General features: G+C 39.9%; 4 protein-coding genes and 2 long non-coding RNA genes across 6 annotated transcripts; 4 read left to right on the top strand and 2 right to left on the bottom strand.

Annotated features, from left to right (window-relative positions):
• Window positions 1–278: 278 nt before the first annotated feature.
• SRGN (serglycin) lies at window positions 279–10,738 on the top strand. Its single transcript, XM_007423155.4, has 3 exons — window positions 279–411; window positions 8,114–8,252; window positions 9,523–10,738. The coding sequence occupies exons 1-3, from the start codon at window positions 339–341 to the stop codon at window positions 9,725–9,727; spliced, it is 417 nt and encodes a 138-aa protein (XP_007423217.1). The 5' UTR covers window positions 279–338; the 3' UTR covers window positions 9,728–10,738.
• Window positions 10,739–13,465: 2,727 nt separating this feature from the next.
• LOC148215175 (uncharacterized) lies at window positions 13,466–16,355 on the bottom strand. The gene is made up of 2 exons (XR_015796715.1): window positions 15,715–16,355; window positions 13,466–15,058 (listed from the first exon to the last, which is right to left on the bottom strand). It is a non-coding gene; the product is annotated as an uncharacterized LOC148215175 (long non-coding RNA).
• A 91-nt stretch (window positions 16,356–16,446) lies between these two features.
• On the top strand, window positions 16,447–34,401 carry VPS26A (VPS26 retromer complex component A). The gene is made up of 9 exons (XM_088144326.1): window positions 16,447–16,541; window positions 20,996–21,145; window positions 22,833–22,908; window positions 24,605–24,761; window positions 25,497–25,661; window positions 29,726–29,832; window positions 30,595–30,663; window positions 31,373–31,515; window positions 32,723–34,401. The coding sequence occupies exons 1-9, from the start codon at window positions 16,539–16,541 to the stop codon at window positions 32,834–32,836; spliced, it is 984 nt and encodes a 327-aa protein (XP_088000452.1). The 5' UTR covers window positions 16,447–16,538; the 3' UTR covers window positions 32,837–34,401.
• A 3,434-nt stretch (window positions 34,402–37,835) lies between these two features.
• On the bottom strand, window positions 37,836–42,653 carry LOC103060140 (uncharacterized). Its single transcript, XR_456064.4, has 5 exons — window positions 42,495–42,653; window positions 40,257–40,375; window positions 39,942–40,074; window positions 39,556–39,696; window positions 37,836–38,037 (listed from the first exon to the last, which is right to left on the bottom strand). It is a non-coding gene; the product is annotated as an uncharacterized LOC103060140 (long non-coding RNA).
• Window positions 42,654–42,863: 210 nt separating this feature from the next.
• SUPV3L1 (Suv3 like RNA helicase) lies at window positions 42,864–62,336 on the top strand. Its single transcript, XM_007427494.3, has 15 exons — window positions 42,864–43,211; window positions 45,567–45,644; window positions 46,215–46,322; window positions 47,024–47,138; window positions 50,295–50,463; window positions 51,695–51,806; window positions 52,009–52,086; window positions 53,253–53,344; window positions 54,631–54,811; window positions 55,880–55,973; window positions 56,308–56,527; window positions 57,295–57,375; window positions 59,085–59,261; window positions 60,282–60,430; window positions 61,224–62,336. The coding sequence occupies exons 1-15, from the start codon at window positions 42,932–42,934 to the stop codon at window positions 61,678–61,680; spliced, it is 2,391 nt and encodes a 796-aa protein (XP_007427556.1). The 5' UTR covers window positions 42,864–42,931; the 3' UTR covers window positions 61,681–62,336.
• A 3,254-nt stretch (window positions 62,337–65,590) lies between these two features.
• On the top strand, window positions 65,591–102,479 carry LOC103061262 (hexokinase HKDC1). The gene is made up of 18 exons (XM_007427497.3): window positions 65,591–65,723; window positions 74,023–74,185; window positions 75,822–75,970; window positions 76,706–76,825; window positions 77,990–78,085; window positions 78,930–79,029; window positions 79,570–79,753; window positions 81,492–81,647; window positions 82,361–82,594; window positions 89,714–90,018; window positions 91,195–91,343; window positions 91,490–91,609; window positions 92,813–92,908; window positions 95,570–95,669; window positions 96,404–96,587; window positions 97,617–97,772; window positions 99,041–99,274; window positions 101,771–102,479. The coding sequence occupies exons 1-18, from the start codon at window positions 65,661–65,663 to the stop codon at window positions 101,913–101,915; spliced, it is 2,754 nt and encodes a 917-aa protein (XP_007427559.1). The 5' UTR covers window positions 65,591–65,660; the 3' UTR covers window positions 101,916–102,479.
• Window positions 102,480–111,836: the final 9,357 nt, after the last annotated feature.

Below are 111,836 nucleotides of genomic sequence, written 5' to 3' on the forward strand. Positions count from 1 at the left end.
TTTTTTTTCAAAATTGAAACCAAGGCTGCAAATCAGCCCCGTTCCTCAGGTGTAACATTGAACTTGGTAAGATTTTACTCTGAGTAGACCTTTTACTCTTTATTGGCAGAGGAAACACTGGCTTCCTGTAGCAACTAGATCAAGAGCGTAGAATTAGGATCTGAGTTTTGTTAGCAGAGGTGTCCCTTTTCTGAGCTCAGGAAATTCTGACGCAAGGAATGGGTTGGGTTTGAGGTTTGGAAACCTTTTGTAAAGACAGTCACCCTCCTGGCCCTCTTTCATTTTCACAGCAGCAGTGACAGTTGGCGGAGTGAGGAGGTGCACGAGCCAATTTGGAGATGCTTGTCAAACCTAGTGGGAGGATCTTCGTGGCTCTTGGTGTAATCCTCTTTCTGGGGTGCCCAGGACAAGGTAAAATTTCAGGTGGCTGTTCTTTTCATAATCTTCTTGTTAAGCTGTATTGTACCATGTAGCAGAACAACAAATATGAGATTTGCACAGCAGTTCTGTACATGTTGATTCAGAAATAGGCATCAGTGAGTTCAGTTGGGCTGGCATCCAAAGAAATGAGGACAGAACTGCTCCAAAACCTTGGGCTCTTGCTGAAGATGTCCTTCTCCCTGGATGTTACGCTCAGAAATCTACTACAATATCCCTTCTCCAAGTAGGAATGTGGAGGCTCATAACTACAGCAGCTTGGAGTGTAGGATAGCCATTCTGATATGAGTGTTGTTTTTTTTTAAGGTGTGCATTCTTCAGACAAAAAGGAATAATCCCCGAAGCTTAATAAAAAAGAACAACAAAAAATGAAATTGTTAAAAGAAAGCTCAGAGTCGTAGAGCATTTCTTTATGATCTTGTTGGGGTTTAAGATTTCTATTTGCTGTTCTATCTTCAAATGTTTCCAAAGGCTCCCCTGTTTTTGAGCAGGATGAGGGAACTGGCCCACCTTCATTTATGGCCAGTGTCCTTGGGGTGCTATAGCAGTCCACCATATTCCACGCAGAGTCTACAGCAGCAAGGGATGTAGAGGTGGGGTGGGGGTTTACAGTTTCACGGGAACAAACATATTGGGAAAGTGGTTTAATTGTAAAAGTTGGGAGTGGTAGCTGAGTAAAAAAGTACAGTTCATTATGCCGTAAAAAAATATGATTAAGAGTGTCTTAAAGAGGATCCTACTTTCCTACAAGTAATAATACAAATAATAATAAAGTAATAATAATAATCAACTTAATCCCAAGAAAATTATAGTGTCTGTAATACTGATTACAGAACTTAGTACGTGAATTTGGAAGGAGCAAAGCATACAGTTTTACCATTATAAAAAATTCTGTGCATCTTCTATTACAGTTGGTAACAGTATTTTAAAGTATGACGCATGTGATAAAATACGGAAAAATTTAAAAAGCACTTTAATGTGACACTACCCGAGGGCACATTTATTCTAATTATGTATTCAGTACCAAAAATGTACTGTACAATCCAATTCTATACATTTTTACTCAGAATTTAATAGGATTTACTGTATGCTGAACTAGCTGCTTCAGGATAAGGCTACAATCCGGTAAGGCTGTAAAGATTAAACTGCTAGTTACGTGCCAAAGTCATTTGTTATGTGCTAGTTATGTAGAGAAACATTCAAAATGTTAATTAGAAAAGGAAAAATATTACTCTATCCATTTTTAGATCTCCCATAACTGGGCGGCAGAACTCCACGCATCTGCTAGATGGCAGCAGCGTGATACAATTTTCTGGTTCATTATTGCCATTCTATGCACTCTGAGTTTGGCCTGGACTGTGGTGCAATAAACCACGTTAGATTTAAAAATGCAACTCTACATAGCCGGTTAGATATGGCGTCACACTTCCCCTTGTGAGGAAAGACAAACTGACCAGGAATGGACTTGTATTACAATGATTACATCAAGGGAAAAGCGGACTTTAAGCCAGCGTTTGCTATTGGCTTACAAACGGCGGCTTGTTTGGGACTTAATTATAATCCTGAGTATAACAGAAAGTAACACATTAGACTTTTAGCAGGCAATCACACCATTTACGGGGGTCCATTTTCCCTCCTGCTTCTTCTTTCTGCTTGGTATTTTTTAAGAAACAACCTTAGGAACTCACTGCCTGGGGGCACCCTAGCAAAGTATTTGAAAAGTTACTTATTTTTTTCTGTTAGAGCATTAGGTTTGTCTTCTGATGCAAAAGGAAATTGGTGTAAGTGTGAAGAAATCGAGGTCTCTGTTCTTCACAGGTTACCACACAGGATACTTATACCGAACAATCTTACGCATCTTTACTCAGAACAAACTTCCACTTTCTGTGAACTTAATTCCTGCTGGACATGAGAGTACAATTTTCAAAAGTTAAAAGGAAAGACAAATCACAAACCATCTAAATATATCATATTTTCTAATCCTTGTCCCATTTTTCAAATGTGATTTTTCTCTGCACAGAGATGCTTCTGGACATGGACAGGACAGTGACAGTAGTAAGGTCACAGGCTGCTACACGGCTGGCAGAAATACCAGGAGGAATCACCCTTCAAGGATAGCCCAGGGAGGGAATTCCAAGACCATTTGTTCCCTAGTGATTTCTAGCATTACTCAACTATTGTAATTTATGTTATTCTGGTGAGATAAAGATGACTGATGAGGTTACCTAGTTGGGTAATGAAGCATCTGCAAGCAAGCAACCAAGCTCAGAGAGTCCCAAGAACTCCACGGTTCAACCCTGAGCTACAGAGATTCTCTTCTATTGGAGATAAAATCTGTCTCTGTTAGGGATCCGTGGCTACGAGAAAATGGCTGGGTGATCATGTATGATGCTAGGAATCACTAGGTCCAAAGTCAGTCAACAAATACCAAGTGTAGAGCACTGACTAACGTTTGTTGGGGCTGGGATGGAATAGCTTTGCACAGGGCATGGCTGGCTGGCTGAAACCTTGAAGAAAAGCACCCTGTGCTAAATGTGAAAAAGACTTGCACACTGTCCGAATCCTCTCTTTTGCATCAGTCTTATTGATGCTTCTGGCAATTTACTTGACAAAGAGATTTTTGAAGCGGCAAATCTTTGAGTTACTCTTTCACTGTTGAGCGAGTTTAATTATGAGTTTGCTTATTTATTTAATGGTATATGGTGCAATATGCAATTAAGTAGGGCTACCTGCTGAGCTCTTCCTGTTCTAATGTTGCCTCTGTCATAAAGATTGTATCAGAATGAACAATTTTGTATTCAACCCATTCAGCTTTATAGCATTGCTTTGGCTGATACAAGAGTGTTAATCCAGGGTCTCTTCCCTGCTCTGTGTCGGCTTGAAAGGCAAACATGGCACAACTCACTTTTGTAACTTACTTCAGGTTTACTATTAAGCTGCCACTAAGGAAAGACAAATGATGTAATTCCCGTGGGCTGATGGAACCAGTTCCATTCGTTTGGGATCTCTTACTCAGCTGGTGTTGATGACCTTGATCGCTAGTATAAAAGAGTTTTCTGGAAATATTATACATGGTTGAAGATATTGATTAATAGTGTTAACCAGAGAGGTCAACTTTCAATCATTCTTCCTAGTTTTGTTTTATTGACAAGAATCGATCTGCGATTCTCAGAAGAATAGGAAAATAATTTAATACTGCAAACTGAAGGAAATGTAACAGAAAGAAGCCATCATAAAGGCTTAGTGAGATTAAGGTAAAACACAGCAACAAAGATTGAACGCTGCTAAAAAGTTTGCACCGTAATCAGCTAATACTTCTGAGAGAGGAATGAAAGGTTAAATCTGTAAACTTTCAGCATGATTTCAGATGTTTCTTTCTGTTCCTTTGAAGTTCAGAAATAGAAAAAGGAAAAAGCTTCAAGGGAATGTGGTTAAACTAAAAAAGGAAAGGGTTTAATTTTAACTGATTCAATCACTTAAAACAGAAAATATCAAGGAAACATCTGCAGCCACTGTTTCCCACAACTGGTAAACAGACATAAGAATGTACCATGTTCCTAATTATCTAAAACAGGGGCGCCGGGGGGGTTAGGGTTAGGGTATCTTCAGTCTGGTGCTCAGGAGATGGGAGGTATGTTTGGAATTATAGTTTAGCACACCTGATGGACAACAGGTTGAGGAAAGCTGAGTTGTCCTTTTTCTATCATCTCTTTTTCTGTTGAACCTCCCCACCCCCTGCCCTTGTGTGCGCACTACATCAAGGTACCCTTCCCCAACCAATACCTTCTATATTATTCGACTACAGCTCTCATCCTCTCCAGGCAACATGGACTTCTATGGAAGCCATCTGGAGAAAATTGAACTCTTGCTGTCTAACAAATGGAGGGCAGCTGATTTGGGAAGGCTTTGTAGTGATTCTCATTTCTTTTCATAGATGCCACCTACATTTCCAGGATCTACTCCTATTACAATGTAATGATTTAAATGTATTGCCCACTAATTGTTGGCAGTGATTTATTTGCTGAGAAATTGTAAAGAATTGACAAGAAGCTATAGAAATTCCTTGTCACGCACAGGTCACTCAGTTTTTACTTTCACCTCTCTTCTAGCTCTTCACCAACCTAAACCAATACAAAACAGAATACAGTTTATTCAGTTTTTCTCTCTTCATAAAAAAACTCATTCCAGGATCCTACCAGGTTTTATGCATTTCTTGATTTACTAGGACCATGTTTTGGGGCAAATGTGAGAACATCTTCTGTGATCACATGGAGATGGTCTTTTCAGCACTACTAGTGCATTGTTATGCTGTCCTTCTTTGAAATGAAATTATGCCAGAACTATGGACAATTCACACTTATGTAGAATTGAGGGAGTAAGAGATTTCAGGGCAGATGGCGTGGCTCCCCACAATAATAATGTAGAAGTGATTAAGCTAAGAAAGGGCAACTGGCCTAAATAATCCACAGTAGTAGTTTGATCTAAGCTATCATGATCCAAGGCTGGTGTGTTGTCAACCACATCCCTCTTGTGTAATCCATCAGTTAGCTGTACATGAAGACTCTCTTAAGTCCCCCTTTTCTAATTTACTGTGAAGAGAACATCTGGATTTGGATAGGAGGAAAAGACTGATTGAAGAAACTTCTGTTTCCAGTTGTTACTTTTATATGTGTTTACTTTTAAGTCAGTTCCATCCCATTTTCACATGTAATAATGTTTTTTTAAAAAAACATAAAAATATCAGTGCATACCTGAATGCACTTCTGGGTATATCTTGTTTTAAAATATGTTGCTATATCAGGGAATGTGCACTTCTACACCATCAGGGTTTTCACTTCCCCAAATTTGGGAAATAATTGCCTTTACTTCTGACAACTTGAAATGGTGACAAGGTGTCAGACCTGCCTGTACAACTCTAGAACTGGATGCTGAAATCAGCAGGCATCCAAGGAGGCAAATCTCTGATAAGTAGGTTTATTGTCAAAAGAAAGTTAATGACGCCATTACCGAAGAATTCCAGTTACATTTATTGTGACATTAAGGTTTCAATCATTGTGTGCACTTTTGTGGTGCCAGTGGCTTAACCCAGCTTGTTTCTTGGGAAGGATGATTTTCACCCATCCTTTGTTTTGGTAACAAACTAGACTTCTGATCTTGTGAAAACCACCTCTTTGCCTGTAATGGTATGTGGGAAAGACCTTGGGAGATGGGGAGAAGAGATGCTGCCTACACAACAGTCAGATAAGAGACTCCATAGCCTGCAGCTGCAAAATAGAGGAGCAGAGGCTCAGAAAGGAGCCTCCCTAAGTTCTCAGGCTGTAAAGATGACGGCGGGGGAATTGTAATCTTTCAGACTTGCAAGATTCTGTTAATGTAGCTTTACAATAAAGTAGAAATAGCTTATCTGGTTGTGTTTCCTGTCTGATCTACCTGGTAAGGCTGACATTGTCCTTAGCTGGCTCAGAACTTGCAGTAGTAAAAATCCCCTCACTCTTATTCCACAGGGCAAGACACTTGACACCTTCATGCTGCAAAGCCATTAAATGAGCATTTTTCTTACAAGATCTGAACATGAATGAATGAATGAATGAATGAATGAATGAATGAATAGCTTTGCAGTGGTGTCAGCTATACCACAGCTAAACTGCATGTATATTGGCACAGCCTTCCAATTCTGCTGTTGTGGTGGGAACATAAATACTAGGAACTTTTTTCAATCTAGCCCAGAACCCCCATGAAGTTCATTCACACTGGAATTGGCAGAAGTTCAAATTTTGAAACTTTGAAAATGACTCCTCTCTAGTTAACAGAGTGACTTCTGATTGTGTGTAAAGTGAGTCACTTAGTGGAGCAGTTGATTTCCTCAGCCATGTCATGGAAACATGGTTGTCTATGTTGTGGTGAGAGAAAGGAAATGAGTTGACTTTCTATATCAATGTCAGCCAGATCCCATTATATAGCTTGAAAAGAGTGGAACTTTCTTTAACCTGGTGCTTGCTGGAGATGATGAAAGTTTGTTCAACACACCTGGAAAGCACCAGGTGCTTGGGAGATGGACTGAAAACTAATATGATGTCCTCCTATCCCAACTGAACACTATTTACTAGAAAGTCTGATATAATTGTATTTTCTGGCCCAATCAGCTTCAAACGGCCTTGTTCCTGCTTCTCAGCCTTCCTTTGAGCCTTTGCCCAGTACACTCATCCCAAATGCCTTACAATTTTCCTTTGGAGTGATGTAATTTTTTGAGCCTGGTGTCTGTTCTCATGTTTCCTGTGAGTTCCTGCTTCTATGCTACCTTTGAGAAAGGCCAGGATAGCTAAACTTTGTACTGCCCGATCAGGATCTTATAGATCCATTTAGGATACATTCAGGATTTTAAGCTGTTATAGGCAACTAACAACAGTTTTAAGTTAAGGTCCCCAAATTAGAGAAGAACTTCCTATGATAGATTTTATCACTGAAAGATTTTTAGAATGATCAGCGCTGTTAAGATTATATTGGTACAGCACAAGCTCTTGTGTTAGGCATTGTGTTCAGGGGCTCTTTACCCATTTTCAACTTAGCGTGTTGGCTGAACCCAGCCAACTGGGGCTTTTGTGACAAACCATCATTAAGTAGCCTTTCCCAGTTCTGTGCCCACCAAATGTGTCTAGATTTCAGCTCTGAGAATTTTGAATGAATGTAGCCAATGGAATTCTAGGAGTTGTAGTCCCACTCATCTGGAAGGCTACAGTTTGGAGAAAGCTGCTCATTTATTATTCGTAAATTTATTTCAATTTATACTGTACTTTGTCTTTTTTTGAAAAGGTACTGAAACTAGCGAATCATAAAAATGGGACAAAATATTTTTTGAGTAAGCTGCCTACCATCAGATATCATGTTTAGGTTTCTTGTTCCTAATCAGTCTCACTTGACTAAGATGTTTTCAAATGTTGTTATATTTACCTCTCCAACTAGAGGCCAATCTGAAAATCCACTTAATGGCTGCTGATGCCTTCAGCAAGAGTTTTCCTGTGAAAGGAAAGCCATTTTGGCTTGGTTATTTGAGAGACTGTCTATCTCCGATAATTTCTGCCTGTCCTGGAAGATTGGGCAGAATGGGTGTTCCCTTTGATCAAACAATGCCATCTATTCAGACCTAGGAAGCATGCTTTCTCTATTGTGGCACTTGCCCCCTGGGGCAGCATCTCCCCAGGGATCCCTATGCTTCCCACCCTGATGTTGTTCAAAAAGGTGTTGAAAACCCACCTGATCCCCCAGGACTTGGGGTAGGGTGGGCTCCAGCCCCTCTGGAATTTTTATCTGATTAAGTATTCCTCTTCTTCCAGATGTGCATGATCTTCATTTTCATGATTTTATTGGTTTCCCTGCTTTTCCAATTACAAGCCACCCAGAGTCTTGATGGCCTCTGAATTGATTGATTGATTGATTGAATAAATAAATAAATAAATAAATGTATAGAGGAAATCTCAGGTTGCCTGTCCTTAGATTCTGACAAAGGCTGTCACTGTATGAAACTTTTATACTGAGTTTTCTGTTGTTCTTTTTACAGAGTCTGATGGCAGTACTGAAATGGCAATGCTATTCCAATACCAAGATTACAGAGTTGTCATGCTAATATTTAAAAGGTTATAAATAAACTTGATTCAATACATATACAATCTTTCACCAGGAGCTCCACAAAAGGGCCAGTACATGAGGGTCAGATGCAAACCTGATGCCAATTCTGCCAACTGCGTTGAAGAAAAAGGACCAAGTTTTGTCATGGCAGACAGGAACGCCAACAACCCACCCAAGGCAGACCCCACGCTGTAAGATAAAATAAACTTTCACCTATGGTTCTTAGTTGTTCTTTAAAATGCTGAGAATGGCCTAAGCAAGCAAGGTTTGTGACATATACAGGACGATGATACAAAATCATATTTATTATATAACAAAAGAGATATATTGATATATTTCTGTTTTTAATCCTGCTTTGTCTTTATACTGCCTAGAGTTGCATTGGTGACTGAGGCAGCTAACAACTTGATTAAATAAAACCAATCAATTAATACTGCAGGCAGAGTTGTTGCAAAATAACATAACTTTCAGCACTATACAAACTGGGTCTTATAAATGCAAGTTGCAATGATCCATATCTTCATAACCTGAATTTTAAAAATACATGTGCAGCTATGTTTTGGGTTTTTTTTCTTGGCAGTATCCTTTTAACAAACAGAGATTCATTGGGCAAAGCTTTTCTCATCAGGAAAAGCCATGTGAGAGATACAGGACCAGTGAAATAGAAACTAGACTGAGTATTGCATTAGTGGGCTAGAATCCTCTATCTCTCACGTGGCTTTTGAACTGAGGAACAGTGAAACTGTCACTTTTCTCATGTGGTCTGAATTCTGACTTATCTCATGTGTAATCTATTTTACAGCAACAGCTCTGCATAAATACAAAGAATAGGTGGACTTACTACCTTTTCAATCCTTTTCTTTCTCCCTCATGCTTTTGGAGCTGATGCTTTGATTTAACCCCCTGTTTTTAACTATAAAAAAAATTAGGCTTGCTATGTTTTCATTCGCTCCCTCCTTCCTTATTTTAGCATTTTAGTTGGCCAGCTCCCTATGATAGGGAGGGAACCAAAAAACCTTGTAGGCACCTGTGTGGCATGTATAAATAATAAAGAGTACATGGGTGCCTTTTGTTACAATAGCTATGTGATCTTACTCTTGTTTATCTGAATCAGTCTTTGCTCACACTGGCTGGGGATTATGGAAATCAAAGTCCAGCTAATCTGGAGAACAAAAGGTTGTGGATGGCTAGATTGTACTAACTCTCTGAAAGAGGCTAATAAAAAACGATCACAAGCAGAAAAATGCATATTTAATTTTTTGTTTGCTCTGCATATTGCTTGACCAGTTGATTTAAAAAAAAACAAACAAAAACCAACTGATAGACCAGACATCGTTTTATTTTATTTTCATATCATACATTGATTTTGTTCACTCCCCAACTTACTTTCAGCAAGGGAATAAAGAAAATCTAAACATTCTACCTAAGACTTAACAATTGTTTTTAAAAAATGTATTGCAGAATGACACTTCGAGACCATACCAGTACTTTGCCATTTTCTGAAGATGAATATGGATCAGGCAATGAAGTTGATCCCGAGACAGGGTCGGGCTTTGAGTACGATACGGAAGAGCCCAGCACGTCTGACTTCGCGAACCAACCAAATGTGAATCTGAAGCTTAAGCTAACAAATGAAGGCTTAGTTCTCCACGAAAACAGACTGTGATTTCGGTTATGGCTAGATGCGATCTTTCTTTTTACATGCCATAAATTTTGATAAAATTTATACCCTAGCTAGGCCAGGCAAGTACATTATAAAAAAAAATTACAACCAACCATGCATGCCTTAAAATGCTTAGTGCTTTTCTTTGATAAAATATAGTATTTGCAAGCTTGGGGGGGTGGGGTTAAGATATAGAGTAATCTTCCAATCATTTGCATTTATCTTCTGATATGGAAAAAACAGAAGCAAACATAGCAGAGCAGTTCAGCTAAATTCAAAATAATAATGCAGGAATCAGCCATACTAAGTAATGAAATCCTAGACAAACTCTCTCCATGTGAGCATCGTTTTGCTTCGGCTCATAAAGTAGGAGCAGATCAATTCCCAGGACAAATGAATGGGAATGTGCCCCATCATTCTGGAATATTTTGAGACATATTTTTCATTTGCACAAGAGACCTGCCAGAACTAATGCAAGAACCTGCTTTATATATGATCTTTGGAGATAACAAAGGCTCAGACAAAAAAATAGGCTTCTTCTGGTCCCCCCCCCCCCATATAGGGGATGTTCCAAATTTTCCCAGCTCTTAACTTTTCCAATCAACTAGCATCTTTCTGAAGTCCACTATTTAAGGTAGCTTTCTAGTCTGGGTGGATATGGTACAGTCTAAGTGATTTTCAAAAACAGGAGCAAATAAGCAGGTTTTGGGGGTGTTTGCATTACTTTTAGAAAAGGGAGAAGCAGCAGCTTTTCAATTTACAAAACAATTGCCTTCCTTCAAACGTTTCCAAACATACTGAAGAACCACGCTGTTTTAAAATGCATCCATGCCTTGTTCCATTTTTGTTACATTGTAAATTGCCCTTATATTTACCAGTCAGATAGATTTCATTTTTTACTTATCTTAAATGCAGACATAGCGCTTGTTTTGCAACTCTTTTAGCTACTTGTTTTCTTATACCTGCTATTACTGAGCTATCTTTCTATTAAAATCTAATGCAACTAAAGACTAATTTTTATTTCTTAAATACTTTTTATTTATTAATCAGATGTATCATAAATAGACTCTCAGTGGCTCATTAATAAGAAAAATAACATAATCAAAAATAAATTTAAAAATACAGTCCTTACAGACCCCAAAATGATACCTGGTGTCAACACTCAAATGCCTTCCAGAAAACAGCTGAAATACTAGATGGAAAAACTTTCTTAAAGTATTGCTGAAATTTTAACATGCCATTCAGCCTAGAAAATCTAAGACATGGAATCCATTGATACAGATATCAGCAAGTTAGAGAACAAAATGCATATGAAATACACATTTAAGGGAGGCATTACATGTATGGATGGAGTCATTTGGTAATTTACCAGAAGCAAATCTTCTGGAATAATAAGTTATTTATGGTGGGTGTGGGGGTCAGAGTCAAAGCTGGACCGTGTCTGGAACAGTGAACCACTTTCTGTTCTGGATGATTTATTTCTGGTAAATTATGAACCAACCAAGAATAGCCAGACTGGTGAATTCCAGAGAAAAATACAACTGTGTAAGATCTCAGAATGTTTTACCCTATGAACATTTGCACATATCTAAACTGTGTTTTGAATGCAGCTAGCAAAGGAAAGCCAACACTTGTTTATTGACCTAATCTTCCTGTTTTTTCCTACATTCAGTCAGAATCTCCCCATCTGTAACTTAAGTCCATTATTCTACATTCTAACTTCTGATACATGAGATGTCTTGGATTTCTCTGATTCTCATTTAGGTGTTTGAAAAATGCCATTTTTTTCTCTTCGAAGGATAAACACATCCAGTTCCCTCAGTTTCTCCATATAAGAATTTCTTGTCCCTGTTCATCCTCATTGCCCTTCCCTGAACCAGTTCTAGTTAATCTGAGTATTTCGTACAGTTTGTCTGAGTGGAAACATAATTCAAGTTGGAATCTGGATAATTCAGAATAGAATGTAACTCCCTATGATTTAGAAATTATACCTTTGTTGATGCAGATTGAAGTGGCATTTGCTGACTCACATTCAGTGTATGATCAACTACAATACTGAAATCTTTTTCACATACATGTTTTCTAAGTATGTGCATTTGATTTATTTTTCCTAAATGAAAACCTTTAAATTTGCTTCTTTTAAATTTCATTTTAGAATGTTCAACATATTTCTCTAACATTTAAAGTTGCTTCTATCTTCTACAGCAGTGTTTCTCAACCTTAGCAACTTTAAGAGGTATGGACTTCAACTCCCAGAATTCCCCAGCCAGCAAGAAACACTGTTTTAAATATTAGCTATCACACCCATCTGTGCATCTGGTTAACTGTTTCTTCCACCTCATTATCCTAAACAATAAAAATGTTGAAGAGAACTGGACTCAGAATTCAATCCTGTGGCACCCTAGACCACTTCCAATGGCAAGCTATCCATTTCCCAAAATTTATAAATCCAGAGCAGTCCAATCCTACATACCTTCTACTTAGAAGTCCACTGTGTTCAATTCTGCCAATTTCTAGGTAATCACAATTGAATTGCAACCTAAACTAAACTGCTAGGAATGTATTAGAAGAGCAGGAGAAAGGCCTTAAGGGAAACACATCATTAGCTACCGAACTATGAACTATCATTAGTTTAACATTATATGCTCAAACTCTACTGTATATACTATACTGTAAGGCTATTGACTGGGTGATTATTGACAAAACAATTAATCAAGAGTTAACTGAGTTTAACAAGCCACAACTGGAGAATTCATATACTCTGCCTAGGGGCCTTTACAACAAACCACAATGATGCCAGATTGACATGCATAAGCTGTCATTTGACCCCACTTGTCCTGCTTGATGTCCCTGATTGTGCTAGGGACATGCAATGTGCTAAGTCTAGACCGCACACACCTTATTGTACAACTGTGTTATTATGGGAAATCCCCACTCCATAAGAGTTCTGTAGAGTAGACTGGATTGAAGGATTGTGGCTGGTTCCAAATCAACCAGTTTCTATGACTGAGAAGGGATTTGAACCTGTGTCTTCCCAGTTCCAGTTTAGTTCTTTAACCATTAAACTACCAGTGGCTGAAAAATAATCTTAGTAATCTTTCTAAAGTTTGCTCCTTTCAGCCTATCAATTTAACATTTATTTATTAAAATTATACTCAGGGATTCAATTTCATTTTGTGAACTTCTCAGTGGCTTGGCCTAAAGGGCTAATTATATTGGAGAAAAAAAACTATTACCAATTAAGTCTTGAGAGGTGAAACAGCTAAACTGAAAATAGTTCCCTTTGTTATACTGTGTGGGTGTGCTCTCTCTCCCTCCTATAAAGAGTTTTCAGCACATCCTCAGCATTGGACTTGTTCATACTGGAGGCTGGGACCTATCTGGTCCATCCATCTGCCAGACAGGGGAGCTTGCTTCCCCTCTCTTCCAAAAAAAACTCTGAGCTCCACCTGATGGTTGCCCTGGGTGTAGAAGGCAAAAGAAAAACATTTGGTTTTTGCCATCAGCAGAACTCAGATGCCAAGGCTACCAGGATACTGCCTGCCTGCTTCCCATTAACATTAATGGGAATCCAACCTGGCCTGCTTTTCAGTTAGACAAAGAAAGGATGCTCAGCTGCTCTTTCTGCCTATTAATCTGAAATTGCAGAAGTGAGAAAAAGGAACTCTTCGGTCCATCAGCTAAAGGAACACACCTCCAAGCTGTATATAAGCAAGAATATTACCAAAAGAATCACTGAAATTCATTTCATTTCATTTATTTGATTTAGGCATTGCATGACTCCACATGATTCTGGATGGCTTACAGTATAACAAGGAAGATAAAATACAACAATTCGTTTTTTAAAACAATTTTTATTAAAAGAAGATTTTACAAAGATTTTAAAAGTGACAGAAACATAGAATAAGAAATTAAAAAAGGTTATAAAAGGATAAAAGAAAAAGTGAAGAAAAAAGTAAGAAAAAGATATCTAAAGAAGTGACTTCCTATCTTCTTTGCAGCAGTTACAAACATAGCAATTACCATCTCCACCCTCCCATATTGCATATCATAGTTCCCTTCTTCTCATAAACAAATCTTTTTAATGTATTGTTGAAGGCTTTCACAGCTGGAATAAGATGGCTGGTGTGGGTCTTCCGGGCTGTGTGGCCGTGTTCTGGAAGTTTTGTTTCCTAACGTTTCGCCAGCATCTGTGACCAGCATCTTCAGAGGGCAGGAGCACAGACAGGAGCAGTTCTCTCTGTGCCCAGGATGATGTGACCCTGTTGTGGGTATTTATAGAGATGAGCGAGAGTGCCTGAAGGGTGTGTGTGTGTGTGGGGGGGGGGTTGGGTTAACGATTGGCTGCTTGTTTTGGTATTAGAACGTATGTGTATCCTCCTGGGGGTTAGGCAGGTTTTTTTCTATTGAGTTGTTAACGAGTGGCTGCTGAGGGTGATTACCATGTTTAAAATCTTTTTAATCAATAAATCCTGAAATCAGCAGTTCATTTTTATTCATTTTCAGCAAGAAGTCTATAAAGGGTTTCCAGTCTTTTATAAAAGTAATTGTAGTTCCCTCCTTGATGATACAACCATTCAAAACAAATAAATATAAGCAGAAAAAGAACAAGATGGCCAGAAACCAGGAGACTGAGAGTTCTAGCATTAGCTACATGGCCAACTGGGAGGCTTTGAGGCAGTCACTCTCTCTCAGCCCTAGGAAGGAGGCAAGGGCAAACCACTTCTGAAAATGTTTGCCAAGAGAACTGTGTGGATTTGTCCATGTAGTCACCAGGAGTCGAGTCTAAATCAAAGGTACCAAAAAAAGAAAAAAAGTAGATCATAAAGCTTGGGAACTGATTTCTCTTGGCTTCCACTGAGTTGCTGGGAGTTGTTGTTATTATTATTATCAACAAAAATCACGAGGGATCCAGCCACTCTAGCCCAATCCTGGGAGAAGAGCCAGGCCCACTTCATGGTTCAGCCCTTTGTTCTCAATTCCCTCCTTTACCTTTTTCATCTTCTTCCTTTACGCTTGTAAGCTTGGGGCAGAGCCTTTTTAAAAACAAACATTTGTACTTTGTGTGTTTTCTGAAACACAGAATAAAAGTATTGTAATTACATTAAAAAAAATGGCTAGTACATGCTGCCGCTAACCCAGCTAGATCCCATCTCAGGTATGTGCCACTCGGGCAAACTGAAATTCATCTTCATGTCCCTCTAACATGGCATGAAGACTCCTCGCTAACCATTTTTAAGGAACTTGTCTTCATGGGCGACACCTCTGTGGAGGCAGCTTAAAGTTGTCTTTAGCTGTTCTGCTGTTATGTTTTTTCTTTTCCTGACAGCATTCCTGTATTTAATAAACAAACAAACAATCACATGTATATCCCGCCACAATAATAAATTGGCAGCTTACAACATATATCAGAATAGTCATAATAACGAAAAGGGTAGAAACTACAACACATTTAAGAAGATTAGTTGTATGCACACCCTTCAATGTATTCTTGGCTATAGCATTTACATTTTAAAGCTGATTTTACCCCACTGGGGAGCCATCTTTCTTAGTCATCTCCCCAGACTGGAACTATCCTGACAGAACCTGGATACAATAATACAGTAGTTACCGGATGACAATGGGGGTCCCAGAAGGTAGGACCAGAGTGCAATTGTCCATTCCAATTTTCAATAACTATAACTACCATCCTGATAATGCAGGTAAATGTGTAATTGTTAATGACACCAGAAGCTATACTTTCCACTATTCTTTATAAGCTCCTTTTAAAAGCTGTAGCCCTCACTATATCTTCTGAAAGTAAACCCAAGGAAGAAAAATGTCTGTTCAGCTTAACACTGTTTGGGGAATGTGCATAAAATGGCCAGGCACTGCAGTGCACTTGGGACTGCTCTCTCAAATATATTTCCTGGGAGAAGATCCTCAACGACCTCAGGGCAAACTCCTTTCTCCATTTCTACAATACTGCTAGATCCAAAAGAACATCTCACATTCAAGACATTTAGGGGCGGGGCCCATCTTGTCGAAAGGTCCCCGTTTCTTTCTGTCACAGAACTAGGGTGAAAACAACACGTCTGCTGGTGATGTGGAACACAAATGCCTTTCCCCCTGTTGGGAGAACCTCCACTTGTCAGCAAGTTAATCACCGTGACACTGCTCGATTAGACTGCTTGAGGCTGAGGGCTGTAAGACGCCGGGGACATGAAATCCAAAGGGGCTCGGAAGCACCTTTTCCAGCTAACGAATTTTATCACGAGGCACGAGCTTTCGTGAGCTGCAGCTGCCCTCAGCAGACGCTCGGAGCGGCGGTAACGTGGCTCTCCTACCATGACATCTGTGAAGAGCTGCCCACACGGTTTAAGGGCAAAAAGGAAAAAGAAAAAGATGGCTCCAGTAAAAGATGCTGCCGCAGATGGAAGGTCCCGCTTCCAACAGACTCAGCCTGCGCAGTTAATCGCTCAGGGCGTTATATGGACCCAGAAACTCCGGCTGAGTTCGGCGCTGGGCAAAGGGAGCAAAGCGCGGACTTGACCCAGCAGCGCCTTAGTCGCAAGAGAGAAAAAGGCATCTTTGCCATGAAATACCAAACCCCCGAATCCTAGACGGGCTCTTTCCTCGCTCGGCCCACCGAGGACAGCGCCCCCTAACCGTCGCCCCGCTACGCGACGCCTGCCGCTCCTATTCCTCCGCGAAGGAAAGGGAGGTCACGTGCCGGGGGCGTGGAATGAAGTGACGGCCTCTTCGGTCACATGATAGTGGCGCGGGCCGGAGTTGCTACGGTTGCTTGGGGAGGGGGGCTGGACTCTGCCTGACAATGGTAAGTGAGCGGCGACCCGGTTTACGAGGCGGGGGAATATTGAGGCTGTTGGGACGCCCCGCGATGGAGCAGACGGGGGGCTGTTGTGTTGTGAACAGCGCCGCCGCTGCTTTCCCCTTGGCCCCCCTTCTGAGCGGGCCGGGCCTTTGGCGCTCTTGAGGCAGGGAGGCTGTGAGAAGGGCTGGTCGTTCCCATGGAGATGGTGTTCCCCTCCGTTCCTTCTTCGACTGCTGACCCCGCCCCCACCGAGGGCCGTTTCTTCGCGCGCGGGGGCGGCCACTCGCTTTCGGCCCCCCTCCTCGTCCCTCCACGCGCGCACTCCGCCTTTCTCGGTGACGTTGAAACCAAGTCGCGTGCGTGCGCGCGCACTCGGTGGGGCGGGTGGGGGAAGCCCTCGCGGTGCTGCCGTCGCCCTTCGGCTGAGTGCGTGTCTGTCTAATCGCGACGCCCGAGAGCCGAGGAGCAGAGAAGTAGTTTCGTATGTAAGGGAACACCGCGGGGATTGCAGAGGTGGTGGCTCCTTTGGATGTGAACTACTGTACCTTCCAACTTTATACTTTGCCGTTAATCTTACTGTCTCTGGGTGGTTATTTAAGGCGATCAGATCGGGCTTGCAAAAATCCGTAGGACCGCTAAATGGCAGCAAAGAGTTACGTCCGGTTTCTCTTTGGCGCTGTCTAGTGTTTCTCCCAGTCTTTATAATCCTAATGTAGGCGTGCTGGGCATGTGCTTGGAAAGCATACGCAAGTTGCAGAATGGTGGGATGGGGAACCTCTCTTGCAGGGGCAGTACTTGTGGCAGGTAGGATGATTCCATTTATTATTAATTGCTAAAAAGGCAGAGCTATGCTGGGAATCCTTGAAAGGGAGGCAGCTTGAAAGAATTGGACAAGTAATGAAGCACTCACTTTTCTTCCCATATGCAGCAACCGCTGTACTTCTTGCCATCTTTTTACCCTGATGTGTAGCTAAACCTTATTTGGCTAGTGAGCTTGAAGAGCAATAAGGGATTGATTTAACAATCGAGCTCAGGGAATATATGTTACCTATTGAAGCTGATAAGTATAGAAAACGGGCTCATCATAATATATTTACTGATTTCTATTGTGCTCTTTGTAGAATACAGAGCTTTCTGTTATCTTTCCTTTAGAAATCCTTATATAGCTTGTTTTCAAGTTAATATTTTGTGTGCCTTGTAAATATGCAGAAGTTTTTTATTTCAAAAAATAATTTGAGATGTCATAAGTTGGTACGCCTTCGGTATTAATTTATTTTTGCAGTAGCTGAAATCAGTTTTGACACAGCAGCTGCTATAGCTGATGTGGATAATTTTTGACATTCTACACTGAAGCATCATGTACAACATTAAAGTTTATGTTAGATGGAAATTGCTTGTTTTTGAAAGCTTGTTATGAAAAGGAACGTAAATGTTACTGACAAAGTTTCAGTAGTTTGTTGCATTTTCTAAAATATGGACTTTGGGGAAGAAAGAATATCCATTCAATGATTCCTCCAAGGGGAAGTATTGTTAGATAAGTTCTGTTAATGCATTCCTTCCCATCCATGTTGCAACAATATCTCAAGCTCTTAAATTCACTGACTTTCTTACTCTTCAAAAGGATATGAAACATACAAAACTTTAGCTGCTTCTATCATCTTTAGATATTACTAAAGACAACAGCTAAAATTTTAAAAAATCCAGCTAGATTGGACTAAAAGATTATCTGGTGCGCCACCCTGTTTTCCACATAAAGGCAATACTCTTCCTGCTGTATCATGCCGACTATTATTTGGAGGAATGGTTTGATTTGGATGGTTAAGGTTGATGTGATGTAAATGAGCCTGCTAGGATCCTTGTAATTGTGTTTTCTCTCACTGGGTAGATATAGGGCTACCATATCTGGGCTGAAAAATCTGGACAACCATTGGATGATAGAGAGCAACAGAAAGGAAACTCCAGTAGCTGTCTGGTTTTTCGCAATCCAGATATGGTACCATATCAAGATATGGTCAACATGGTTTATCATTTTCCACTCATCCATGCTGTTAACAAAGCTTATGGTTCCATCTGGCTCCACTTTGCATCTCAGTGTGGTTTTAATGTGCTTGTTACTGGAATGTAAAAACTTTGCTTGTCATTTTCTAGAAATGTCTACTCTATAACTAAGACAAAAGAAAAAGTCTTAACTCATGGTTTGTTTTAGCTTGCTTTTCTTCACAGTGGTATGCAGAAGCTGCTGGCAGTCAGTATGGAAAGCTTTAAACAAGAAACAATAATTGTTCAAAAGTATAGGGAGTGTAGGAAGAACCAGTTGCGGATGGGTTAGGGGAAGGTTTGGCTACTCCACAGCCCTTCTGCCCTCTTTCACCCCCTTGCACTCACAGGATGGAGTTATAAGGGGAAAAGAATATCAGTGGCTGGAATAGCCTCATTTTATAGGGCCTCCTTAGTCTTCTGTTTCTATTCCAGAAACTAAAAAAAAATTCTTCTAGATGAAGATGATACAGCAAGACCATCTTACAGTAAAGTTTGTAAACATTATTTCTCCCTCTCAAGTTAGAATTGCCTAGAGTTCTGGGTTCATATGACAAGCTGCGGCTTCATTCCATGATTTTGAGCAAAACGATTAAACAGCAGATGAAAGATAATATATTAGGTGATCATGAAAACGAGAGAGGAAGGAAGTACATTTGAAGTTATAAGCCTTGGGTCCCCACTGTGCCACTCTTGGTGCCAAGGTGCCTGCTAATGCCTCCCTCAGTGCCTGCTAGTTCCTGATTTTTTGGAGTTTCTTTTCATAATTAAAAAGGGAAGCTGGCAGCATGCTGCAGGGCACCAGCTTCAGAGTAGAGGCATTTCCAGCAATGCCTCTAGTTGTCACAGAAAATAAGTGGTGGATAGTTGCAGCTCAGTGCTTTGTTTTCAGTCAGTCAAACTTTATTTCGGTCAAAGACTAGTATAGAACAAAACAATTAATGAACTGTTTAAAAGTAAAAGAGGAGGACCAAACATAAAACACAAGCTAAAAGAATAATACAGAATATTATCGTCACTATTCTTACCATTGTAAGCTATGTCTCTAGGACCAAAAAGACCCCAGAATATTATTTATCTAAAACTAAGGCATAAACCTAAAAATGTAAGATATAAATGGGCTAAAATAAAATAGAATAAAGTGACATCTATTTATATATACTTATTTAGTATTGTTCAAAAGTTAGGTACAGTTATACTATATTGAGGGATGGGGATTGGTCAGCTTAAATGTCTTACTAGCAGCAGAACAGAATTTGGCAACATCCAGAAAGGTAGAGCCCTTTTGATCAGAAAGCAGAATTTGTATATGGAAAGTATCAGAGTGACTTGGGTATTTACCAGGTGAGAGGAAATAAAATGGATTCTAATATCTGTATAGAAGCAGCAGTACAGTTGAATGTGGGCAATAGATTCTACGGCACCTACTTTGTCTGTGCTTTGTTTGGAAGGGAGCTCACCTGCAAAGAAAGAATTGAGTTGGTAGAGAGTATAGAGTGATAGAAGAGACTGGTAGGAAGTAGTAGCCTCATCAGCCTGCTGTCTCATAAGGGGGTGTTTGGTAATTGGCAGAGCCCATCATGGCAGCCATTTCATGAGAATGCCCATAATGTCTACTAGGTCCAAACTTTAGAGACTACTGGTATAGGCAGAAACTCTGGGCGGGGATTTGACTTCCTGAATATTATATACTCTTAACATGTTGATTTTATTTTCATTCTTATAAAACAATTTTTAACTAATATAATAGGGCCAGATCTGTCCCAGTGTTGTTTCTTCTAGATATGTGGGGGGAAAGAGAATGAATGAACAGGATCTGTAGCAATCAAACTGAAAATTATTCAGATGTAGGGATGAAATTTTGCTCTTCCCCTTTTCACTTATCAAAGTAGCTTTGGGGCAAAGTTGATTAATTAGGGTTCTCTAATGGAGTTTGAATATAACTTGTATTTTTCTTAGAGAAGCATGTATCTAGTATATTAATTTAATTTACATTTAAATACATTACATATATGAATTTAATGTGGATTACATTCCTGTGAAATATTTAAAACCTAGAAATGAAACCTAGAAATATTTAAAAACATTTTTTAAAATCCTCTAGGAAGGTTATGATATAAAGTGATTTAAAATGTTTTATCATTCATTTAGAGTGATACAGAGTAGAGGGATTCTACTTTGTTATAAAAGGTAGCCAACTTTCTATTATAGCAAAACTTCTACTTTTCCACAGTGATTTTAGCACTATTCTGGTCCTAATATCTTGCTGTCACAGTTTCTTTCTATTATGAATTTATAGGATTTTAATTTTTACTTTGAATAATTGCAACTTCTTAAAACTTCCAATATTTCTGTCTGCAGTATTGTACTTGATAAAGTTGCTATTTTGTACATTTAAATAAATATTACTTTTATTGCAGAGTTTTCTTGGAAGCTTGTTTGGTCCCATATGTGAGATTGATGTTGTTCTGAATGATGCTGAATCACGAAAAACAGCTGAAATCAAAACAGAAGATAATAAAATAGAAAAACATTATTTGTTCTATGATGGAGAATCTGTTTCAGGAAAGGTAAATTCATTGTTCCTACCCTCAAAATGGCATTTTATGGAACATATAAGCGGAAACATACATTAATAAGGCTGTAGTGTGCCTTAGAGTTTCAGCAGTTGGTTAATTAGTTTTATTTTGCTTTCTGAGTAAAGCTAGACTGTATTATCATTCTATATGTTAGCAAGTGATTTCATTATGAAAGCTGTGCCCTTATAATCGTATCTGTTTTGAGGCTTTGGTCAGGTGTATGTTAATTTTAAGTGAGGGAAGGAAAAACTAACAACAGCATCTTACCTATTCCTTTAAGTTCCTCTCCCAAAATCTAGACCAAAAAGTTTAGTCCTGTCCTCTCCAATCCCTAAGACTCTTGAAATTGCAGGGCAAAAAGAGATACCTCGGCTCAAACAGTTCCCTGTTTCTAGGATCTGTGATTACTGTCAAAGACTACCTACCTACAGAGGGCTTCCTTAAGCATTAGAATAGATTAACTTCATCATTCTTTCCTGAACTTTTGTGATTTTTGTATTGCCAGATAGATATATTTAATATTTGTATCAGTAGAAAAGAATACGTGTAGCTCAAGGTTGAACTGTGGAGCCCTTGGGATTCTCTGAGCTTGGTTGTTTTCTTGCAAATGTTTTGTTATCTGGCTAGGTAACATCTTCAGTGCTAGAATGGAGTGGAGTTTGCTCTCTGTTTATATTTGTTAATATTTGTATCTTGATATTCTATTTGTAAGCCACCATGAAACTGAAAGGAGTTGGCAAAATACAAATTCAATAAATAATAATATTAATTTCTTAAATTATATTTATTTATATTTCAAATTTGTCACTGCCCCTCTCACTGTGAAGTGACTCTGGGTGGTTTACAGTAAAAATAGAATAAAACATCAATTAAAATAAATAAACATTAATTAATTAATTAAAATATACTAAAAACAAACTTCCTTTATAATACTTCCAAGAGGCAGATGTTAATTAGGTGTTAATAAACTCAGGGAGCATCGTCAAGGTGCTAGCCATCCCCAGGGTCAGTTGTATCTTTCCTCATCCCACACAACTTGGCAGAGCCAAGTCTTCAATTCCCTCCAAAGAACTGGGAGGGTAGGGGCACGCCTCACCTCTGGGGGTAGAGTATTCCATAGGGTGGGGGCAACGGCAGAGAAGGCTCTCTTCCTAGGACCCGCCAGTCAATATTCTCTCACTGATGGGATCCGCAACATGCCTTCTCTGCCGGATCAGAAAATCATGCTCTTTTCTAAAAATCATGTTTATGCTTTGTTCCTGGGTGTTTCTTTTCTGAGGAGTTTTATTTTAAATTGTTGTAAGCCATGATGTGTTCTAGGGTTAGAGTGTAGTGGTTGAAGGTACTGGCTAGAAACCAAGAGATTTTGAGTTCTAGTCCTGTCTTAGGCACGAAAGCCTATTGGGTGACTTCGAGCCAGTTACTTCCTCTCAGCCCTAGGAAGAAGGCAGTGGAAAACTACTTCTGAAAATATTGCGAAGAAAACTGCATGGACATATCTGTGTAGTTGTCAGGAGTCAAGACTGACTTGAAGGTATGCATACAAAAAGATAGGTTCTACAAATATAATGAAAGATTGTTCCAATAAATATTTGCAGTGACATCCTCGTATAAATAATGATCTATGAAACTTTGCAGAGGTACAGAAGTGTTACATTAGTATTTTGGTTTGTTGCAGGTAAACATAGTCTTTAAACAACATGGAAAGAGGCTAGAGCATCAAGGAATAAGAATTGAATTCGTAGGGCAAATTGGTGAGTTATAGAACTGGCACTGAATATGGATAATTGTAAAATGTTTACCATAATTTGTAGAAATCTTAATCTGGACTTGGCACTAGAATAATACTGAGATAGCTGAATAGCAAGGATATTGAATTTAATAACGAATGAACTGTTTGGGATTGCTGATTAATTTTATTTGAATATATAATGTAATATGATATACATTAAAAGTGGATTTTTATATGACAATGTAGCCAATGAAGCAGTTTCAAATATGTTGAATATGTATTTTTTGAAGTAAATACTACAATATTTGAGAAGAAAGAATTAAAAATTTCTTCTACTGTTTTATCAAGCTATTATCCTATAAAAAGTGTACAGTTTTACAATATGATCCACATATTGGTGGTGGGTTGTGCAAAACATTCAAAAGGGGAGCTTCACAATGTGCTAGAGCAGGAATGTTAAAGCAGCCTCATCTTCCTTGGCACATACATAGAGATAGCCAGAGACAACTTCCAAACCTGTTGTGTGAGCCTTGCAAACGGCACAGCTGCTTCAGTGATTTAAAGAGGTACCTTTATGCTCCCACATGTTGCGAAATGTTTTGCACAAGGTACTGGTTACTAAGTTGGTCCTAAAACTGGTACAGTAAGTAAAGATGATATAATTGATTGGAAGAACTTTTCTACACTTTGCTTTTCTTCTTGAATGTTTCTTTAGTTTCTAGGTGATATCAATATTGTAGTTGCACTGAGGGTACAGCTTCCGGTAGTAGATTGGATTCTTTTTTCTCCATGCACTCCATGCATTCCATGCACATATGGTTTAGAGCAGGGTTTTTAAATCTTTTTGTGCCATGGATTCCTTTTAGAGGCTGGTGAAACCTACAGAACCCTTATCAAAAAATGTATTTAAATGCATACAATAAAATATATAACAAATGTATTATGAAGGAGACCAATTATACTCAAATACAGTTATCAAAATATTAAAAAAAAGAATAAGTAATATGGTAATATACCTGCTTCTTTATTAAACCATGAAATCAATAACAACAAGCTAAATTTGTTATAGGTTTATGAAAATAAGGTTTTAATTTTTTTCCCATCCGAGTCCAAAGACTTACTGAAACCTATCCATAGAACTCAAGTTAGGAATTCCTGGTCTACAGGATTATGGAGCAAGACTGGGATAGAGGAAGAGAATAAGGGAAAGTCCTGTGACTCAAGAGGAAATTTGCTTGCATAATACTGAGTATAGTCTTGTATATTATGTTTCATCAGCAAACATTTTTTAAAGAATTGATCCATGCTTATAGTATGAGAAATGTAAAACTGGGAGGAGGAAGTCCTGCCAAAATTTGAATTGTTAAATGTACAGTATAAAAATGCTTGTTAGTTAAATTGGCTTTGTTGATATTAAAATATGTTAGGCTCTTATGCAACATCATTAACAAAAGAGTTGAGTTCTAGCGGAATACAAGATCCTTGCATTGTAATTGAACTATTAAAGAATTATTAAATTAAATGTTTGTAAATGCTAAATTTATTTTTTAGGTTCTTTCTTCGTTACACTTTAAAAAAAAAACTTCTGTCTTCTTTGTGTTTTTGTAAGTCCATTGCTTACAACAACCCAAATAACAAATGATTTTTAAAAAACTGTTGCATTCTCTTCAGAAATGTTTCTGTTATGTGTTTTCTGATTGTGTTCCTTAATTTTGTAGAACTTTTCAATGACAAGAGCAATACTCATGAATTTGTAAACTTAGTGAAAGAGCTGGCCTTACCTGGTGAATTAACACAAAGTAGAAGCTATGACTTTGAATTTATGCAAGTTGAAAAGCCATATGAATCCTACATTGGTGCCAATGTCAGATTGAGGTATGAAAACTGAAATGCAGTTTTTATGCGGCTAGCTATAGCACTCTAATTTAGCTGAACTGGGATGTCAGTATGCATACATCTTAAAATTCAATAGATTAAATCAAATATGTTTTTCTGTTTGTAGAGACATATTTGATCAAAAAGAGGCTTCCACAACCAAAAGGAAGAAGAGTATTTTTTTGCTTTTATTATAAAAATCCCTTATTTTAATATTCTAAAGTTTAAGAAATAGAAATGCCAAGCAGAAAAAGTCAAGCATATGTATGGTAAAAAGAGTAATCTATATGGTTTCATCATAGTCTAATTATGATTTTAAAAACCCCAACAAACGGAAGCCCTAAAAAACTCTCAAAGGTTTCATTATGAAGTCTGTATTTTGGAAAGGGATACTGAAGCACTCAAAAGTTACAACCAAATGGGTTCAAAATAAATTCTTTCTATAGACATGTACATACATTTTGTATTATGACATTGAACATCTTCTGTTTTGCTTTGGGGAATAAAAGAACTCTTACTAAGTTACATGGTTGTGAAGCTAAAGTATGTTAATTGAGTTGATTAATATGTGTCAAACTACTAATGCAATTTATGAGCCTTAAAACAGTCTACTGATGTTGATTTAATACAGATAGCTATCTCTACAGAGTTGCCTGTATTGAAGGAGAGAAGTCAACGTATGTGTGTTTTTAAATATTCTGTTATGCAGTCTCCAATAATGTTATTCTTTTATAGGTATTTCCTTAAAGTGACAATAGTAAGAAGATTATCAGACTTGGTTAAAGAATATGACCTTATTGTTCACCAGCTTGCAACATACCCAGATGTTAACAACTCTATTAAAATGGAAGTTGGCATTGAAGACTGTCTGCATATAGAATTTGAATATAACAAATCCAAGTAGGTCTGATCTAAATGAACTACACACATGAACTTGAAAAACCAGCCAGGCAAGAACAGTTCAAGGCACATAGGAATGATTGACTGATTGACAGTTATTGTATGTAGGGAAAACTGTGCCAGTCTTTTCTCCCATGGTGATCACAATTCAGAAGGATTCATCTTACTTTGAAACATTGTTTGTATAGCTTTTCTATTTTCTTACATATAGAATTGTCTACTCATATAGAAAATTGAGGTGGTGAGTTTTGAGATGATAGATTAGACTTCAGATTCGGGTAGGGGAATCACATTCATGGATGTTCCCTGTGTGTTAAAAGCATCCCTAGAACAGCAGAAACCAAGAAACCCTTAGAAGAAATGGAGTTGCACTCATAGTGAATAAGAGAGTGGGAAAGGCAGTAATGGGGTACAACCTCAAAAACAACAGAATGATCTCAGTGCGTATCCAAAGCAAACGATTCAACATCACAGTAATCCAAGTCTACGCCCCAACCACTGATGCCGAAGAAGCTGAAGTTGACCGGTTCTATGAAGACCTACAATACCTTCTAGAATTAGCATCAAAAAAAGATGTCCTTTTCATCATAGGGGATTGGAATGCTAAAGTAGGAAGTCAAGGAGTAATCGGAATAACAGGCAAGTTTGGCCTTGGAGCACAAAATGAAGCAGGGCAAAGGCTAATAGAATTCTGTCAAGAGAACAAGCTAGTCATAGCAAACACTCTTTTCCAACAACACAAGAGACGACTCTACACATGGACATCACAGATGGTCAATACCAAAACCAGATCGATTACATACTTTGCAGCCAAAGATGGAGAAGCTCTATACAGACAGCAAAAACAAGACCAGGAGCTGACTGTGGCTCAGATCATGAGCTTCTTACTGCAAAATTTAGGCTTAAATTGAAGAATGTAGGGAAAACCACTAGACCACTCAGGTATGACTTAGATCATATTCCTTGTGAGTACACAGTGAAGGTGATGAATAGATTTAGAGGGTTAGATTTGGTAGACAGAGTGCCTGAAGAACTATGGATGGAGGTCTGTAACATTGTACAGGAGGCAGCAACTAAAACCATCCCAAGGAAAAAGAAATGCAAGAAAGCAAAATGGCTGTCTGATGAGGCATTACAAATAGCTGTGGAAAGAAGGAATGTGAAAAGCAAGGGTGAAAGGGAAAGATATAAGCAACTGAATGCAGATTTCCAGAGAATAGCAAGGAGAGATAAGAAGGCCTTCTTAAATGAACAGTGCACAGAAATTGAGGAAAACAATAGAATGGGGAAGACTAGAGATCTCTTCAAGAAAATTGGAGATATCAAAGGAACGTTTAGTGCAAAGATGGGCATGATAAAGCATGAAAAGGCAGGGACCTAACAGAAGCAGAAGAGATTAAGAAGAGGTGGCAAGAATACACAGAAGAACTATACAAGAAAGATCTTAATGTCCCTGATGTCCATGCTGGTGTGGTCACGGACCTTGAGCCAGACATCCTAGAGAGTGAAGTCAAGTGGGCCTTAGGAAGCATTGCTAACAACAAAGCTAGTGGAGATGACAGTATTCTAGCTGAGTTATTTAAAATACTAAAAGATGATGCTGTTAAAGTGCTGCACTCAATATGCCAGCAAGTTTGGAAAACGCAACAGTGGCCACGGGATTGGAAAAGGTCAGTTTATGTTCCAATTCCAAAGAAGGGCAATGCCAAAGAATGCTCAAACTATCGCACAATTGCACTCATTTCACATGCTAGCAAGGTTATGCTCAAGATCCTACAAGCTAGGCTTCAGCAGTACGTGAACCGAGAACTACTGGATGTACAAGCTGGGTTTCGAAGAGGCAGAGGAACTAGAGATCAAATTGCCAACATTCGCTGGATCATGGAGAAAGCACAAGAGTTCCAGAAAAACATCTACTTCTGCTTCATTGAGTATGCAAAAGCCTTCGATTGTGTGGATCACAACAAACTCTGGCAAATTCTTAAAGAGATGGGGGTACCAGACCATCTTACCTGTCTCCTGAGAAATCTGTATGCGGGCCAAGAAGCAACAGTTAGAACCAGTCACGGAGCAACCGATTGGTTCAAAATAGGGAAAGGAGTACGACAAGGCTGTATACTGTCACCCTGCTTATTTAACCTATATGCAGAGTACATCATGAGAAATGCCAGGTTGGAAGAATCACAAGCCGGAATTAAGATTGCAGGGAGAAACATCAACAACCTCAGATATGCAGATGATACCACCCTAATGGCAGAAAGTGAAGAAGAACTAAAGGGCCTCTTGATGAGGGTGAAGGAGGAGAGTGCGAAAGCTGGCTTGAAACTCAACATTAAAAAAACTAAGATCATGGCATCTGGACCCATCAATTCCTGGCAAATAGAAGGGGTAGAAATGGAAGCAGTAACAGATTTCATTTATTTGGGCTCCAAGATCACCGCAGATGGAGACTGCAGCCATGAAATTAAAAGAAGCTTGCTCCTTGGGAGGAAAGCTATGGCAAACCTAGATAGCATATTAAAAAGCAGAGATGTCACCTTGCCGACAAGATCCGCATAGTCAAAGCTATGGTTTTTCCAGTAGTAATGTATGGCTGTGAGAGCTGGACCATAAAGAAGGCTGAGCGCCGAAGAATTGATGCCTTTGAACTGTGGTGCTGGAGAAGACTCTTGAGAGTCCCCTGGACTGCTAGGAGGTCAAACCAGTCAATCTTAAAGGAAATCAACCCTGATTGCTCATTGGAAGGACTGATAACGAAGCTCAAGCTCAGATACTTTGGTCACCTAATGCGAAGAGAGGAGTCTTTGGAAAAGACCCTGATGCTGGGAAAGATTGAAGGCAAAAGGAGAAGAGGACGGCAGAGGATGAGATGGTTAGATAGCATCACTGAAGCAATGAGCATGAAACTGAGCAAATTCAGGGAGGCAGTGAAGGACAGGAAGGCCTGGCGCAATATGGTTCATGGGGTCACGAAGAGTTGGAGACGACTTAACGACTGAACAACAACAACAAGAACAGCAGATAAAGTTGGAATAGTAGCTTTCTGTTATGATGCGAATGAGTTATTTGCAGGGAACATTAAAATATTGCACAAGTTAACTACAGCCTGAGTTTAGAAGTATATACATGGCTGTCTCAAGATTTTACCATTCTTTCTGCTATACATCAGTATGTTAGCTGTTGGGGTACTCTTGAATGTTATGTTGCTGCTGGCATGTCAAGTAGTAGCTTTGAAAAATGTTTGCAGCTGGAGTTTTGGCTGTGGTTTTGGACCATGTGACTCTCTAGCTATTGTCTGTTTTTGAGCTCAGTTCAAATGCTAGTAATAGGATTTAGGTCCTAACAGTATTAGAGAAAATATATTTAAAGGACACTTACTTCAGTGTAGTACTCCCTGCCTGCTCTTGAATTGTGGGAAACTCTGCTTTGTGCCAACGGCTGATGGAAAAATCAACAGTTAGTTGGTGAACATCCCAACTTAGTAGTTGTGTTCCAAACTTTGGTCTCTCTCTAACAGTGAAGAGATGCTAGGTATGGACTAGTCAGTTTTACTAGGCTTTTATCCCTATTAAATTAATATATTTAATGGCCATTTTTCTGTGTTTCTTACGATTAAACTGATTATATGCTGCCTTGGTCTATTGCTTCTATGCAGTGAGAGGTGCGTAGATAGGAGCTGTGTTTTCTGATAACTTGAGGCCTTTCACATCTGTTGCCTAAGCAACAGGCACCACTACCTGATTTCTTTTGGCACCAGCATGTAGGGCCAACTTACTTATTTTTGGTGCATATCTCAGTGTTTTGTAAAATACTTTTTTTTTTTTTTACTTTAGGCATTTATCCTTTAGCATCTGAGTTGTCTCTAAGGTATCTCATGAACACATCCTCTTGGATGGAGTGGTAGTTGACAGCTTCGGAGGTGTGATTGTTCTTGAATGAAAATGGTACTTTAGATCAATAATGTTCCTTTCAGCTATGCAAATACAGCATACACCCATAATTCTAAAACTAATTTAATGCATACAGAGTTCAACTTTTTACAAATCCTCTTTCTTTCTCTTAAGGTATCACTTAAAGGATGTGATTGTTGGAAAAATTTACTTCCTCTTAGTAAGAATAAAAATTCAACATATGGAATTACAGCTGATAAAAAAAGAGATAACTGGAATTGGTAAGATGAAGAAAGAGTAGTTTGGTGTTAATCATTTAGGTCTCACTTTTTCTATTAGGCTCTTGATTTTTTAATATTTTTTAGAATAGAATTTATTTGTATGAATGCCATCTGATAAATTACTGTAACTTTAAACTTAACTAGTTCTGATTTGCAAATAACATTTTTCTTCCAAGTGACCTGTGAAATAGTTTTTGAAGCATTACCCTTATATTGTCATATATAATTTAGTTCTGTCTTTTGTTTATATTAAGAAAGATGGAAGACTTTTGTACATTGGCTTAAAATAAAACAGAGTCTCAAAAAAAGCATAGCATAGAGTTTTTGATAATGGAGATGATTCAGAATAATAGTAAACTATAGTAAATATTCAGTTAGAAGTTAGGATGACATTTGTTCACTTTGGCAAATCGATGTGCAGAAATAACTAGCACATCTTTTGGCCATGATTTACCACTATATTCACAGTTATCCTGATGCTTTGTTTTAGTACTATAGGAGTACAAAAACCTTGCTTAGTGTTAATTAATTTAAAACTCTGCCATAACATTTAGAAAGAACCATTTTTTAAAATAATTTGTAATTTAATAGGCTAATAATGTTCAGTTAAAGCGTACTTGACACTGTCTTTTAGCCTACTGAAATAATTGCATTCAGTTATAAATAGAAAATTGGGGAAAAAGCTATACTAAATATCACGCTACTTATTTGTACTTTTATATAATTATTATTTTATATAATAATCATATAATTATTATCTAGGACCCAGTACAACAACAGAAACAGAAACTATTGCAAAATATGAAATAATGGATGGTGCACCAGTTAAAGGTGAGTAGGTGCATTTAGCTCTTATTTATCTGTAATCCAGAATAGTTAGGATATTCTGTAAGTATCATCTGAGCGTTTTACTTTATTTTTATTTTTATTTTTATTTATATTTATATTTATATTTATATTTTATATTTATTTATCAAATTTGTCACTGCCCATCTCGTTAAAAAACGACTCTGGCTGGTTTACAGAGAAGCTAAAATCAGTTAAAAATACAATATAAAATAGACCTAAATAAATAAGAAATAAATATAATCCAAGAGTTGATGTTAATTGGTAAGTAGCTCAGGGAGCATCATCAGGGCGCCAGCCACCCCCAGGGTTGATTAAAATTCTTGTTGCAAGTAAAATAAGGCCAGATGGTAAACTAAATATATAATGAGAGTTTATTGGACTAAAAGCTATCTAGCTCAGCATCTCGTTTCCTACAGTGACAGTCAGAAGTCAAACAGAAGACGTAAGTGTAAATCTCTTCAAAGCTATGATTCCCCAGAAAATAGCATGCAGAAGGATATCTTAAATTCCCTAAAAGAAACTTCCACAAAGCCATTTGTGCCCTCCAGAAACTTAGCTCAGCTGGCTTTATTGAAAAATGGCTTATAATAAAAATGTCATAAACTGTGTATTTGCAAAATCATTCAGTGTTAAACTATTGCAACCAATTTACTTAACAAAACTAAGAATGTTTTTGTTTTTTTAATTTAAGGTGAGTCTATTCCCATAAGACTCTTCTTGGCTGGCTATGATCCTACTCCTACAATGAGAGATGTAAACAAAAAATTTTCAGTAAGATACTTCTTGAACCTAGTGTTAGTAGATGAAGAAGACAGACGGTACTTCAAGCAGCAGGTATAATGTTCTACAACTGGAATATTCTAATGAAATTGATTTATTTATAGTAGCTTCCAGAAATGTGGCAGTCTTTTACAGCCAAAAATTGTATTAAAGTATGTGCTTTAAAATATATTAAACACTAACATCACAAACCTTTTTGGTTTTGTCTCAGGGAAGTTGTCATAATTACAGAATCTGCACCCACTGAACAGAAACTTTCCAACATTAAACTGTATGCTTATGAATGTTATGTTTAGACATTACTTTATAACCAGCTAATATTGATGTCTTAATATGGTCTTAAAACACCTCCTTCTCACAGTAGGATACAGGTAGTCCTCGTTTAACTACCTTAATTGGGACTGGAATTTCCATTGCTAAGTGAAGAAGTCATTAGGCTAAACATCATGTGACCACATAGCTTAGCAACAGCAGTTCTAGTAGTTTTGGTTTCAGTCGTTAGTCCAGAACCACGGTGTCGTTAGGCGAGGACCTCATACTTTTCCTGCCCTGTTGCACTCGCCTCTGCTTCAACTCCCTGCCACCTATCTACCCCCCTTTTGGCTGCCCTGCATTTTGCCACTGTCTACCCCCCGTTGACCTTTGCCATCTTCTTCCTTCTGCTGCTGATGAGGCACACTCGGTCAAGGCAGCTGCTGACCCTTTGTGAAGCTGTGCAAGGGAGGTCTTGCACAGTGTTGTGGAGGCCTCGTGAAGGGTCAGCAGCTGCCTCGATCAGGCACGTCTCAGCAGCAGCAGAAGGAAGAAGACGGTGAAGGTCAGCGGGAGGCAGTAGGAGTAGATGGTGGCAGAGTGCAGGGCGGCCTAAAGGGCATAGACGGGTAGGTGGGTGGGTAGAGTTGAAGTGCACGCTGCAGTTGTAAATTTTGTAAACCAAATTTTGATCACGTGACTGTGAGGGAACTACAGTGCCGTAACTTCAAGGACTGGCTGTAACTACCATTCGTTCAGCACCATTGTAACTTTGAATGGTCACTGAACGAATGGTTGTTAAGCAAGGACTACCTGCACCACTACCTTCATTCTGTTGTATAAAGGAGAATAAAAATGGTGCAGCTAAGTTAAGTATACTGTATTTCAGGAGATCAAAAGTACATGCAAAGAAATGGGCTGATTGGATAGTTTCCAGTGCAGCTGCTTGGTCTGTGACATAGACTAATACCAGTGTTTTAATCCAGTATTTTCTTGCATCTTGACATAGGAAATCATTCTCTGGAGGAAAGCTCCTGAGAAACTGAGGAAACAAAGAACCAACTTCCATCAGCGGTTTGAAAGTCCAGAACCACAAGCATCTGCAGAACAGCCTGAAATGTGAACTGGATCTATGGGATGAAAAACTGATATGTTAGTAGATCAACAGGTTAAAGGTGGCAACAGCCTGTAGGGAAGAAAGGCCAAACTCACATTACAACAGTCTTCCTCATCTTACAGTGCTGCATTTCCCACACTACTAAAACATTCTTCAAGTAAATATTCAATTGTGTACATACATTTAAAGTAAGTGCTTTCTGAAACACTGGAACTTTCTTAAGCTATTTTATACTGCACATTTTACTTTTGTCTGGTGTGATGCAGTCAGAGATACATAAAGCTTAAAGAAGTCTAGTTATGTGTTTCCATGCATGTAGTCTGGTGCATCTAAATTTTGCTTTCACTGATGGTAAACTAAAGCATTTCTTCTTTCTATATCCAACTGCATATCATACATATTTCCTCAGTGTCTGCTATCTGTAACATTGGAGACTTAATAAAAAATTGTCTTAAAATGATACATTCAGGTTTTATAATGATACTGTTATGTTTAGCCCAGGGAAGTAGATAATATGTATAAAATATTATGTATTTGGAATAGATCTGAGAGCATATTACTGTTTTCAGAATTTTCTGAGGAATGTGCGTAAGCAAGCTTCTTTCAGAATTAGCTTTTTAAGACGAGTGGCTGTGCTCTCTTTTTTCTTTCCCTTAGCATACTCATTCCAATGACTCTATTATCAGGTTCCAATTCACTTCAAGATTTGCATGACCTGGGCTAAAATACAGAATTCTCTCATTAAACCTCGATTCAGTTAAGGGTGTGTGTATATGATAAAATGTTTTAATATAATTTTTACTAATTACACTCTTGAATACTGGATCATTTGCACAAAACTTTATTTTTGCATCAAATACGTGTTTTTCACCGTCCTCCTCAAATGTAGAAAAACATATTCCTTTTCCATTCTGAGCTTCTGTGAGGAAATGTGGGCTTGTACAAAGGTATATAGATGAAAAACACCTGAATTTCCCAAGATGGTATTCTTGTGCAGCAAAAGATTGGTTTATTTTTATAATTCATTCTGGAATGTAGTATCTTTGGGCAAATCTTGTTAGCCTCCATTTGTTCACAATTAACCATATAGTTTTCAGAACCACACTGCCTGTTTGAGCACACCATGGAACCTGTTGAATAGAAGGCTACTCACATTTACAATTCACTTGGCCTATTTATCAAAAATGTTTCTAAACTTCAGTGCAAGTATTGTTGGTTAACTTACTGTATGAGTAAGTAAAATCACTAAATTATATTTGGGAAAGAACTGTTTTATTACTGTGGCACTTTGATAAAGCCGAGAATACTGCGTGCTGGGATATTTCTCTTATTCTTAAAGCCTGTGATAGAGAGAACTTGATTCCCTCATGTAAGTGCCTGTTCAGAATTTAAAAAAAAAAAAAAAAAAAGCCAAATATTTTCATGGACACTTGCATGTTGCAATCTGGAAACTATTCCAAGAAATTTTGAAAATTGATTGTATTTAACCAGCCTCAAATTGTGCAACTATGTATAATAGATATAATGAATTGCTATTTGAATTATTAAAAATAGCTGTATTCTCACTAAAATTTCTTCCTCGACTATTTCATTTACAATGTCCTGTAGTAAAACTGTCTCTTCTAATTAATAGTATAGAATTGTTACTGACCTGCATGGCATCTAATCCATTACGGGATAGAAGAAAATTGTACTTTCATCTCCCAAGTTCGGTAATTGCCCATCATAAATCTTTAGATGGAAGGGGATGATGATTCTCAATGGATGCTATGCTTTGATCATAAATATCTTTGTAGAGGGATGTCTTTTAAATGGTAAAAAATTGTTGTAGGTGTAAATCTTCCAAAACTCCAAAGAAGAGACAGTAATATACTTAATAGTACCAATCTGTTAATTTATTGCAGATACAGTCTCAGTTATACATGTAGTTTCAGTGTCCATTTTTTCAATGTGCATGTATTCCTCTGTGCAGATTGCACTATTTTAGTGTAGGGGAGATAAAAAAAAATGCCCCTCTGATTGTTGTTATATTACAGCTCGTGGCAGCATGGTTAAGGAGGTGGGATGCTGTGTGTTACTGTTCAACTGAGGGGCCACTCGTTCTGCTCCAGTGCTGTAATTATGAGAGCATTTGTGGAACACTGATTTAGGTTAATTTTCAAATCTATAAACCAAGCATAAGTATAATGCTGAAGATTTGGGAAAATGTTATTACTGAATGGTCTCAAATCTGAGAGCCAGTTAGGTGTAGTGGTGAGGCACCAGGCTAGAAACTGAATGAGTCTAGTCCTACGTTAGGCAATAAGCCAGCTGGATGACCTTGGGCCCCAGTCACACACTCTTAGCCCTGGGAAGAAGGCGGCAAAAGGCAAACCACTTCTGAAAATCTTGCCAAGAAAACTGCAGGGACTAGTCAACACTAGCTCAAAGGTAGACACAAAAGTCTCAAATCTAAGTCTGAGAATTTCTATTTTAATAAAATGAAAGCAATACTATTTTTAGAAATAGTATTTTATTTCTATATTCTGAATGTTAGCACTGACTATGGTATCAGACAAGAATGATTTAAGGGCAGAGGTGGGTTGATTTCTGATCTTGCTGGATTCCTCCCTTACTCTTCTGACATCTTCATATTTAATTTACAAAACAATTGTCTTATTGTTTGAAGCATAATTAGTTTACAAGATGGGAATATTTGCTTAATACAAAAATGTCTACTGAGTGAAAGTCTAGAATTAAGTGGACTTAAGAAATTCTAATATTAAGGATCTTTTGATGACCTGATGAAGTGTTACCTGAAGTGAGAATAGGCAGAGTAATAATGTACGATGAATATTCCTATTTCATATTAAGCTGTTCAGATTATTGAATATATTAAGTTTTTCCCAAGATAGAGCAAGGCTAGCTGTTTTGTGTAACATTCCTTGCATTATGGGCGTATTTATCCACTGGAGGATCAAATGACAGAAGTGACTATGGACTTCTTTATGTCCCTTAGCTGTAGGATGAACACGCCCTGGTAACCATTTTTATATGACACACCCTCATCACCTTGCCTTTGTCTCATCTCCAATCCACACCTGAGGCAATTTAATTCACCTTTACTTGTTCCAGTTAGGTACAGGTAGTCCCCGGGTTAAGAATGCCTGATTTAACGGAAACCCATAGTTAAGAATGGAGCGTATGGTGGCAAAATTCGAGTTAAATACACAGTGATTCAAGTTAATTGCACAATTATTCAAGTTAATTACACAATGCTACTTACACAGTATTATACAATAATACTGTTCCAGCTTACATACAAATTCGACTTCAGGACAGACCTTGGGAATGGGACTCGTTCTTAAACTGGGGACTACCTGTAGTACTTTCCTTCTCCTGACGTAGTGTTTGTCTTAATCTACAAAAGCATGTTAACTGTGACTATGTGGTTGACGACGTGGTCAGGGATTGGAATCTGCCCAGCTCATATTGCTCTTTTATGCTGCTGCAGGCACTTTGCCTGCGTAACACCAGACAGACACCTTCCAAAGCGCTTAAAAGGTTTTATGTGGGTGAGCTTTTAGTACTCTTTTGAAAGAGTTTTTAAACTTAAGTTTAGTGTTGTTTTGAATGAGTGCTAGTCCTGTGTTTAAAACATGCTGCTGTGCTGCGAAGAGTAGTTTAAACAGGGAAAAGAGCCTGGTTCTACAAACAATGTTGCTTGTTCGGTCATATGATGTGCAAAACAGATTTTTGCTCTCCTGCTGACAGTAGTTCCCAAGGCCACGTTTTTTACTGTTTACACGTTTTATTGTTTCTGAGAATTTGTGCATGAGCACTATACCTGCCATCCTGACTGGTCAGTACACCTGGGACCAGTACCATGAAACTGCACCTGTGGCAACTTGTGATTGCTTAGGTTCCCCATGGTGTAGGGACACCATTTTGCCTGATCTACTGTGGCCTAGTTACGATAACCAATCAGAATCGTGGCCCCCAGCTACTTCCAGGTGCTGCCAGCCACAAGTTCAGAACTGGACTTCTTGGCCACTATCAGCCCCATCATTCCCTTGTAGCACTAACTGAGGATGGGGCTAATTTGCTTCCTTCTACTGATTTTGGGCTCCTTCCTTCTTCATAGTAGCCTGCAGACAATCAGCCAGCCAGGAAAGCAGCCTCCGGAGTGTTGATGGGGAGCAGTTGAAAAACAACAGAGACAACCGCACTGCTGGAAATCTGGGGTGAGGCAAAGAGATGCAGTTCAACTGCTGCAATATAGACATTTTCAAAATAAAGCTCAGAGGAATTCTTCAGGCACGGATACCACTGCTCGGGGACCAAATGCTAGACAAAGATGGTGTTTCTGGAGTGCGAGCACATCCTGGGTCATAATTTGAAATTTGGAAATGCTCTAGCAGTGTGCCTGTTCTAATCAGAGTTGCACCATATTCTCAGGGTTGGTTTCCTTACCAGCTCTAATGGTTACCTGTAAGGACACTTGCTTTCATGACAAAAAGTATCAGAGAAATGCAGCACTTACTGTGTTCAACCGCACAGTGCCTCAATTTCTGTTCTGAAGCAAAGCTTAAAAGTATTCCTTTTGTTCGTGAGAGAAGTCAAAGTGTCTGTGTCCCAAAATCAACACAGCCTAGTCCCTGGAATGCCTTTAGTAGATGTGGTGAGTTTGCCTACCACTGGGTTTTTACTGTGCTGGAAAGGATTTGAGGCTGAAAGGTGGGGAGGGTGAATTATTTGTGAATGTCAAAAGCAGCTGTACCTGTGGCCAGACCAGGTACACCAACACCCAGACAGAATAATGAGGATGGTGAGCTTCTGCTGTGTGGAATAGGCCTGAAAAGAGCCAGTGTAGTGTAGTGGTTAAGATGCTGGACTAGGTCTTTACTTGACAGAGTTGCTGCTATGGGGAGAAAATTGAGGGGAGAGTGCTATGTCTGCCACCCTGAACTCCAGGAGGAAAGTGGGGTATAAATCTAATGTAAAATAAAATAAATGAGACAACATGTTTGTTTGACTCCCCTTCCCCAAAAGGTTTACTTAAATATATGCAAAAACATAAAACAAATGGAAACTGGGGGAAGGAGGAGGATAGGAGAACGTGGATGGCTAGGGCAAACTGTTTCTCTGGGCCTCTGACTCTGCCCTCCACTCCTCCAGGGCACACAGTCTTCTATTCTGTGCTTCTAAACGACGGTTCATTGTTTTCACTGTTGAGAGAGGTCAAAGAGAGGTAACGTAAGAAGCTGTATCACCAAGGCTGATGATTGTGATTCCATTCAGAATTGGAAAAAACTATCTTAAAGGTACCACATCCCATGAGCTCACAGTAAGTTCAATTACTGTTCTTGGCCACCAAAGAGGGAGCCAACAGGAAATGGATATACAGGTAGTCCTCACTTAATGACAATAGGGACCAGAAAATTGGTTGTTAAGTGGCACGGTTGTTAAGCAAATCAGACCCAATTTTATGACCTTTTCACAGCAGTTAAGTGAATCACTGCGGTCATTAAGTAAATCACATGGTCATTAAGTGAATCCAGCTTCCCCATTGACTTTGCTTATCAGAAGCCCCATAGGAAGGTCGCAAATAGCGATCACATGACCCCAGGATGCTGCAACTGTCATAAATGCGAGCTGGTTGCCAAGTGCCTAGATTCTGATCATGTACTGCGGGGACGCTGTGATGGTTGTTAATGCAAGGACTGGTCTTAAGTCACTTTTTCTTAGCACCATTGTAACTTCAAACAGTCACTAAATGAATGGCTGTTAAATGAGGACTACCTGTACTAAAACAGTATTTCCAAGGAGAGCCAGGAAAGGTTAAAGCTTCTCTGCAACATGAAAAGCCCAAAGGTGTATTGGTAGAAGCAATTTTTTCAGAATATCTCACGAAAGTATATTGTGCCCAGGTTGCTGCTGACAGTGCTGCTCCTCTGATGGTGGAGCTGCTGTGCTGCCTGAAGGGGTCCATTTACTGTTGGCTGAGGAGCCCAGGGGGATACATTCCCTGACACATCTGCGGATGGTGGGACGTGTTTCAACTCCAACTTCATCAACTCCACCTTCCCCTATTGTGCCTTGAGGTAGATCGGTGTTTCTCAACTTTGGCAACTTTCAGCTGTGTGGACTTCAACTCCCAGAATTCCAGCATGCTTTCTGGGGGATTCTGGGAATTGAAGTCCACACAGCTGAAAGTTACCAAGGTTGAGAAACACTGAGGTAGATACTTAGCATCTCAATTAAGTACCTCCCTCAAATGAAAGCTGTTCAGTGCTTTCTCCCTCAAGAGTGCTCTGATAAGCAAGATGAATCCTGAGATGTCCTATTAGAGCCATCATCACTTTGGTGACCACTCTGGTATGGAGCCAGTCTAAAAGGGAATGGTTTGAACTGGTGTTATTCCTTTCCAATGTGCAAGTCTGATGGGAGTGTGTAGGTAAGTCTTTAACAGATCCAAAGAAGCTACAGAGTTGTTCAATAAGATGGCTTCTCTCATGGATTTCAACATTTTCATTTCTATCTGACCCTTCCTCTTGACTTCTGATCTGTCAATTCATTTGACTTGAAGCACTTTTCCCTCTGCTTGGGCAAACCTGGGAATGTTTTTCCTAGCTAGAGCGTGGCTGAAGGGGCAAATCCATAGTGGAGTGTCTCCCTGCCTCCTTGCTTTTTTTGATCCCAAGTGAGTATTGAGTAAAACAAAGTTGGAAATGGTTCAGGCTTACTGTTCTGGAGGACTGATACCCTGAGGTCCTCCAGGGAAAGGCGAAAGGCCTCCATACTGGTACTTCCTTCCCTTGCCTGGGATGTTGGTGCCAGAGCTGATGAAGCACCTCTGGTCTCAGTTCCTTTCCTCTGTAGTTTTCCTGTGGCACAATGTCAAAGTTATTTGAGATATGAGCACTTTGGATGACTATCTGAAATCATTCCTATTAGACAATGGACATATGGTTTGTTATGAACTGTACTGTTCCACTTCCAGTTTAAACTGGGCCAAGAAGGAGCTTTGGGTTAGAAAGTGGCAAAATGGGCAGAGGATGCATCTCTCTTAATTTGGCACATGACCTGCCTGGTGGTCCCCAGTGGCAGATGTTTTGAGATACTGGCTTACCATGTCGCCTGGGACTGTCCAATTCCTCCAGTGCCATAGCAGAAGTGGATGGCCTGGGGTCCTCCGAAGAGGTGGTTGGATGAGGAGGCACTGGATTAGGAAGCGGGGAACACCCCTCCCTCATTGTGCAGCCCTGAATGGATACACAAATGTTAGCAAGTACATGCAGACACATACTTGCCCACACCAAGGTCCACTGCTAGATTGGAAGCATGGTGCACACAGCACCTACGTCTGAGTACCGTGATGTTCTGGGGTGACAGGCTATGTGGGCAAAATCAATAGAACCCAACAGGTAGCCACAACTGCACTTACCGGTAGGCTCCTTCTTCCTTTGCTGGCTTTTGCCAGGATCTCTGTGGCTGCTTCAGGTGAGGACAGTGACGACAAAAGGACCCTCGCTGTCACCTGCTTCCTATCCTGACATTGGCACCCTGCGGATTGCCAACAGAGAGGCATTGGAGGATATCTCAGTAGTGAGCATGTAGGAGTAGAACACAGGAATGGATGCAAGAACAGTGGGAAGCTGCCCTTTTCCGAGGTGAACGTGCCAGGTATTGCAGCAGGTAGCTGCTTCAGCATGTCATGCCCTACATGATTGGTAATTAGAGGAAATGATCATACACCGGAAAAGAAAGAAGAGTTGACAACATGACCTGCATCTTTACCACACCAGTCACTCGTCCCTTACCACACACAAAATTCAGGGCATAGAAAAAATGCTCTTGCCCATGGTTGGATGCAACCCCCCCACATCATCTTACAGTTGTGGAGTCATGCTACAACCGCCTACTAGCCACACTTGTAGAATCCTTGCAAAGAAAATGGCAACTCACAGTAGCAGTGCATTTTCATTATTTCTTTTGTAGTGGGCTAATAAGTACCCCTGGGGATGCTTGGGCTGGAATCCCAGTAGAAGCTTTACTAAAGTAATTAAAATATTATGGTAATAAGTACCTGAGAGTGCTGATGGGAAAGGTTGTTTCATTTCCTTATTGGAAGAATAGCAAACTAAGTTGTGGGAGCATGCTTTGATGTCTAGAATAGCCTTGCATCTTGAAATTAATTCTGATACAGAATTCAATTCAAACTGGAACCATTCCTCAATTACAACTTGATATATGGATTTGTACCACATTTAAAATTTGGGTGTCTATACACAGAGAGTCCATATTTCGGTTTTACAGGACATCTGATTTAGAACAGACTCTTAGGCTTAATTTACAGAGAAATCTTACTTGCTGATTTATACTGTGTTGACCATAGTTCTTGATATTCCTAATTAGCTTAGAGCTTAATACTGTAGCCATTTTTAATCTTTTGAACAATATATTCAGTAACAGAATGCAGTACAGAATGTGGCAGCATGGGCAGTTTTGGGTGCCCCTAGGGCTGCGCGTGTAACAACTCTGCTGCGTGAGCTACATTGGGTGCCAGTTTGCTTCCGGGTCCAATTCAAGGTGTTGGTTATCACCTTTAAAGCCCTTCATGGCACGGAGCCAGGTTACGTGAGGAACCGCCTTGTCCTGGTAACATTGGCCCGTCCCATCAGGTCCGGCAGGAAGGACACGTTGCAGACCCCATCGGCTAGAGAATTTTGATTGGCGGGTTCTAGGAGGAGAGCTTTTTCTGCTGTCACCCCCACCCTGTAAAATATCTGGCCCCCCAAGGTGAGGCTGGCTCCCACTTTTCTGGCCTTCTGGAAGAGTGTTACGACCTGGCTTTGCCGACCAGCTTGGGGATCCAATGGAGGTTCCCAGCACTGGAGGCGGTTGGAGCCTTGAGGATGCTCTGTCTGTCCATGTTTGTTTGTTTGTTTATTTATTTATTTATTTTATTTATTTATTTATTAAATTCATATGCCGCCCATCTTCCCCAGAGGGTGACTCTGGGCGGCTCACAATCAAAATCAAACCCTAAAAACAGTAAAAATATAAATATCCATATCAAATTAGCTAAAATTTAAAATTAAATTAGCTTTTAACTTTCTTTGTAGTCTTTTAACGTGCTTTGTAGTTTTTAAATGTTTTCATGCTGCTTATTTGTGAGCTGCTTGGAGTCACTGATACTGAGATGGGCGGCGTATAAATTTGATGTATAAATAAATAGACAAACTATAATCTCTGACATTTTTAATCCCTTGTTTAATCATTTCTATTTTATTCCTGTATTTTTTCTTGTTTCTTCTCTTCATCACTGTTTATGAATCTTCTTTAAAACGTCTGATAATAAAAAGAAATGCCAGAAAGAGAGAGAGAGAGAGAGAGAGACGACAGGAGGCTGCTTCCCAGAAGCAGCATCTTCACCTGCTCACAGAACTGGCCATGGGGATCGGCACCTAAGGATGTCGCACATATTGGCTGAACAGGTGGCTAAGCCGCCGTCCTTCGGCGCAGTCCCCCAGGGTACCAATGACACTAGTGGCAGGTACAGTAAAATCTCGGCACCTCCGTCTCCCCACCTCCTGACGGCGAGAGGCTGAACAGGCCAAGGCAGTTCCTCCACATAAGTAAGTAAATGCATAAACCGGGCGGGCGCAATCGTCGGGCCTACCTGTCCGTGCGCCCCGCGGCTCCCAGGCATGCCGCGGCGGGTCGGCTTACTCGTGCCCCATCCAGGTGCCTGCGATCCCCCGGGCCAGCCTGCGCGAACGCTTCGCTCGTCCTCGGACTACAACTCCCACCCCTCCCGCCGCCGGCTTCCGGCGCGAGCCAGGGGGCTTGGCTCGGTGTCCTCCGCGCTGCCGGGGGGGCTTTCTTTACTAAGACCGGCGCTGCTCAGAAGTGTGGATGGGGAGAGGCGACAGCCGACACGCTGTAGCTCGGACGAGAGTCGCTTTCGAATCGGCCTGACTGACACGGCCGGTTTTAGCTTATCTTTTCTCTTCTCCGATTCAGGCATTTCCAGAGACAGCCCCCGAAGCTGGGTCGCTTAGCAATGACGCAATCGCCGAGCGCGGCCTTGCATGCGGCGTCCTGAGGGCTGCTTCGATGTCCGTGACCGGCTGCGCGCGGTTGCTCTCCCGGCTCCCCTCCGGCCAGTTCCGCTGCGGATGCCCTCTGGCTCTCCGGAGCCGGGGCGGTGGCCTGAGCCGGGCGTCCTCTGTCCCTGCCACGGCGAGAATCGCTTTCTTCGCTTCCTCCAATGGCGACGAGGACTCGGGCGTCAAAGGCCTGGACACGTCCTTGTTCGTGCCGCTTCCCGTGACCCCGCAGACTTTCGGCACGGAGGACGACGTCGGGGCCGAGCTCACGAGCCCTCTGAATAAGAGTAAGCGGGCGGGGAGGAAAGGCCCGCGCGACAAGCGGCCGGGCCCGCTTTCCCGCGCATTTCCTTTGGCTGCGGCGGGCTTGTCCCCGAGGGCTGCTGGGCGCCGGCGCTGGGCAGGCTGTGCCCGGGGAATCAGGAGCCACGCGTGGCCGGTGCTGGCTGAGGGTTGGCCGTCCTTGAGCCTGGCTCGCTTGGAGGCCTCCTGCTTGGGAAAGGCTGGCTCCGGGATGGGGACGGGTGGATCGGTGGGATGGCAGGGGAAGGATTTCAGAGCGAGAAAAGCCTCTGGGGCTTACCTGAGCAGCGATGAAACGCACAGCAAAGTCAAAGGCTGCGTGCTGAAGGCAAGCCCGAAGTTGTGCTTCTCACCAAATTTGCTTTTTTCCCCTCCCATCTTTTTTTCCCTTGTAAATAGGATATTTACAGGATTAGTAAATGTAGATTAGTAAATGGGATATTATCAAATCCGTTTGTTACACCCTAAGGCCAGATACAGTAAATATCCAATAACGGAACTGTTACATACATCTCTCTATAGATAACAGAAAAACAATAAGAATAATCAGGTCTAAAGATAAATCAGAACATGTATAATAAAATAAAAATAGTATTATACAAGTGATGAATAAATAAGTAGGATATTACATATTGATGTTGCAAGGGAACAGTTTCAGTGACAAAGTAGAGGCAGTGCATGTAAAGCAACCATTTGCAATTCTGCCTGCCTGCTTAGAACAGCTATCACATTTGGAAGTTCCAACTGGAGATTTGTAGACATCTCCAAATGCAGTGGGTTCCATTTCTTTTTCTTAAGAAGCATTTTTTTTCTTTTTTTAATGACAGCAGATTGATGGAAAAACTAGCCTTTTCTACATGAAACTATTGTTTATTTTGTTCTAGATGCCTTATATTCTCTCTTTCAGCTGCTAGGGTTTCAGAGGAGAAACATAGCATACAAGACAGTTAAAAACAAAGTCATACATTGTAATACCATGCTATGAAAACCCTTGAATCTACATAGCATGTAATATACATACCTGCCCACTAATCACACTATTCCCTTTATGGAATAAGAAATCTTATGAAAGCAAGAAAAAATGTAAGAAGTTATGAGTAAAAGAAAAAAATTAATCAAAACTGCTCTGCATTTTCTATTCTTTTAATCTTAACTGTTCTTTGTTCTCTGATTACATTCTTTGCAACCATGGTTTTCTCCCTACACATATGCAATATATTTCTTTCACTCTAATTTTTTTGTATTAATAATTGTAGAAACATTTTTTTCTTATTCACTTTCACTTCATAACCACCAAGCATCCTTTTTAAACTTCTCATTTAGCAAAATTCCATACATTTCTGTGGCACTTTGAACATAATTCTTTTTACTCTCTTCCAAGCAGCTTCCACATCCTCTTTTTTATGCTTACTTGTCTATTAATTCTCTTGGGAGATTATCTTCTAATACTTTTTCAGATAGGTCTCATGCTTTCTTCTCCTGCACTTATGCATCTCATTGCTTTTATTTCTTCCATGTCATTTTTTCCTCCAAGATCCACTGTTAAAAATACCATCTAATGGTTGCATCTTTTTCTGAGTTCATACAGTAACCATGTGATCCCAGAGAAAGAGGTGATTGCAGGCAAGATGTGACAGAGTGGGTTATAGGCATGCTTTCAAGATTTACTCATTTATTTTCCTGGGAAAATGAGGCTAATGTGAGAGCCCAGAAAAAGACAGAGCTTCTTTAAGAGTTGCTGGTAGGTTTGACATACCTGACATACCTTTGCCTTTTCCAAACACCTTTTCAGCTTGGGATCCAAAGTGCTGGTCATCCCTATTCTTAAGTTTCAATGATGATTCTTAGCTCCAAATATGGATTTGTAGTGGGAGAGTTCACAGAATACCCTATTATAGCTTAATCATGAGAGAGTTTAGTCACTCCTACCATTTCTTACTACAACTCAGCATGCTGCGAATATAATGCAATACGATATATTTATTACATCGTGGAAGAACACTTTGTTTTGTTCTTTCAGAACCAGAGAGAAAAACACTGTTAACTGATTTCTCTAGTGTTTTTTTTTTTTAATGACCAATCCACAATCCTTGGGGTGGAATAACAGAAACTTGCTTGCTAGATTCTCTCTGTAGTTTCTTGTAAGAGGAGGCAGCAGGAATGATGAAGGAATGACTGAATTCACTGTATGTGAACTGAGACAGTTTTTGTGTGACAGCTGCTTCTTTCCAAAGCTTTCTGGATAACTTCAGAATTATTGAGGAAAAAGTTTTCCTTGCATTTGTACAACCCATTTTTTGATTCAGTAAGCATGACAGGGTCTATATTTTGTCTTCTAGATGAAGCATTGAAAGCATTAAATAAATTTTGCAAGAGGAGAGAAGTTCAAAAACTGGCAGCAGAAAATGGACTAGATGGTATGTAGTTCTTGGGGATAAATTAATATTACTGGATGTTTCTTTCAGCTGTTAGAAAACCACATGTTTAGATCTGATCTCTTTTTGAGTGTTACATTCTAAGCTGGGGCAGGCATTTTTTTCTTCAATTGGGGCCTAGTCCTACTCTTCCTGTTCCTCTTCGAGAGCAACAAGAGGGATTATGATAATGTCACTGGAATGGGAGGGGCTGAAATTTTTGACCTGTTAGGTTTTTAGTTCTTCTTTACAAATTGGTTACATGGAAGCTGTGTATTACCCTACAGATCCTGCTTCTAAATCTGGTCTTTTGTGACTAGCATTATGCCTGAATGTTACAGTATAATAAAAATGTAGGCTTAGGTTATCAGGTCTCTAATATTTGAAATGTCTTGAAGAGCATGTTAGTAACTAAATCCACTTGAATAGCTCTGTTAAAAAGAAAGGATTATATAATTATTAAGTTTCATTAACATGTGTTTTAGAGTATTCTTACTGAGATTTGATTCAGATTTTAGGAATTTTGAATGTTATGTGCAGTACTGAACTTTGGTTTATTCTTTTTCTTTACAGCTCGTCTTTTTCATCAAGTATTTATAAGTTTTAGGAAGTACATTATGGAGTCTAGTTTTCTGAATCCTGATTTGCACATTATTCTCAATGATATATGCTGTGGTGCAGGTAAGTGTATAGAACAGCCTTCTGCAGTCTGATGCTCTTCGGATGTATTTTATGGACTCTGATAATTTTCCCATCATCATGGCCAGATTTATAGTTCGGATCACCTAGAGGCACCAGGTTGGGGGTGTCTGATGCTTGGAACATCAAAACATTTCATAAGCATCCTCTTAAAAAAAGCTCTCTTATTTATATAGTTGAATAGTAAATATTATTAGACATATTCATGAATGAATGAATCAAATTTATTACAGTCATTGAGCAGTGATTAATGCAACTTTATAGCAGAAATTATAGAATAGAAGAAAAATTAAAAACCAAAGAAGGAAGGCTAAATAGATGCATGTATAAAATAGAAGGTATTAAGTACAAAGCTTGGGATAATAAAAATATTAAAAGTAAATTGAAATAAGATATCAATTATGTTAATATTAATAAATGTTAAACTTACTTAAACACTAACTTTTATCTTTTGTGGAACGCTATTTATATAGTTTGAAACAGCATCAAATGTCTTATGTTTAACTCAGAATTGTCATATTTTCTGATGGTCATTTGGAAACACTTCCCAGTTAATTTTTAGAGGTGTGAAAGATTGTGTACTGACAAAAACTGTTTAGCAAACTACAGATACCCTGAATGTGCCATTGAAATGTGGTATACTTGTGATTTTTAAAATCTTTTTCTCTCCTTTCTTCTCTCAGGGCACGTTGATGATCTGTTTCCATTTTTCTTGAACCATGCTAAGCAGATCTTTCCTATGCTGGAGTGTATGGACGATCTGCGTAAAATCAGTGATTTAAGATTGCCTCCAAACTGGTTAGATTTTTAAATCACATATATCTTCCATGTAAACATTAGCATAGGTATTTGTGCTGAAACATTTATATCTACTTATAGTTAACATGGATACATTATGTTACTGGAAATTATAAGCTGATTTTTATCTATTTGAAATGTTGGAGATTGGATTTGAGATTACCTAGTTTTATATAAAACATCTAACTATTTTGAGATTTCAATAATATTTATATCACTTCACTGATGCTGGATTTTGCTCATTTTAGTTTGGAGTAAGTTCTATTCAGTTAAATTAGGGTATGCTTGAAATTAATGAGCATAGGATTTTAGTCCATGGTTGGATTTACATGTTGCACTTAACTAAACATTGGTTGGTTTGTGGCTTAGTGTCTTGGGTAAGGCCAGTCACTGTACATCAGTACACTGTCACTTGGTGTGATACGCAAACTAATTTACATCTGAGCCATACCTTGCACAGGGTCTTATTTGAAATAATTGCATATACTGTATATATACAGTACTGTGCAGAAGTTTTAGGCAGGTGTGAAAAAATGCTGTAAAGTAAGAATGCTTTCAAAAATATATATTGTAATTGTTTATGTTTATCAATTTACAAAATGCAAAGTGAGCAAACAGAAGAAAAACCCAAATCAAATCAATATTTGGTGTGACCACCCTTTGCCTTCAAGACAGCATCAATTCTTCTAGGTACACTTGCACACCGTTTTTGAAGGAACTCGGCAGGTAGGTTGTTCCAGACATCTTGGAGAACTAACCACAGATCTCCTGTGGATGTAGGCTGCCTCAAATCCTTCTGTCTCTTCCGGTAATCAGACTCCATGATGTTGAGATCAGGGCTCTGTGGGGGCAAAACCATCACTTCCAGGACTCCTTGTTCTTCTTTACGCTGAAGATAGTTCTTAATGATGTTGGCTGTATGCTTGGGGTCGTTGTCCTGCTGCGGAATAAATTTGGGGCCAATCACACGCCTCCCTGATGGTATGGCATGATGGATAAGGATCTGCCTGTATTTCTCAGCATTGAGGACACCATGGATCCTGACCAAATCTCCAGCTCCATTTGCAGAAATGCAGCCTCAAACTTGCAAGGAACCTCCACCATGCTTCACTGTTGCCTGCAGACACTCATTATTGTACCGCTCTCCAGCCCTTCGGCGAACAAACTGCCTCCTGCTACAGCCAAATATTTCAAATTTTGACTCATCAGTCCAGAGCACCAGCCGCCATTTTTCTGCACCCCAGTTCCTATGTTTTCATGCATAGTTGAGTTGCTTAGCCTTGTTTCCACGTCCGAGGTATGGCTTTTTGGCTGCAGTTCTTCCATGAAGACCACTTCTGGCCAGACTTGTCCGGACAGTAGATGGGTGTACCTGGGTCCCACTGATTTCCACCAGTTCTGTGCTGATGGCACTGCTGGACATTTTCCAGTGTTGAAGGGAAGTAAGCATGATGTGTCTTCCATCTGCTGCATTAAGTTTTCTTGGCTGACCACTGTGTCTGCAGTCCTCAACGTTGCCTGTTCCTTTGTGCTTCTTCAAAAGAGCTTGAACAGCACATCTTGAAACCTTAATCTGCTTTGAAATGTTTACCTGGGAGAGACCTTGCTGATGCAGTATAAATCCCTTGTGTTTTGTTGCTGTGCTCAGTCTTCCCATGATATATGACCTGTGACATGAAACCGTCTTCCACAACCTCACCTTAGTAGCAGAGTTTAGCTGTTCCTCACCTAGTTTTAAGCCTCCTACACAGCTGTTTCTGTTTCAGTTAATGACCGTGTTTCAACCTACATATGAAATTGATGATCATTAGCATCTGCTTGGTATAATTGGTTAATCATACACCTGACTCTAATCCTACAAGATCCCTGACTTTGTGCAAGTGTACAAAGTGTGCAAGTGTAAGAATTGATGCTGGTTTGAAGCCAAAGGGTAGTCACACCAAATTTTGATTTGATTTAGATTTTTCTTCTGTTTGCTCACTTCACATTTTGTAAATTGATAAACATAAACAATTACAATATATATTTTTGAAAGCATTCTTACTTTACAGCATTTTTTCACACCTGCCTAAAACTTTTGCACAATACTGTGTGTGTATGTGTGTATATATACACACACACATACATATACACACACATGTATGTATGTATGTACATATGTATGTTTGGCTATCTTAGCTTTGGTTAAAGCTTAGGAACTTGGAAATTTGGACAAGTAAAACTGGCTTCTGGACAGTTTCTTTTGCTGTAGTACTTGGGCTTAATTTTGGTGCAAAAGTGCCTTGGTTCAGCTTCCCGTATTGTTAAACAGAAATTTTCATAAGTGTACGTAATTTGTTTACCACTTTTGCATTCAGTTTATTTGGTAAATTTTGGTTGAGGACAGTTTTCAGTTAAAGTATTTCAAATGGATCAAACAACAGAGAAGCAAAATAATGCCATAACAAGCAGTGGCAGTAATGAAGCTTACCCAAGTTCAGTTAATCAGATTCTAAATAATGATAGCTTATAGACAAATACCATTTTTAAAAAATGTAGTAAAAAATAAAGTTCTTAGAATAACCAAAGGCTTCTTCATTTAAAAAACGTAGTATTTGAGAAGTCATGTGAAACTTAGTTAGAATAGAATAAAAGTCTCCTTTTTTTGAGGCCAGAGCAGGTACTTAAGAGACAAATTCAAAAGACATGACAGTGATGCTATGACATCGCCAGAAAAGAAGGGTTTGAGATGGAATTTTTAACCTTTTTTTAAAAAAAAGAAACATTAGCATATTAACCTTTACAAAAATTTAAAGCTTTCTAGTGTTAAATATTCTGAAAAATTGCATTGTCAAATGTTACCATTTTGGTGCTGAATCTTGGCAGGCAATCTGGGGGTATTCCAGGGCAACAAAAAAGGGGCTGGGGGGCTGCAAGTTGTCCACCCCAGATATAAGGAAAGAAGCAGCAGTGGTTCTGAGAAAGAGAACCCCCTTGTTTTGTCCTTTCTCTCCCCCACCCCATTTTTCCCACCTCTTTTCACCTATGTAGGGTGATGAATCAAACTTGCTATTAAAAATTGTCTTCTAAATGTTACACAGCTACACATTTAGTGGTGATTTAAGTACAAATCCAGATTACTTTGTTCATTTATGCATTTCTGTTTGTGTGTTCTAGGTATCCAGAAGCCAGGGCTATCCAAAGAAAAATTGTGTTTCATGCTGGTCCTACAAATAGTGGAAAAACCTATCATGCAATCCAGAGATATTTAAAAGCAAAATCCGGAGTATACTGTGGTCCTTTAAAGCTCCTGGCCCATGAAATCTTCCAAAAGAGTAATGATGCTGTCAGTATGTCATTGAATTTCAATATGATTTTGACTTTGTTGTAGTCATGCCATTACATGGAACATTTTTGGTGGTTAATAATACATGTTTTCAGTGTCTATCTGGAGTCCAAAAAGATCCTGTAATAGATGTGGTGAAAAATGTTGGGCTTTTATGGGGAATGGGTGGGTTTTAAGGTTGTAGTGTTTTTCAAGGGCATCTGCAGGGGATTTCCTAATTTGGACTCAGCTAAAACTAGTAAAAAAGTGGAATTCAGCTAATTACATTGGCCGTTGGAAAGCTTTCACCACTGGAATGGGGAGGATGCAATTGTCAGTAGTCTCCAGTCCCTTCTATAACTCACCAACCCTCTCAGAAATCTGCTCTGGAAGATTCCAAATCCTTCTGGACCATACTTCGGGAGGAAAAGAGAATTGTTCCACTCAATTCTAATAATGGAATTCTTCCACTTGCAGACCGCATGAACCCATTATGTCATGAGACTACAGGTAGTTCTCGGTTAATAATCACTCATTCAGTGACCAAAGTTATGACAGCTCTGAACGAGTGGTACTTAGGACCAATCCTCAAAGTTCTGGCCATCCCAGCACCCCCACGGTCATGTGATCGCAATCTGGGCCCTTGGCAAACAGCTTGCACTTATGACGATTGCAGCGTCCTGCAGTCACGTGATTGCTATTTGCAGCCTTTCCTGCTGGCCCCCAACAAGCAAAGTTAATGGGGAAGCCAGCAGGGAAGGTTGCAAGTCACTCCGGTAAGTCACTCGCGCCCTTCCCTGCCTGGCAGTAGCCACCCCTGGCCCCACCGCACTCATGTCTCACCAACCACCTGCGCACCTTCCCCCACCCAGTAGCAGCAACTTACCTACCTGCCGGCCTGCTTGTGAGCCACCTGGGACTTGCAACTTCCTGCCGGCTTCCCCATTGACTTTGCTTGTGGGATGCCAGCAGGAAATTGCGAGAAGCTCCTTGCTTAATGACCACAATCCTCGCTCAATAATGGCAATGGAGAATGCTGGGATTGCCATTACTAAGCAATACGGTCATGTGACATCACACTTTACAACTGCATCACTTAGCAATGGAAATTTTGGTCCCAATTACCATTGTTAAGTGAGGACTACCTGTAGTTTCCTTATTGCTTTTGAGTGCTTTGTTGGACTGTGTTGTTTATGTGTTCAGTGTTATATCCTTGAGGAAAATGTTTATTTTGGTTTTTTTAATCTTATAGAATGTGCCATGTGACCTGGTTACCGGGGAAGAACGAGTCTGTATTGATCCTGAAGGGAGAGCAGCTGCCCACGTTGCTTGCACTATTGAGATGTGCAGTGTTAATACACCCTGTACGTATGCTTTTTTGAATATGTATTTTAGCTTTGAAATGTTTGTATATAACATTGGACAGACAAGTGAAAACACAAAATAGTTTTTAAAACGAGTGGATGCCCATTTCAAAAACTGCGTTAGGGAAATGCCTGTTGCTTTTCTAGTGATCCTTTATGAATGTTACAGTTACCTTTTACCACATATTGTTTGTCTTTTAAGATGAGGTGGCTGTGATTGATGAAATTCAGATGATTAAAGATCATTCTAGAGGCTGGGCCTGGACACGAGCACTCTTAGGTATGTCTTCGGAGTGTTCATTATTACTAAACTGTATTATCTTGATCCATGCAGGTACTCCTTGACTTAAGACCACTTTTTCAGCGACCATTCAAAGTTATGATGGTGCTGAACGAAGGGACTTACGACTGGTCCCCAAAGTTACAGCCACTGCAGTGCCCCCACCGTCATGTGTTCATGGTCTGGGCACTTGGCAACCCGTTCACGCTTAGGACCAGTTGCCAAGCACCCCGGGATCACGTGATCGCCATTTGTAACCTTCCCTGCCAGCTTCCCCAGAAAGTCAGTGGGGAAGCCCGCAGGGAAGGTCTCAAATCGCTGGAGTAAGTCTCCCCCACCTGTGCACCCTTTCTGCTTGCGCCACACCCCAGTGCACCCCCTGAACCATGTTGCACCTCTGTGCACCCTCCCTGACCCATGTGGCACCTCTTGTGCACCCCACGCACCTTTCCTGACCTGCACTGCACTCCCATGTGCCCTCCCCAACCTGCACTGCCCCTCTTGCTCACCCCCGTGTGCACCTTTCCCAACCTGTGCCACAGCCTTGTGCACTCTCCCTGACCTGCACCGCACCTCCATGTGTCCCCAGCCTGTGCTGCACATCTCGTGCATCCCTGTGCACCCCATCACCTGGAGCAGCCACTTACAGCTTCCTGCCAGCTTTTCCACTGACTTTGGTTGCAGGAAGCCAGCAGGAAGTTGCTTTGCATGACAACCGCTGTGATTTAGTTAACGATGGCAGCCAGGACTGCAGGGATTGCCGTCGCTAAGTGATGCTCTTAGTGATGGAAATTCCAGTCCCAGTTGTCATAAGTCGAGGACTACCTTTATTGTATGTAATCTGCAGCACGGTGTTCTAGAGTAGTCTTGCCAAGCCTCATGCTCTCCAGATTTGTTCAGAGTACATTTGCCAACACTTTCAGCCATGGAAAACATCCCACATGCTTGGCTGCCTTAGATGTTTGTTCTGAGAATTATAGCTTTGAAAAGAGAGCATTGCTTTCCCTGCATTGTATTTGACTGGAGTGCTGATGCTTCAGAGACAGGTGCCAAGCTGGACTTCCTGGGCTTCTCTTGCCATGACACTCTATAGACAAAACATTTTGTTCCACGAAAATAGTATTTTGTAATGCCTTTTACAGATTGCATGTCTATGTTTTATTCAGGACTTTGTGCAAAAGAAGTCCATGTTTGTGGTGAAGAAGCTGCTATTAACTTAGTGACAGAGCTCATGTATACTACAGGGGAAGAGGTTGAGGTAGGTGCTCTGCTTCATTCTCTGTATGTCTAGGATAGGAAAGGAGGCCCAGTGGGTGGGGCTGTTGGGTAAGGTGGGGAGGAAAACTCCATTTTTTTCCTGGAGTTTGGGAGGTAAGTTTAAGTCTTTCTCAGTCTTTCCTTTTAAAAATTATAACTTATACTATAGGGCAGTGTTTCTCAACCTTGGTCACTTTAAGATGTGTGGACTTCAACTCCCAGAATTCCCCAGCCAGCATGGCTGGCCAGGGAATTCTGGAAATTGAAGTCCATACATCTTAAAGTGGCCAAGGTTGAGAAACACTGCTATGGGGTTACACCACAGTTTTCAGGCATTTCCTATCTCAAAGGAATGATAACAATACTTCTGATTTTGAATAATTATGGACAGAATGGACTCCTAGGGTTGCAGAAAAGTGGCTTAGGCCTGCCAACACCTTTGAAACCTCCAGTTGTCCAACCTGTTTTAAAGACTTCTTCCAGTTGCTTTTCCTTAAGAGGTAAAATAGACAGTATATTAAAACTCATCCCCTCCACCAGCAGTTGCTATCTTTAAAGCTAAATTGCTAAATGATATTTATGATGTACATTATACAGTACTTTTATACGCTATTTTGTTTTTCCTATATTGGCCACTATTGAGAAACTTCTAGAAATTTAATTTGATTTTGAGGCCACCCAACTCCAAAAAAACTGATTCTGAAACTCAGTTGTAGGATGTGACACACTGTTGTTCTTCAGCAAAAGGGAAATACTGTTCTTGAAGTAGCAGTTTTTATTAATGACTGAAGCATGCAGTAATATCAAGTGAATTTACAAGTTATTTTACCCCGATAGATGCCATCTCCCTCCCTATCTACTCTTTAAGAAAATTCATTCACCAATTGTTCAGTCCCTGCTACACATATTCACCTCTATTAGTCCCTGTTTGTTTCCCATATTTGCTCTCTTTAATGTAAATAGCTCCAAAGGTGTTGCTGAATGGCCTGCCTAGGTTGAGGAGCACCGGTTAGGGTCCTTCACTTTTAATATTTGTTCTTACAGCCTGTGATCAAGATTAAGCTGAAGCAGCAGTGTAGTAAGATCTGTGTGCTGCTCCTGCTCATTTTCTGCTTTGTTTGAAATCTGGCAACCTTTCAGGGTCAGTTTGTGGGCAAGGTTGAAATATCTCTGTCCGTTCAGAACCCCTTGCTTGAAGGAGATTAGGTCTCTTGACTGTAACCCATGTCTTTTGTTCAGTATTATTGTATGCTAGTTATGACAATGAATAGTGTTATCTGTTTATAGGTGAAAAAGTACAAGAGGCTTACTCCCATCAAGGTGCTGGATAAGGCACTTGAATCTCTGGATAACCTTTGCCCTGGAGACTGTATTGTTTGTTTCAATAAGAATGATATTTATTCCGTGAGTCGACAAATTGAATTCCGAGGCTTGGAATGTGCAGTCATATATGGAAGTCTTCCACCTGGTACATACTCCTAAATATTTTGGGTGGATTATATGTGGGAAATATTTCTTGTTTTAATGATTATCCAAAAGGAGAATTACTAAGGCTCCTAAATTGTTCACGTTTCTATCTCTGATAGATTAGATTAGTTTAGGTGTGTTCTTTCTTTGTTTATTTGCTTTTGGAAATTTGTAGTGTTTACATCCACTATTTGTTTCATTTACTGATTCTTGAATTAACTGCTCTGCATTTAGGCAGCAGCTATTTGAAGATAATCTAATAATAGCAACTCAGTTTATTCATTTTATTTTAGTTCCTTTTAAAAAAAGTTTTCTATTACTGTGTATGAATTGTATTTTCTGAAGGGGCCTGACATATCCTTGGTTTTCTCTCATGGAGATTTGTATGGATAGCAAAATGGCTCCTTGTAAGATGTAAGAGAGAAACGCCAGAGATGTACCAATCTAAGAAGCCTTTATTTCATGCTGATCCACCAAAACCGTAATAGAATTAGAAAATATCCCCAAAGGTTAGTTCAAATCCCTGCCAATATAGAAAATTTCCTACTATGATATTGGCATTTGGCAATATTTCCTCTGCTTAAAATGTTCTGTAGAAAAAGAGTTTCTTTCCTCAGCTGTCCCTTCCTCAGCCAAGCAGCTCAGCCTCCATTATATTACAATATTTTTCTGTAATTTGAAGCCATCTTTCAGAGACATTAGTAGCATGAACTGGCAGTTCCTTGTGGCTTGTGTGAATGGCCACTATAAATTCAGCAATTTGAGAAAATTAAGATTCTGTTATCAGAAACATATATTGCATAAACGTACATATTGTTGTATGCGGAAGACACTACTCCAGGCAGATACTGTCTCTGTGTAAATGCAGAGAGTGTGATCCTGGGGCGTACTTTATAGTCACGCAGCACAGCTGGTCCTAATACAGTTTTTGATGCTGTATTTTTTCACCACCTAATTAAAAACATCAGTGTCAAAAGGGAACTTTAAAATAGTAAATATTACATTGTAAATCTAAGTAAAAGCAAATATTCAGATCCCCTTTGTATTTGGGACTTCATCTATTTTTCAGGAACAAAACTTACCCAGGCAAAGAAATTCAATGATCCGGATGATCCGTGTAAAATCATGGTTGCTACAGATGCAATTGGGATGGGACTCAATTTGTAAGTATACTGGATAAATTAAAAGTGATCTCTCAGTGAGGCCAAGGTATTGATAGAACCAGAGAGAGTTTGATGGCTGTAAGGCTGATCTTTAGCAACTGTAGAAGCCAAGAGCCGTGAGATAGGTGCTAAGCTTATGTGGGTGAACTCTCTTCTTTATATTGTAGATGGCCCTATGGAGGCTTCAGTATTGGGCAGAGATTCCTTCCCTCACAGTCCATCTAGCAGCTTTTCTCAGTTTACATTTTTGGTTGGTAGTCAGTTGTGTTGGCTCAGCTAGGATCGTATTTTGGGAATAACCTTGTTGTAATGCAAATGTATTAATTTATTCTAGGAGCATAAAAAGGATCATTTTCAACTCTCTAACAAAGCCACATATCAATGAGAAAGGAGAAAAGGAAATTAATACAATCACCACTTCTCAGGCACTGCAAATTTCAGGCCGAGCTGGCCGATTTAGTACCGTATTTAAAGAAGGAGAAGTTACTACGATGCATGCGGATGACCTCGTTTTGCTAAAGAAAATTTTAAGTGAGCCCGTGGATCCTATAGAGGTAGATTAATAAACATTCTGGTCTTGTTAAATTCATCTTACAGTTCTTGGATAATGAAACTGCTCTGAATCGGCAACTCAGTTAGGGTTAATCATAGAAGCCTAGGAATTATTTTCTTCCACAGCCTTCTATAACCTGGTGCCCTCCAGATGTGCCAGTCTACACCTCATCATATCCAGCACAGGGAGGTTCTACCAGGTCTTGCTATTTATCTAACCTAGAAATGTCTACTTGGACCTTCAGCTGAGGCCTTTCCTGTCAATTGATACTGTTAACAGACAATGTCAGATCTGCACAGAGCAGACGTTCTGCTGCTGTGCTGTGATCCCCTTGGGTTGAACGTGGGTTGAATAGGCTCAGAGACAACTGAGACAACTGATGTGAACTGGAATGCAGCACTTGCAGATGAAGCGGAGCAGCTTCCATGAGCAGAACACGTTGGGAATGAAGAAGTTTCTGCTCATGGAAATTACGACTGCTTCTTATCTAGAGGTGCACAAAGTATTTGAAAGGTGTTTTCCAATATGCAGGAGCAACAGGTGTCTCCTTCAGATCATTAAAGCAGCCACATAATTTGTAAGCCTTGCATGGGTGCAGGGGTGTCCATGGGGTACGGCCAAAAAGGCAACATGGCAGTCACACTGGTGTGATGGAAGCTCTCCCTGTTTTTTTATGTGTGTTGTACCTGCCATCTTGATGCAATAAATGTTAAAAGCTCTAATTTTGAGAAAAATGACTCCCCCCGCCTTTCTTTTTCCCCCCTCCAGGCTGCTGGCCTGCATCCCACAGCTGAGCAGATTGAGATGTTTGCATATCACCTTCCAGGAGCCACTCTGTCAAATCTGATTGTAAGAATGGAAAAGCCTCTTAGTTTTACCTTTACAGCATGCAGCCATTTGAATGTTGCTTTTACATGAGCTAGGACATGCTAGGCGTTTTATGCTCACGTAATTTTAGACACATGCAGTCTTCACAAAACAGGACTATATTTATGTTTGCTTCTGCAGCTGATAGCAAAGCTTAAAGTTGTAACTGCAATTTTCCTCTTTGGACTCTTGAGGAGCTGCAGGAGGAAGAGGGCTGATGGAGCGCATGGCTTCCTTTTGTATAACTCATTCTTCATTCACGGGACTGTGTACTACACACTTAAAAGCCAGCAGTGCAGATTCAATTCCACTTAGAACTCTTGATCTGTGGATAGTTGATGAACAATTAACACAGAAAATGCCATCTGACCATTAGCTCATCTAGAGAATATTATCTATGTCAGGAATGGTTGATCCCTAGGCCACACACGGTCCTGCCACCTATGCATATTGCCTCTAGAACTCCCCTAAATCATTTTTTTCTTGCAAATGTTTTTTCTAAATTATGTACAGTAAGCTTTTGTTAGGCACTGTCTACCCTGGATTTATTTTTATATAGAACAACCTTTTTTCTTCTGCTGGATTATATTCCAGACGTGAATTTGGAAGATAATGTGGTATGTGTGATCAGACTGCAGCCCTCTTGCCCAATTGAACTCTCATGTTTGGCAGCTGGGAAATTTCTATTTCCATAACACTATAATCTCCAGTTTCAAAAACCAGTTGCTGCCACAGGTTCACAGAGACAGATGCAAAAACATCTCTAAAAAGAGCAGGAAAATCATGCTTCCAAACCCAGAATAAAGTGGACTGTGATTTCATTGTCAAAAAGCAGAAGCTATAGGGGCTAAGGATGTGATATGTTTGTACCTGTCTCTTTCAACCCTACCCTGTTGGCCTTTCAGAAGTTCTTAAAAATCCAGATGCTGCTTCAAGGCTTTACAGCCAGGATGTTAATGGAGCCCAGTTTGTACGTTTGGTTCTGCATTGATTGAAGAGTTATTTTTACCTGATGTCTTTGCTTTTTTTCCTGTTTTTAATGTATGTTTTTATTTTTATGCTTTTGTAACCATCCAGAGATGGTTTAAGATAGGTGGCCATATAAATTTGCAGAATAAAACTATAAATGCTTACATATGTACATAAACATGTACATATCAAAATTGAAACCCATATTTGACATGAGAGAGCCAGTTTGGTGTAGTGGTTAAGGCATCAGGCTAGAAACCAGGAGACTGTGAATTCTAGTCCTGCCTTAGGCATGAAAGCCAGATGGATGACTTTGGGCCAGTCGCGCTCTCTCTCAGCCCAATCCACCTCACAGGGTTCTTGTTGTGGGGGAAATAGGAGGAAGAAGGAGTATTAGGTATGTTCACCACCTTGAGTTATTTATAAAAAAAATAAGGCAGGATAAAAAAAAAACAGTTCTAAAGATCTCACCTTTTCATCCATCAGAATGCATTTTTCTACAGGAAAAACATGTAGTGGAAAGAGGGAACACTCAAAAGTATGTGGGAAGGGCCAGATTACAAGACATTGAGTATGAGAACTGAACCAGGTTTCCAACAGTATTGTGAGGAGGTAGGGGATGGAGAGCAAACAGACATGTTCAAATTTACTGATATATGAATGTTTGAAAGCTTTTAACAGCTGGGATTTTGTCTAGTTACGTGTGTTTTTTTTTTAAGTAGGATATTTTCGTGAGCCTTTCTCAAGTTGATGGACTCTACTTTGTCTGCAATATTGATAACTTCAAATTTTTAGCCAAGATGATTCAGCATATTCCACTTCACCTGAGAGCAAGATACGTGTTTTGTACAGCTCCCATTAATCAAAAGGAGCCTTTTGTGTGCACCTCACTCTTAAAGGTAACTTGCATCTGTTCTGTAATGCTTTCAGTTTTTTAACACATTTCCTGGAGCCGTCTTTCTGGGTTCCTGGTATGCCCAAAGCAGTGGGTGTGCCTGCGTTTTGTAGTAGTGGCTTAAGTGATCCCTGAAAATAACCTCTCTAGCATTACCATTTGGTGGGGGACAAGGAGATTTCTTATTTACATTTTAAAAAATGTTCTTTTTTGCCCCAATTTCCTGAGTGGCAAATGTGGAATTTCTATGTCAGGAGATCAGGAAGACTTCCGTAGATTTCATTAGAACCGTAGAACTTGACCGAGTAATGAGGAGCTTGCACTGTCTCTGATTTTATGTTGTTTATTATAGATCTGGTTGTTTAATTGGGGATGGGATGCAACCCAGCATCATTTGCTGATCCCCGTATTCAAATGTCTATGCCCAATCAAAAAAGAGTGTGTGAGAGATCAAATTCTGTTCTTGCACTAATGGGGAAAGACATTACTGGGTAATCATCTGACCCAGCTTAGTTTCTCAGAAATTGAGTTGGCTAAGGCAATCTCAGTTTATCAGCTGGACTGACTCTTGTCTGAGAGGCCATCGGTGCCCCTGCTAATGCGGATTAGCAGACTAGATATCTGATTTGATCCCTCAACCCAAAACATGTGATATTTTGAGCAGAGTTTCTGTTCCATGAAGCATAAGGAATTGTTAGAAACTTTCAAGAAAAGCAAAATGGACAATTACTCCTTATTACAAAAGCATTGGAACGTTCGCTGTTTTCTTTTTCTTCCAATGCACATTCTTAAGTGCTAGGAGAAATGTAATATTTTGCTGATGCTTTGAAAAACTGAAAAATGTTTTTATCTCTTATTTGAACTTAAGTGCTGAACTAAAAAGCTAATATTATAAACTATGGGGATTGTTTTCCTACTTGAACTTGGTTGAAAAACAAAAGACTGTTGCAGAGAGTGTTTGGCAATGAAAGGGCATTGTTCTTGTGGAAATACTATTTGCCTCATAACTTTTTTTGTGTTCCAGTTTGCACGGCAGTTCAGTAGAAGTGAACCTGTGATGTTTGATTGGCTCTGCAGACATATTAACTGGCCTCTGGCCCCACCCAAAAACATTAAGGAACTTGTGCATCTCGAAGCTGTTCATGATGTTCTTGATCTCTATCTCTGGCTGAGGTATTGGAACGGAAATCTGGTTCTTTCCTCCTTCTCTTCTTAAGGGGCCAGCTTTGGAACAGAAATAGTCTTCCATCGGGAGAATGAATCTCTAATGATACAGCTTTCTTGTGAGAATGTATCATTTTAGAATGCTGTGGGGTGAACATCCATCCTTGCCAAAATGTCTCTGATGTCTGTGTCTCCAGTTTCCTTTCTCAAGGAAGAAGCCCCTGCTAGACCCTAGTTCTTGAAGAAAAGGGGCCTTTGCTCATAGAAGATTTATCCCATCTTTTATGCTAGTCTATACAGGTAATTCTCTTTTAGCAACTACAACTGGGACTGGCAACTCAGTCGTTAAGTGAAGCGGTCATTAGGTGAAACTCCAACTGTTTTTATGATCTTACTTCAGCTCTCCTTTGCTTTACAGACCTGTGAAGGTCATAAATGCAAGGATTGGTTGCAAAGTTACTTTTTTGTCACCACTGTAACTGTGAACAGTCGCTAAATGAAGCAGTTGCTAAACGAGGATTACCTGTATAATATTTAAATCTCCATCCAAGCCTTTTGATTTAATTATCAAACACAAAATATGGCATATCACAACTGTATTGTTGTAGAATTTTGAGTGAAAAAATGCAAGTGCTTTGCATTAATTAGCTACATACCCCAGAGATTGGTGAATAAGAGATCCTCTAAATTCTGTCAAGCAGTGCCCCCAAATAAGGGATTTATAGACCCAGGGAGAATTGATTTGGTTTTCCAAGAATTCCCAATCTCAAGGTGACTGTATGCTTGTACTTTTTTTATACAGTTACCGGTTTATGGACATGTTCCCAGATCCTTGTCATGTGAGGGCCATCCAGAAGAAACTAGATGACATCATACAAATTGGAGTACTGAATATTACAAGACTGATCCAGGCTTCCCAAGCCACTTCTGAGACAATGGACGCTCCTGGTGAGAGCCTCAGAATCAGCGATAGGATGCTGCAGGCAGAAAAGGCGCAGATTTCCACAAGCAACGAGAGGATGGTCCAAGGGCCCCGAAGAGCCAGGGGACCTAAAGCCAGGAGCTTTCAGTCTGCAGACGCACAGCAGGGCCACCCGGGCCACCTGAAGGGTGCACTGGCCGAAAGACTAATACAGCAGGGGCTCCTCAGCAAGGAAGTGCTGAGGCAGTTGGAGCAGGAATGGCTAGCTCGGCAGGATGCTCATCGCGACACCAGTGACGACAGCAGCTCACCCAAACACAAAGAGAAAAAGGAATGAAGGGGTACCTGCTTAATAAAGGAAAAAGTAGTTTCGTAAGCATTGGTGTCTTGATCACACATACACAGATTTTAAAAATCTCACTATGAAAAGCGGGAGATCTGTGAGTTTTGTAGATCTTCATAAATGCAACCTCACGGAAGCGAACAAAAAAAAATGCAGGGAATTTTCATTTTAAATTTAAATGTGAGATGGGTAAGAGTAGGAGGATCAGAGAGGCAAGGCTGTAATAAGGATAAAAGGACAAGTTGGGTGTCAGTCGGCTTAGCGATCAGAATGTGGGCCTAATAACAGCTGGAGCAACTGCATTTCAGTTAATGTAGACGACAGCGAGGAGGTTCTGTCAAAGGAACCTAAACACTGCTTAAACGTTGACTGGTTAGCACCTGCTGAGTCATGTTCGGGCTTGTTCTATAACAATGGAGCTCAGCTCAGCTCGACTCCTTCCTCGGAGTACATAGTTCAGCAGACAAAGCATTTTAAATGCTAACATACAGCTTCACCAGAAATCAGATTAGCAGACGGGCCACTTGATTGGTACTTACCTTGGCAGGGAAATTGGCATTTTTCAAATCTTCCACATGGATTTGGAGGAAGAGTACTTTGGAGGAAAAACCATAATTATACCTAATAAAGACTTCTGCCTTTTAAAAACACTTTCAGAGTCAACTTTATATGTGAGAGTTTGAAACAAAAATTGCTTTTAGGATCCTCATGAAAAAGTTTTTAGCATAAACCCACTAAAACCAGAAAAATAAGCTGGGTAATTTTGAACATGTTATGCAAGTTTTATAAGTATACACACTAAATGAGGATGTAATAGATGTGAAGGCACCCCTACTCGACAACTAAAATTGATAGAACTTCCACTTTCAGGAGCAATTCTAGGATGGTTTTGTGACATGGATGGCTTTGAGTGGCATCCATCCGCTTGCTCTGGATTTCTGACAAGAAAGCATGTAAGCTGCGCAATTAGGAAATAGAAAATGAAAGCCTTGTATTCCAGGTCTTTAAGAACTAAAATGCTAACTCTTACATTTCTGAGATTAGCATTTTCATGCATGGAAGTTTCCCACAGTTTCTCCATAGTTAGATCTATAAGTCTTTTGAAGTTTGTTCACGTGGTCTGAAATCTAGGTGAAGGTTGCCTTCTACCCTAATGAGGTGCATGCAATAGACTCAGTGAAGAGTGCCCATTTCATGTGCCGTAAATGAATTGGGTATAATACTGTGTTAGTCCCTTGTTAAAAAGTTGTGGAGTTACTCAGCACAGAACAGAATCCTCCTTTCCAGCTGAATGTTAGGATTCAGTAGCTTTAGGGATTATAACATCAGAGGCAGGTTTAGAATTTGCTTTCAGTGGAAGGGAGTGAGATGTGGCAAAAGCAACTGGAACTTTTATATAGCAACCCAAGAGAAATGTTAAAATTTGTCAGGCCTGGTGAAGAGTTCATTCTTTTAACCTGTCTGAAATTTAAAGGACGGAAGCTTATCCTAACCTTCCCTGTTACGGAGAAGCCCCTTAGGGAAGACTTTACAATCAGCTGCTCCTGAAATCAGCTCCCTGCTTAAACGATCTGCTGTTTATAATATTGAGAGGCTTGCAAATAGCTGCTCTGATTATGGTGAAAAAAGAAAAAAAGGAAGAAATGTCCCAGGGGATTAGTTATTTGGTCTAATTTTGAAATCCCTTTGAAGTTACAGTATACGACAGCAGTTAATTAGATGGTAGTGTCTGCACTGGGCTTGGAAGCTAAGCAGGGATGGGCCAGGATAGTACTTGAATGGGAGGCAGTTAGGAAATTGCAGAACTGGAGACTTGGAAACATATTCCAGAAGGGCAAAACACACTGGTACTGCTGCAAGGAGATACCCATTGATTTGAATGGAGACTTCTCTGGGATTCTGTAATGTATTCCTCACTTAAGAGTGAGTTTTGGAGGCTAAAATAGAGAACAATTCTGGCAACATTGCTAAGAAAATATAATGGGCTAGTGTTGGCTACACATCTAAGCTCTCCCCATCTTCAAAAGATCTTGGAAGCCCAGCATTATGATACTAGAACAATAGGAAAAATGGGGTGAAGCAAGGTAAGTGCAATGACCTTCTTGGTGTTATGGAAAAGCATGCTTGAATTGGCTGGGGAATTCTGGGAGTTGAAATCCATATGTCTTAAACTTGCCAAGTTTGAGAAACACTGCTTTGGAGACAAATTTCTACCATTCTATAGTATATTTGGAGAATGGCCGTGCTGCCATTGCATCTCACTTTATCTCAAATTGTGACTCTTGTCCCAGCTCACACCAAAAGGACAGCATGGTTGGGAACCTGTGCACCCAAGTGCCTTTTTCCAGAGGCCATATGAACAAGAGAAGCATGTTTGATTGCATGATGATATACTAGCTGTTGTCCAGTGGTGGGAATATGATGTTGCTGGTGGGCAATAAATCTCTTTGTGTGCAGTTGTGTGGTAGGAGTCCTCATGTGAAGGAAGGTCTGGAGTCACCTGGAGCAGGACTTTCTCCCAAGTCACTGGGATGCTTAATTGGGAAACCTTTGTTTGCCTTGGCTTGCAAATGTCTAGAACAATGTTCTTCAACCGTGGCAACTTTAAGATGTGTGGACTTCAACTCCCAGAATTCCCCAGCTAGCATGCTAGCTGGGGAATTCTGGGAGTTGAAGTCCACACATCTTAAAGTTGCCAAGGTTTAAAACACTGATCTAAAACAATGTAAAACAACACCTGTGTCCTCAACTGCCTGCAGTTTTCTCCCTCTATGGGATTATTTGTTTTGAGAATACATATGTGAAACACGCACACAGGTACAGGGGCATCTGCATGATGGGATCCAAAAAGTCAAGATGGCAACCATGATTGTGTGATCAAAACCCTGCCCCTTTAACATATGCAAAAATGGGATGGGGGCTTTAACTGTGCAGTCACAGCTTCCATCTTGACTTTTTAAACCCCCTCTGCAAACACGCACACATACACAACAGAACCCGTTGGTAAAGACATGTGATCATAGCTTTAATAATGCTCACCTGGATTATGGCCACCTCTGATTTAAAAGACTAATGGAGGTGTGTTGTGGATTTTGTTTTGGCTTTGTTCTGTAGCTAATCCCAAGCTTAAAAGCCTTGTGTTGGTCACCATGTGATGGAGTGTTGGTCACCATGCTGGCTTGGGATGATGGATATTGTAGTCCAATATATCACACTGGGGAAAGTCTGCTGTGCACACTTAACAAGCTCTATGTTTTCTTGAGTTCAACAGGACCTTGAAGCTTGCATTCACAGAGTTAATCTTTCTGTTATTTCACCTCCCAAACTCTATGGGAAAACTGTTTCCTCTGCAGTAATGGTGGCTAGTCATTAAGTTCCATCGGAAGAAAAAAACCTACCAAGAGGATGCAAATATGTGGGGGAACAAAGATGTGTCAAATCTATCCAATTTTACAGTGCTGGGTTGGGGAAGGGCAAAAGAAGAGAAAAATACAGCAGGGTCCTGCATTCTCATCATCCCCCACCCCAAAGTTTCAGGTTCAGTCATACCCATTGAAGTGGCTTGTTTTCCTTGCTATTGGAAGAAACACCCAACAACTGGAAGCATGCCACCCTAAGGAAGTTCATGCTGGGTTTGGGGGAAGCAAGGAATATCTCATAGCAACTGGGATTGTTCTGAAGTAAAACATTGCCAAGTTGGGCCAGTAACTAATCATTCCTTTTCTTGCCTCTTGGCAGTTTGCCATCTGCTCAGCATTATATGGTACCAAGGGGTGGGAGGGGTGGGGAGGGGAAAAGAGAGGCGCTGGGAGCTTAATCATTGAACGAAGCAGACGGATTGGATTTAGTTCAGGTTTGCTGCTCTGGAGACTCACTGAGAAATGGCTGGCTGGTAGGATCCTGCTGGCGTCTCAGTGTATTGATTCCAACTTTGGCACTAGGGACTTGCTGTAAACCCTGAACTCCTAGCAAACATGCTTGCAGTGCACCTAATGGCCTTTTATTTTACAAAGCTGAAAGAAGATCAGATCAAAAAGGTAAGATTTGGTAGTGCTTTCTTTGGGGCAAAGCCATGGTGCTGTGGTCTAATGAGCTTGTTGCTAACTAATGCTAGGAAAAGCAGGGAGGGGGAAATGTTTTGTTTTTTCATTGTACAGCCCTGTACATAATAACTTTATTTTATTTTATTGAATTTATAATCCACCCACCTTCATTGCCACCCTGGGTGGCGTACAACTTGAATAAATAAACTAAACTAAGCTAAGAATTATAATTTATATATACAAAAAACCTTGATACAAGTTGTGTGTAAAATTCAGAAGTATCAGCTAAAAAGGACCCGGAAAATGTAGAAGACGATTTAGTAACCTGATGTTCTTTGAGGAGCACTCATATTTGCTTACTTATTTTATTGGTGAAGCAAGATGAACATTCAGCCAAGCACATCTAATTTAGTGTGCCAGTCATAAAGCCACATTAAAATATATGCTCTTACTCTCAACTGAAACGGATTTTATCTATTTTATCCATAATCAAAATACAGCAAAACAGCAGCAGCAGCAGTTGTCATGACGCTGTGATAGAACTGTCCCCAATATTTTGTTATGTAAATCTCATTTTTTATGTAGGAGGAGAGAGTTCAGTTCCTATTAATTACCTTTTACATCTTCATCAATCTTATATTTAAATGAATAATCACCTGAGATTAAAATAAATTAGATTAGGACAAACCAATGAATGTCTCTCCATTTGCTGTGATTTTCCATTACAGCAAAATCTTAAGACTCTTTAAAGCACAAAAAAAGATGCAATTGCCCTTTGATAATCCAATACACCATAATGTAGTATAAAACTGGAGGCCCTTTCATCAAATCCACTATAATTTAATTCAACTGGGAAAAGCTTCTAGCATCTAGTTATTCCAATCTGTGATTTCCTAGGTTTATTCTCGCCCTTCACTCACTTGTGGGCTGGTGCTCCTTGCCTGCCTTCCCTCCCCCTCGTCTTTTAGCCCTGTAGCCATCATCCAGAAGGAATTCCCACCGCTATGAGAAGTTTGTCACGCAGGCTTCTAACCTTTGTAAAGGAGGCACTGAAATGAAGCAATTCTACTACCTGGAAAAATGAGTCAACCAATTCGTTGGAAAAAAAATTGAGCTCGTAACTAATTTTTGGTTTTTGTTTGTTTTCTAATGCAGGTAGTTTTACAAATCAGCAGCTTTGATTAGTTGCGTCCTTAATTTTTAATTAATTCTGTTTTCTTTAAATTTCTGGGTATTTCTATTATACCCCTGACAGCACAGGTCCTGATGGTATCCACCTGAGTGTTCTTAAGGACTCAGACATGGCATTGCTGACATCCTAGCAGAAAATGGGACTGAGATCCTTAAATTGGTCTCAGTCCCAGTGGACTGGAAGGTTGTCATATGTCACTAATTCTTCAAGGGGGACCCAGGAGAGATCCAAACTAGAGGCCAGTTAGGCCAAGCTGGTAGAAGTGGAAAGCAAAGGAGAATAACTAAGCACATCATATACAGGAATCAACTTTGCTGGTGGGGAATCAGCATGGATTCTGCAAAAGTCAATCCTGCTCGCTGATCTTCTACAATTTTTTGAGGGTATCAGCAGGCATGTGGATGAGGTGACCCCACTGTCACCGACACTGAATTTTTGAGAAGCCTTTGAGAAAGTTCCACATCTAAGCAGGCCTAGGTCCTTTTGTGGATTTTTTTACCAGTTAAAAAAAGTAGAAGCAACGGGTAGGAACAAATGGCAAATTTTCTCAGTGGAAGGAAGTGAGATCTCTCAAGGATCTGGCTTGGGACCAGTGCTTTTTAACTTGTTCATAAAGGATCTTCATTAGGGCCAGGCAGTAAATTGGCTGAGCTTGTAGATACAATAATACTAAACTCTTCAAAAGTGATTATGAAGAGCTCCTAATGGTTCTCTTTAAATGGAGGGAATGCTCAATCAAATGGTAAATACTGTTCACTTAACTGAGTGTAAAGGGATGCATGCTGGAGCAAACCACCTCCTAACTTCACTTATATACCAGTGGGGCTGAGCTGTCTGTAACTACCAGGAAAAAAGATGATGTGGTCATAGTGGATAGCTCAGTGAGCATGTAGACTCAGTGTGCAACAGCTGTGAAAAGGCCAGTCCCATGCTAGGGATCTTTAAGAAGAGTACTGAAAATAATATTGTCATCATTGTAATATCTTTATACAAATCTATAGTACATTCACACCCGAAATACTGTTCTGGTACAGTTCTGGTCACCACATTTAAATAGAGAATACAACAGAGCTGGGAAAAGTGTGCAAGTGGGTAATCACAATGATTAAGGGGCTTGAACAATTTCCTCATGAGAGAAAGCTAGAACATTTGGGATTCTTTCAGATGAGGAAAAAGAAGGAAACTGATGGGGGACAGTTGAGGTACATCCAGTGAAGCTGACTGGAAGGGGATTTAGGACAGACAAAAGTTCTTCACGCAGTACAGAATTGAACAGTGGAATTAATTATCACAAGGTGTAGTGATGGCTACTGACTTGGATGGCTTTAAAAAGAGATTGGATAATTTTGTGGAAGACAACTTTATCAAAGGCTACAAGTCTTGTGACTCAATGTTGCCAACAACTGGGGAACAGCATTCGTGCACATACCAGGCATGGGGAACAGTGGCAGGAGAGGATCATATCTCCATTTCCTGCTTATGAGCGCCCCAGAATCTTATAATTGGCCACTGTGAGAAACAAAGTACTGGATTAAGATAAATCTTGGCCTGATCCAGCAGATTTGTCCTTATGTTCTTGAAACATACATTCGTGGACCTCAGCCAGAACACATAAAAAATACATGCATACACAGGAAATACCCCACAATATACTCACAACAACCCGACGTGGGAAGGGATTATATTAATAAGTAGTTTGGAAAAAAGATGGGAATAATTCTTAGCTGTCAGGTTATCCACCCCTGCTTTATTACAAAGATCTTGGACTGGCTTCATGTTTGAGAAGGTCCACTAGAAGAAAACCTCTTCTGGGCTTCCTTCGATCTAGGTGAACTTGAGAGGGCTTTTCTAGGGGACAACTTTATCAGCCCCACTCCCAGTAGCTGTAGGTAACCAGGAGCCTCTACTGTAATTTAATGTTCCATAGTGTGCCTCAGAAGTATGGGAGGAAATTCAACAGTGTCTCTAAGACTTTTTAAAGGCAGAATATGAATCTTAATGCGGCTGGACACATTATGGATAAGGCAGTATTTCCCAACCTAGTGCTGCCCAGATGTGGAGCTAAAACTTTTGAGCAAGCGTGGAGCATTACTGGCCTTTTGGAGCTTTCATTCCCCATCTAAGATATTATCCTGCCCCAAAACCAAATCATGATGTCCCACATGAATCTAGCTCAAATCCGTAGAACATAAGATAGCAGCCTTCCTTTTAGCATCTTTTATTTTTATTCTGAATATATCAGTAGTTCAAAGATGATCACTTAGTCATCCAGTATTTTGTTTATTAAGATTAATAACTTACAGATGCAAACTGATCCTAGGAAAATTAAGATATTTCAGTTGTTTCCTCCCTTGTTTAGAACTTGCTTTTGTTCAGAAGATGGCTTCTCACATTGAAGAGAAATTATACAAATGCTCTTTCCCAGTAGTATTAACAACTAGAGAACAAAGAGGTTGCTGCAGAAGCATAATGAAGCTTGTCATTCATAACAATGGGCAACAAAGGGTCATTGTTGGTCATTGGTTTCTATAACGTATAAGCCAGGTCACACTCTTCCTTGACCCCAGGGAAGTTTATGAAGATGTCTGAGTTGATTCCCTTCCAAATTCTTTCCAGGATTTTGTAAAGTTTGGACAGAGCTACACATGCTAACACAGTTAACCAAACCTGAAACCTACTCTTTGTTTCATAGAACACACCATTTTACATTATTTGGAAACCTAGATATTTTGTACCACTTCAGTAAATGCTTTTCTTCTACAGTTAATTTTAATCAGTGAAAATGATGTGCATAGATTAAGAACTAGACCTTCACCTTCTACTTCGTCATGGCTCTAACTGGAATCATATCGCTCAAAGACCCTTAATTCTAAAAATCACAATCTGATTTCTGGAGAAAAATCCATATGTGGACACTTACCCCTAACTCTAGACTTATTTCCCCAACAGGTTTTGCTTGCCTCCTCAGCTCAATGTTACTATTAGTATTATTGTTATTTTTGTTACTTAGCCAAATTCTTATACTTCAAGAGAAGAGTTTCAAGAGCCCATCATCTCCCACCTCCAGAGTCCCTATTATAAAAATTAGAATCTCCCCTCCCCATTTATTTGCTCTTGGGATTGGCTCAGGTTCCCCAGTCGATTTGTCACTGCTGCCATTTCAAGTTTGTCTTTAAAACCAGTCCCTCACAAAACTTACTAGGGCAGGGCATAGGGGATTCAGGATAAATTCAGGATTGCAATCTTAAGCTTCCATTCTGGAGAAGACAACAGGCTAGTTCACAAACCTATAGGTAATGTGTAAACTCTGCTATGTACAAAGTTTAAGTATTGCATACTATGGCATTGCTGACAAAAACTACAGGCTGCTGAAAAGAAACCACTATACATTGCTGGTAATCTTTTGTTGTTGTTGTTGTTAGTGTAGAACAAAGATTCCTCTTCATAGTTTCAAAAAACAGAATAAGCCCCAAATCAATGGTTTTTTTCCCCCTTTAATTTAGAGAGAACTGGTTTGTCATGTAATAGGTAAACAGAGCTATAAGTCAGGAATTTTTCAGTTTGAATCTTCGGCCATCCATGAAATCACCTAGTGGCCTTTTTGCAAATTATTCTCTCTCAAATTCTCTCTCATTATCTGTATTATACGGGGGAAGGGGGGTAAGACTGCAGATGTGGCACCACTGCCTTATTGGGAGTGTTATAGCGATTATAATGAGATAATGCATAGGAAGTCCCTGGAATATGCACAAAAAAGCACACAAATCTCTCTTCCGGGGAAGAAATGGCAAACACAGAGCTGACGACTGTGGCAGAACGAAGAGCCGGTGAGTAGACTGGCTCTTTGTAATTCCTCTCCGGGCAAGGAGAGGACTTGAGATCACCCACAAGTGCTCCAGACACTTGCAAGGAGAGCTCTAGTGAGTTTAGAGCTCTGGGAGATGAGGGAAGAGCCATCTTGCTCAACCCACGGTCAGTGCCTTTAAGGGTATGGGTTTGCATACTTCCTTTTCTAATTGGTTTCAGAAATTCGACAATATCTAGGGGAGGAAGCAATGGAGGAAAACTGGTCTGTCTTCATGCATTGGCATAGTCATTTCCTCAGATGAAATTAGCACTTATTCCAAAAATTCTCAGATGTGAGTTAATTACATGGTTTTACTGCATGTCAGCCTTCCCTAAGGTCTGAAGTTCCAGCATCAATTCCCAACTCATATGCTGTGGAAAAGGCTGCGGTAGGCCAGGATTCTTAGCTTCTCTCTCAGTGTTTCTCGGTCTTGGCAACTTTAAGCTGTCAGGACTTCAACTCCCAGAATTCCCCAGCCAGCATTGCTGGCTGGGGAATTCTAGGGGTTAAAGTCCACACAGTTTAAAGTTGCTAAGGCTGAGAAACACTGCTCCATCACTATGTACCTGACCAATGAAAAAAGAGGAAAAATGTAGTTCCTTTTCCTGTACGAACAACAAATTCCCAGTCATTTGTACAGCAATGCATTTGGAAACAGACTCAGAAAGGCTGCTGCAAAATAAGTCTGTGGATCTTCGTGGTGATCCACGGGATCCCAGTGGCTCCTGGTATACTTGGAAACCTTTGCCACAATTCAGGGAAAACGAAACAGGACATGCTAGCACTTTCATTGAAAGGGCAAGCCACTTAAAAATTACTCAACTGTTCAACTTTTGCAGATGATGATAATAATAATAATGTACTTTCCCACTGTTTGCATGCCTCCTCCTAAAACTTACAATTCTCTTGAAATACAATGCAACCATAGACAACATCATGAATTTAGATGCCTACATTTTTAAATATGAGCCACAAAAATCAAACAAATCATAATTATGGTTTTCAGTGCAGAAAACTTTGAGGTCAACTGATAAGGACAGCTTTATTCTAAAAGGTTTGCTCTACTAGCTTTTGGTTATCATTAGATCTGGAAATGGAAGGCATGTAGATGTGGTCACATCACCTCTCCTTAATCTGACTTTTCAGAAAGGGTCAAAGGGTTGAAGGCTCTCCTTGCAAAAAGACAATACAAATGTTAGCTTTTTGATTACAGAGATAGTTGTGTTTTGTCAATCCAGGGATGGGAACAGGCTCAAGTGTCTTGTATCAGCTTCTTCCTACCTTGCTAGCAAAAGGGAGGGAAGTCACTACTCTGAGTCAGCATGTGTGTGAAACCGAATTGTAAAAGTAAGCTGTATGCAACTGCTGTGGTACCTTAGAGATTTCTGCGTGACCTGAACTGCCTTCAGAGGTTCTTGTTTGTGGGTAAAGAAATAGCAAAGGTGGGAATGAACTGGGTACAGAACTGATTCAGATAACCATTCCCTGTCTGCAGAATTGAATCTGGATTCAGTGGAGGTTGAGTCATGGCAACTGGACTTCTTTTCTTTAGGTCTGATCCCCAAGCAGCTTCTTCAGCCTGATATAATACAGTTCTTCAGACTGAAGAAGCTGCTTGGACATGCAGCAAAACGTATCAAACCAAAAGAAAAGAAGTCCAGTTACCATGACTCAACCTCCAGACAACTCCACCTGGATGACTGAGAACCTTCATCAAAAAATCTGGATTCAGAGAAGCTCATCTAGATAGCCCCCACCAGAAGTCATGATTCGATGCTATAGTGCCCAGGGATACACGAGGAGAGGGGCTTTGGGGAGCGGAGGGCTCAAAAGAAGCCAAGATGGCAGCTACGGCTGTGCAATTGAAGCCTCCCTCTTTTCTATGTGTGATGTATGGGGAATGTCCCAAGAAAAGGCAAGATCTTTTCTCATGGGCTCCCAGCAGGTATTTTCTCTCTCTCTCTCTTTCATTGTGTGTGTGTGTGTGTGTGTGTGTGTGTGTAAGCACTATAAATCTTTACTGTTTATTTGGCTTCATAAGTGATCACACTAGGTAAAACCACCCTTAATGTGGTGTGAGTAAAAGTTGTTGGCTGCTTAACAGAGATCTATTTATTAAATATCCAGATAGAGGACTTTCCAATGACCCCAGACATGGTTTCCCAAATCCATCCTCTTTCCAGATACTTTTGCACCCACTGTGGCATTCCTCAGTCAGTTATGGACAGTTTTAAGTTAGCTGTCCCTCACCAATGTTTGACATGATGGGTGCTCCATGTTCCAAGTCCAAAGTGGGTGTGCTGCAACTGTGGGCAACATTAGAAGTTCTAACTAGCAATATCTGGAAGGCTACAGATTCCCCACCTGGGCACATAAGCAAACTTGCAAGGATTGCACTCTCTTATTAAGATGAACCAAATGAATCCCTTGTTAGCCCAGAATAAACACTCCCCCTGCCCTCCCACGTGATGGAAGATGCTGCCCAGCCACCAAACCTGAAGGAAGGTTCTACTGCCAGTCCAGACTGATTAGCACCTTCACATGAAGCACTTTCATCAGGATCTTAATTTCCAGCAGCAAAGTGCATTGGGCAAGCCCTGCCTGAGCCAGTACAAAAAAAAAAAAAAAAGCTAATGTCCCAGCTGAAATGAATGCAGTGGCTGATTTTTGGAAAGACCATTTTTCCCTTTTTCAGAATTAAAAGTTGGAATGGTAGCAAAACCATTTTCTTTCCAACCTGTAACTCCTCCAGTGGCCTGAAATTGCAATGTCAAAATGCATTAATTTTGGCACCCCAAATTAACAGCACAATTTGTGGGCATTTTTGATGTTTTCAAGGGGGTGATGGTTTCAAGATGGGAATTGAAGACATTTGCCTCCCAGAAGCTTTTTTCCAATGACGTTATCATTCACTTGGTGGCCTTTTCCATCTTCCAAAAGGTGGGAGTTTTGAGTTCCAGCCCCTGACCTGTTCCATTTTTCTCACCCTGGTGGTCCTTTATCTGGAGTTACACATTCACTCACATAAGCACACATAGTTATATTCCATACAAGGTTGATGGGAAGAAAGATTTATTTTTCCCTTCCCAGTGAAACTGCACGATTCTGCCTCACTGCAGGCTGTGAAAAGAAGGTGGTGTTCCTGGAGGCATCAAAAATTCCATGGCCAAAGGTTGGATTGATTGAGTGATTGAGAGAGAGGGGGAGAGAGAGAGAGAGAACCAATTCATATAGCTGGCATATTTTGTTCCAAGGTTGATAGGTACCTGTACCAGATGCGCCTTTCTGATGATATCCTACATGATGTGATGACTCGCTTCCAAGCAGAGATGGTGAAAGGTCTAGGAAGAGATACCAGTCCAACAGCTACAGTAAAAATGCTCCCAACGTTTGTGAGGTCACTTCCTGATGGCTCAGGTAAAGCATTTCTTTTGGTGCTATTCCAGTTGGGAGAGGATGGTTCTTAATAATCACACCAAGATTTTCCAAAGGTCTCTTATTAAGAGTCAAAACAGGAATGTCTGCATGGTATGATCCAAAAAGTCAAGAAGGCAGCTACAGTGGCACAATTGAAGCCCTGCCTGTTCCTTGCGTGTGCTGGTAATTTTTGCAACCAGGTACTTTTCCAAAATAGCTGTGATGATGGTGGAGTATTGATATAGCAGCTGGATTATGGGAGGAGAGTTACCTTCTAAACAGCGCAGATGTGAACAGGCAAAATCCAGGAACAGGCTGATAACTCTTTATGACGGAGACAGAGAGATGTTCATGGGATCCAAAACTGATCAGAATCCCTGCAACAGCAACACATTTTTGCAGTGCAAAGCTTCCCACCTTTTGTTTGTGCCTGCAACGTCGCAATGTAGCAGAGTTTGCATCCTAAGGGGGTGACGCTGCTTTTGTCATTTGCCCCCCCTCTTGACCCTCCCCCCAGGGATGCCTCTGGCGGGGAGTAAAAGGTGACCGGAGCCCAGGAATCGAGAGTTCCTGTCCATGGGAGCATGAACCAGCCAAAGGTTCTGCCCAACCAGAGCAGTTCAGTGGAAATAACAGTTCCCAATAAAGCTGAACAGAACCAGAATTAAATTCATGCAACTCCCCAAACCGACAGCGCTGTGGGGTCAATCAAGTCCGGAGCCAGTCCTGAAACGTTGCGAAGTACAGGAAAAAATTAATGCCAATATAGTAATGTGGGCATAATGCCAATATGCAAGGTTACCATAATTGGTATTACTAAATGTTTAAGATTTAAATTAAGAATATAGCCTTCGTTTAAGCTATGTACTGCGAGTTTAGTAGCCATCAATAAATATGGCAGAAGTTCCCTGTTGGAAGCATGTTGGTTCACTAAAACCAGTTGGCTTGGCTAAGCACATTACAGTAACAACAGGCAGGAGTCTGTAGGCTACATGTAGCCCCAACTTGATTTTTGTGGTGCACTGCTGAAATCTCATATTTGGGTAGTACAGTATGCAATTATATATTGCTATTTAAAGAAATAAAATGAGCTCTAAAATAAGTGTGTTAAAATTCTGGTAGACTTAACACACTTACCTTTGCGTAACCTCCCTCAACCCCAAACATTCTGACCCACCCCTGCTCTGCTGACATCGCTTCATCACTACCCTGTCCTCATTACATCGCTACTGAGTCCTCGGTTATAACAACTTTGCCCGTGCCAGCATAGCAGGATCCCTCCTACTTAGAAGATCTCTAACAAATAGTGTAAGTGTCAGATGATCTCTTGCTCTTGTGACACCTTTTATGTTTGTGATGAAAGTCCAGAATCAGACTCCACTCACAATCTTAGGAAAATATTCAACTGTGGGGATATATGGATTGCCAGATGCCTGGGGAACCACGGGCACTTGGTCTTTTAAGAAACTCATGTGTTTAGATATCCTGGGTTTGTAGACAATTTCACTCTTCAAACATGGTAGCACCCAGTAGCCATATCCAGCCTCTATTCGAGAAACTCTTGAGGCACATGAGGCATAGTTTGGCCTGAATTTGTGGAAGAATGAATCATTACTCACTATTACTTCCATTACAGAAAAAGGGGAATTCCTTGCTTTAGACCTTGGTGGCTCCAAATTTAAAGTTCTACGGGTTAAAGTAGCTGAAGAAGGAAAACAACACGTACAAATGGAGAGTCAGTTTTACCCAACACCTAAAGAAATCATACAGGGAAGTGGAACAGATGTAAGTAGCATATTTTCCTTTGGGATTTGCTCTTAGGGATTCATGGATTTTGAGGCATGAAATAAATAAACACCACATTTTATAAACACAGCTCCTGTTTAATAATTGCAAACTCTTGAAATTTCAACAGGACTATCTCAGTGGATGATAGCTATCTGCAGATTGGCTTCCCAAAACTGTGGATTCTAGTTGGGGTGAGATTCCTGACAGCAGAAATCTTCAGATATATTCCTGTGGGTTTATAGATTACTTGACCAGACCCTCCCTTGGGATAACAGAGTCATGGAGTCTCTAGAAGGAGGGCATGATGTAAGTTAACAGCTCTATCTCTGTAGTCGAAGAGCCCAGATAGGAAGGTATATACCACTCATAGATTCTTCAAATATATTGCAGTTCCCAGAATTCCTGATGGCTACGAATTCTGAGAGATTACAGCCCAATATATCTGAAGGTTGATTTTGAGAATAAATATTAACTTTTAGTGAAATGATAACAAATCAGTTACATTGACTTAGGAAGACATATTTTGGTTGAATTCAAGGCTTTCAAGTTTTCTTTACATGCTTCAGGAAACAGAATTAACTATATCGGTAATTGATAATATTGTTTTGCCTCCTCTTCAATGTGAACTGCCTAGAACCTTTATTTGGAAGCAAATGCAGAAAGCATTATGTATTAATCATTATGTGATGTTATTGGCCCATTAAATAATATTTGGCCTGTGTTTTTTTCCAGCTGTTTGAATATGTGGCCAACTGTCTTGCAGACTTTATGGAGACAAAGGACATAAAATATAAGAAATTACCTCTTGGTTTTACCTTTTCTTTTCCATGTAGGCAGAATAAATTGGAGGAGGTAAGTCCAACCCTACCTGTTGCATTATAAGTGGAGTAAAATTATTAAATGGGATTCTAGAGATCAGCACATGTAAGTTTAAGCACATACTTACATCTACTGTGCACCAGTAACTATGTACATGTGATATATCTGTCCCAAAGGTAGACATGGGGTCATAATTAATCTGATCTAATATTATAGTGAGAGCCAGGTTGGTGCAGTGGTTAAGGCGCCAGGCTAGAAAGCAGGAGGCTGTGACTTTTAGTCCCCCCGCCCCTCTCTTAGGCACAAAGCCAGCTGGGTGGCCTTGGGGCAGTCACTCTCTTTCAGCTCTAGGAAGAAGGCAAGGGCAAGCCACTTCTGAAAATGTTGCCTAGAAAACTGTGGATTATCTATGTAATTGCCAGGAGTCAAGTCTAAATCAAAGGCGCGCGCGGTGTGCACACACACACGTAGGTCATAAAGCTTGGGAACTGGATGTTTCTCTTGGTTTTACTATGCTTGAAAGAATCCTCAAGGTTGGTAATTTTTTTAGTAACAAATTACTTACTGTCCCCAAATAATTGAAAGTGTGCAAGCTAATGTAACAGTATAATATATCAATTAGTTTTTCAGCCAGATCTAGTCTGATACCTTGTTTTTAAACAATCTGAAAATGGGCTGAAGATGAGAGGACGTTGGCCAGCCAATCTGTGCCATCCATACCCGTCTGAAAAGAAACAAATGGTGCTTGATATTTGAAAGAGGCAAAGAAAGCCATTCAGTGCTATTCCAAAATTCCATGTCTTTTCTCTCTGAAAAAAAAAAGAGTAGAGTAGAGTAGAGTAGAATAGAATAGAATAGAATAGAATAGAATAGAATAGAATAGAATAGAATAGAATAGAATAGAATAGAATAGAATAGAATAGAATAGAATAGAGAAACTGCACTCCTCCAGGAATCTCTAAACTTTAAGACTCTGGGACTCAATGAATATTGACAACTGCAGTTCAGAAACGAAAAAGTTTGGAGTTTTCTGTGATGCTCCATTTTCTTTTGAAAAACACCCCCTTGCAGTATTTAATCATGATTTTATTGAGTCACTTTTGCTGAATCAGCAGTCACAGACATTCACAGATTTCTATTAAGGCAGTCTGATTTATTATCACTAATAAGGACAATAAATGATTGTTCTTTTGGTAGGGGGTCCTTCTTGCATGGACAAAACATTTTAAAGTCCGGGGGGTACAACAGACTGACGTGGTGAGCTCTCTCTGCAAAGCCCTCAGGAAGCACGAGGCAAGTTCAACCCTGATCAGTTTTCTTCATAATCTAACTGTGTTTCAGCTGCAATGTGTGTCTTATTTATTGAAGTGCCTGCTGGGTTGGTCTACGGGGCAAAATAATCAGGATTCTGGTGGCATTTGTTCCAGCTTTTATTAAAAGGTGTAAGCTTAAAAAGGCAAAAACCTATGCCTTTTAATAAAATTAAAAGTTGGAAAAGATTCTAAATTTGAAGTAGTAAATTTGACACACATAAAAATTGCCACATTCATTACTTCATTTCAGAAAGGTTTCTCCTATGCTTTGATTTATTTGAATAATTTCTTTGCAATATAAGCCTGATAATTTGACTTTTTTTTTTTTTGCCATGGTTGAAATTCCTGACCTATGGTGAATTATCTGGAGCTATCTAGGAATACCAGTGACCCTGCTCATATCAGCTCAGTCCAACAACACAACAATGTCGATTGTATACCGCAAACTTGTGTAATATCCTGAATAGATCTTACTTATTTTTTAACACTCTTTATATCTTTATTTTTTGTACCAAAACAATCTTTAATCTTAAAAAAAAAGACTTTTTTTAAAAAAAGTAGAAGTACAAACTAAAATACAAACTAAGAAGGAAAAAAGAAAGAATAAGTATCTTATATTTTATACTTATCAATAGTCACTGGTTTACCAATGAATTCACTACTATAATATGAACAATGCATAGATATTATTGTAAGAATCTCTGCCATAGTATACATATTGCTTCATCATTTGATTAGTAGAAAATACTTTATTGCCTTTTCCAAAACACATAGGTGAATAGATCTTACTTAACTTTACTGTTTTGTTGTATTTGTGCCATTAGGACATTGATGTAGAAGTCTTGGCATTGGTCAATGACACAGTGGGAACAATGATGACCTGTGGGTATGATGACCAGCGATGTGAAGTTGGGGTCATTATTGGTAAGTCTATATCCTTTTAGTCAAAAGACAGGGTCAAACTGGCTGAAGTTAAGACTTCTATTCTAGATTGGTAATGGTTGGGTTTATAGTGACTTAATAAGAAAAAATTACAGATCTCATCTTAAAATCTTTTAATAATTCAGTCTCTGTGTTATGCTCTAGTTCAGGATTTCTCAACCTTGGCAACTTGAAGATGTGAAGTCCATACATCTTCAAGTCACCAAGGTTGAGAAACCCTGCTCTAGTTTAACACATTTATTTTATAAAACTATGAGTTTATCACTGTTTTGATGAAAATGAGTATCTCTGTTAATTGTGGGGTTTATATGGTTGTTTGGATACTGGTTTTTGGCCCTTGGCTGATGTCCTGCTAGAATTGTGAATTTAATTTGTTTCAAGCTGTGCCTCCCCCAGCAATCTTGTTATCGGGTACTTAATGCGTACAGTTTTAAAAAGCATTCTGAATTGCGGAGTGGGAGGGAATCGAGCTGTTTATTCATCTCTCTATTTTCCATCGTTCAAAATGTAATGGTTGAGCAGGAACAGGCACCAATGCTTGCTACATGGAAGAGATGAGCAACATTGATCTTGTGGAAGGTGATGAAGGCCGGATGTGCATTAACACCGAATGGGGGGCCTTTGGAGATGATGCATCTCTGGAAGACATTAGGACAGAGTTTGACAAGGAGATTGACTTGGGGTCTATGAATCCTGGAAAACAATTGTAAGTGGAGTTGCAAGGCTGTTGTAAGGTTTCCTTCTACTACAGTAGCAATTAGGCATACATTGGAACAGAAATAGCACTGAATAAGTCTAGCTCCAAGGATTGGCGTGGTGGGTGGAGATATTATATAAAAGAGCTGGAGTTCAAAGAATTTGGCAAGACCTACAGTCCAAGGGAGGAAAGAGGCCCTTTTAAAGACATCTATACTGGCTTTTGGTTCAGATCATTTGCAGATTGATGGCTTTTAAAAAAAAAAAGAACAGTTGAGAACAGTGATGTGCATAAACTAAACTGACCATAATCTGATACACTTCAGACATTTGGCAGCTGATTTGTCTGAAATGCAAAAATATCATCACTGAAATCATTCCAAAATATTAGATGTCTATATTTTGAAATACATGTTTTTGTAAAGAAAACTTTCATTTTGAGAAGTCATGTTATCTGCTGAATTGAGGGTATAAGTGGGAGGGACTAAAGCAATGGGCAGCCCTCATTTAGAGGAATAATCAGCTTCCTCTTTTCCTCCTCCTCCTCCTCCACATTGTCATCAACATCATTTTTTATCCAGAGAATTCTGCATATCCCTAAGCTTGTGGCAGTGTGCAAATTAAAACATAAAATAAATCAGATTTATTTTCTGTCTTGATCCTACCCACTTCTTACCCTGACTGCTCCTACTTTTTGGAATGCAGATCTGGATGTGCTACTCATTGACCAGGTGTGGTTCTGACCAGGGGTATCCACAGGACTTATCAAAAAAGTCAAATGGCAGCTGCTTGATTGAAATCCTGCCCCCTTTTAACATGTACTACATGAGTGACCTACATAGAAAAGGAGTAGGACTTGGACTGTGTGACTATGGCCACTATCCTGACTTTTTTGACCCTCCAGTGGGTGCTCCTGACTTTGGGGTATAATATATTGCATATCCCTGGATTATCTAGAACAGTGTTTCTCAACCTTGGCAACTTTAAGATGTGTGGACTTCGACTCCCAGAATTCTCCAGCCAGCCACACATCTTAAAGTTGCCAAGGTTAAGAAACGCTGATCGAGAAAAATAGCTAAAAGATCAAAGACATTCTTTTAGTAATGTGCACACCATTATCAAGGCAGGGGGTGAGAGATAACAAGATTGTCCATGGCGATCCAACAATTTGTGGCTGAGCCGAAGTTAGAAAAAGGAATTTTCAAACTTGCAGTTCAGATTCTGTGCTTCACCAGCTTAAGGCTATCTGTGGCCCCCAAGCCTTCAGCTTTACTGTTTACTTTATTCACAATACTATTGCTTTTAACAAGAACAAGAACACGGACTTTCAAGATCCATTGTTTTAATCATATTCTTCAACAGGGGGGCTGATGGAAATTTACAGAATACAAATATATTTTGCATCTTTCATGTGGTCACAAAAATGAACAGCCTTCTGTACGTTCAGTGTCTGACAATCGGCGTTTATGATGTTGAAAACTTAAGTGACTGATGATTGCTTCTCCTGTATACTAAGATATCTTTTATATAGCTGCTCTTCTAATAATATTAATTGGGGTTGAAGAAATTATTGGGACAGGGGCTTCCATAGGAGGTCAGAAAAGTCAAGATGTGATTGTGTGATGGAAGATTCTCATTGAATGCAACTTACGTAAAACATGAAATGTGGTGGAGCTTCACCATCTTGACTTCTTTGACACCTCCCCCCAGATATCCCTAACGTTTGACTGTTCTCTGTTTGAATATAGGTTTGAGAAGATGATTAGTGGATTATATCTGGGAGAACTGGTCAGGCTTATCCTTTTAAAAATGTCAAGGAAAGGCTTGCTTTTCAGCGGGAAGTTATCCACAGCTCTCTGTACTAAGGGCAAGATTGAGACAAAGCACGTGGCCGCCATGGAAAAGTAAGAGGTTTGACTCTATTCTTTTAGTCTTTGGTACCTTAAAAATTGAAAGTGTAAGCATATAAAATTATACATATATTTGTTCTACTTTGGGAGTTTTGCTGTCATGGATTAACACAATTATTTCCCTGGAAATGTTTCCTTCCATTCTCTGGAAAGGTAACTAAATACATTATCCAAAGTGAGTTGGCTGCCTTAAGCAGCAGATTTGGGCTTCGGTGTTATCACTAGGGCCACAGGCAACAGATCATCGGTGTTTATGCAACAATAGCAGACAGTTGATTGGTTTTTTTTAAAGAAATCTAGGATTGATTGACTTACTTGGGATTTTTCCTAGCAGAAAGTGAGGGAGGCCTTTGTGGGATTTTTGAGGGGGTCAGGTGCTGACTTGAATAACTATGCCCTTTGAACTGGGAAAGGTAATAAAACCCACTTGCTGTTCTGAATGTGACAAAATACCACAACCCAGACTTAGTTGACACTAATTTGAGGACAACACAATTCTGTCTGTAGCTTTAGGTGCTGCTATGGCAGCCTCATAGAAGTCTCCATAGCTGATGCTCCAAGGTCATCTCCACGACTCTCTACAATCATCAGCTTTCCAGAAGTCACTATAGCCCTGGCTGATCCAGTGTTTGCATACAAGAAGGAGCTCTTGACTTTCCTTTCTATGACCGAAATGCCATTTTTCTAATTTCTTCTTTGGGGACCAGGTACAAAGAGGGCCTGAGCAACACGAGAGAAATCCTGAGAGAACTGGGCCTGAATCCCTCCGAAGAGGACTGTGTCGCCGTCCAGCACGTCTGCACAATTGTTTCGTTTCGCTCGGCCAACCTCTGCGCCACAGCCTTGGCAGCAATACTGACACGGCTTCGTGAAAATAAGAAAGTGGCGAGGCTCCGAACCACGGTTGGAATAGATGGCACCCTGTACAAAACACATCCGCAGTAAGTCGGACGTTAGGAGTGTGGAGCAGGAGGGCCTCTGGGGAATTCTGGGAGTTGAAGTCCACACATCTTAAAGTTCCCAAGGTTGAGAAACACTGGTCTAATGATATGCAAATGATTTCAGTTATAGGCAGATTTAGTGGTACCAGCCAAGATGGGCTTCAGAAGCCATCAGCATTTCATGGCTGCATCAGTTCCAGGCACATGTTTTAATCCAACAGCAGATAACTCGGCAGTTTCTGACTCCGTAGCCAACCCATTTCTAACGTGATGCCTATTTCTCCCCATTGTCATTTTTTCAGTGGGGAAAATCTGTCTTTCCCCTCGGTATCATAAGGTTACCAATGTGGTCAGGAGCCTCAGCCGTGCTTGTCCGTTTTCCAACTGGAGGGAGTTCTTGACCAGCGTTCAGTTAAAATGGCAGGGGCTGTCAAATTCTTCCCAGCAACTGATTTTATGTCTTGTTTATGGAATGTCTGGTCTCCTGATACTTGTGCACGTATTGCTTGGAATTCTTCTGCCTTCCCGCCCAGCGACATCGAGGATCACAAAGCAGGTCAGATTCATGAAAACAGCATTGTCACACAAGCCCCGCCTCTTTTCTATGTGTGCCATGACTTTGGATCTTGCAGCTTGAAGCCACCATGCTGCTTTTGTCGTTACGATCAAAGTGGCAAGAACTGGCAGACGCTGTTGTTCCCTCCAACAACATAGTTGCTGTCATGCTGTCAGAGCATTGCTATTGAGAAGGAGAAGGCCCTTCAAATGCTATTTGGCCTTCATGTTGTTCTAGTCTGTGGCTACCGAGGCTTCTACATACAGGCACAATGCTTTACTAACAACAGAGGCATTTACATGGATTTATTATATGTTGTGCAGTTTTCCATCTGCACCATTCCTGATTGCAGCTTTTCAGAATCTACACAGATGCCTGCAAATACATGAAGGGTATCTGGAAGGGTGTGTGTGTGCATGTGGTTATGCATGTGTATCTGTGGAAGCTAGCAAGTTATTTTCTTTTTTTAAATAATTTTATTCAAAATTTTAATTACAATATTAAAAGATAATACAACCAAAAAACAAAAGAAAAAATAGAGAGAATAAAAAATGCAAGAAAACAAAAAAGAAAAAAGAGAAAGAGAGAAAAAAAAAACTAAGAAAGCAACTTCCAACCCTCATTCCGACAAGTATAAACAATTTCACTATCTCTTCACCTCCTCTTAATTAGTAGATATAAAAATCTTCATCCCATTACTCAACTCTTAACTATGGGCAAATCCAATAAGTAATGTCTTCTCCAGTTCAGGTGTCAGCAAAAAGTCCAAACAGAGCCCTAAAATAATAACATTAATTAACAATTGTAAAACTCATCATTCCATATCTCAACTCTTAACTGTAAGCAAACCCACATTTAAAAGGAATAAAGTGGTCCCAGTATCCTAGTATGAACAAAAGACTGAAATTTAACGTGACAAAGAGGAACAATTTCTCCTTTAAAGAGAACAAGCTTACAAAGATCCCTTACTTTAAGTGAAAGGGCAGTTAGATACAAAGCCAATTTAGATGCTGTCAGATTAGGAAACAGAAAATGATTGTAGGGAAAAAGGCTTAAACACCATGTTAAGGGTAAGCAAATCCAACATACAACATGTTTCCGGTCCAGATGTCGGCAAGTCCAAAAAGAACCACTCAAAATAACATGTCCCATTTTAACCCTGATCAAATAAACCAATGTTGTGTTCCTTCCTTTTGCATAAGACAATCTTGCTCTTTAATCCATTCAGATGATTATTGATCCTTGTCTTGAATTCTTCAAAACTTTAAAAAGCCTCCTTTGTAAATCCAGCAAGAAGAAATTATTGCAATTATTCCTGGGATTAGAATTTTTATTTCTTTCTTAACTTTTAAAGCCTCATGCAATTTTTTTTTTTTTTTTGCATGTCTAATGACAAATTCTTGTTTAGGTTCTCAGAAAAATTTTGTTGCAAATCTTTTTCTGTAACAGCTTATTCTGGGAACAGACTGGTCATAAGAACACACAACACAGCTGACATTATTGATTCAACGTCCTGATGCAATTCCTCAAAAATGTCTCTGAATGCCATTATAAGTTGCTTATCTTGCTATGTCTTCAGTATCGAAAATAATTTTTCTTTCCCACAAAAATGCATTTATTCTTTAAAATTAATTTCAAAGTCTTAATATTCAAAATAAAATATTCCAATGTTTTCTGAGCCCTTAATCAGTTTAAAACTTTCTATAGCCATAACCTTGTCTTGCTTTTTGCTGTTAATTTTGAATTCTTAAAGCTGTTAAAGAAATAGTTTCATTTTCTTATATTAAGGATTGAAGGCACTCACCCAGTGTTTCCAGCCTTGTCATTTTGAAGGTGTCTAACTTCCTTAAAGCAGTTAATAGGCAATTTCTGAAAGTGATTAGCAGAGGAAGTGTGAATTTAGTGTCCTTTGGAAGGCTCTGACTGCAGTGGGAGCAAGTATGGAGCAAGTATGGCAAATTCCCTTGGCTCCCAGTTCTCCCACCCTCCAGAGACTGCTGCCTTGCAGTCTCCTTGTGAGAAGCAACTGGGCAAGAATGGCATACTGAAGATGTCTCTGCGTACGCCATAGCCAATGATTGCAGCTAAGAACAGGGAGCCAACAAGTAGATCTCGACCCTCTTGCTCTAGGTTGTCTCTAGAGTTAGGACTTAGCTTGCAAAGAATAGCATGAGTATGAAACATATTGGCTAAAAAATGCCCAAATGACTGGTACTGTCCTTATTGTCCTTACATGCATGGAATGCTGCATGGCAATGTATCTGGTGAAAGCTCATAACTTACAGTAGACCTTCTTTATATTATTAAAAAGCATTATGTGAAAGGCTTGATTAACCAAAGCCATGTTGGGCAGCGGAGGCTAATCTCCATGGCCCACTCATGGTGACAGTGATATGGAAGATTACAGTTTGGAATGTAAGAGGAGTCAAGAACATGAATTAATGAATATGTGAAAGAAGGAAAAATACGTATGAGTCAGAAAGGAGAAGGATGATATACATCTGAATGAAAGTGGTCAGATCTTATGGGGATGAGTTGATGTATATATGCAGGAAAGCGAAGGTGTAGGTTTAATGAAAGAACTGAAAGTTATGTTAGAAAAATCTCCAAATTGATAATACATACAATGGTTGCTCACTAGATTAAAGCCAGATGTTCCAGAAACTGAAATTAATGGACCCTAGAAAATACTGCTGTTTGCAGCAGTTGATGACATTCCAGCAGAATTGTTTGAATTCTTACAAGATGATGCAGTTAAATTACTACTTGTGGTCTGTAAGCAGATATAAAAAACACAGCAGTGGCCAAGGGACTGGAAAAGATTTGTTTCTATATCAGTACCAAAAAAGGACAATGTCGAAGAACGCTCGAAGTACCTCACAATTGCCCTTATCTCACATGGAAAGAAGATAATATTAAAGGTTTTGCAATCCAGATTTCAACAGTACATGGAATGAGAATTGCCAAATATAGTAGCTGGATTCAGAAGAGGCAGGAGTACCTGAGATAGTATTATTAAAATCCAGTGGAAAAGGCAAGAGAATGCCAAGAAGACATCAATGTTTGCTTCATGGATTATACAAAGTCCTTTGACTGGGTAGACTTTATTAAATTGTGGATGGCCATTAAAAAAATGGGCTATAACATGTGAAAGGAGTGCACCAAGGCTATAACTGTCTCCTAACTTATTTAACTTAAAGATAGAGTATACCATGAAAAATGCAGGACTAGAAGAAATAGAAATTGGAATTAAAATTCCTGAGAAACATATTAATAACATCAGATATGCTGAACATACTACTTCCATAGCTGGGAGTGAGGATGTCTTGAGTTTCTTGATGAAGGTGAAAAAGGAGATTTATGTTTATGAGGGAAGGATGAGAGAAATAGTGAAGAAGACAAGGGTGATGAGAGGTTTTGAACGTGGGACAGACTTTTTTTTGGTAGTATAAATAATGGATCATGGGAAGAAATGGATGTGGAAGAAAAAGAGAGAAGTGAAAGAAAGAAGAATGAAAGTAGAACAGTTGCAGAAAGAGAAAACATGAAAACATGTATTATAGGATATATTACTCTCTTAATGAAATGAATGGAAAATGGGCATAGCAGGGCTTGGAAGCTGCTTGGAACACAGTGGGAAAAAAATATTGCACATAACTGAATGCTACCAGTGTGTAGAGTTATGCTAGTGGAAATTATGAAAAGGATGCTTGGTGCTGTGAAGTGAAAGGTGCTGTGGATGAGAAAAAAATGCATATAAGAAAATGATTGCTGTAAAAAATAGGACGAGAGAAAAATACTGTACAACGTGTATTGAGAGACCAAGAAGAAAGCAATAAAAAAAAGCAAGGAACAGTTAAGATTAAACAGGTCAGGGAAAATGCAGAATAGTTTTGATGGAAAATTGTTTTGGAAGGGGGTGAAAAGGGCTCAAATCTAAAGGAGATTCCAGCAGACGCATGGCATTCAAATTTATGAAGTGATTTGGATGAAGCTGAAGTGAGAGATTTGTATGGGAATGATAGCAATTTGTTGAAGATTAGAACGGAAATGAATGCTATAAATCTTAGTGCCCAAGGGGGAAAAATGATGAAGAGGGAGTCATAAAAGCTGGGAAAATATTGTAAAATGGCAAAGCAGAAGCTGCAGGTGGTATAACTGGGGATAGGTTAAAATATGGGTGTTAAATTATAGAATGGCTTGCAAGGAGAGACATGGTGAATGGTAGTGGTATTATCTAGATAAGCATTTTTCAAACTTATCTACTTTAAGACGTGTGGACTTCAGCTCCCAGAATTCCCCAGCCAGCCATGCTGGCTGGGGAATTCTGGGAGCTGAAGTCCACACGTCTTAAAGTGGACAAGTTTGAAAAACGCTGAACTAGATATAGTAATACTTACTTTTCTTATCACATAACTAATTTTCCTTGGCTTGCTCTTCCTTACTCACTTTATGCATTTTGCTTAACAATGCTTACCCCCAAAAGAATGTACTGTATATACAATCTTTTGCATTAATAGATATTGGCTAGATTGGAGACATCAAGAGAGAGCCTTGAATGTTGATGCCTGCACTCTCGGTCTAGAAAAATACAGACATGCCTATGGCTACAGCCTTTGCTATCCGTTGAGATCTTTAAAAAAGTGAAGAAACTCAACTCAGATTTGATTTAAGATGCATTATGAAGGCTTTGGAATTGAAAAGCCTAGTGGTCTAGAAATGTTCCCCGTCTCTGGTTACCAGGTAACAGGTTGAAACAAGAGCAAGTTGCATTTATTTTGCTTGGCTGATTAATACTTGTCTACTGAGGCAGAAAGTAGAGTTAAATGAAGCATAATTCTGATGCAGCGAAAGAAGCCCTTACTTTCAGCCAGATCCAGATGTAAGTGTCTGCAGAGGGACCGGTGGGAGCTCTTTTTCATATGGTGTGGATACCATGGTTCTTGAAGAATGGGGTACGGTATGGTATGGGCCTTGGGAGGTTGGGGTGGCAGGGAGATTGTGCCTCCATCTGACTTTTGGATCCTGTCTGTAAAAGGGTTAGGAAGCTAAAAGAATTGCTGTGGGAGGGAGGGAGAAATCCAGTTCCGAAAGCTTTGTTGCATATGCCTAATCTTTGTTCTTGTGTAAAACCAGTCACTGAGATTCCATTTTTAACATTTGGCAGAAGATGAAGATCAAAAGCCTTCCTCTCTCTCTCTCTCTCTCTCTCTCTCTGGGATTTGATGGACTACAAATGTGATAGGTTCTACAAGATAAAACAGTGCACAACAAAAGTACACAAATAAAAGGTCCACAGGCCTCAAATAACATAGAATAAAATTAAATAAATATAGAATAAAATTAAAGTAACTAAACCAATGATAAATGAAATCAGATGGAATCAAGCTCCAAATGCCCTCTGGAAGAACTCCAATTTGAGCTGCTTCTGAAAGGATTCAAGGTGGAAGCCAGCTGGATGTTTGTTGGAAAGCTGTTCCAAAGGAGTGTCTTAGCCGCCCGAAAGGAGCACCGCTGAGCCTTGGCCCCTCTCACTTCCTTGTAGTGGAGCACCACCAGCAGCTTCTCCTGGGTAGATCAAGCTGGTTGGGCCTTCTCCAATAGGAGAATGCGGTCCAGTAGATAACTAGGTGCCAGGCCACGTAGGGCTTTATAGGCTAACATCAGCACTTCAAATTGTACCCCAAACTATTGGCAGTCAGTGCAGGGCCCACAGCACTGATGCGATGTGCTTTTGCTAACAAACACAGGTCAGCATATGGGCTGCCGCACTCTGAAACAACTGCAGCCTTCAAGTGATCTTCAAAGGCAGCCCCATGTAGAACCCGTTGCAGAAGTTGAAGCAGGTGGTGGGTGAGTCATTGGAGCAAAGTCCTCCCACACCAGGTAGGGCTGCAGCTGGTGCATCAGCTGAAACTGGGAGAAAGGCCCCCCTGTCTGTGGCCTCCATGTGCCATTTCAGCAGGAGCAGTGAGTCCAGGAGGACCCCCAAGTTGTGAACTTGCTTCTTCAGGGGTAGTGCTGCTGCAGAACAATTGTTTACTAGTTTCTACTTGCTTCATTGTGTGTGTGTGTGTGTTTACATCCTAAGATTTGGGGAATGGTTCATTTTTGCTGAATTCTTTCGATTCATATCAATGGTACATTTTTGTTACTTAAAGGCAGGTGTTCAAAAATTGGTTAAATAAGAATGTCTTCTGGAGCCTTAGAAAACACATGGGGACCTATGGGATGGCAGCCCCTTCTTTTGTCTCTTGTGGGGGGAGGCAATGATCCTATCAGACAAACAGGATTGACCTGAAAATGACAGCGTGATAGACGGAGGAAGTGCCCTCCATTTCTTCTTTCCCAATTCTGCTGCTGACTGCAGAGCGTCTGCAGGGAGGGCAGGGTCTTGTGTCCCACCTGAAAGGGGAGGAGCTTGCAAGATGTTGCTGCTTTCATCATGTTGACAAAAACAGCCAAAACCTGTGAAAGGTGGTGGCTGCTGATGTTGCACAATAGTTGCGTTAAAATGTGTAAATTTGGCACAAGTGTAGGCATCTCCTTGGTCTTCCTTTTAGGTATGCTAAGCGTCTCCATAAAGTAGTCAGACGGCTGGTGCCCAACTGCGATGTTCGATTTCTGCTTTCGGAGAGCGGAAGCGGGAAGGGGGCTGCCATGGTGACAGCCGTGGCACACAGACTGCTGTCTCAGCGGAAGCAAATTGACGAGGTCTTGGCCCCTTTCAAATTAACCAAAGAGAATCTCATCGAGGTAAGAAACAAAATGAGGACAGAACTGGAGTATGGCCTGAAGAAAGAAACCCATCCTACGGCCACTGTGAAAATGCTGCCAACGTTTGTTCATGGCACCCCAGATGGCACAGGTATTTCCTCATTTCTTTCACAGTTTTATAGGCTGCCCACTTTGGTGAGCTCAAGATGATTTACAAAAATCTGGAAAAAAAACCCCATAAAACCAGGAGCAATCAATAACTGAATAACTATCTACTGGGCAGCCTACTGCTGTATATGCCAAGTATGTCCATAGGGTGGGATGGGTGTCAAAAAAGTCAAGAGGGGGTGGAAGTTATGAAAAATCCCATACATGGGGGCATGACATAATATCTGTATCTCTCTGCTCTGAGAGTTTTAGGGAAGGTGGACTGTATATACCATTCTGAAAATGTTCTGAAATGTATGTCTAAATGTATGTTGACTTTTCTGGTGATGCAAGTTTTATTGCTTTTGAAAAACAATGTGTTTTTGATTTTAGTGCATTTTTCCCCCTGGATACTCAATTCTCTAAGTGATAAATGGAGAATGACCCACTGTTTTGTCATACACTCATCTCTTGGCAACCATGGTGTACAAAATAACAGTGGACCTCCAGAACCAGGATGGGAAATCTGAAACCTAGAGCCATATGAAGCAACTAGATTTCTTCTTTACAGCTTTTGGAGGTCCTCTGAATACAGTGGATAAAACATGAGGCAGTATTCCCTCTATTTTGAGGCCAGAAAACTGCAACAACTATAGTATGAGCCCTAGGATATGCTTAACAAAACCAAATCCTCAGAATTTCTTTCAACTATGGAAGATAGAAAAAAAAACTGCCTTCATCCATATCCGTGAGAGAACTCCTTCTCCTTCATCACTGTCCCATTCTGCTGCAGCTATTGCCCTCCAAAATGTCTTCAATGGGACCTCACCCAGCCATAAAAAGATGATGTTCCTTGGTCTAGAAGTGCTATAACCCTATTAATCATGAATAGAAAGTTCAGGTGTTTCTAATGCAGCCTAAACTTTAGCTTCCTGGAAAGATCTGGGAGCATGTGAGAGAATCGTCAAGAATTGGTCAACCGCATACTTGGAGCTATATCTGAATATGAATTACTTACATCTGAATGTAATTACTTGAGACCAAACTTGCCTAGAATTCAGTATGTCTCATATGGACGAAAGACCATTTTTGAGACGTTTTACAGTCTGCAAGTTGGACAGGAATATTCTAAGCAATTGAAAAGGACTTCAGTAAATATTAATCGATTTTTCTATTGCAGAAAAGGGAAAGTTCTTAGCTCTTGATCTTGGAGGAACAAATTTCAGAGTTTTGCTTGTCAAAATCAGAAGTGGAAGAAACAAATCGGTTCGGATATACAATAAAATATTTGCTATTCCTTTGGAAATTATGCAAGGAACGGGAGAGGAGGTAAAATTAATTCTTAATTATTTATTCCTGGGACTTATATGCTACTCAAGTCTGACAGGACTCAGTAATTCTTCTTGCTGATCCACATGTATTTAAAATGCTGGTATTGAATGCTGCCTTTCATTTTTTATTTTTTTTTCTTCCAGCTATTTGATCACATCGTCCAATGCATTGCAGACTTTTTGGAATACATGGGAATAAAAGGTGCACGACTACCCCTTGGCTTTACATTTTCTTTCCCCTGCAGGCAAACAAGTATTGATAAGGTAAGAAGGCTGAGATTTTCAACATTGATTTGCTTCTCCTCTTAATTTGGTTTGATCATTGCTTATTGTTGCATAAGAACATGCTCTTTTTTTTTAGATTTTTTTTATCCCACCTTTATTATTTTTTATAAATAACTCAAGGTGGTGAACATACCTACTACTCCCTCCTCCTATTTTCCCCACAACAACAACCCTGGGAGGTGAGTTGGGCTGAGAGAGAAGGACTGGCCCCAAGTCACCCAGCCGGCTTTTGTGCCTAAGGTGTTTTTAATAGATTTTATGCCTCCATTCCTGTTAGATCATCTCTAGCAGAATCTTAGAAGGTTCTTGAGCACCGGCATTATGAGAGACTGTATAAAATCAGTGCTGCAGGGTATAAAAGTAATGGGCATTCTTGTTTGATTTTGTATCAAGACATGCGTATATAGGAACTGCTGACGCAAGCAACATTGGGCTCTTCCTGACCAACCCCAGCACAGCACAGACATGTCGTGGGAATCAACGTGGTCTCCCATATTCTTAGAACCCTGCCTTTGCCCCATCCCAAGCTTATACCCTGGGCTGGGCTTAAAGTCATCCTCAGCTTTCCCACTTTTCATGTTCTCCCTCTTCTTCTGACACAATTCCTGCCACAGACACATGCTTTAGCATGCTTCATTGGTAATGGAGCTGCTGACATGGTGAGGGACTAAGATCTGTGCAGCTTGCAATGGCTCCTGGTCACTAGGCTTTGCCCTTCACGGCTATTTTGGCTTTGGCTGCAGGAAGGGCCATTGACCTGGTTTGTGGAGAGGCATCTACAGATATAATGCCTGATCAGAGTTTTCCAAAACACTTGTCAGGTCTTAGGTGGGCTCCTGATAAACATGAGTTTAACGCTCTTTTGAAAGAACCTGGATCTGTTTTTGAACCAAGTTTAGTGCTCTTGGGCTAGACCAGTCTCTAAAAATTGGTCAAACACTTTCTTCAGAGGGTGCCACACTTGGTGCATAATCCTCCTGTTCTCTCTTCCAAGAAGTAGCATTCTCTGTCAGGAGGTAAATTTGGATATTATTTAAACATTCTCCTAAAATGTCATTTGTTGAAATGAGCCCTGCCTGAAAATGTAAAGCCAGCTTTGCATTTGGGTGATCCAACTCTTTTCTCCCCCATGGGTAACCACCTTTTAATTGTCACTTTTGTTTTACTATTTTTACTTCCTAGGGAGCTCTTGTTAGGTGGACAAAAGGTTTCAAGGCAACCAACTGCGAAGGGGAGGATGTTGTTGACTTGCTGAGGGAAGCTATAAAACGGAGAAATGTAAGTAGGCTGCCTCTTTTGCATGAGCTAAACCCTACCACCAGGCTGAGCATAAGACACTCTCTACTGCAATTTTTCTGTCAAGTGAGTTGATTTCATTCTGGGTTATTAAGATAAATGTATAAGTCATAAGGTCCTGTGCACTTCAGAAATGATTCAGAGGAAGCTCTTCAGAATTTGCAGGGACCCAGAATTTCTCTGCTGTTCATTCAAATAGCCTATCTTTTATTAAGTCTTTGCAGGATGGGAAACATGAGGCAGTTGCTTTAAGCCAGTGTTTCTTAACCTTGGAAACTTGAAGATGTGTGGACTTCAACTCCCAGAATTCCCCAGCCAGCCATGCTGGCTGGGGAATTCTGGGAGTCAAAGCCCACACATCTTCAAGTTGCCAAGGTTGAGAAACACTGGCTTAAGCAGTGGACTCATTAAAATGACAGTGGGGCTCATTTTTCAGGCATGTGTAAAAGTCTGAAAAAAGATGGGAGGCTTTAATAAATAGATGCAGGATGACCATGGGGAGGAGGTGAAAAAAATTCAACAAGGCCACCACAACCATACAATCAAAGCCCCACTCCCTTTTTAATGTGTGTCTGGATGCATGTAAAAAAGGGACAGGGCTTTGATTGCGTGGCTGTGGTTGCCACCTTGACTTTGTTGACCTCCTTCCTGCGGACACTCCTGAATAGATGCTTCACTCGTACAAACACTGACGTGTGCCCAGCAACCGCACATTACACGGTTCCCTCGTTTCTGGTTTTGAAAACAACTGCCTGAATCTGGTTACATGTATTCTGAAGAAAAAGCAGTTGTGAGATTCTGGGCCAGGATAAGCTTTTAAACCCTGGGCAGATTTATGGAAGAAAATGCCAGCTTCATTTTAAAAAATAAAATAAAATAAAATAAAATAAAATAAAATAAAATAAAATAAAATAAAATAAAAATCAGCTAAGATTAACCTGGTGCTGCCATCTGCTGGGCATCCTTATAATACAGGTGGTATTTCTGCTCATCGGTCCATCCTTGGATGAGCTTCCTGGCTTTCTTTATAAGTTTTTTTTTCAAAATGCACGTTTTCAAAGAAACTACACTTGGTGTTTACCCTCCACCGGTCGACTACATATTCTTGTTCCATTTATCCTCTGAATAGGCTGTAAACTCCTCAGCCAGGCGATGTGAAAATTTTGTTCTGCAAAGTGTTACGTGTATAGATGGAACCAAGCAAATAAATACATAGGACAGTAACAGTAAAATCACTAAAAACATGAAAAAGAAAGAAAGAAACTGAGTTTCATGGTTTTATTATACCATAGCCTGCTTCACACCTTCCGATGTTGTAAATGAGGAACACATTTATCCCCATTTCTCTATGTTTAACTGCTTTTTTACTGAATAAACAAAACATCAGGGCAAAATTAAAAAACAACAGTATAGAATTGCCCAAAGGAAGATAGACAAAGAGCTAAAACAACAGCGAGCAAACAAAAAAAGATGAAACTTGGGAATATCCCAGTGTAAACATTTTAAATATTTATATTCGTTATTTCTTTGAAGGGATCTGTTAGTAAATGCAGATGTGTTGACTATAAAAAACAGTCTGTGCAGTTATGGCTGCCATCCTGACTTCAACACTCCTGGCTACAGCCAGTAAGTTGTGACTATATATGAATAAATGTACATTTAATTGCAGGATTATTCAAGCTGTTGGGTTTCAACCAAAGTATTTTTTGACCAAATAACTAATTGAGAATTGCCAGTAAAGATGGTAATATATACCAGTTTGCTTAGAACCCAGCCAACATAATCTAAAAATGCTGATTTCCCTCACCCTAGGCAAATTGCTTTATGTCAGTTTGTTGTTATGCAATTGTTCATTTTAATCCAAGAATTCTTTATGCAAACAAAACAAAACAACAAACAACAAACAAACAAACAAAACCTGTTATGTGATTTGGGCCAGCATTTGTCCGAAAGATCTGGAAACATACCAAGCCTCCTTCCTGCCAAAATCCCTGATCAGCTCTCAGGTGACAGGCTGCCCACTTTGCTTTATATAAAGCAGTGTTGATATAGAGCTGTGTTTTTCAAACTTGGCAACTTGAAGATGTGTGGACTTCAAATCCCAGAATTCCCCAGCCATGGCTGGGGAATTCTGGGATTTGAAGTCCACACATCTTCAAGTTGCCAAGTTTGAAAAACACTGATGGAGAAGGTCTGAAGAGTGGCTGAACTCAGTTATGGAGCCCCATGGTAAGAGGAACCATGGAACGCTGTCATTCTGCTCAGCCAAGGTCAATTGTGCATCTTTTGCACACTTGCTCCATCAAAACTGGGTAGCCAAGAGTGGAGAGGTTGAGGCTGGAATGAGTATCTCCAACTTGCTCCACAATTAGAGACACTCTGTGCTGAACTGAACTTGTTTTACCTTTGTAACTCCCTGGTGAGATTTTTCAAGGGCTGCTTCAATGTTATGCACACTTTTGTTTACCATTTCCTAAAGTGAAATGCAAGTAGAGCAGACGAATGCAAATGTCCCACCCGTGATTTAAATTATTATTCAAATCAAATCATTCTAGGTGTTGTGAAGCATTTTTGCGAATACATGTAGCCCTAATGCAGAACACATTACAACATTGGCCTCCCCTCACTCAATTTCTGTTGCAGGAATTTGATTTGGATATCGTAGCTGTGGTAAATGACACTGTTGGGACAATGATGACGTGTGGCTATGAAGATCCACATTGTGAAATTGGCCTCATTGCAGGTAAAATGAGAGAAATATATAGCAGACAACAACACAACATTTTGACCTTCTTGAGCAGCAGGAATGTAGATAAATGGATAATGCTAATTTTCACTGATGGCCTATAAAAGAAAACGATCCACAGATGTTGATTTAGTTTAGTAAGGATTGTAATCAGTAAGTTTCCTTTTTACTTCACATATATAAGTTTTAAAATTGATTTAAGTGCAAGAAATAGGCATTATTTTAGGGCGTCTCCCTCTGAGCTGCAGACATCTAGCTGTCCAATAGATGACAACAGTGAGTTAAATCTGTGTTTCTCCACCTTGGCAATTTTAAGATGTGTGGACTTCAACTTCCCAACTTCTGCATGCTGGCTGAGGAATTTTGGGAGTTGAAGTCTACACATTTTAAAGTTGCCAAGGTTCTGATCTTCCTGCTGCCATCTTGAGATGGCCTGGATTTTTGCAGCCCAGTAGAGTAGCCATTTGAAGAACCCTGAGTTACTTTGTGTTCTGCAGCTGTGTGCTGTGTCTCCTACATCTGAATGTCCACAGAGAGAAAAGCGAATGCATTTCAACAGAGATTTCCTTGTGCTTTCCTCTCCGTTTTAAAGCCTCTTCTTTCTTTCTTTCTTTCTTTCTTTCTTTCTTTCTTTCTTTCTTTCTTTCTTTCTTTCTTTCTTTCTTTCTCTCTCTCTCTCTCTCTCTCTCTCTCTCTCTCTCTCTCTCTCTCTCTCTCTCTCTCTCTTTCAGGGACGGGCAGTAACGTGTGTTATATGGAAGAAATGAAGCATATAGAAATTATAGGAGGAGCTGAAGGCAGAATGTGCATCAATACAGAGTGGGGAGGATTTGGTGACAATGGCTGCATTGATAATTTCAGGACAAAGTACGATAAAGAGGTGGACTCGTGGTCTCTGAATCCCGGGAACCAAAAGTAAGGATGGGTATTATAGCTCTGCTCCAAAATTTTCAACCAAGATTATTGGTTTTCTCTGGAACTCACTGCCTTGCAATGCAAAATATTAGAAATAATCTGTCTTCTCCAGCTCGGAGTCCTCCAGTATTCATCATCACAAGATAACACACAGACTGAGTTGATTGTAGTTAGAGCTCAAATGAGTGTCAAGGCATTGGAGATGAAGAAGGAGAAACATGGTTTTTTTTAAAATTCAAAGCCATAATAATAATAATAAAAAGGAAGACTAAACAGTATGCTATGAGCTAATATCCTTAAAGCGGATATTGCATCAATGCATCTAATGTTGTCTACAGCAGCATAAAAACGTAACAACAAATGCAGTGGCGTCTGCGGGGTCTCATTGATAAAAGCAGTGTCACAGTGTCACACTGCTTTGTGACGTAGGGCACATTGTGATGTAGTACTGCACGTAGAGAAGGGATGAGGTTTGTGTCTTGACACAGCTTGGATTACTCTGACCGTCTTGCTTCCATTGTGGACGCCCCTGAACAAACATAATCAAACTCCTTGTCTTGTGTAAATGACTACCCTCTCATCTACAACGTAGAGTTCACCATATTTTGAAATATAATCTTAAAAATCCTCTGCATGTTGGAATAGGGTAGTAATCTCTGAGTGTAGTAATCTGTAATATAGTAATAAATCTTATTGTATTATAGCTTTGCATGCTCTCTAGCCAAAATTGTTCTCATAATGTTTTCATATTTTCTAATGAAAATATGTGAAGTAACACTAGCAATATTAAAGTACTATTATTAAAATATTAAATACAACAATAGCTAAGATTATATCTCACTGACCAATTCTTTGTTTGACAAGAGTGCTTTGGTTGTTCTACAAATGTCATCAAATCTACACCAGGGAAAAGAAAGTTAAGGAAAGCTTTATTACAGCCTGTACTTGAAGGCCCATTTATGCACAGCAGTAATGAACAATATACTTGATGTTGTTCAAATCCAAATGTTTTTCTTTGGTGTTAAATAGATATGAGAAAATGACCGGTGGAATGTATTTGGGTGAAATAGTGAGACAGATCTTGATAGACCTGACAAAGAGAGGACTTCTGTTCAGAGGCCAGATTTCAGAATCGCTGAGAAGAAGAAGAATATTTGAAACCAAATACTTGTCCCAGATTGAAAGGTACAATTTCTGTTGCACAAATAGCATTTCTCTCCATTACCTGCCTGCTGCTTCTCTGTCTCATAAGAGATGACAAACATCTGAATGAGGTTCATGATTTATTTATATAGTTTCCTTATATAAAAGGTAAAGACTTGGTTATGGCAGCCAGTTGGCCTAGTGTTAAGATGTTGAAGTAGGAGCAGAAAAATCTGAATTCTAGTCCAGTGAGGAAGTCAGCAGGATGACTTTGGAGTAGTCACTTTCTCAGCCATAGGAAGAAGGCAAAAGTAAACCACTCCCTCAGATGTTGTCTGCAAAACTGCATTGCCTTGTCCACATGGTCACCAGAAGTCAGATCTGACTTGAATGGGAAAAAAAGGCTTGAGTTGACCTTGACTTCTGATGGCACATTCATGGGATGTTCTTGGCAACCAAATGGAGATGGTTTGCCATTGCCTTCTTTTGGGATTATTTCTGACTTCCCAGTTTAGCCTAAGAGCTGAGACTTCTTGCTATGACCAATTTTATTTAGGTTTTTCAAGATCAGCCAAAGTCTGGTAGGTGTTGTCACCTAGTGGAGATTTCATATATATTGTTATATTGTTATTTGGGGTTCAAATTAGAAGTAGTCTAACAATTTGTGTTTACAACTTGCAAACAACAAAGAGAACATTTTTGCATAATTATGGCTGGTAACACTGGGACTGGCATCAGGTATAGTGGTACAAGGGAGGTTTAAAACTGTAGCCCTCCCGATTTTGCTAACCACCAGTTCCTGGTCATCTTCATCATCAGCCATGTTTTCTGTGACTTCTGGGAGCTCCAGTTCAGGAATATCTGGAGGAGGAGAGGTTCTCTTCTGCTGGTTTTGCAGTGTCATTTTAATGTTTGAAAAACTATTTTGGGTTGTATTTCAAGTTGCTATGAAATAAGATAAGAGTAGCATGTAATATTTAGATAGAGTTCATTCTTAAATCATGGAGAAAATCTGTCTATTCTGGGAATTGTAGTCCACACATCTTCAAGTTGCCAAGGTTGAGAAACACTGGTCAATGTGGCCGCTAGGAGTCAAAAACTACATGATAGGACATAATCAATCAATCAATCTTAAATCCTTTTTTTAAAGAAACCTTAGTCATAGATGGGAGGATTCTAGTGCTAAGGAACTGACAAAAAGTACACCCCAGCCAAGTAATCTTTTAAAAACAGAAATGCAACTTTCTAGTTCTTCCTAAGAAGAGCTACTGGCTAACCAGAAGCGTCTGTCCCCTTTTGGCCGAGCACAGCGATCGCCTTGCCCTGCTTCAGGTAAGAAGAATCCTGCAACAGCTTGGGCTGGATGGGACTTGCGACGACAGCATCATCGTGAAAGAAGTGTGTGGCTGTGTTTCGAAAAGAGCTGCCCAGCTCTGCGGGGCCGGATTGGCGGCTGTCGTTGAGAAGATACGTGACAACAGGAAACTGGAGCACCTCAAAACTACTGTTGGCGTGGATGGTACCTTATACAAGCTACATCCTCAGTGAGTACTTAGCATCCCTTTGGTTTATATCTCATTTTTCAAGGTACCTTTTCTTATTTGGGGCACGTGGGAACACACTAGTTAGCTCCTACTTAAATCAACGCATCTTGAAAATGATGCCATGTGGTGACTGATATGACAGGCACCATACACTCTCCAAATTCCTTTTCCCCTTCAAATTCAGATTGTTCCACAGTTGTAATACACATGTCAGTCTTTCTCTTGCCATCCGTCTGGAAAAAAGAATTTATAATTCAAGTGTCACGTACCTTTTAATGAATGGAAATTTCCATAAATGTGTATGTCATCAGAGCCATAAAATAGAAACCTTCTGTCATGCTGAAGGTGGTGTAAGAATACTTATTGTTAAAGAAATGTAATATCTCTTTCATTGTTGGAAGGGTATCCTGAATATTTTATAGGTGTTCTGCTTCACTAATGCACCTGAAAATAGCTTAAAAACATTTGGCAACATTGCTTAATCAACTAAATAATTTATCAGGCTTAGTTACCATTTTTTCTGAAGTTTTCAACCCTAATATTATCTATCTTTAATATAATAATAATATAATATACTTAAGTATATCTTTGATAGAGATAGCATCGTATTCTGCAGCCCAATAACAGAGATGGGACTTCATGTGGGGCCTCCTTAGGATGTTCTTTCAGTCTCAGGAGTGAGGAGAGTCAATTAATTCACCAGCAAGAAGTATTCGCAACATGGGGGTATTAGCTGATTGAGGGGAACTGGTATAGTCCCAGCCAAATCTGTTTTGGATTACATGTGGAATGTTAGTAAGTGGGATGTTTCTTCCACTGACAGTTCTCGTTTCATATTTATTCTGTACCCTATGACCTCATAAATGTATTATGCAAACTGGACCAATATGTCTCCAATGAGTACATCTCTCTGGGGTACAAGAGAGCCTTTGGAAATAAGATCTCTACAAGTCACTTAAAAATCATTTGGCCATCATTGCATCAATAGAAGAGGCTTTATATTATTTCAGTGATGGCTGAGGGACACCAAGAGATACTTTAAGTCATAATGGGGTCCAGTCTGGGCTCATTTGAAAGGTTATGAGAAAGGTGACACTCTGTAGATTTGAGGTACCCAGATTTTGAAGCAAAGAATCCATTTTTAAAAGAATCAACCTTTATATTCCTTTCTACAGTATTATGACCCCCAAAGCAGAACCAAGGGTGGTGTGTAGTTTGCAAATGTATTGGTTTTTGGTATGTCTGGCTAGTGTCACTAGGGCCAGGGTAGCCCTTCCCAAAGCATCCCTCTGCTTTTCCACTGTATCAGAGAACAGGAAATATTTTTAGCTTGGGGGAACCCTTCTTCCTTCTGCCTTGCCTGAGGGTTTTGCAATTTTAATGAAAAGAAAGTACAGGAATTACTTACAGAAAATACACAAGGAACATGGACATTGTAGGAGGAGAGCCATGTTAGCCCACTGTGGCAAAAAATCAGAAGGAGTCTGGTTGCACCTTTTCCAACTAACAAATTTTATTAAATTTGCAGCTCACCAAAGCTTATGCCTTTTGATAAAATTTGTTAGTAGGAAAAAGTGCTACCAGAGTCCTTATGAGGAAAGCAGACAAGCTCAGCACTTGACTAGCTACAGTACATGCATCCTGGAGGAAAGTCAGAAAGGAACAAGGACAGGGAGGTGGAGCCGTGGTTAACAGTCTTATGAACAAGGACTGGCAGAGGGTGAGGTAAAGAAAAAGCTTAGAGGGAATCCTTCTCTGTACCCCACCTCCCCTTGTATTTGTCAGCAGAGGAGGAGCTGAGAAGCAGGGCATCTAAAGTCACATCTTCAACGTTCTTAAATCCTTTGCTCTTATGGGGAACATACAGGTAGACCTCACTTAACGACTGCCCTATTTAGCGACCATTCAAAGTTACGACAGTGCTGAAAAAGTAACTTTACAACTGGCCCTCTGCACTTACAACTGTTGCATTGTCCCTGAGGTCACATGATTGAGATTCAGGCACTTTGCAACTAGCATGCGTTTATGACTGTCACAGCATCATGTGATCGCCACTTGCAAGTTTCACAGCCAGCTTCTGACAAGCAGAATCAATGGAGAAGCCGGCAATGAAATTGCAAGTCATGGTCACGTGATATCTCACTTAATGACCACGGTGAAAGTGAGGTTGTAAGCCTGTCGTGGTCACGTGATGGCTCACTTAACGACTGCGGGTGATTCACTTAACAACCACAGCAGAAGTGAGGTTGTAAGCCCAGCATGGTCACAGGATGTCTTGCTTAACAACTGTGTTGCTTAGTGACAGAGTTGCTAGTCCTAATTGTGGTTGTTGAGCAATGTGGTATTCTGTGCGCACTGCATTTCCCTCTCACCTCTCCCCAGTCTTTGCAACATAAACAATTTCCTCAACCTATCTACTACCTGCATATGCAACTGAAATATGTAAAACATCATACAGTATATGTCAAAATTTGCTTGTGTTCTTTCTATGTTTAGCTTTTCTGGAATTTTGCAAGAAACAGTGAAGGAACTGGCACCACAGTGCGATGTGACCTTTATGCTGTCTGAAGACGGAAGTGGGAAGGGAGCAGCCTTAATTACAGCTGTTGCTAAACGAATGCACCAAGTTGCTGAAAATTGAATTGATCTTACAGACCTGGATGGGAGGATCAATTATAAAAGATCCTACAAACACAGTGGTGGCACTGATCAATCTAAAATGGTCCATTTCTGCAGCTGATGGCCAGAAAGATGCTCAGGATACAATCTGTCACGTCAAAACGGATGGAGATTTTGCCTTATCTGGACATCGTTGTCCTAAGTTGCCTTACACCCAATACCATACTCGATATTTCTTCATTGTGGCTAACACAATTCAAAATATTAAATGGCCAGGTTACATACGTTTCTTTTAAAGAAATCAATTTATTGTAGGTGTATTTATATAATGTCTGCTCCATTTCCTAATTTAGTAATTTCTTGTTCATATTAAAATATTCTTTGTACTGCATGAATAATAATTTGAGAGTAGATATAATATAGCACAGCTGTATGTCAAGAACTGGTGTTGTTTATCTACTGCAGTGTTTTTTCCATCTAGTCAAACCCCCCTGCCCAATGGAGGAATCTGCTTTTACAGCATCTCCAACAGATGTCCACCCAAGAAAGCGAAAAGTCTTATGTGTAAAATGTAATAAATCAATGATCTTTTTCCCATAAAAGATGGTCTCTTGTGTGGCGCTCCTTATATTTTAATTTCTCTTGCATTTATTTGATGTTGCTTTTTAAAAATGAAGTCCATTTGATTTTAATGCATGTTTAGTAATGCTGAGAGAGCAGAAAAAGAAGACTCCAGAAATGACTTTAAAATCTATTCCTTGTGCGTTTTCTTGAAAAAGTAATGCCCATCAGGGACAAAGTTGGTGAATGAACACTATCAAGTTTGATCAGCTATTTTTCTAGAGACATTCAAGCAACTTAAATTTTGATTCTGATGACATTGGCTTAGTTGGTAATGGTTGCAGCCCACAAAGTTTAGAATGCTACAGCATGGGAAGTTTTTTTCTCCAAGGATTCATGCTTAATGCTTCACTTCCATATCCTGGTTCTTAATCTGCCCTTAAGAAGAAAAAAGTGACTGAGATTGCACTCAGGATGATGCAACAGATCAACTCTTTTATATGAGGAAGGAGGGAGGGGCATTCAACTGGCCAATGTGAACTTTTATAATCCTTATATGGTCTTGAGAAAATCACTGAAGGATTCGTATAGTCCGTCTGAGACAAACAATTAAACAGGAGAGAACTAAAAAGCTACCATGGGACACTTCCATGTGAACATTCAGTGCTGGTTTGAAAGCAGCTCCAGCCCTCTGTGTTCCAGAATGGAAGCAGTGAGCTTACACCGGACATATATATGACACAGCTAAACCTTTTGTGAAGTGTTGAGATTTTGTGGCTTCATTTCTCTTTTGCCTCATCTATACTCCGGGCTTCGGAGTATCAGGTCCTCTAAGGGAAAGATTGTCTTGAGGGCTCTGCAGCTCCCCTTCAACAGCTCAAACCCTCAAGCAAAAGGAGCAGGAGTGAAACAGATAGGGTTTTTGTCAGTTTCCCCCTTTACTTCCCCTGGGGTCAAAGCCCAGTTTACTGTTTCTTTTTTTATTTCTGTTCTTCTCTTTTTGTCTGCAATAGCGGGAAGGCCATTTTTATTGTTCTTCCAAGCAGCGTCATCACATTGCCATAATCTGTGGTGGATTATTTTTTCTTAAATTGTAGAAAAACTTATTGTCGTTAACATGCATTTGTGTGGAGAAATTGCCCAAATGGCTTGCTAATTTAAGGAAAGAATTACAGTGGCCCTCTGCAGAGTCCCCAAAAGTAAAATTGCACTTTACAGGCTAATTGTGCAAGGTTGCCTCCACTTTCAAATGCTCATCACATTCCCAACCTAGGAACTCAGGTAAGTACCAAAACATATCGGAAATGTGGTGATGATGAGTGTTCATATCTTCTTTGGAAGCCAGTACGGAACAAGTTGATTGATATTTGACATTGAAGCAGATAGTGATCCATATTTAACAGAAAAGAAGCTTAAAAAGTGATGTTGATGCAGAAGGAATGCTATTTTATGTCCTGTCGTCAATCCAATCTAGAATTATTTCAATTTTTTAAAGGTAACCAAGGAGCATGGCCTGTCATGAGATTTGCAGCAGTGATCACTGTAACACTAAGAACATAGAGTTAGTGCAGAAACTCTTCAGTTACATGGTGTGGCTGCGATGAAGAATTGTACTACTTATTTATTTTTTTTAATACTGGGGTAGGATACTTTTTCCTGCTTGAGGCTTATGTTGCTTTTCAAATGGCCTCATTTAGCAACCATTTGCAGATATGACAGTGATGAAAAAGTAACTTTGCGAATAATCCTCACATCTACAACCTTCGCAGGTCTGTAAAGAAAAGGAAAGCTGAAGTAAGATAATAAGTACAGTCACGTTTCACTTTGCAACTGCTTTGCTTAATGACTGAGTTGCCAGTCCCAATTGTGGTCACTAAATGAGGACTACCTGAATTAGACAAGGAAAGTTAATGTTTCTAGGAATCAGCACTTTATGTACCTAACAGCAGCTCAATGTTTACATCAAATCACAATTTTAAAATTCAGGAGGGTCTTATCCTTGGCTCACTTTAATGCACTTCCCACAGCAGTTACGGAGGGGCAATTTAAGAAAATCCCTTTATGGAGTCTGCTCTTACAATGCTACTAGTGCCATTGAAACCACAGATCACATTGTTTTCTATCATCACTTTTACAGGGATATCTGCTTTCTATGGTCAAAAAGTCAAGACAGCAACAGTGAACATTGCAGTTCCAAGCTCTGCCCATTTTTATGTGCAACGAGCAGAGTATTGATTGTGCCATCATAGCCCCCATCTTGACTTTCTTGACCATGCTCTGCAGACCACACTCTGCAGGTACCCCTGCAACCCCTTTAATAACAAAATTCTCAGGGCATTCAGATTTGTTTTATTTGGATTATTTATCCTGTGACAGAAACATATCAATCTCCCTAAACATTGCACATTTTGCCTTATAGTCTGCAAAATTTGGCGCAGCTAATGAACTAATGTCAGAGTATTATCATTGCTCTACTCTGCATCTTTGTTGATTAATGTTTGTTGGTCAATGACTATAATAAAGGATATCTTTCTATTTACAGGGTCTTTATCTGCTGGTGCTTAACCAAAGTGCAAAGATGCCACAGCAACATCTTTTTTTCTGCCATGTCCCACAACATTGTCCTCATCTCATCCCTACTAATTATTTCTAGGAATGTTTGCTAATTATTTAGCTAGGCCAGATCCCTGGCAACTGTATGAACAAATGCCCACCATCTCAACCTATAACAATGGATAGCTCAAAGTGATCTTCTGGTCCTCTCAATATCAATTATCCTTCCTTTCTTCTATTCCATCTACCAGTTGTCATCTTTTTCTAGTCTATCATCCATTCACATTCCACCAAATCCACGCCCAAGGTATATGAGTTCCTCCTTCCTGATCACCATCTCAGAGGAACAGTCAGTCTTTATTTGGTCCACAACAAAATGACTGGTTCTTCTGGAAGTCCATGGTACTTTTGGCAATCAACTCCAAATCCATAATCCAAAGGCATCTATCTTACTTTTCCTGTTCTTTCCAGCTTTTGGAACCATACATTATCACGGAAAAAACAATTACTTTGCCTATTGTATCTTTGTTGTCATAAGAATATACTTACCTTTCAAGATCTTTTCTGAGTTTTACAGAAGAAAACTGATGCTCAGAGGAAGGTCATCTCATCTTTACGTCTATAGTACACGGCTCAAACTATCTCCCACCTTCAGTTCTTTGGTGTCAACTGTGAATTCATGAAACATCCTGGTTGACATTTTTGCCTTCTTGATATTTAACATTACCACAGTTTTTTCACTTTCCATTTTTACTTTGAAAATGAACTCTTTTAAGTCCCCCTTCCACTGACAAAGCGGTGTCATCTGCATACCTCAAATGGCAAGATACAAATTGCATATCTCACATTGTCTTCTCTTCAGTACTGCCATTCTTATATTTGCCATTCAAGTTAAACAGACATAGGGTCAATACCCTTTTCCTTGTCTTACTCTCTTCCCATTTCTAATCTCATTTCTTACCATAGTTTCTTTTCCATTGTAAAGGGTTCTCAGAAGAATAATCAGATGTTCATCTATTAGTGTTTATACATTCAGCATTCTGGCATGATCTACCCAGTAAGGCCTTATTCTAGTCAATGCAGCAGAGGTAACCTCCTTAAATTCTCCTGATCTCTCCATTCTTCATTTTACTTTTTCAGAAATCTGTTCATTTTAAATTTCTCCCTCCATGTATGGTTCTATTGTTCTTTGTAAGATCTTTATTAAACTTTGCCTGTGCAAGGAATTTAATAATTTAATAATTTGCACCTTCCTTTCTTCGATGTACACATCATTTTTTTCCAGCCTTTAGGCCTACAGTCTTGACCATATTTGTTCACATACAGCTGTTGGCACTTTAACTGCCTCTCCTCTTACAGTTTTTAATACAGTAGTGTAAAAAATATTGCACCTGATGCTTTCCCAGTTTCCATGGAGCTAATTCTGTAACAATATTCTCTCCTTACAATTTTTAAAAATAATTCTATAATCTAATTTACAAGCGATTTCAATTTCATCTTTTCATCAATGTGTCTATTTCAAACACGTATGTCTATTTCAAGTTGCTTTTCAATATATCTTATCTTAATGAAATTAGGAAACATCTGTATAGCATTTTTTGCCTAGATCTCTAGAGGGCGCTAGAGAATAAATATAGCTACTGAATCCTTCAGTTCATTTTAGTTCAATCCTTCATGAACTAAAGACAGTTTACTATACTTTAGCAAGTGATCAATTAATGCTGTTTTTAAAGGATCATTCTATTTTCCTTATCTTAGAAGAGCAATGGCCAGAATATAGATTGTCTTCAGATGACTCACTTCTGTCCTTTTCACTATATTAAAAGCACTTGCAACATTATTTCCACATAAGGCGGTAAAAAAAGGTCTTGCGCAGGCTGCGTGCTTTTTCCCCGCCTCCTGTTTTTGGGATCCCTGGAGCTCCCACCAGATGATATTGATGAAACTTGGTGGTACATTTTAAAAATTTGCAATGGGAAAAGATACAAATTAGATGCATTGTGCTCCAATAGGCTTCATGCCTGTTTTTCTTAATCACCAATCAGAATCACTCCAGAAGGAAATAAAATTCTACTATATTCTGTCGTTCCAGTGATGTCATTGCTACACTTCCCTGGCCCTTGTACACTGGGTTTGAAAGAGGAAGGAAGGAAGGAAGGAAGGAAGGAAGGAAGGAGGGAGGGAGGGAGGGAGGGAGGGAGGGAGGAGGAAGGAAGGAAGGAAGGAAGGAAGGAAGGAAGGAAGGAAGGAAGGAAGGAAGGAAGGAAGGAAGGAAGGAAGGAAGGAAGGAAGGAAGGAAGGAAGGAAGGAGCAGCCTCTTACATATTCAGGCACACTTGCTGAATCTCATCTGGACAGCTAAAATCCAAACGAGACACAGAAAACTCTCTTTCTTGCTATATGTCCAGAGTTTTGCAAAGATGTTACATTAACAAACATACCTTATCTGAAACAATATGTTGACAAAACAGATCCCACACAGTAAATCTTACCATTAACTGTTTAACTGTTAAATAACTCTGAAAGGACGTTCTTTATGACAGACAGAAATATCTCATCTTAGTACAAAGGGAACACACGCTCTGTTCTTTGAAAAATGTCTGGCTTTCTTAGTTTGTTAAAAAGAAAAAAATCAGTTTATTTCTTCATTAGTTTATTTTCTTCTCTTTTTCCCTTTCGTTTGGTGGCACAGAGCGCCTGCAGATCTGAATGTTCTGGTTGCAAATGCACATGAAGAAAATGCATTCGGGGTACATTTTTATGCATTCTCTTAGGTGAACACACTTGTTTCTGTTGTCCTCTTTCCTTTACCTTAGTTCTGCAGTGATTTTCCTTTCACCGGGAGAGCTGAAAGGTGCCCTAAACAAACAATGAACGTTGCGTTGCGTCCTGGGACAGACAAAAGTAACTATGGAGTTAAGTACTTTAGGAAGAGAAAGTAATCTGACCAAATAACCGGAAAGGGCAGACAAACAATGAATTGCAATATCGGCTGGGACTTGTGTGCTTCTCACTCTTTTATCAGCACTCCCCAGTTTTCCTTCTGCTATCTCATTTTTGGCGATCGTTAACCAAATACGCCTAAACCTTTGTGTACTTAGACCAGGGTGTAAGCTAGAGGCCATTAGAAAGAATCTGGAGGATCCATCTGGGTTTGACTTCTGTCATCAGCGACAATCCGTTTTTATTATTATTTGCCACTAAAGCCTTTTGAACAGCACCTACATTTTCTCACGTCATGGTGCATTAATGTTTAAGGTGCTGCTAGTGTGTATTTTGAATGCAAATGACACATATTTCAGGAAGTATGTATGCATATATGTATAATTTCTTCATCCCTCTATGCAAGTACTGAATAAAGCATCCAGAAGTTGTCTAAGGTATGCAAATACACTCTTGGCAACAGCCTGACATTTATTTAAAACACTTAAATGGTCCCAGTTTCCTTTCAAATCTCTATAACAGTTATAGTTTTCTAGGAACAGAGGTGAGATTCACCTACCAGCAAGTTGTCAAAATCCTTGGAAAGTAGTGTTTATTTGGGAGAATGCTCTGGTTTTGGATTTTTTTTTTTTAATCCATTGGTTCATTTTTTAATAGACATGAACATGCTCCAGAATGAATTTTTGTAGCAGAAAACCTGGGACTGATAGATACATTTTCTCCTTTGCTGTTGTTCAAATTTGGCACTAAATTGGAGAGTTCAGTTTGGAAGATTGGGTAATCCAGTTTACCCCAATCTGATATTCTCCAAATATATTAGGGCTACAGTTTGGGAATCTGAGGTCTTGTAGTCCCAGCAGAAGACACGAGGTTGAGGAAGGCTGGAGTGTAGAGGTTCCTGAAGATAGAGATGCATTACTGGCTTCGTTAGTAATGTTGGCATTTGCGTCACTTTATAGTGGAGCCATTTGTCATCCAGACAGACTTGTTCTTTTGAGTGGTGATGTGAATTAATCCTGGGCATCTGCCAGTTCTGCAGCTCCTATGCCTGGTCTAGCTCTAGGGCCTTCTGTCTCCACTTTTGCCCTGGCGTAAAGCCTGAAAGTTTAATCTTGCTTTGCGTCTATGATGTCTAACACATCCTTGCTCAAAAAACTACAACAGTTTGAAGAGAAGTTTTGCAAAGGAAAAACAACAACAACCCCCCCCCCCCGCCCTCTGCTTATAGTTAGGTAATCTTGACATTTGGGAGATGTGTAAGTTGGGTTCCCCTTAATGTTGCATCTCTTAAATTTGCTTTCCCCAAAAGACCTTTGCAGAACTGCCAGCTGTCAGAGTGACTGCCATCTCCTTTGGTGTCACATTTCTCAGAAGAACTCCTTGTCCTTCTCAGACACTCACTGGTATCACTGAAATAGTTTTTCCCATGAGTGCCATTTCAGGTTGGGCAGGGTGTGATCTTTCTACCCATTGAAAGAACCCTCCAAGAGTTTCACTGCTGATAAAATTTCCTTACAGGGAATGTGAGTAAAGGACTGAAGCCTGCCTCATTCCAGAGTCCTACATTTTCCCCTCCCTCTTCTCTGCTGCCCTTCAATAAGGCGAAAACTGTTTTTGTGTTTTTTCAGGCATATGCTAATAAAGTGGGGGTGACCGACTGTGTGTGTGTGTTTGCTGTTACTTTTTCAAATTGCCTATGATTCTTCACTTTTAAAAGCAGCCTAATACAAATAAATGTACCACCCCTTTCTTCTACTTAAACAGTTGGTTCTACAATAATATTATATCCCATGTTAATGTTGCCCATCAGCATAAAGATCGTCTCATTCCTGGAGCAGATGACATGTATGTTCCACCATATTCACGTGACTTTATTTCCCCTAAAATAATGGGCTGTTTTTCCTCTTGGTTGCTTTTATCATGGTCTTTTCTGGAATATACAGCTGTCATATTCTGCAGAGAACCATAGATTGCAAAACTGGGGAGCTATCTATCTTACTTGTGGGATGCTACTAAGGGAAGGAGCACAGAAGAACAGAGAAAATCAATTGAGGTTTTCTAGTAGCATTGTGAAAGTGGGTTGAATGACTGTAACATTGGCCACATTAAGTTATGTGATAAGGTGTAAAATTTAGGAGAAAATGGGCTAAGATGGACAGTGGAAAGGGGGATTACTGTCTAATTTTTGTTTTCCCCAAGGGATTGTTAGGCAGGAGATCTACATCTACTGTACGTCAACATCTACATCTACATCTAAACCTGCACCAACATCTACATATATCTCTCAGAAATGAAGGCATCATAGTTCAACTCTGGGCATGCTCTCAGACAGAAAAATAGATTAAAAAATAAAAACCAAAGACAACAACTTGACTTTGTGATTACAGTTCCATTGGCCACCTAAAATCCACCCAACTGTTTTTGCAATAGCTAAGTGTCTTCTTCATGCTTAAAGGGCTCTTTAAGTAGGGTGATTCAAACTTTTGAAGAAGGAGTAACACACACATACATATACATACACTTTTTTGATTAATAGGCTTTCCCTCACTGAAAAGTAGTATTCTTGTTGGCAATGAATGTCTTTGCTTCTTTGTGTGCGTGTATGTGTGTGTGTGTGTGGGGGGGTCCTTTTTAATCTCACAACACATGGGCAGACTCAACCACAGTTTCCGCTGGGAAACTATTAGCATTTTAGGTCAAGCCTAATCCAAAAATGCTAGTGAATTTCTGGAAGCTTGGTATTTGGACAAATCAGCTATCAATGGACACAGGGAAGTAGACCCCATTTACATAACATTTAAAAGACAAAAGCCTAGGAAGGAAACAAACAGCCTGGAATACATCCCCTCCAGCAGCCAACAGTCAGATAAGCAGGGGTCAACCCCAGACAAACAATCAGGCAGAAAACAATGCTGTAATCAAGGAACCACCAAGAAGGAAGCCATACCCCCACCAAAACTGGCAGGGCATACTGCTGCATATCAACAGGCAGCAAACCCCACACTCCCTCGCACTGATGATGTTACCCAGTTGGGTAATGAAAGGTCTGCAAGCAAACAACCAAGCTCAGAGAGCACCAAGGATTCCACACTTCTCTTAATGCTGTAAGAGCACTGTATGCTAGGTAACTTCTTTCTTTCTGAACCTTCTTTTTGGAAGCACGCTGTTGCACTTTCTTAGATTTGATTTTTCTTTTTCCCTGAAACTTTGCCTGTTTCTGTTCTTTCTTGCTCTCTCTGCATTACTGGTCTGCAGGGGCTTCAGTTTCTTGCCTTTTAGGACTGTGGGCCAATGGGGTATTGGGGTGGGTTGAAAAGAAAACAATGGTAGCTCAGATTGATTTTTGGAAAGGAGTACTTTAAGAAAGTACTTTTGGAAGGAGAGTACTTTAAGTTCTGAGAGGAGCCAAAAAGTCCTCAGTATATCTGCAGGACATGATTAAAAAAAAAATCAAGTTGGCAGCCATCATGATGCGATCAAAGCTCTATCACCTGCTTTTTATCTGCAATGCATCATAAAAAGCGAGTGGTAGAGCTTTGATCACATTGTCGTGGCTGCTCTCTTGACTTTATTGACCATATCTTGCAAAAACTCCTGAGTATTTAGAAAGAGGGCATAATGCACCTCTTGAGCTAGCCAGTGTCCAAGCCCACTAACCAGGCCTGGGAGAGGGGAATCATAATCAGTGGGCAGGTTCATATTGCAGGTTTCCTCCGAGGAATCCTAAACTTAAGCCCCAAATATTATTTCAATCTAGCTCTCCCGCTCCGTCCATTACTGTTTATTGACCTTTCTCCTCATCTTCCTCCTCCTCCTCCTGCCTTCTTCTGTGAGGTCTCATTTCTTTTATATGGTGGACAAGGCCGTGGATGAAGGCCACCAAGTC

This window comes from Python bivittatus, unplaced genomic scaffold, assembly GCF_059951505.1.
Source record: "Python bivittatus isolate LINGU-HERP-01145 unplaced genomic scaffold, Pbiv_v1 ctg000400_np1212, whole genome shotgun sequence".
In the NCBI taxonomy this organism is placed as follows: Eukaryota; Metazoa; Chordata; class Lepidosauria; order Squamata; family Pythonidae; genus Python; species Python bivittatus.

What these genes read in the sequence shown, in the direction of transcription:
- VPS26A (XM_088144326.1), top strand. An exon ending in TGAATTCGTAGGGCAAATTG is followed by an intron (nt 22,909 to 24,604) that starts GTGAGTTATAGA and finishes TTAATTTTGTAG; the next exon opens with AACTTTTCAATGACAAGAGC. An exon ending in GACGGTACTTCAAGCAGCAG is followed by an intron (nt 31,516 to 32,722) that starts GTATAATGTTCT and finishes ATCTTGACATAG; the next exon opens with GAAATCATTCTCTGGAGGAA.
- LOC103061262 (XM_007427497.3), top strand. Translation starts at nt 65,661, where the DNA reads ATGCTTGCAGTGCACCTAATGGCCTTTTATTTTACAAAGCTGAAAGAA. An exon ending in TACAGGGAAGTGGAACAGAT is followed by an intron (nt 75,971 to 76,705) that starts GTAAGTAGCATA and finishes GTTTTTTTCCAG; the next exon opens with CTGTTTGAATATGTGGCCAA. An exon ending in AAGCTATAAAACGGAGAAAT is followed by an intron (nt 92,909 to 95,569) that starts GTAAGTAGGCTG and finishes TTTCTGTTGCAG; the next exon opens with GAATTTGATTTGGATATCGT.
- SRGN (XM_007423155.4), top strand. Translation starts at nt 339, where the DNA reads ATGCTTGTCAAACCTAGTGGGAGGATCTTCGTGGCTCTTGGTGTAATC. An exon ending in TCTGGGGTGCCCAGGACAAG is followed by an intron (nt 412 to 8,113) that starts GTAAAATTTCAG and finishes ATCTTTCACCAG; the next exon opens with GAGCTCCACAAAAGGGCCAG. An exon ending in CCCAAGGCAGACCCCACGCT is followed by an intron (nt 8,253 to 9,522) that starts GTAAGATAAAAT and finishes AATGTATTGCAG; the next exon opens with AATGACACTTCGAGACCATA.
- SUPV3L1 (XM_007427494.3), top strand. Translation starts at nt 42,932, where the DNA reads ATGTCCGTGACCGGCTGCGCGCGGTTGCTCTCCCGGCTCCCCTCCGGC. An exon ending in AGCAGAAAATGGACTAGATG is followed by an intron (nt 45,645 to 46,214) that starts GTATGTAGTTCT and finishes TTTTCTTTACAG; the next exon opens with CTCGTCTTTTTCATCAAGTA. An exon ending in ATTGGGATGGGACTCAATTT is followed by an intron (nt 55,974 to 56,307) that starts GTAAGTATACTG and finishes AATTTATTCTAG; the next exon opens with GAGCATAAAAAGGATCATTT.